This window comes from Choloepus didactylus, chromosome 4, assembly GCF_015220235.1.
Source record: "Choloepus didactylus isolate mChoDid1 chromosome 4, mChoDid1.pri, whole genome shotgun sequence".
NCBI classification, from domain to species: domain Eukaryota; kingdom Metazoa; phylum Chordata; class Mammalia; order Pilosa; family Megalonychidae; genus Choloepus; species Choloepus didactylus.
Window position 1 is genome coordinate 113,572,905 of NC_051310.1, and position 127,983 is coordinate 113,700,887.

General features: G+C 46.3%; 2 protein-coding genes, 1 long non-coding RNA gene and 2 other non-coding genes across 12 annotated transcripts; 2 read left to right on the forward strand and 3 right to left on the reverse strand.

Annotated features, from left to right (window-relative positions):
- The first annotated feature begins 1,992 nt into the window (after nucleotides 1-1,992).
- Nucleotides 1,993-41,516, forward strand: IGDCC3 (immunoglobulin superfamily DCC subclass member 3). 4 transcript variants are annotated; one of them, XM_037833678.1, is made up of 14 exons: nucleotides 1,993-2,334; nucleotides 5,005-5,310; nucleotides 33,820-33,964; nucleotides 34,306-34,436; nucleotides 34,856-34,993; nucleotides 36,310-36,468; nucleotides 37,639-37,804; nucleotides 38,094-38,341; nucleotides 38,531-38,695; nucleotides 38,970-39,161; nucleotides 39,316-39,420; nucleotides 39,889-40,027; nucleotides 40,196-40,403; nucleotides 40,690-41,516. In XM_037833678.1, the coding sequence occupies exons 1-14, from the start codon at nucleotides 2,229-2,231 to the stop codon at nucleotides 40,885-40,887; spliced, it is 2,406 nt and encodes an 801-aa protein (XP_037689606.1). In that variant the 5' UTR covers nucleotides 1,993-2,228; the 3' UTR covers nucleotides 40,888-41,516. The 4 variants fall into 4 exon arrangements, with proteins under 4 accessions (XP_037689606.1, XP_037689604.1, XP_037689608.1 ...); XM_037833676.1 differs by having other exon boundaries at nucleotides 1,994-2,334; nucleotides 40,687-41,516; XM_037833680.1 differs by lacking the exons at nucleotides 1,993-2,334; nucleotides 5,005-5,310 and adding an exon at nucleotides 25,026-25,385 and having other exon boundaries at nucleotides 40,687-41,516.
- Nucleotides 41,517-51,392: 9,876 nt separating this feature from the next.
- On the reverse strand, nucleotides 51,393-73,214 carry LOC119533327. The gene is made up of 4 exons (XR_005216628.1): nucleotides 73,069-73,214; nucleotides 63,812-63,945; nucleotides 54,140-54,213; nucleotides 51,393-52,536 (listed from the first exon to the last, which is right to left on the reverse strand). It is a non-coding gene; the product is annotated as an uncharacterized LOC119533327 (long non-coding RNA).
- LOC119533756 lies at nucleotides 65,741-65,856 on the reverse strand. Its single transcript, XR_005216863.1, has one exon. It is a non-coding gene; the product is annotated as a U5 spliceosomal RNA (small nuclear RNA).
- Nucleotides 73,119-73,234, reverse strand: LOC119533758. Its single transcript, XR_005216864.1, has one exon. It is a non-coding gene; the product is annotated as a U5 spliceosomal RNA (small nuclear RNA).
- A 15,669-nt stretch (nucleotides 73,235-88,903) lies between these two features.
- Nucleotides 88,904-110,312, forward strand: PARP16 (poly(ADP-ribose) polymerase family member 16). 5 transcript variants are annotated; one of them, XM_037833681.1, is made up of 7 exons: nucleotides 88,904-89,008; nucleotides 89,471-89,747; nucleotides 100,171-100,308; nucleotides 102,761-102,967; nucleotides 105,749-105,920; nucleotides 107,359-107,500; nucleotides 108,818-110,312. In XM_037833681.1, the coding sequence occupies exons 2-7, from the start codon at nucleotides 89,574-89,576 to the stop codon at nucleotides 108,954-108,956; spliced, it is 972 nt and encodes a 323-aa protein (XP_037689609.1). In that variant the 5' UTR covers nucleotides 88,904-89,008; nucleotides 89,471-89,573; the 3' UTR covers nucleotides 108,957-110,312. The 5 variants fall into 5 exon arrangements, with proteins under 5 accessions (XP_037689609.1, XP_037689610.1, XP_037689611.1 ...); XM_037833682.1 differs by lacking the exon at nucleotides 88,904-89,008 and having other exon boundaries at nucleotides 89,019-89,747; nucleotides 108,821-110,312; XM_037833683.1 differs by lacking the exon at nucleotides 88,904-89,008 and having other exon boundaries at nucleotides 89,019-89,747; nucleotides 100,171-100,251.
- Nucleotides 110,313-127,983: the final 17,671 nt, after the last annotated feature.

Below are 127,983 nucleotides of genomic sequence, written 5' to 3' on the forward strand. Positions count from 1 at the left end.
TGGTCACCAAAATTACTCATGGCTGGGCATTCATACCCACAGACACCATGCACGCCTACAAGCTCAGAGCCACACACATGTACACTTCATAAACACACCTGTGTCCCTTAACTCAACCATGCATGTACAGCTCACACACAAGACTCTATGCTTTTACACCACACACCTTCAAGATCAGAGTTGGCAGCTGCTCTCTGCTAGGAACTTTACAGAGCCCGGAACGTGCTTTTTTTCTGGAGAGAATGAACAGCCAGAGGTGACCCTGCCCTGGACCACCCCCGAAATAGCTGGTGAACCAAACCCTGAGTTAATTGACAGATCATATAGGGAAGATATTGCACATTTTGCATGCAGCAAAACAGCCGTTGTTTGCATATCACTCTCAGACCAAGGGTTGTGATAAAGAAGAATTAAACACTTGTCAAAATGAATTTAAAATGACAGCAACTCAGGACTCCAATTTGACCTCTCCAGTCCAGGACAAGCCAAGAAGGGGTTGTTGAGAATTCAGGCCCTGCAGGAGGGAGGGCTGCTTCAGGCCCAGGGAGTGCCTCCCCTCCCCTTCTGATGGCCAGTAGTAGCCCATCATTCCAGCCCTTTCTCACAATGAAATCCTTCTGGGCTTTGGCACACTGCTGTCCCCCGATCTTTCATTTCCCCATTGCCTTCCAAGGCTGAAAGGCTCAGGGGCCCCAGTGCTGCCTCTCAGGCCCATCTCCCAACGGCTACTGCAGAGTGAGGTGTCCCCAGGCTGTAGAAACTCCATCACTAGTAAACATGTCCACCTATTGGCAGTCTGATTCCTGGAGGCCTGCACTTCTTTGCTCATCAGCACCAAAGTTAGTCTTACATTATATTAACACTCATGGTCCCAAGTTTCCAGAGTTAGGAGCAAAAGAGAGACTTAGTCATTCCTTTCCCATTCCAGTCCCACCCCAGGGGAGCAAAGAGCTGAGTGAGTCAGAGACTATCGCCTTTAAATCTCTAGTTCCTAGAATTTAGTAGATGCTCAATAATTTTGAAAGAATAGCCCATCTTGCTAGACTCAACAGATACTTAATAGGGAGTGGTCAACATTGAAGATTTCTGAGGGCTAGCACTGGCATGTATCTTGTAAGAGGCATTCGTATCTTCCACAATATTTTTACGTGGATCCTATGTTGTCTCCTTATATATTCCCTGATATGAAACACGGAGACTCTTCTTTGCGGCATACACATGTTATTGGGAGTTTTAACTTTCAATGTGCTTTTCCAGTTACTAGGTCATCTCTAGGGGTGCACAGGACAGATATGTTTATCTTATCTTCCAGATGAGCTCCAAGAGAAGACTTCCTGAGTTGTCTGGTCTAAACAGCAGGCAGAACTGGGGTCAGGACGGGGTGACCTTAGCGCTCCTTGTCCTGATGGGTCTGCTCTCCCCAGGCCCTAGAGTCAGCAGCCTCCCGCTGACCCCATCCCTCCAAGTACCAGGACTCCTCAAGCTGGAGAGCGCAGTCCAAGCAGCTAATTGTCTAGTCTTTGAGTGGAATGGTAAAAAAACCCCACGGAAATCAGAATCTCTGACAACTTTGCGCAGCTTTTAGGGAATCGTCTCTAAAACATAGACTTGGTCATGGTGGAGGATCCACTCGTTCTGAGTGGATCGGTGACAGCCTTGCATGTTTCTTCTCAGCCCCGACTCACCCCACAGTCCGCTCGGTCCCTACTTTCCCAAACTCCCCCCACGCCCCCTAAGTCCGAGGCTGGCCGGAGGGGAGGGGATGCGAGGCTGAAGCCCGGGACGGCGCCGGCTGCTCCAGCCACAGTTCAAAGCGCAAGGGGCGCGTCCGCCGCGCAGCCGGGAATGTCCGGCCGCTTAAAGCGCTCGCCGGCTCTTTTGTTCCCCAGACCGGGCCTCCGGGGAGAGGGGGCTGGGGGAGGGGGCCGGGAGGGGAGGGAAAGGGGGCGGCGGGCGGAGGCAGGCGGGCGGGGCGGGCGGCAGGCGGTGCGAGTGCGGAGCGCGCACCCCGGGCGAGGCTGACAGATCGCCCGGTGGGTGCAAGATGGCGCAAGCGGCTCTCTCCCTGCGCCCCCGGCTCTCCTAGGCAGGCATGCGGCCCCAGCCCCCCGCCGCCCGGGCTCGGCCCCGGCCCGGGCCCCGGCCCAGGCCCCGGCGCCGGCCCCGCGGGACGCTCTGAGCCGCGAGAGGCCCCGGAGCTGCGCGTCGCGGAGCGGACCGAGAGCCCCATGGCTGCGCCGCGCGCCGCGCCCCCGCGCCACCCGCCCGCGCCGCACTGGCCCCGGCTCCTGCTGTCTCTGCTGCTGCCGCTGCTGCTGCCCGCGAGGAGCGATGGTGAGTGAGGGTGCTCGCGGCTCGGGCGACTGCGGACAGAGCCCGGGGAAGGGAGAGAAGGGAGTAAGCGGGTGTGAGGGGCAGCCCCGGGGAGAGCGGCACGGAGCTGCGAGCGGACCCCCGGCGGGAGAAACTTGCCCGGGAAGAAGAGCCCAGTGGGACAGAGTGGAGCCCGGGGTGGGGGTACCGAGAGCAGGCTGCCGGGACGGGAGGGTGATGGGTGCTGAGGGGAACGGAGCCTCCGGGAGACAGATGGAGCTTGGTCCGCTGCGGCTCCGGGACTTAGTGCAGGACCTGGAACCTGGACCGAGGGACAAGGAGAGCAGCGAAGCCGGAGCTAGGGGTCCGGGCTGCCTCTGGGGCTAGAGGGAAACCGAGCGAGGGGAGACTCCTGGGCTGAGTCCGGGCGAGGAGTGCGAGTAGGGGTGCAAAGAGCCCGGCGAGGAGACCGAGTAGCCCGAGGCGGCCGAGGCAGGAGACAGCAGACCTGGGGTTGGAGGCAGGGACCGAGAGGGGCAGGAGACTCCAGCGGCTGCGCTGGGCGTAGAGAGCATGTCCTACATTTGGAGCTGGGACTGGGACGTTGAGCGAGATACCGAGGAAGAGGAGGAAGATTCCGAGCGGTCGGCAAGTGGGGAGGGGGCGACCGGGAAGAAAGCCCACGAGCCGGGGAGGGGCAGGAGAAGCCGACCAACTGCGAGCGAGCCGCGGGGATGCCCACGTGCCCCCGTCGGTTCCCAAACTGCGCACGCAGTGAGCCCCGGCCCCCTCACCCCCACCCTTGTGATGGTGTAATGGGCCCATCTTATTTGGGAGGGAGATGCACATCACGCCCTTCCCCAACTTCTGTCCCCTCCCAAGAAGCAGAGATTATCGCGTCCACACCAAGGAGAAACTTAACCCTCAATTGCTATCCCAGGGTTTTGTTGGGGGCTGAGGCGGTTGGAAGCAGCAGGACATGGGGGTGGGAGGGGTAGGGATCTGAAGGCTTATGATCCTCAGAAGTTTAAAAATATTACATCTTCCCGAGGAAGTATGTATAATCCCTGAACACCCTACTTTTGTTTTATTTACTCAAAGCACAGCCCAGTTTTAACCACATTGGGCGACTGGAACCCATAACCCCAGTGCTTTCTCTTTTCTCCCTTCTCACTTCCCAATCTCCCCCAGTCTCGGGAGGGGGCTGGTCTGCTGAGGAGGGGCCAGCACCGGGTGGCCGGCTTGGAATGTGGGGAGGGGTCTGAGGCTGCCCTTTCAGGCAGGTGGGTTCGTTCCTCTTGGAGTGAAGTTGTAACTGGTCTGGTAAGTTGCTTGCTGGAGAAGTTGGGGACTTGGCATCATGCCTGGAACTGGAGTGCTTGTACCTCTTGTGAGATTTCTCCTGATTCTCTGATCACCCTCTTCCAGCTTCTCTCCCCTCCCCATTTCTTCCTGCTCATTTCTCTTCTTCTCCTGCGGGAGGGGTGAGGTTCCCTCATCTCTCCCTATGACAAAGGCAAGTGAACCAACACTCAGAGCATCCTGGGGTTGTAGCTAGCCTGTACCATCCTGCCAGGCATTGGACCAGGGCACAGATTTTTTTCAAACTATAACAACATATTTAATAATCCAATTCTCTTGAGCATTTAAAACTGCAAATAATGCAGAACTACAAATCTAATGAAAAATTTTCTAATCAGCAAATATTACTTATAAATCTAATATCTATGCTTCTTAAAATAAATCAGATCCTCTGAAACATCCAAATAGTGTTTACAAATAGAATTTCTTAAACCTTTCAAGTAAAACAATCCCTTGCCCAATAGCAAATATTTCACACTGAAAACACAATTCTAATACAAATTAAAAATTTAAAGATAAAATATATAAAATATTCTCTTATCTAATATTCTGGTTGTTGCATATCTTTTATTATTATTTAATTTTTATTTTTATTAATGTACATAGTTTTTTAAAGTCAAATAGCATTGCAAGGTTTGTAACAAAATAAGAAAGAGAAGAAAGCAATTGCTTGTCACCCCTCTGTACTTTCTATGTAGTATTATATACAGCTGATCCATCTTGCCTTCTATTATTCTATTTCCTTAGGGCTCAGAATATTTTGCCAGCAAAAAGAAGCAATGATTCATTACTATCTCATTTATGTTTCTTTAGAACTTTCAACTTTTCACAGTACTTTTGAGTCTGTTTATCATGTCAACCCTATGACACAAGTGGGCAGGCACTGGTGTTGCTAATTTAAACAGATGAGGATTGGGAAGGCAGGACAAGTTGAATACTGTGCCCAAGGACATAAAATCACAGCCTGAAAGTCTGTGAGGATGCAGTTCTTAACCAGGGTGACCACAGAAGTGGCAGCAGCTTGCTCTTGGGTCCCAGATTTGCAACTACTAACATCCCTGGGTCTCAGTTTCCTTATCTGTAAAAGAGAGAATGGTAACAATCATATCCATCTGTCCAAGATGGTTTGATGAGGAAATAAAATACTGTATGGAATGGTACTTTGTAAGGCATGAAGTTCTCTATATAATAGGGATTCCTATTAACACTGCGGAAAGATGGGAACAGGATGCACGGATCCAGGGAACTTGACACTCCTGTGTGGAGTTCTTCCTGCCTATGTCCACACTAACATCTCCTTTTCTTCCCATCTCCCCTGCCCCGATGCAGGTCTTGGCCACTCTGCCGAACTGGCATTTGCTGTGGAGCCAAGCGATGATGTTGCAGTCCCTGGGCAGCCTGTGATGCTGGGCTGCAGGGTAGAGGGGACCCCCCCAGTGCGGATCACCTGGAGGAAGAATGGGGTGGAGCTGCCGGAAAGCACCCACTCCACTGTGCTGGCCAATGGGTCCTTGATGATCCCACACTTCCGGCTGGAGGGAGGAGGTAGCCCTTCGGATGAGGGTGACTATGAGTGTGTGGCTCAGAACCGCTTTGGGCTGGTGGTCAGCCGGAAGGCTCGCATCCAGGCTGCAAGTAAGTGGACACCCCTCGTTTTCCCGGTGTGTAAGCCCGACTGGTGACCCAGGAACCGCAGGGGTGCCTAAGGCCTGGGGACAAGGGGAGCAGTCCTGTCTTACGCAGCTTTCTGGAAGACTGATTTCTCAGCACAGGTCAGATGACAGGGGCAAAGCAGTGATTGTGGTGGTGGAGTTTTATCATGTGCTTATTGAACTGATTGGAATGTGGCAACAAGAATGAGACCAAACACTTGTGGGAGGGGGGTGGGGAGTGAGAGACGTGAAAACATGATGGCAAAAACTTTACCCAGCTCTGGGGTGAGTATGTCTTAGTTTCCATATTATGATATGTCATATTGTGAGCACCTCAGCCCATTGAGTGTGATTCTCCTATTTAAAGGTAAATCATAGTTCGTGGGTGATTTAAGAGGTTTTTTGAAGGGTAATTTTGGTCATATGCAATTTTTACTTTATGAACTGACTTTCAAACCTAATCCTTTGGTAGGTTAACGACATCTTACTATACCAGTAATGAAGTTCTGAAGTTTGTCAACAGTGTATTATTTATATATATGATGGAATATTTTGGGGGTTATCTCAGTGATGACATCATTCCCACTCACCTTCACACTGCTTGCACTTTTGAATGGGAGCAAAAAGGCCAGGGAAGTTATTTCAGCTCTAGAATTGGGCTTTGTGCTGACAGACATCCAGTGATTATGGTGATGGAAACGATGGCTGCATTTTAGTGCCCTGCCCTGCAGCAATTCTATTGTCATTGTTTTTTAATCTGAGCACACTCATGGGAGTGTGTTGCATAAATCAAAATTATCTGTGTATCTTGGAGTGGAGGTGGCAGGTTGGAGGACAGGAGTGGAGGGCATGTTCTTGAGAAAGGGCAAAAGTGTTGGCAAGTGGAAAGTGTCCTCTATCTCATATCCCACTTTAAGGGACTCCTGGGGTTCCTGAAAAGCCTTTGACTTTTGGTAATAATTGTGGCTAACACTTATTAAGTGCTTGCTCCATGCCAGGAACCAGCCTAAGTGCTTTACATTAGTTATCTGGTTTAGACTTCTCAACAACTCTGCTAAGTAGATAGTTCCTATCATTCCCCTTTTACAGGTGAGAAAACTGAGACTCAGGGGGATTAAGTAATGCTCCAGTAAGCAAAGGGACCAGGACTGCAGTCTAGGCCATCTGAACCCTACACCCTCCTGCCTAACTCCTGTGGCATGCTGCCTCTTTCCTGTCTGATCACTGACAAGTTTCTTCCTGGCTTTGAGGGCGTTTGCACAGTTGCTCTGAACTGCTGGTGAGTGATGAATCTTTCCAAGGCAGGAGCCCTCTGGTTGGGTTTAAGATGCCCCTTTGTTCTAAGGAAGCCTGATCCAGGCCCCCATATGGAGCTCACTGGGCGGCCGCCCTGGACTTTGAGACCAAATCACTTCTGGCTCAACCACTTCTCATACCCAGCCCTCCCGGCGGGCAGCGTGGTGGATGGCTGGTGCAGCCTCTGAGCAGATGGCTGGGTGTGAGGGAGAGAAGCGTGGATGGAGGGTGGGGACCCGAGGAATACTTACGGATAGGAGAAACGAGACTTTTCAAGGAGGCGCTCCCCACACCCTCCTTGGTGGGAGTCAGGGCTCAGAAATAGATGGTCTTGCTAAGGCCTTTACATTGACAGCCTAGAACTCTGGGAGCTAAATCCCCAGGTGTTTATATATAGCTAATTGTAAATGTGCTTTTCTATAAATGGTAATACCTTCAAGATGTTTGGTTTCCTTAAACTCCTAACAATATAAAAAATTGAGCTGTGGGCTCTGGCTGGGGGTGGGGCCAGTGGGTGGGGATAGCCTGCGTAATCCTTTGGGGTCCTGGAGACAGCTGGGGATTTTTGCCTCCAAAGACCTGACATAGCCTTTCTCTCCCCCACAAGGCTTGTTCCCCATGGACGAATGCTTGGATACCAAGCAACCATGTGGCTGGATCTTCTTTTCTCACTTCATGGGATGATACCCCCAGAAATCTCCAAATCTAATTAGCTGCTGGGTTTCCTCCTTCAGTACCAACTCACTGCCCATGTGCCCACCAGCAATGCAGATGTTGTGTGGCATGGGAAGATGCCTTTCTGAAAAGGAGCCCTCCTGAGCTCCCTGCATCCCTCTCTGTTCCAGGGGCTAATGGCAGTGGTGGTGGGGTACATGCTAAGCACCCCTCACAGACACAGTCCACCCACTGAATGCACTGATTCTTATTTGTTGATGTCTGAGTGCCTAGATGACTGCAGAGGAAAGGGGTAGCCACAGGAGAGGGGTGATTGGGGAACCCCACCCCAGCCTTCCCTTCTGTTGCAGGGTCTGGCTTCCAGCTCCTGGTCTTCCTAAAGCCCCAGTCCAGTTCCATACTTCCTGCCTCTAACCCAATGAGGCAGATGGGGGCCAGATCTGTGTGGGAGAGTCACTGGGGCATCCGAGCTCTGGACCAGAGGCCTATGGCTGGGAATGCCAGCCTCTTCCATTGCAGCAGGCTCAGATGCTGCCCTTGAACGATGGCTTGACCAGGGTGGGCTAAACAACAGGCTGATTCCTCAGAGTCTTCAGTTTCAAGTACCTCTCTTTTAGGATGGAGTGGCTCAGAGAGCTAAGAGTACCCATGCTTCCTGGACTGCTGGATTCTCTGCCTTGCAGTTCAATGTGCTTGTAGTTTGGGGGCCGAAAATTGAGTCACTTGTTAACGATGAGATCCTGGCACGGTTTACTCATCTGGGAAATGTGCACATAATCCTACCTCGTAGGATGGTTGTGTGGACTAGCACACCCCAAACCTTGCCTGGCATTCAGTAACAGGAGCCAGTGCTTTATTCTTTATTTAAAGGTGGTTTCAGTGACACCACTTTTTAATGTAATCTTGTCTTCCCAGGGAGGTTAATTGCCATCAAAAGCAAAAGCCTGTATCCACTCCCAGCCACAGCTTTCTCTCTCACTGGGATTCATTTAGGGAGTACGCCAGGGAAATCTATCAAGGAGTGGAATTATTGGAGCCAGGTGCAACTTGTTCCATTTTAACCCCTTCCTGGGAGGGCCTGGGGATTCTCTCAAGCCTCAGGGTTTGGGCTGGATCTGGGCTCGCCATCCCTCTGGAGAGGCTCCAGGAAGAGCACACGGGTCACTGGACCCAATGGGAACTCGTGCAGATTCTTGCCTTTTCATATCTGGGTGCCTGGATGACTCCAGAGGAATGGGGTAGCTACAGGAGGGGGGTGACTGGAGAACCCCACCCCAGCTTCCCATTCTGTCCACAGGGTCTGGCTCCCAGCTCCTGGTCTTCCCAAAGCCCTCAGTTCCTGTCCCACACTTCCTGGCCTTGACTCTTATCTTGGACTCTTTGGGGAACTGGAATGAAGAGCCACATGGTCTAGAGCTGAGCTTCTCCAACTTTCATGTGCACAGGAATCACTTGGGAGTGGTGATAAAATTCAGATCTCGAATCAGTAGGTCTAGAAAGCCTGGTATTCTGCGTTTCTAATGAGTGCCAACTGACACCGATGCTGCTGTTCCACAGGCTAGAATGGAGACCAGCCCATGTCATAATCTCTGGTTTGGGGGTCTGTGAGCAGCCTAGTGATGTCGGTAGGACATGGGCTTCAGGCCAGACCTATGTGGGTTTGAATCCCAGCTCTGCCACTCACTGGTCATGTGCCCTTGGCACAAGTTACATCCTCCTCTTGAGCCTCTCTGCCCTCATCTGGAAAAAAAAAAATGGACATAATCCTATCAAGCTATCAGGAGGATTAAACAAGATGATGAATGTAAAGCACCTGGCACAAGGCTTGGCATCTAGGAGATACACGTATTATTTTTAAACTGCTAACTTAGTCTGAGGTCTGGTCACCTATCTCAATCCTGGCTGGGTTCTCAAAGAGCCAGGATTGTCTCCCCCTTCCCTCCACCCCAGTCTGGGGCCATCTGACTGGGAGGACCCAACGGTGGTTATGAGCATGGACTTTGGTGCTAAACAAACCTGGGCTTGGTGGACTTGGGTCCCGGCTCCACCACCAGCTCTGGGACCTTGGGTATGTTGCTTATCCTCCCCAAGCCTCAGTTTCCTCATCTTTAAAATGGGGGAAATAATACTTACCAAGGAGCAGTGTCATGAGGATTGCCTATGATAATGCGTGTGGAGAGCTTAGCATGGGGGCAGGGCACACATTAACTATTATTTTCCTAGGGAGGTTACAGAGGCAAGAAATGTTAAGTTCTGAGTTCCTTTAGTTGCAGTGTGATTCCCGAGAAGGCCCCTGGTTACCCTAGACTTGTAGAAAGAGTCACTGGGGTATGGTGAGAGGGGAGGAAGTCCACTTCTAGTCCCCTGCTCTCTCTGCCTCAGTTCGTCACCTTTCTTCTCAGGGCCTCAGATACCTTCTTCTGAAGTCTGAATTATTCCCAACCTGTCTGAGGGAGGGCAGTTTAAAGCAGAATCCCATTTCAGCAGTAAGATCCTTTGTAGTGTGGATCTGCAGGCAGGGCCTGGGGCAGAGCTCTGTGGAACCAGGCCTGGGTGGGAGTCCGAGAAGTTTGGGCTGGGGCTGCTGGGAAGTGCTGCTTCCATGGTGGGTTCATTGTGTTCAGGGGACCGGGGAGTTGGTGGGAGAGGGAGATGGTTCCCGGCACAGCAGCTGGTAGCCCTGGGGGCCCTTGTCACCTGGACATTGTATGCTCAGGCCTGGGGTGTGGAATCCAAGCTTCTCTCTCCTTCCTGTAGGCAGCTCAGCCAAGGTAGCTCTGAGGAAGTTTCCCCCACTGTCCCTCAAATGCACTCGTCTGCCTCTCCTCCTAATGCCCCCCCCCCATTAGGGTAGGAAGAAGGTGCCACAGCTGAAGTGTCACTGACATGATGAGCCAGTGTCCGTGCCTAGGCCTGCCCTCAGGCCAGGGAGCTCCACAGTATTGTGGCCCAGTGGTAGGCACAAATGGTTGAGGTTCCCACTGGCCACAGCACCCCACGAACTGACCCGTGCCAACACTCCTCATAAGCTGTGAGATATGATGGGTAAAGGCCCTTGCGTGGACACCAGGAGCCCTGTGTGGCTTTGAACAAGTTGCTCACCCTCTCTGGGCTTTGCTTTTTTTTTTTTCACTGTAAAATTGGGTGGCTGGACTGAGTGAGGTTCATTTCTGCTCTAAGACTCCAGGAGCCTTCCCTGCCAGCCAGCCAGTCCTCAGGACATGCCTGCCTCCGCTGGGCCTTTTCTCAGCCTGTTGTTGCCTCTGCTTTTCCCTTAGCCGATTCCTCCCCACAGACCACTTAGCGTACAGTAATTTCTTCTTCCTCCTCCTAACACGGGTAGCATTTGTGGTCTGTGGCATTCGGGCTGAACCTCAGCTCAGTGTTGTTTACTCACATTGTTAAGTAACTGTTTTGTGGCTGGACATTCCATCTGTCTCCTCAGCTAGATTTTAAGCTCCTAAAGGGCTTCTCTTTCTTCTGCATTTCTCTTGTTTCCTGCATGTGGCACTTGGTAAAAACTAAATGAACATGGGCCTTCTGGCCGCGAAGCTCTTCTCCCTGTCTCTCCCCGCCTCCTAATTGATAGCATAGCTCAAAGGAACAGAAGCTTGTGAGCAGCGAGGATCGGCAGGGGAATATAACACGCAGGGGGCAGTATCGTGGATGGCTAGTGAGTGCTGCGTGTTTATCTTTGGAGGAACTGAGAATCTGTCTTCCTCACCAGATGGGGTGTGAATCAGAGACTCGATTGCTTGGGAGCCATCTCCCCACTCACCCCCCCCCCCCCCCAACATGCCTGGGTCCCGGCGGCTCCTGCCTTGGACCTTCCTCCCTGGCTGCATGAGGTCTCTATCCCCCAGCCCACCACTGGCCCCGACTGTGGTGGGGGGAGGCCCTCCCTCACCCTCTGCGTGCAGGGCCGCCCCTCACCCCCACCCGCGGGACTTGAGTGTGGAAGTCGAAGGCTTCTGGTTCCCACACCTTGGCTTTGCTGTTGCAGGCAGCCAGCTGGCCCCTTGAACACAATGTGCAAATCTTCTCTGTTCCTGTTCTCGGCATTGTCCGAGGCCAGGCGCCTTGGCTGGGAATGTGGGCCGGTGAATAGGAGAGGCATTTGCAGCCTGCAAATGAAACAGGCCCCCTGCCCCCCTTAACCCCCTGTCCCCTCCCCACCCCCAGGGAGAAAGGACTTTTTCACTCCTGGCCTTCTTGTATTGCCTTTCCATCTCCCCTCCAGAGTCCCTGCAGGCTGCTGTGTGTGTGTGTGTGTGTGTGTGTGTGTGTGCAAGTGCATGTGTGCTCGACTTTTCACAGTAGCTTCAAGGCTGTCCTACATAGCTCTCTGCTATCTTTGTCTGTACTGGACTGAGGAATTCCACCAGAAAATGTCTAACCTATGGCACCCTACTGCAAACAAGGAATATATCCTCTGACTGGGGTAAAGACCATAAAGACCAGTAGTGTGTGTGTGTGTGTGCATGTGTGTGTCTGTGTGTGAACATGTGGACCTGTGTGGGTACCTGAGCTGCCTGAAGGATATGGATGGGCATGGGACCCAGGACTCAGGCCCATCTCTTCTTGTGGGACCTTCCTATGGGCATTGTGATCAGACTAGAGAGCTGGAGTAGACAGGACTGGTGCAAGGCAAAAAGCTGCAATAGATAATTTTATTGAGTCCTAGAAGGGACTGATGCTTACTCAGCCAGCTTAAGCGAGAGAGGAGGGAAACACGCTCTGGGTCACTGGGTGCAGGATGAGGCTTATATTATGGGCACATGGGCTTCGCCGTAATACTTCCAGGAGTCAAGGTCATAGTTTTCTTATTAAAATAAGACACTTCCTTCATGAGACAAGTGCCTTGAATCTGGCTGCAAGCTGGGCCTGCTCCATCCACCCCCAAAGAACCTCTCCTTGATTTCTGAGCTTGCTCCCCCTATCACCAACTTGATTAACCTCATTTCAAGAAATGCTAACCCTTTGTTTCTGCCCTCAAATGTTAGGGGGAGCAGAAGAGAGAATGATCTATAAGGGCTGGAGAAGTCCCAGTGGCTTCCTGAGGACAGGTGATATTGGGACCCACAGTGTAAGTGCAAAGTTAGGGGTTGAGCAAAGGCCTGAAGAAAGAGCAAGCAGGAGTAGTTCCTGGCCAGACCCCAGATCACAAGGAGATGGACTAGGTAAGAGATGGAGGCTTAACACAGGCAAACTGGCAGGGCTGGGGCAGGGCTCACCTGATTCAGACAGAGGGGTAAGTTTGATGCAGAAGGCTAACATCCCAACTTCTTCCACTCACCCTTTCTGGATCTTGGTCTCAATGCTCCTTGGTCTTTTTTCACCTGTTTATTTAGAAATAATTTCACAGGACAGTTGCACAAATAAGACAAAATCCATATAAAGAACTCTAACCCATACAGATCCACCAACTTTTAACATTTTGCCACATTCACCATATCGTTCTATCTATCTGTCTGTCCATTTGTCTCTCTATTCTTGTACGTATTTCCTTAACATCTGAGAGCAGGTTGTATACATCATGCTCCTTGAACACTTAATAGCACTTCCATGAACTTTCTTAAGTTCAAAGATATTCACTTATATAATCTCCTTAAGTACAGTTATCAAGTTTAAGCAATTTGACATTGATATAAAGCTTACAGTCTATATTCTAATTTTTTCATTTGTCTCAATAATGTCCTTTTGGGCCTTTTCTCCTCCAATATTAGATCAAAGCTGAGATTATGTATTGCATTTAATTGTCATTGTCTCTTCAGTCACTCTTTTTAAAAAAAAAAATTGTGGGAACATATATACAACATAAACTTTCCCATCTCAACCACTCCCAAGCATACCATTCAGTGGGATTAATCACATTCATAATGTTATGCTACCCTCACCATCATCCATTACCTGAACTTTCCCATCACCCCAAACAAAATCCCTATACCCAGTATGCATTTACTTCCTGTTCCCCCTCACCCCCCACCTCAGGTAACCTGTACTCTACTTTCTGTATCTATGAATTGGCATATTTTAGTTATTTCATATAAGCGAGATCATACAATATCTGTCCCTTTGTGTCTGACTAATTTCACGCAATATGATGTCTTCAAGGTTCATCCATGTTTCTGCACTTATCAGGAATTTGTTCCTTTTTCACAGCTTTATAATATTCCATTATGTGTACATACTACATTTTGTTTATCCATTCATCTGCTCATGGACACTTGGGTTGCTTCCACCTTTTGGCTATTGTGAATAATGCTTCTAACAACACTGGTGTGCAAATGCTCCTGGGTCTTTGATACTGTACCCCATTGTCCCCCGCCTTAACATCTCTGTCCTTAACATCCTTAGTCCCTCGGTTTCTCCAGACCTGTCCTCCCTGCCTTCTTCCTTTCTCCCTCTCCTCTTTCTCTCTCTTTCTTGTTCTTCCTCCTACCTCTTTCTTCAGTTACGTGACTTCTTGTGGCCCCCATGCTCTGCTGTGCTGCAAGAGATCCCTCTATTTTGGAAGCAGAAGTAGATGAGCTCAGGCCTCAGCAGAGAGCCGGGAGACAGTGGGGGGAGGGGGGGAGAGACTGAGAGAATCAGGTTCAAAGGGGGCCTCAAAGGAAGGCGTACACAGCTTCCCCAGCAAGCCAGTGCCTCCCTGGTGCAGCCCTTCACTGAGAGGAATCTGAGAACCCCGGACCCTGGTTGGGGCCTGTCACTGAGCCAGGACACTGACCACGGTGGGTGGTGGGGGCAGCCTGGGGCTGCTCTCTGGAATGCTGGTGTTGGGTTGCAGTGCAGATGCAAGCAGTGATAATGGACAGGAACTAGACTTTCTGGTCTGGCTGCTGCCCCCAAGGCCACTGGAATGTATGAGAGGGGGACCAGCTAGAGGCTCCTGGGACTTGGGGTGGGCAGATGGAGACCAGACCACCTAAATGGGGAGGAGGGGGCAGGCCACCATGAGAGAAAACCAAGTTCTAGCCCTTTCACTGAGTTTGCTGGTGCAGGCCGCAGCAGAAGAATCCTCAATTTCCCATCCCTCCTGGGACCTTGCCTCCAAGTAGGATCACAGATGTCCAAATCCACAAGAGAAATCTTGGAGTTCATGTGGTCCAAACTTCTCAAACTACAGACTTAAAAACTGAGGCCCGGGGGGGGTGGTAATCTGCCCAAGGAAGTGGTTGGTCTTCCCAACAGGGCAGGTAAAGGAGTCCCATGTTGATGGCCACTCTGAACGACCCCACCTGGGAGACCTCTGGCCTTCCTGGGTGCCTCATTGTTCTCTGGATCAGGAAGGGGGGATATTTTTATTCTCTCCTCACCTCCACCCCCACTCAGGGCACACTGACATGCATGTTTTTATTTTTCTTTTGTTTTGCCCTGCCCCAGGCTTGTAGTTCTGGATATGGGCTTGTTAACCAGCAAACCTCAGGTGTAGGCTCCTGTTTTAGTTTCCCAGCTGCTAAAACAAATAACATACAGTGGGTTGGCTTAAACAGTGGGAATTTCTTGGCTCACTGTTTTGAGGCCAGAAGTCCAAAATCAAGGCATCGGAAAGGTGATGCTTTCTCCCCAAAGACAGTGGCATTCTGGAGCTGGCTGCTGACAACGCGTAGGGTTTCCTGGCTCTTCTGTCACACGGCGATGCACATGGCAGCATCTTCTCTTTTCCCTTCTGGGTTCCGTTGACTTCCAGCTTCTGGCTGCTCCCCATGGCTTCTCTCTCCGTGGCCTTCTTTACAAGGCCTCCAGTTACAGGATTAAGACCCAGCCTAATTCAGTTGGGCCACACCGTAACCTAAGTAACCTCATCAGAAGGTCCTGTTTACAATGAATGGGTTCACACCCTCAGAAATGGATTAAAATTTTAGAACATGTTTTTTGGGGGTACATAACTACAAGCTATCACGACTCCTGACATCCATATCATGAAGGGCCCCTGAGTTCTCAAAGCATCCTGGATACTGAGCTCAGTGGTCAGAGGGCTACCTAGCTGCTGGGCCTGGTGACTGATTGATTAGCAGTAGAGTAGTTCTAGTAATAAGAGGCTATACTGTCTTAAAATCTTTATACATGTTAATTTACGTAATTCCCACAACAATTCTATTACATATGCATCACTAGTCCTATTCTTTTGAGTAAATGGAAGCCCAGAATGGTAAGTAAACTTGCCGAGGGTACTCAGTAAGTAGGGAAGCTGAGATTTGAACCCAGCTCTGCCTGCTGCCAAAGCTCCCTGACTTGAGTGATCAGGACGGGCTAAGAGTCCCCTGAGAACATAAGAACATATCATTTCTTACACCTCAGAAATACGTCCAGGCTCTGGTGACATGCAGGATGGGGGAGAGAGGAAATTTTGGAAACAGGCAACAATTGAGAACAGCGGGAGGCGTGGTGTGGGAGCCTGCTGGAGGCCCGGGGAGACTCTCCAGGACCAGCTGGGCTAGGATACTCTGTGTAGGGAAGTCAGGCCCTGCCTCTGAGGTGGGGCAGAGCTGGGTACAGGTTCGAGGCAGAAAAGGAAGTTGGGCGGTTGCTGGGGCTGCTGGAGGTAGAAGTAGGAGTTCCTTCAACTCAAGGAGGAAAGCCAAGTTCCCCTCCCCCCCAGCTCCCTTTCCCTTTCTTGTTTCCCCGCATAATGATGCTGATTGCTCCACATCTGTCATAATTACTCTTTGTTTGAAAATTCAGAACAAATCACAGGAGAGGAACTGTGGTTCAAGAAGGCTCCTTCTCCCCAGGGGTTCTGGGTGGGGGGTGGGGGAGCGAAGAGCCTTAATCAGCCTGGAGGAGCTGAGGCTGCTGATTGTCCTTGTCTGGTCCCTTTGCTGGGCCTTGGCCACGGCCCACAGGACAAGGTGGCCTAATGCCTCATGGAGTTACACACCCACCTCCACCACCCCCAGGTCACTGTCCCTGCCTGCTGGGGAAGCTGGGAGATTCTGTCCCCTCTTCCTGGGGAAGGGCTCTGTGAGTAGTCCCCTGACCTCTTGGTTCCAACAATGGGTTCGAAGGCAGGATGCTTGGTTACCTGAGCAGCCCAGCAGGGAGGGACAGGCCGTGGCTGCTGGAAGGGCACCTGTCCTAATAAACACAGGGCAAGGGTCCTTACTGGTGAGGTGAGTGGTAGTTGTGGCTGGGGGGCCCTGGAACAGTCAGGCATTGGATCTCCAAGTGAGAGCCAAAAATGGAGGACTATTACTTACAGAGAGCACCAAACCACGTCCTCTCAGGGATCCATGACACAGCCCTGGATGCTCAGTGCATCTTTCCACCCACTCCCCTGCAACCTGACTTCTTGTGAGGGTCCTGGTTCCTGCCTCCCTCCCCTGCCCGAAAGCCCTTGGTTTGGGGGACTGATACCTCCTGGGACATGGGTCAGGGCCTATGGCTCTGCCTGCCATGGATACCTCGCCATGTCCCCCTCCCAACCTAGCCCCTTCCCACCTGGGCTTGTGTCTGCAGAGGCCCTGCCAGATTTGGGGGGATAGGGGTGGGGGGACAAGAGGCTTGTGACAACGTAGAATTCATCTCAAACCCTACCTGTAATAAAACCCCACCTGCTTTTGCCCTCCAGACCACCCAGACCTGTGGTGGGACTTTAGCATCAGATAGTCTTTCACTGAGGACTGACTCTGGTTCAAGCTTCCTCCTTTAACACTACTGGGCCTCAGTTTATCTTGGTGGGAAATGGGAGGGAGCACTACCCTGCCTGTCTTTTGAAGGAGAGAGGGTGAGTAAGGTCCAGGCATTTATGGAATGTAAGGTCCTGATCCCCCTCCACTGCCCCTCTCCCATCCACCAAGGGGGCAGGCTTCCTGAGCGTTGGTGTGTGCAGGGCAGGGAAGCTGGGGGTATAGGATGAGTTCCTGGAGACAGAACCCCATGGGAGGACATCTCTGGCCCCACCCTTGATTGAGGTTCATGGAGGGGATCCTGACTTGGAGAGAGGAGGCTTACCTCCAAACCTTCCCTGGCTCCTACTTCTGCAAGAAGCTGTTTTTAAAATGTAACTTTGAACTCATTCCTGTGTGACCCCAGGGACTCATCAAGTTTACTTTCCTGAGCCTCAGTTTCCTCATAGATGGAAGGCGTGGGAAGGATCAGAAGAAAAGATCCTAAAGTCCCTTCCCAGTTCTAAAATCCTGGGACACTCAATTTTTCCCCTCTTTGCCTCTCTCCAGGCTCGCTCTGGCTCTTTTTCTCGATCCCTGCTGTCCCTCCGCTCCCCTAGCGCACTCGGCTCACTCGGCCTCCTTTTTTGTCAGGCTCAAAGTTCTGCAGAAAAAGCTCTCGCGTCATTCTCACCCTCTTCTGCTCCGCCCTTTTTGTCGCCGCTCTGCTCGCTCCCGCGGACGCGCGAGTCCCAGGCACTGGCGCGGGGTCTTGGGGCTCGCCGGGCCGGGCCAGGCCGGGGCCGGGTTTTATGCTGCGCGGGCTCCAGGAGCCGGGCCGCCCAGGAGGCCGGTCTTGGCTCAGGGCAGCTCGCTCCCCGCGCTTGGCGCAGCCTTGGGGGCTTGGCAGTCGCGGGCAGAGCGCGGCGGGGCAGGCGTGACCGGGGGAGGATCCCAGCTCGGGAAATGATCCCTCTTCCTCGAGGCTGGGGAGGAGGCGCGACCCCCATCCCCAGCACAAAGCGCGGCCGCTTCTTCCCGAGGCCAGGGCGGGCGGCAGAATCAATGTGCATTCAATTAACCCCGCGCCGCGCAGTCGCTCAGCTGTCAAGTCACCGCGCCCGCGCTGGCCGCGTTTCTGTGTGGGTGTGAGAATGTGTGTGCATGTACGAGTGTGTGTGGGGGGAGAGGGGGTGGAGGGGCAGTGTGAATGAATATATGTGTATTGGAGTGCATGTGTGTCTTCGCTTCCGGGCTCCGGGCATCTGGGACGCAGTGCCTTGGGGACGCTACTCCTCTGGGCTGCCCTGGCTGGGATGGGAGGGGACATTTTCACCTGGTAATACAGGAACTCAGCCCCCACCTACCAGGAGCCTGGAACTGGTCTGAAAGGGGAAAAATAGAGCAGGAGAGAGGAGGTCACATGTTCCAGCCCCCCGTTGGCTTGGGGTGTGGCCAGGGATTTCTGACAAGCAGCTAGAACTAGATAAATGTATGTCAGAAAACCTTTAAACCCACCAACCCTGACCGGGAGAGGAAGGAGAGAGGGTTCTAGGGCTTGTAGCAGGGATGGGTCGTTGTCATGCTGAAAGTACTTCGAAGTGTTCTCAAGGCACCAGGCATATAGAAATGGGGATTAGAGAAGCTTTACCAGGCTTTGCTGATTCACTCTGACCCTGTCCCACCCTCCTGTCTAGCCCAGGTTTCTCTTATCCCTGCTGTGGAAACTGAGGCCCAGGGAGAGAGCCTTGCCCCAAGTCCCGCAGCCTGAGTGTGCAGAGCAGGGAGAGAAAGGAGGCCAGGTGCTCTCCCCAGCTTGCTGGCTGGTCAAGTGGGATTTAAGTTCTAGCTTCAGAATCCAGAGCTGAATAAGACCTTAGAGAATTGAAACACAGTAATTGGCTTATGAAAAACGACAGTTCTCTGATCTTTCTCTGCCATCTTCACATCTAGTTTGTCTTTTCCTCACTCCCTTTTTGGGTTATTTTTGTTTTGCCTCCTACATCCCAGCTTATATGAAATGTCAACTTCCTTCTGCAATACTTCCCATCACCCTAATTTTCTGAGGTATTCCAATCCTCTAGCACCTTAGAGAAATCCTAATTTAGACCTACTCGCAGATTAGATGAAAATATTCTTGATTCCCTTATCTCAGATCACCAATAAAGATATTACAAAGAATGAGTCTGTCTTTGATATGACTGCCATCTTGTGTTTCTGATTTTGTTTCTCAAATCAGTCATTTTCCCAGCTAACCATAACAGTCAGGGTGATGTTGAGGGAATCCAAGACTTTCCTGCAATAAAGCAATATTGCTTTTATCACATCAATTCAAGAAGGATCCACTGGGTTATGTGCCCAGCTTTTCTTTTTTGGAGTGGGGGAATCAGAAGAAGGCACAGTCCCACTCTGGAATGAGTATGTGGCTTGTCTCTTCCAAGGAGTCTGGTTTGCAGACTCCTTGAGGAGAGGAATTTGCCTCTGCATCCTCAGTGCTTAGCACAGGGCTTGTCCTAGTGTAGGTATCTGGTGAAGGTGAGGAAGTGGGGAGCCATGTGGGTGCATGGAGTGGGGGATGGGAACACTGCCTACCAGCTGTGGGTCACTCACAGTCTGGGACTCAACAATCTGGAGTCTGGGGAGGGTCTCACCTGCAGAGGTGTTCTCACCCAAACCATTCTCAGCAGCTTCTGAGTTCTGTTATCAGGAGCTGAGAGGGGCCATGTCTGGCTGCTCTTGACTTGTAGGAGCTGAAAGGGCTCTCATCTACGGTTTCTTCCTGTATCTGTACTCCAACTCCCCTGATCTAAAAGGGTGCCTTGATAACCCTACTGTGTCTTCTGCCCTGAGACACCTCTTGTCCAATGCCTTGCCACTGGTCTCTTGGAGTAGGATGGAGATCAAACTAAGGTGCAAGTGCTACTACCAAGTGCTGAGTGGGCAGGGCTTTACCTGGTGAGCATAGACCTCAGTCTGCCTCACCCTGAGAGGTAGTCACTGAGGGTATCTCAGGGCAAGATACCCTCCCAGGCAAGCTGGAGAAATTTCCGGGATGCCAGATCACTGACTTCACTCGCAAAAGAGCTAACAGAGCAGGTTCCATACTAAGAAGCCTCCGTCTTCCCTCCTTCTTGTACATCCTCTTTGGAAGGACTATCTCTGTATGTACATGCCTGCCTTCCTGTTATCTTTTAAACTCATAACTATAATGATAACAAAGGATTCCATGAATTCATGTTGCTGTGGAAATGGATAAGGGAGAAAAAAACACACTCTCATTATTATACTCATTATCTTCCCATCTGAATACTCCCCCACAGAGCATTATTTTTAAAGTTACTTATGGTCTCAGGTTTGGGGAAGGAAAAGATGTGAGGAGAAATAGGCTTCATTTAAAAGCACTTTTTCAGTTAAAGAAATTGAGTCTCTAATTTGGGCCTGGTAGCTCCTCTTGCTTTTTGAATAATGGACCATTTTTGCAGAATATAATTTATTTGGGGATTAGACATCCAGGCACCCTTGCTAAAATCGGGGCAAACCATAAAGGCACACCTATAATAATATATAGTAACAATTATATTTGTGGTTTAGGTTTCCATGGTCATTTGATCTTGTAAAATGAAGCTAGCCTGTGTAGCATTAAAATGATCTTTGATCTGCTACTAACCAGCTGTTGTTTCCTTGGATAAATCCCTTTCCTCCCTAGAACAGGGGATTTTAAGTATCATTTTTTAGAGTCCTTGGGTCTGTGGAGGGGGTTCAGGAACTGGAAGTGGAGGGGAAAAATGAGGCCAGGTTGGTGGGGCTCTGGGCCTGCCACTTCTACCTCATCCACGGCAGCTCTGCTTTTATCTTTCTTGGTTTTGTTTTGTTTGGGAGTTCTCTAAGCAATGGCAAACTCACTAACTGGGCAGAACAGCCTAAGCAGGGAAGTAGTTCAACATCAGCAGGTACTGTGATGCCAAATGGGCTTATGGTTCTAGAACCTTAGGCAAAAGAAGTATATGATTCAAAGATGAAGATTTAGGAGAGTCAAAAAGAAAAACAATATGACCACATCAGAAGTTATTACCAGGGTTAGATTAAACCTTGACTAATAGCTCAGGATTGGGTCAGAAAAACAATGAGCTGTTCTTAAATTTTTCTCACCTTTAAAAGCACACTTTTCATGTATCACTGTTACAACTTGGTATTGTTAAATATGATTGGTTGGTCAGAACAAGGAACTATTTGCTGCTCAATACTTGTCGTCCATTCTTTAATTTTATTCTCAAGATGAATGATGGGTGGGTGGATGGATGGATGGGTGGGTGGATGGTCCTGTTTAAGGGTTTGGGTTGTGGTCTGCCCACAAAGGGCTTACAATCTAGTTGTGGTGACATAGACATTAGAAAATGTTGTAGCCTCAAAAGGTACTCTGTGATATGTCAAATAAAAGGTACAACATCCTACTTTTCATCTGGGCAACAGACCAGACCTTTTTATCATTTGCTCAAACCCATAAAACAGTGGGACATACCTATGACATTCTTCCTTTAGGCAGAAATTGTCTGAGTCCATTAGAAGAGATTAGGAAATATTTGTTTCCAGGAAAAGCATATGTGGAATTGAGAAATATCAAAGCAAGTCAGTTCTCAAATATGTTCTCAAAAAACATATACTACACTGTACCTACCTTTCTCCGAGCTAAGTACTCTGAGGGATAAAACAGTAAGATAAGATACTCCTGATCTTGAAGAAAACTTATTTGGGGGTAATGGTGAAGAGAAAGCAGACTGATGTAGCACAAACAATTTGTTGAAAGCATAAAGAGCATGATCATCAGCTTCTTCATCTGCACTGTGGTCTCCTTAGTTCTGATCTCTAAGCTAAGCCACCTCAAATCCTTATACATGAAAACAAGTGAAATTCCTAGGGCTCATCGGGCTCCCACAATGAGTCAGTTTCTGTGGGCATGTGGCTGGCACTCCAGTCTTGCCCACTGTTCTCCTAGAGACCTTCCTGGGTTTAAAACAGTGGCCCCAATGCTTTGGGTATTAAATCCAAACTCTTGAGGCCTGGCTTTTCAAAGCTCCTGGAATTTGGACTCCCCCCTCCCCTTTCTTACCAATTTCCCACTTCCTTCCTGAGTACTCCTTCTTCAATCTGTCTGCACTCTCTCCACAGTTCCCCACCTTCCTTCCCTTTCTTTTCAGAGTCCTCCTCTCCTTGCCTTCCACCCATACCTCTTGCCACTCTCTGAACTTCTCCAGTCCTTTCTGCTCCTGACACAGTTTTAGCACTAAGGTATATAAATTCCCGACCTGTTTTCCAGTTGTCTCGGGTGTCCCCAGCGAAATCTAATTAGACCATTGAATGCAGAGTTGTGCCTGGGTTCCTGTCCAGGACAGGACTGGGCGACAGCAGTTGGTGCTCCAGAGAATCTGCTGGTGCAGAAGGCTTCAGTGAGGAGCCCGGTGGTGGGGTGGGAGGGGAGCCCCGGGGGCAGGTGTGTGTCCGCCCCTTTCCCACGGACGGGGTAAGGATGTCCCCACATCTTCCTCCCCCCGGGGTCGCGGGGACCGCTTCCTCAGTTTCCCTGGGCCAGGCCCAGCTGGGGAATTTGAGCCGCTGGGGGGAGGGGGTGGCGGGAAATGGTGCCTCGCTCCCCCCAGCGACATCAAACCCTCGTTTGGCGTGCGAGGACAATGGCTGTCTTATTTTCTCCATTCGCCGCGCACAATGCCGGATTCTCTCATTCACCCGCGGTGGTGCGAGCGAGGTAATTAGCCAGCGCCATTCAGCGCGGACACCATTGCTATGCGGGGGGGCGAGGACGCCCGCGTCGGCGGGGATTAGCCGCGGGGCGGGGTGTGCAGCTGCGGCCACTTCAAAGGGGCCAGGCGGGCCCCGCCGGCTGTGGGAACCGGCCCTTCCTCCTTCGGGAGCTGCCGGGGAGCAGCCCCGCCGGCTCTGCCTCGGCCGCGGCGCAGGGGACCCCAGCCGGCCCTCCTCCGCCCCTGCAGCCGCCGGCCCGGCTCCCCACGAGGGAGGCCCCGGGGCTGGTTCGGCCCGGAGCTCCGCCGGCTGCTGTCGCTCCGCATCACACTCCTGCTTTCATCAGGACCTCAAGTGCTGCTTTTTTCTTTTGAGTCCCGGGAGTCAAAGGGCAAAGGGGGGAAGGAAGGAGGAGGAGCGAGGGGGATGGGAGCGTGACACAAAGCGCTGACCTCTGAGGAGTGGAGCAGATGGTCCCACTTACTCCTGCAGCCGAGCGAGCGGCTCTCAGGGCCCCAGGCTCGGGTTTGTGACCCCGCCCGCCACCCGAATGCCTGAACTGGGGCCCCGCGGGGGCTGGGCTCCCACAGGCTCCTCCACCCGCTCCGCTGCCCACTCTGAGCCTCCTGGGGTTGGACTCAGACTGTCTGGACCCGCCGGCCTCCAGCAGAGTTTTGGGGGTGGGTAGGGGGGCTGAGGATCTGCCTTTGTGGGATGCCAGAGCCTTAGGGAAGATCAGGGTCCTCAGGAACCGGTGGGGCCCTGGGTTTCTAATCCTGGCTGTGCTTATGAGACACCCCAGGAGATTTTAAAAAAGCAAAATCCAGATTCCTGGGGCCCGGCTAGACCAATGCCTGAATCTCCAGCAGTGTGGTCCAGAAATCTGCATTGTTGCCAAGTGCCCTAGGTTATTGAGGTACACAGCCAAGTTTGAAAACTGCTAATCTAGTCCAATTTCTTAATTTTCTTGGAGGAAACTGAGACTCAGGTAGAGAAAATGACCACCAGGACCATGTAACCCTTAAAAGTCAGCATTCAAGAAAGCTTATGAGGACATCTTAGTGTTGTCCTAGGTGCCGGAGATAGAAGGTGAAATTAGACAGTTCCTTGCCCTTAAGGGACTCATAGGCTGGTAGGCAGATTGATGTGTGAACACCTGACTCTAATACAGTCTGATAAGGGCTAGGAGACAGGCCTGGGCAACACTTAGAAGCAGGAGTTAATTCTGCCTGGTTTGGAGGACATGGAAGATGGGAGTGCTAGTAAAGAAAAAGGCGAGTTCCAGGCGGAGGGGACAGCAGGAGCAGAGGAATGTAAGGGTGACCATCTATGCAGTGCTCAGGGAAGGCAAGTTTGTCTAGCATGGTTGGAGTACAGTTCTTGCGAAGGCAGAATTAGCCAGCGTTTGAGGCTGGAAAGATGAAACAGGACTTAATAATGAAGACCTTGAACACCATACCAGGTACAGTACCCTTGATTCAAGGCAAAGGAGAACCATCAAAGGCATTTAATGATCAGATTGGATTTTCAGAAAGATAATTATGGCTTCAGGATGGAAGATGAAGAAGGAGAGAGGACTGGGAGTGGGAAGACTAGAGGAAGGGAAACAGGTAGGAGTATTCAGAGCCATGGGATGGAAAAGGGAGGTGGGCCAGGATTTGGTGAGCTGTGGGAGAGAGGGCGGAGGAGGGGGGGCCGTGGTTCCTTGGTTTATGCCTTGGGTAGTAGGTGCAATGAAGAGGCTGTTAAAAAGAGACACAGGAAGAGAATGAAGGCAGGGGTGGGGATGGTGATTTCTTTGAATTTGGGGGAAAACTTTTGAAACCCTCTGCAGTTTGAAGGGCTTTAGGAGGCCTCTGACCACCAGAGAGCAACAGTGGAGTTCCCCAAATAAATCTATTTCCAAGGTTTATAGCCGGGTACCAGCCAAGAAATTCCAGGATCCTCCTGTGATGGAACCTAGACCTCTCTTTTCCCCAGAACAGAAAAGATAACTATTCTAATGAGTTCTTAGGGGTTGAGGAGCTGCAGGCTTTGATCTATTGTAGTTGGGTGTTGAGCCACCAGAAATTCTGCAGAGCAACAATGTACCATGGAATGCAAAGGAAGGATAGGATCAGGGGTAGAAAATGGGAGAGGGTCCTTTTATGGATGAGAGGGACCACTTTACCAGTATCCTAGAATCTTAATGTTGATTTGGACCTTAGAGATGATCTCGTCTACCCTGCCCCACTCCCATCTCACAGATGAGCAAAGCTAGTTTGGAATTGAAAGGTCACAGAGCCAGGCAGGTCCCCAAGTCGCCTCTCCACTGCATAACCCCCACTGTATTAGTTCCTACAAATCCTAATGTATGGCTCTGAAAATTTGGGGGAAGTATCTGTTTTTGTTGAATTGTCCCGGTGGTCATGTGAAAGCAATTTAGTTAATAGCTTCAACCTGGGCCCCCTAACCAGATGCCCTTCCTGGAGGTGAGGGAAATCTGGTGTCCTGACCAGAGTGTTGAAGTTGAGGCTGTTGTGGTACGGGGCAGGTTTACATAAGGAAGATTGGTGACCCTGCCATGGGTGGAGACGGGCAGTCTACGGAGGGGGGCTCTGCTGGGCCTGGACATTTTCAAGTCCAAGGCAAAGAGAGATTCCCACGGCGACTCCCAACAGCTGACCCAGGAATCCGGGCTGGTGCTTGGAAGCGGATGTACCTCAATGGCTGCAACTGGGTGAGACTTTATGATTTGTCCAGCTCAGCTCCCACATTTTACAGAAGAGGAAACAGAGTCTCAGAAAGGGACTTTAACTGTACCAAGATCACACAGCCAATTATTAAAGGAGCTGAGTCCTAGTCCCCACGGCCACCCTTTCTTTTAGCCCTTCCACCTTACCCATCTCTGCTTCCCTTACCCTACCTCTTACCCCACAAAGCCGCTAGCATTTCACAATGCTTTGCGCCCCACCTCCCTGCCTTCAAAATAAAAGGAAAATAAATTACTGCCCACCCTTGCACAGCCCTGGGCTCGGATTTCCTGGTGGTGGAGTTGGAAGTGCACAGGGAAGAGCCACCCTGGGACAAATATCAGGGTTGTTTATTTGCTTGTGTTAATAGGACCTAGAAACGTGTGGGCACAGTGACCTATCATGGTGTTTATCTGCATTAGTTACACTCTATAAAACCTAAACTCAAACCCTGGGGGAATTAAATTCATATGAAACCTGCTGTGTAATGGGTGTCTCAGAATGTAAGTACACTGGTTGTAAGAGTCTAGGATATTGTGTGCCTCTGTTTTTCTCTGTGTATTCAGCCACCAGTCATGTTTGAGCAGCATTTGAATGTGTGTTTCTCCACTGAAGGCAGCTGTGATGCAGGGAAAGAACACTGGATTTGGTGTTCTTTCCCTGCCTTAACACCATAAACTGGCTGTGTGACCTTGGACAAGTTACTTAACCTCTCTGAGCCTCAGTAGAGCTAGTAATCCCTATCTCCCCTGGTTACATTGATGTAAGCAGTTGTTTGTTGAAGGCTCTGGCCAGTCTGTTTTGTTCAGGGCCATATTACTGTGATAGTACCTAAGATCCTGCCCCTGGTGCTTTCACCCTAAGGACGGGGCCTATGGAGTGGCGGGAATTTGCTCCTGGGGCATCAGAACATGCTGTCTGACAAATCGTTAGCATTCAGTATCTGTTGAATGAACACTTAGAATTGACTCAGTGGGTCTGCTGTGTAAATGGGACAGATGACTGTTTTCTAAACTAAAAACCAGGACACATCTTCTGACTCATAGCCTGATACAAGGGATGAAAACAGGGCAAAATATTTGAAATTAGGACTGCTTTTGCAAACCTGGGTTGAATGACTGCAGTGGGCACACCCGTCCCATGGCTACAGCCTGTGTCCCTCAGCTCAAGCTCCCCCAGGCACACTTCACACAGCAGGGGGAGGGTCGGGGGTGGGGGAGCCTCATGGTTTCATCTAGAAGAGGAACTGGAGCCTCCAAGTCAGAGAGTGATTAAAAACAGGGCTTTTGGGGGTTTTATTCTTCTAAGAAAGCCTAGACTGCCTCCCCTGTAGCCAGGCTTTAGGCCTTGCCATCCACTGAAATCAAAGACCAGTCCAGGAAGATTGGATGCTCACCAGTCCCACTCAGACAGCTGGATGCAGGGACTTTCCCAAGCTGAATCCTGTCCCCCATCTCCCCCCATCCAGGCCCCCATTTGTCAGAGGTGCTGCCAGGAGGGAAGAGACATGGATTTATGGCTGCTGACTTGAAAGACAAAGTTGCCTTTTGTGTTCAAAATGGTGCCGGGGGAGTGGTGAGCTGGTGGTAGAGTAGGAGGATGGGAGGGAGGGGCTGGGATTTGGGGGCCCAAGGTAGGGGGTGGGAGCGGAGCCTTGAGGAAGCCAAGGAGGTGGACAAAGGGATCCAGAGGCTTCTTAGAGCAGGGTCACCAGGCAAAGGCCCAGAGGAATCAATCATCCCTGGGGAGGCCGGGCCCTGCCCATGAGCCATTGCATCCTCCGCGGCTGTTTGTAAATGCCAGACACCCTGTCCACACACACCCGCCTCGACACCCAAGCCCGCATTCATTCTCTCTGCCTGTAGTGCCCCACACAGCCCCCTCCTCCACTCCTCAAAACATACTTTTTGGATTCAGAACCTTAATCAATTCTGAAACCCTCCTTTGGAGAACTAGGAAGGAAATACAGGTCTTCTACGTTCATACTGCCCCCCTGCCCCAAATGACTATAGCCAGTCAGCGTGGGAACAGAGTCAAAGTCAGGCACAAGGTGGGGCCAGAAGATGGGGAGATGGAGACAGAGTGTTGGGGAGAACTGGAGGACAAGACCACTAATCCACCGGGTATGCAGGGTTCCCTGCCATCTCTGTCCACCTTCCCTTAGACTTCTTGAGATGGGACATTTACAAGTGCTTTGGGGAGTTTAAAGAGCAGGGGAGGCGCTATCTGGCCGGCCCCCTCGCCCTCGGGGTGCCTGCCCCCCGCAGAGCCCCACCAGTGATGCTGCCAGGTGGGTCTTGGTGGAGACCCGAGCAGCCATGGGGTGCCTGCGTTTGGCAGGTGTTTTAACTACACCTCGGAGAGCCACATCCAAGCCCCGGAATGTGCCTGGCCAATAAAGGCATGAGTTTATGGGCTTCATAAACATTTTACTAGAGAAATCAAGGCCTCAATTACCCCGTGGCCTCTTCCACCCGACAGCGACAGCTCCTCTATTGGGGTCTCTATGAAGGCAGAAGGAAGAAGATAGAAGAGCTGTGGTTTTTATATCCAGCTGCCCCTTCTCCCCCAGTGACTCTCTCACTGTTCAGGTCTTGCAAATTCTGCCTTTCTTCACTTCTCCAGAGGGCTTGAGACACTGCCACCAACTCTCTGAGTCTCACCCTCTCTGAGGGAAGAGGGCTGCCCCTTTGAAGAAGACAGCTGCCTCCACCACCACCTCTTCCTCCACCTCCCAGCCCTGCTCTTCCCTAACTGTTCAGCTCCCTTTCAACTACTACTGTACTTTTCAACTAGTACGGTATTTTTCTCAACAATAACTAGCAAGTAATTCCTAATTGTCAAGGGCTGTGCTAAGCACATTATGAATATCTTATTGAATCTTCCCAGTGCAGCAGCCCTAGAGACATGAACTGTTATCCTCCTGTTTTCTAAGAAAATAGAGGTTCTGAGAGGTTCAGCAACTTGCCTCAGGTCACACAGCTAATAATTGGTGGTGGTGACATTTGAACTCAGCTCTGTATGATAACAGAGTCTGTACCATTAAGCTTTCACTATACTTTTAACTTTTAAACTTTTCAAAACGTTCTTAGCAAGTATTTTCCATCAGGAGCAGAAGTCTTCTTGGGAGGCCCTAGGATGTGATTAAAATGTGGGTCTTGTCAGCAGTCAGTGGGTCCATGTGTCCGTGACGGGAGGGAGCAGGCAGGGGCAAGGCTAGTTCAGTGATGATGGGGAGGTGAAGGGGGCTGCTGGAGAGGAAGGGTCTCTCTGGTGGGGCAGCAAAAGAGAGGAAGTAGGAGAGAAGGCAGGAGAAAAGGCTGAGATTTTTTCTGGCGTCTGGCTGGGCCAGAGCTGTCCAATAGAATAGAATTTTCCGTGAAGATAAAAATATTCTCTCTGTGCTGTCCTATGCTACAGCTTCTAGCCACTTGTGGCTATTGAGTACTTGAAATGTGGCTAGTGAGTCTAAGAAACTAAATTTATTATTTTATTTAATTTAAATTAATTTAAATTTAAATGACCGCATGCAGCTAGAGGCTACTGTATGGGATATTCACTATAGCTGATGACTGAAATTTGCTCAAAGTCCTTTTCTAACAAACCTAAGGCCCAGGGGGGATTTAATATAAGGCCCCAAGGGGCTGTAACCACTTCTAGATGCCACTTTGTAAGGGGACCTTGCCCACTCAGAGCTTGGCTAGTGGAGGGTCTCCAGGCTCGAGGCATCTGAAGATCATTTCATATCATAAATAGCCAAAGGAATTAGAACATTCTACCTCAGAAGACGTCTCAGGGGCAACCCCAAACCTCAGGTAATTGAGGGTCTGTTGGAAGAGTGGCCTTGCTAGTGTCTTCTACAGCAGCACTGTCCAATAGAAATATAACACAAGCCACCTAGGTAATTTTACATTTTCTATTAGTCGTATTTAAAAAGAAAAATAAAAAGCAATAGGTGAACTTAATTTTAATAATAAATTTTATTTTACCATATATCAAAAATATTATTTCAACATATAATTATTATTCAGATTATTAGTAAGATATCTTGCATTCTTTTTTTTAATACTAAGTCTTCACCATCTGGTGTGTATTTTATACTTTCAGCCCATCTCAATTGGTACTGGCCACATTTTAAGGGCTCAATAGCTAGCTACTATATTGGACAATGTGGTTCTAGAGGGAAAAGTTGGGGCTGGTGGGTAAAAGCTTACAATAGGGTTCAGCCCTGACTCTGGAATAAGGGAGAACTTTATAATCATTTGAGCTACCTGAGGAGGGGCTGTGTGTCCCCAGTCCTTGGCTGGGATGGATGCGAGGAGGGGATTGTCCTCAATAGCCTTGGGAAGAGCCTGTGGTTCTGTGGTGACGCCTCTTGAATGGCTATGTGAGGTGGGACATCTGGTGCCACAGGCTTTTTTTGCGAGGCTATGTTTTGAACTCTCCATCCAAATGTGTCCTTGGACCTTTCTGTCATCACATACCGGATAGGAGTCTGGCTGTAGCCACAGGGTGGGAGGCCTGGGCTTGGGGGCTGCTGGCAGTTTCCTTCCCAGCACTCGGTGTCGACCCTTTGCTGCCCCTCTGAGTCCCCCCGGAGCCTGTCTAATCAGATCTAGGCCTGACCTTGCCAAAGGTCCTGGACCTGGAGGAAACGGCCCCTCCTCTCCCTGAGCTGCCCTGGGTCTGGCTCTCAGGAGACCCCTCCCCTCGGGGTGATTTATATCAGTGTCCAGGAGCCATTTCCTGCCTGTTTTTGTTTCCTTCCCGCCTAGTGGGTTGCTGAGCTTTCTCCCTGCCCCCCTCTCTTTCCCCACAGCCTGGCTGTACCAAGGTAGGGGCAGGGAGAGGCTGGGAAATTCCTTCCCAGATTGCTTGGGAAAAGGTGCTTGTTTCTTCCTTTCTCCAGAGCCACCTCAAGCAGGTCTTTGTCTTCCTTGTCCTCTTTGTGGTCCTCACATGCTCACTACTTCCCATTACTGAGATTGAAGTAAGAGACCCCAAACTGCCCCCACCAGACCAACAGTTGTCAACAGGAGCTTAAAGTGCACAGCCATAAGTCCCAGCACCACCGTCATGTCCACCCAACCCAGAAGCAGTGTCTCCAGCCGCAGCAGTGTTGTAACCCATCTAGACTGTCATCAACCATGCAGTGGCCTCTAGGGGTCCAGGGCTTAGGGTGTACAGGGTCCTCATGCAGCCCCCAGCAGTATCTGTACTTGCTCAGGGACACCCCCCACCCCACCTCCAGAGACTCATGAAGGGGGTCTGCTAGTGCAAGCCAGGACCAAGGACACTGTCAGCCAAACCTGTCCCACATGAGAGCCTTGGAAGGGGCTGAAGTGGCTCCTAGATCCTTTCTTCCTGACTTCCTGAAGGAAAAATGGTGTTGTCTGTGAACCAGGAGAATGTGGACGATTCCTAGAGACACCATTAAGCTGAATATGTTCACCCCTAAATTGGGGATCTGGACGAGAGCCTGTTTGTGAAGGCATGTGGGGAGTCAGCCCCTGAAGGGCACCTGGTCAACCCTCACCATGTTATGGATGAGAGGACTGGCATTGTGAGATGCTTCCTGACTTACCTGATGGATATGGAGGACCAACCAGAGGGTTGGATGGGGGTGTGATGAACAGGGGGTGGGGGGATTGGTGGGGAGAAGAAATCTCAGACCGAGAGGGCTGCACCCTCCTATGGCACACACCTCCTCTGAACCACACCTGTGCAGCCATCTGGGCTCTGAGGGGTAGAGTTGAGAAGCCAGAGAGATTTCCCCATCCCTGGGGCTCATTATCCACCCCCTGCAACTTGCAATACTGCCCCAACTCCTAATCAGTGAGAAGAGGCTGTTCCCACAAGCAGTCTGCTCTGGGGTGACCTGAACTTGGAGGGTGAAAACTCTGCTGGAGAAAGGACACCCTAACAGAGGGCCTAGGGCATGAAACTCCTAATTCAGAGCTGATGATGCCTGGGCCTCAGTTTCCACCTTTGCAAAATGAAATAGTTGGCTTTAGGTTAGTGCATTAAAAGGCAGCAAAAGCAACGCTTCAAAATAAATGTTCTGTAGAGCCGCAGTTATGCAAAGCTGGGAGTGATGCAGAGAGCTGCCACTTCGCTGAAGGGAGCTGGGGAGCTGGGGTGGGGCGTGGCCCAGCTACATCTGCAGGGTCCCAGAGGACACTCAGGACTCCCTGCTGTGCACGGTGTGAAGAGTATCTAACTGGCTTCTCATCCAGGACCCTTTCCAGCTCTAGCAGCACCGCATTTATCCCAGGTTGATGCTTAGTTTGAGGAGAGGAGAAGTGGGGGTGGGATAGTCGAGGCCAGACTTTCTCCATCCCCAGCACCCTGGCAAGAGGCAGTCTTTTCCCGTGTCTCTTTCTCCGGACCAGTTCCTAGCTCAAGGTGCCTCCAGGGAGCCCAGAATGGGGGCTAGAAGCACAAAAGGATTCGGTTCCTTAATGAGAAGGCATCTGTAGTCAGCAGAGCCATTAGCCCCGCCCCAGGTCCCTGGGGGCCTGTGAGCTCTCCAGCTGGAGTGAGGAGGGGGCAGGCAGCTCCCCAGCTCCTGAAGGGGCACGGTCCGGGGGGCACAGCCTGCCCACCGAGGAGCCTGGGTGCCCTCTCCCCTCCCCGGGCCCTCATCTCATCCTGCCCTCCTGGCGGCTGAGGCCTGGAGGCAGTAGAGGGTTCCCAGCAGTGCCTCTGCTCCCACCCCCAAGACTCTGGGCTGTCTGTCCTCCAGGCTCTTGGCCAAACACAGCCTTTGGCCTGAGGCTGGGCAGACTGACCTCACGGGGCTCCCTGGGGATCCTCTCTTCCAGTGTGATGAGGTACCAGCTGGGGCACTTGGCCCTACCCACTGCCCCCCAGGACCCCACGGTATGTTTATAAGGGCTATGCCTACATGGGGACACGGGTGATTGATCACCCACCCAGTCTCAGAATCTTACACCAGCCACGGACACAACAGATACAAACCCCCATTCACATCCCAGACGTGGACACACTGAGACACACACATGAAGACACAGCCACGACTTCCCGCACACACGCACAAAGCACACAGACCCACCAGCCGCTCTCCCAGGAGGCCCTCAAAGAGGAGGAGGCAGGGCGGGGGATTTTTATGCATGTTTATATTTAATGAACCACATGCAAATGAGATGGAGAAGCGCACCACAAAGGAGTCAGCCCCTGGAGACTCTGGAGGGACGGGCACAAAGACTCGGCCTTCGGGGCTGCCCTGGAGTCTAGACTGGGCAGGTGGGTCGAAGGGGCCTGAGACAGGGCGTGGGGGGCCACAGGGAGGGCCGCTGGCCCACACCCCGGAGCCAGGAGCAGGCGCGGGACAAACTCCTGCTGCTGTGGGGGGAGGGTGCCTTCTGGGAGGGGAGCCACTGTCCCAGCTGATGGAGTGCCTGAGGGGAGGGGGCTGCCTGCCCCGACAGATGGTGAACCGCCTTCCCGTACTTGAAGCAAAGTGGATTTTAATGAAATCGCAGCCCTGGTGTTGAAGCTGGGAACCAGCATGGGAGGGGCTGCCTTCCCCAGGCTTTACAGGGTGGGGCCTGGGGGTGGGGGTGGGGGCTGGGACAGTTAACTAGCCTAAAGCAGGAGCTTGGGAGGGGTTGGGCAGAGGTGTAGACCACAGCCCTTCTGCGCGCTCTCTCCACACCAGATCCCCAAAACGTGGGGAGGAGGCCGTGAATATTTATGAGACATTGAAATGTAGATTGGTAGGCCTGACAGTCTCCTGAGAGGCTTGTCACCTTGGATGGATGCATCACCCTTTTGGTGTATCCAAGAAGGTGGTGCCCACAGAAGAAGTTGGGAGGGGGGCAGTGAGGAACGAAAAAAAAACCCCACTGGGCCCTGGTAACCAGGAGTCTGATGACCAGTGTCCCTGCTGGACAGGGACTAATTGTTTCCCCTATCTGGGCCTCAGTTTCCTATTCCGTAAAATGGGAAGCATTGCACTTAGGTCTTGTGTACCTAAAAGGGAGTTTATGAAAATAAATCTGAAATCAGCTGAAAACGTCCTGCCAAGCAGGACTTTGGAGAAAGGCTTTCTTTGACTGGTCTTCACGGGTCACTTTTGGGGGAATGATGCCTCCCAGGGAAGCCCTGGCAGCCCAAGATTTCCTTGTTAGAGGTTTGTTGTCCAGGGATTTATCCAGACCTTTCTCAGTGTGTTCCAGCACAGCCTGTACCACCTTGTAGGGGAAGATGTTTCCCTCGGTTGGGAGGCTGGGTGAGTTGATGTGTCTATCCCTCCAGCTGCCAGCTCTAGGAGAGCCCCTGCCCCTCAGTGGGCAGAGCTCCAGGGCCCCGGGGCACCCAACTGTGACCCCACCACACCCCGCCCTTGCCCAGCCCTCTGCCGTGCACCTTTCTAATTCACTTCCTTTCCTCCCCCAGCCATGTCAGACTTCCACGTGCACCCTCAAGCCACTGTGGGTGAGGAGGGTGGTGTAGCCCGCTTCCAGTGCCAAATCCATGGTCTTCCCAAACCCCAGATCACATGGGAGAAGAACCGAGTCCCCATTGACACAGACAATGAGAGGTGAGTGATGTGTGGGAAAGACCAAGAGAGGACAGAGAGGCCTCAGCTCTGGGAACTAAAGCTGGCACCCAAGACAGTGGTGTTTCTGGAACTGTAGCCAACATGGGGTGTCCACAAGGCTTGCTGGGCCTAGACTCTGTGCTCATGGACATGTCTGTGAGAAGAACTGTCGGTGCCCGTTGCCCAGGCTGGAATTAAGGGTATGTCCACCTGCATGAGTCCCTGAGCGTATCTGGGGTGACGACCATGACACTGGGACAGTGCCTGGTACTGGGCCGCTCTGCAGTGCTCCGAGTCCCTGAGGCTGTGCTGGTGATGGGTTGTGCCCCTCCTCCTATCAGGTACACACTGCTGCCCAAGGGGGTTCTGCAGATCACAGGACTTCGGGCTGAGGACAGTGGCATCTTCCACTGTGTGGCCTCGAACATCGCCAGTGTCCGGGTCAGCCATGGTGCCAGGCTTACTGTTTCAGGTGAGGGTCCTTTGTCCAGGTCAACCCATGACTACCCAACCGACCTCCCAACTTCTCCCCACCCTCAAATAAATCAATTCCTCTTCAACTGACCTCTGGAGCCTTGTCAGCCAGGTGCGTACAGAGCAAAGCGCACAGCCTTGTGTTCCTCATGGAGAGGTTCAGGAGGCATCTGGGCCACAGGCCCTCTCATTTGGGATGCCCATCCTCTATTATCCCAGGGGGTTTGGTTATTCCCATTACCAGGAGTGGAGGGGGTGGGCGTGAGGGCTGGCTTTGGTCGCCTGGCATCTCCTCTGTCCACTGGACCTGGTTTCGGGGCTGGTGCCAGCTTCTCAGACCCCATGTCCTGGGTTGTAGGAGGAGGGGTTGGGGGGGGGTTCCCAGATGAAGTGAGGAAACCAGCCTCCTCCTCCCAGGCTCAGGCTCTGGGGCCTACAAGGAGCCAATGATCCTTGTGGGGCCTGAGAACCTCACCCTGACCGTGCACCAGACGGCAGTGCTTGAGTGTGTCGCCACGGGCAACCCGCGCCCCATTGTGTCCTGGAGCCGCCTGGGTAAGCCTCGTCCCCCGCGGTCCCTGCCCCTCCCACCCCTGTCCTGCCCCCGGGAGGGCTGGGCTCATCACCCAGCTCTAAGAGACTGAATCCTGTTTGTTCTCCATGGGGGTCTGTGCTCTCCCAGCGGCCTGGGGAGGCAGTACGTTTCCCCTTTCCTTGGCAGGACCAGGGAGGTCCACCAGCCCACTACATTCTCCCTCCCCCTGTGGGGATGGCTTAGCTCCCTGGGTTACCTCACCCAATCCTGGCAGCCTGCTCCCCTTCCCCTCACCCTGGGCGCTGGACTCTCCGGAACCCTCTGCAGCCCTCAGCAGCCCCAGTCTCCTTCCTCCGCTGCTCCCCCTGCCCTCTATACCCTGGCCATAGTCCCCAGCTATGCAATCTCCAAACCCTCCAAATCTCAGCCAGTTGTCAAACTCTCCCCGTGGGCCCCCCAGTCTTTACCCTGGCCCCCTAAGTCCCCAGCCCAAATCCCCAGGCAGCTGAAGGAGAGAAATGAAAGGGTGCAGATGGGCCCACATTGTCGGAGTGGAAAGGTCACCCCGGGGGAAGGACGCTCCGGCGGGGTGGGGTGGGGGCGGCTTTCATGAGGAGACTGTGCCACATTGTAGCAGCTGAGCGATTGGGGAAGGAGGGGGCAGCAGGCGGGATAATGGAGTAGATTTCACCACTTCAGGGACTGAATGGGTAGCTGTCTCCTTGTATTCTGACTGTGCTAATCTGATCCTGGGCCGGGGGGATGGCTCAGGTCCCTGAGAGAAGCTGGAAAGAGTGGCCTCGCCATTCGGAAGAGCCGCGAGGCACTGCAAGGACCATCTGCCCAACATTTCCCAAAGCATGATCTGTCAGGAGGGAAAGAACAGCTTGGTGCTCCAAGAAGTTTGGGAAACAAAGTTAAACAACTCTCTACCACAGGACTTCTCAGAGCCTTGGTATTAATGGTCACTATGACTCTCCAGGAGTGTGATGGCTATTTGACCATGGAATTTTTTTTTTTTTCCAAGAGAAATAAACCAGATTGGGAAATGTTGATCTAATCCAAACCCCTTCCCTACGGGTTGGGAAACTGTAGAGAAGGGAATCAAAGGTCGTCAGTGAGTCCGTGACAAGGCTAGGATTAGGACCCTGGTCTTTGGCTGCCAGGCAAGTTTTTCAGGCTGCTCTCTGCTGCCTCCACAATGCAGTGAGGCTGGAGAGCCTGGGGCCTCCTGGAAGACATGTGGGACAGCGAATAGTCTGGAGTGTTCTGCACTTCCCTCTCTCACACTCCTGTCTCACTGCCCCTGCCCCATCCCCTCCTCCTTCCTCCTCAGATGGCCGCCCCATTGGGGTAGAGGGCATCCAAGTGCTGGGCACGGGGAACCTCATCATCTCAGACGTCACCGTCCAGCACTCGGGTGTCTACGTCTGTGCAGCCAACAGGCCAGGCACCCGGGTCAGGAGAACGGCACAGGGCCGGCTGGTGGTGCAAGGTACGGACCACCCCTTCCACCCAGCCCCTTCCTCCACCCCATTCCTCGCCAACAGCATCCCTGGCCCAAGCCTGTCCCCAGGACCTTTGTTTCCCATACACATCCTACTCTTATTCCCAGCCCCCAGGCCAGGCACAGGCAGCCCTCTCCCCCAGGAGTGTGTGTGTTGGGGATGGAAGGACATTCTGGCCATCTGGCCCCGGGATGTCCCTCCACGTGCCGTCCCCATTCCTCCAACCCTGCTGAGAGTCGTTTCCACTTTATAATCTCAGCAGGTTCCCCCTTGCCTATGTCAGTCACACGTGTGTGTCCCCCCACCCTGCACTGTTTCCATTCACACGTGGCACTTCCACACCTGTCTGCGTGCCCACAGCGTGTTTGTCATTTTCAGACTTGCAAGCCCCCACTCTCCGTCTCACACAGAGCCGGCCGCAACACCCACAGCGCAGCGGAGGCTGCAGCTGAGCCGGTCATTCCGTCCATCCCCCTGGCCTGGGCCTCAGCATCCCCAAGGAACTGGGCTTGGAGTTTCTGTTTGCAGGGCTTCTCTGTGGTGGTTCCGTCCCTGAGAGCTGGGGAAGGGTGGGAGATGAGGGCATTAGGAACTTAAATGCCCGTTTGTTTAGCATTCCATGTACCGTTAATCCGTCCAAATGAAAGTGATGGAGCATTTCATTTCTCGGGTATTAATGGAGGCTTGAGGCCTGGGATTGGAGGAGAGTGGAATTGAATGTGGAGGTAAGGGGGCCTGAGCTGAGGGCTCATCCATCTCCCCGTCATTACAGCCTTCGAGGTGCAGCCAAACCTATTAGCACATTTATTTATTTAACAATTTCCTGAACAGGGAGCTTAGCTTGATTGCTTATGGATACAAATGTCAGTCTTTTAAATAGGCATTAAAATGGAAGCCTCTCTTGGGTTTGCCTGCAGTGGAGGGAGGTGGAGCCAGCCGCCTTCTCCTTGAGCCTGAGCAGGGATAGAGGGTGGGCCCCACCTGGAGGATTCTCCAGGGTGTGGGGTAGGGATGTGTGTCCCAAGCCCAGCTTGCCCTCAGCACACCTCTGGCCCCTCCTCCTTTCCCCCTCTCCTCATTCCTTTCCTCACAGCTCTCTCTCCCTGTCCTCCTGACCCTCATGACGTCGCACACTTCTCTGTTCCCCGCCCCCTCAGCCCCAGCAGAGTTTGTCCAGCACCCCCAGTCCATCTCCAGGCCAGCTGGGACCACAGCCATGTTCACCTGTCAAGCCCAAGGTGAGCCCCCACCTCACGTCACGTGGTTGAAGAATGGACAGGTGCTGGGGCCGGGAGGCCACGTCAGGCTCAAGAACAATAACAGGTATGTGAGCATGTTGGGGTGAGGACTGGGCAAGAGACGGGGAACAGGGCCCAGAACGAGTGATGGGAGCAGGCTGCTGCACCTCCCTCCAGGGAAGAAACCTGAATTGGGGGTCTTGGAGACATGGGTTTGAGTCCCAGGCCTGCCACTAACTCGCTGGGAGACCTGAGACAAGTCATTTGTCTTCTTGAGGGGCTCCGTTTCTCTGTCCTTCAGATGGGGAGTTCTGGCTGACCCCTAGGGATACCCTGGGAGCAGGAGGGGTTCTGAGGCTCTCCCTCCCCTGCAGCACGCTGACCATTTCCGGAATCGGCCCTGAAGACGAGGCCATCTACCAGTGTATGGCTGAGAACAGCGCCGGCTCCTCGCAGGCCAGTGCCAGGCTGACCGTGCTGTGGGCCGAGGGGCTGCCCGGGCCCCCCCGCAATGTGCAGGCAGTCTCCATGTCGTCCACTGAGGTCCGCGTGTCCTGGAGTGAGCCCCTGGTCAACACCAAGGAGATCATCGGCTACGTGCTGCACATCAGGAAGGCAGCTGGTGGGTGGGGTTGAGAGGGCAGGCCCCCCCCCCCCCGCAATTTACTCTTTCTCATCCCTTCCAATCCTGCCTGAGCCAATACCTTCCCTTCCTTCTCTCTGCTGCACCCTGGCCACCCTCCCTCCGCCAATGCCTGTAGGACTCCCTCGTGCCTCTTACATGCCTCTGCCCCATCCTTTACCTCCCCAGACCCACCTGAGTTGGAGTATCAGGAAGCCGTCAGCAAGAGCACCTTACAGCATGTGGTGAGCGACCTGGAGGCCTCCACAGCCTACAGCTTCTACATCAAGGCCTACACGCCGAGGGGGGCGAGCTTGGCCTCTGCCCCCACCCTGGCCAGCACTCTGGGCGAAGGTGAGGCCTGGATGTGGAGTACAAAACCAAAGACACTCGGGATCAGGGCAGAACTGCCATGCACACTTGCTCAGGTTGTGCACTGCACAGGGTGCCTGGTGCTGAGAGTGAGTAGGCACTGGGTCAACCTGGAAGAGGGGACTCAGGAAAAGGTGCTGTTTGAGCATGTGGAGCCCCTGGGTCAGAGGCTGTGAGCTGTCAGGTCTCAGAGCTCTGGGCCACAGGTGGAAGGTAGATAGGTAGAGGCTTCAACCGATTACTTCTCCACCTGCAGCCCCTGCCCCACCCCCGTTGTCAGTGCGGGTCCTCAGCAGCTCATCCCTGCAGCTGCTCTGGGAACCTTGGCCCCGGCTGGCCCAGCATGAGGGCGGCTTCAAGCTGTTTTACCGCCCAGCAAGCAAGGCCTCCTTCACAGGCCCCATCATGCTGCCTGGAACTGTCTCCTCCTACAATCTCAGCCATCTCGGTGAGGTGGCCACTGCCTGGGGCTTGGGGAGCTGGGCAGGGGTGCAGTGCCTGGGGGCCAGAGAGGGTGTGCAGGGGTCATCTCTGTTCCCTGCCAGGACAGAGCTGCCTAGTGAGGGCTGGGATGGTCGCTCAGTGGCCCTACCTGCCCCCAGATCCCACTGTGGTGTATGAGGTGAAGCTGCTCGCCTATAACCAGCATGGAGATGGCAATGCCACAGTTCGCTTTGTATCTTTGAGGGGAGCATCTGAGAGGACAGGTGAGGGGGTGGGGCTGGGACCCTCAATCAGAGAGATGGGCCAGGGGCTGAGGCGGGAGCGGGGCTGGGATCCAAGGAAGGTAGGAGGGTAGAACTCTGTAGCCTTTGAGAATGCAGACTTAGACCTGTGTTTGAAGCTTGGCTGTGTGACCTCAGGAGGTTCCTTAACCTCTCTGAGCCCCAGTTTTCTCTTCTATTAAATAGGGATAAAAATACCTCCTTTATTAGAGCTGTAGAGAGGAGGAAATGATTTGTATAAAGTGCTTCTCCCTATATCTGGCACCAAGTTAGTGCTCAGTAAATGATAAAAAACAAACAAAAAGGTTGGGCAGGATCCCATAGGCAAGGGCAAAGGGTGTAGAACTGGGGGTGAGAGCTGCTGAGAGAGAAGACGCTGCCAGAGGCTGGGTGTCTGGGGGTGCTTCAAGCCAAGAAAGCCACAGCTCCCAACTTACCCCTGCCCCCCAGCCCTGAGCCTGCCGTGTGACTGCCGGAAGGAGGAGGCCACCAACCAGACGTCCACCACGGGCATTGTCATCGGCATCCACATTGGGGTCACCTGCATCATCTTCTGTGTCCTCTTCCTCCTGTTTGGCCAAAGGGGCAGGTGGGTCCTGGGCCAGGGAGAGGGGGCCGGGGGTGGAAGATAGGCCCAGAGAAGGAGCAGCTTGGGGCAAAACAGCCTGTGGCTCACCACCTCTATCCTTGGTTTCTTTTCTTTTGGTCTCAACTATCTCCCACATTCCCTCCCTCTAACTCTCCGCTCATCCCTTAGGACCCTCTTGTGTACAGATGTAGAAAACCAGCTCTCCCCACCTCAGGACCCCCGGAGTCAGGGGGACCCTGGCATCCTGGCTCTGAATGGGGCAGGACGGGGGGAGCGGGGCCAGCTGGGCCGAGACAAGAAACATGTGGACGTGAAGGAACTGGAGCAGTTGTTTCCACCAGCTGGGGTGGCAGGGCTGTCAGACCCCAGACCCACGGTGAGTGTCCAAACCTTGAGCACACCTCCCCCTCAGGCTCCGACCACCTCCAGATCCTTCCCTCCTTTCATCTTGGTCCCAAGCCTTGGTCATCAGCCTTAGCCAAGCTCCAAATCTTCTCTGGGCACAAAACTTACGGCCAGTTAGCCAGTAAGGCTTCCCTGGGCCCCAGAGACCCTAAGCCCTGTGTGGGATTGGATTCTGGAGCCTAACACTTTGGCTGGGGGCTCATGGGCCTCTGGCCCGCACTGCTGACACCCACGTGGCCTGGCTCGTTCCCCAGCAGGACCCTGCGGCCCCCATCCCATGTGAGGAGACCCAGCTCTCCATGCTGCCGCTCCAGGGGCACAGCCTTCTGGAGGAGTCAACATTGGAGGTCCAGGCCCCCTGTGCAGGCCCCACGGCTGCCCCAGCCCCCCAGGACACAGGCCCCGCCAGGCTGTCCACAGACGCAGCTGCCCAGCCACTTCGCTCGGGACAGTAGCTGCTGTCTGGCAAGTTCTAGCAGCGGGCAGCCCCCATTCTCAGGTCAAAGGCAAGACTTCTGTCATGTGGGCTTTGGATGGTGCTGTTGGGCTCCCCAGCATTTCTGCCCGTTCTGCCTTGCGGATTGTCAAGACCTAAGGCAGCCTCAAAACAGACCTCCCCCCCAAGGAATTGCAGGGGTCCTTGCAGCAGCCCCTCCCCTGGGGCTCATGTGCCCCTCACCCCTGCCTGGTACCCACATGACTTGGAACTGAACTGATGTTTTCCTTTAAGACAAAAATGAACAACTTAAAATCGAAAAAAAAAAAAAAAATAGACAGTGAGAGAAGAGAGAGGACGGTGAATTAGACTCCAAAAATAATCCCCTGCCGTGGCTGGGCCCTGACACCATCCTGCCACTGGCCTTGTTTTCTCAGGATGGATTTTTGCTGTTTGGCTCTCAGCACCTACCTCAGCCGGAATGAATGTCCTTGGGGAGTGGGGGTGTAGTCTCATCCCCCTACTCCACAGAGCCCTGAATGCACTCCTACCTCAAGCCCCCTTTAAGGGCACCCCCGCTCCTTTCCCACATTGTTGTCCAGACATTTAAAAAAAAAAAAAAAAAAAAAAAAAAAGCACTTCCCCATTTCCAGGTGTGAAAGGAAAACTTCTACCTCAAGGCCCGCTGGCTCTGCGGGCAGGTGTTGCAGCACCGGAGACTCCCTCCCGGCTCCGCCTCCCCCAAGAGGAGCTGGGGGGCCCAAGGCACCCAGGGTGGGCTGCTCGGGGCCTCCGGAAATAAAGATGGAATTGGTCAAAGAGAAATGTGAAAAAAAGCCAAAAATGAGAGGAAATGTGTTCCTTGAAGTATAAATTGTTGCCCCACACTAGCCACCATTAGCACGCTGCCCTGCTCGTCTCTTCTGCCCACCCCCACTTTGACCCCTTCAGCCAAGCCCTCCTCGCTCCGGGACCGACCACCTCCCCGGGCCTTGGGAGTGGACCCGCCCCGCGGCCCGCCCCCCTCCTGCCGGGACGCAGCGCCCCCTGGCGTCCGCGCACGCCTGGCTCCCTGGCATGTACTGTGGGGGGCGGGGGCGTGGGGCCGTGGGGGCGTGGGTGGGTGGGTGAGCTTGACTCGCCCTCCCGGAAGATGTAGCCGGGAGCTATTTTTATACAAGGTGTGTTTAAGGGTTATGTTCTTGTGATTTTTTTGTTTCTCTTTTCTGTTGTGTGTTCTTTTAAGTGCTTAGTTAAAAGAAAAAAAAAAAAAGGAAGCAAATGCCTATTTTTGGTTACACTCAGAAACATTTTTTTAATGGTAGAAAAGTTTGTTTTTTTTTTAAAGAAGAAAAAAAAGATAAGTGTATTCCTTAAGTATGAGATTAGATGCTGAAGTCTCTGATCCCCCAACCCTCTAGGGACACCCCGCCCCAACTTTAGTCAATTAGCTGAAGAAGGTAGAACTTGTGGTGTTTTCCTAGAAGACTAGCGTCATGTCCGTGTGGTCTCGGGAAGGGCGGTCCCTCCCCTCCCAGATGACGGGCACATGCCGGGGGAACTTCAAAGCTCTGAGGCAGTGCCCCCTCTGGCCCCCAGGTGGCTTCTCTCTACCCAACCCCCATCCTGGTAACTCCTCTCCCCAGGGAAGGGTGGGTGTGGGGGACGAGCGGGGTGGCTGGCTACCTGGCCTGACTTGGGGTTTGTCACCCTCCACTCATTCTGACTGAATAAAAGTCCTGTTGCCAAAGTGAACCTTGAGTTTTTTGGTGGCTGTGTCCGGTCATGGGGGAGGGGGTGGGAGTGCAGAGGGTGAGCTGGGTCGTGGCCTCCCAGGGTCAGAGGCAGGAACCATCACAACAGAGCCCCTGCAGACCACCTGTGTTAGTCAGGGTTCTCTAGGGAAACAGAATCAACAAGAGATACCTGTAAACATAAGATTTTAGAAAAGTGTCTCACGCAGCTATGGGGATGCATGAGTCCAAATTCCGTAGGGCAGGCAGTGAGCTGGCAACTCTGATGAAGGTGTTCGATGAACTCAGGAGATGCCACTGGCTAGCTGAAGAAGTGAAGGTCCTCTCTCTCCCCCCTTAAAAATCTTCAACTGATTGTGGATTAAATCCAGCTGATTGAATTCTCTTTGCAGAAAACACGCCCTTCATTGATGTAAACAGCCACAGGTGCAGTCAACTGACTGATGGTTTAATAAACTAGCCTTCTGGTTTATTAACCAGCCACAAATGTCCTTGCAGTAAAGGCTAGGCCAGTGCTTGCTTGACCAGACACCTGGACATTACCACCTGGCCAAGCTGACACATGAACCCAACCATCACACCACCACAGGCACCTGCTAAGTCTCCACAGCAGTCACTGAGTCCTCCCCTGTTTCCTGTGAGGTAAGCACTCCAATTAGCATCATCTCCATTTTATAGATGATGCAGCTAAAGAAAGAATAAGAGAAATGAAGTTAATGCCCCAAATCTCACACAGCCAGTTAGGGGCAGGATCAGAGTTCAAGTCTAGCCTGCCTGGGTTCCAGGGTCTGCCTTCAGGCCCCTGCTCCGTGCCTCCGTGAGGAATCCTGAGTGCACTCCCCTTGGCTCCAGAGTAACAACAGTTCATCAGTCTTGAACCCTCTCCAAGTGCTAAGCAGTGCTTTTTATGCAGTGTCTATGAGGAAGGATTATTTTCCTCCCCATTTTAAAGTTGAGGAAACCAAGGCTCCGCATGAACAGATCCCACAGCCAGGACCCCTGGCAGGCCTCTCCGTTCCCCTGTTGTCCACTTTCTTCAGTCCTGAGGCTGAGTATCTAGGGGCTGCCAAGGCTTAGGATAGGCCAAGAGAGATTTGGCTTAATGGCGGTTATACTGGAAAAGATCTGGTGGTCTCAGCTGACCTCAAGCTTAGTAACAGGCGATGGTGTAATGCAACTGCTTAGAAAGCCAAGGGCTCAGATCTGCAACACGCAGCAGGTCTGGAGGGCTGGGTTCTGTACCAGAAGGCACACTTTGAGAGGAACAAACCAGAGTAGGGGTTTTGAAAACTGGATTGCCCAACTGTGGCTGAGGGTGTTGGGGAACCAGACCCCCTGTCCACCCTCACCCAGAGCAGTTCCACTTTTGTGTCATATGTTGGGCTGTTTGTGAGAATTCTTTTTGAAAACAGGGTTTGGCTGCTAAAAGTTTGAAAACCCCTGGCCTGGCACTTCTGGAAGGAGCCTGGGGGGTGGGGGAGCAGATAGTTGGGACCAAGGTCAGGCGAGGGCCAGCGATAGTGTTATGGATGCTGAACTGAGAAAGAAAAGTCCAGGGCCAATGTGGTAGGTGTCCTGTCTCTCACGGAGAGGGAATTCACTTGCCCTGACTTTCCCAGAGGAAAGAACTAAGTCCAACTATAGATACCATACTCCACCTTTCTAAAGGTTTAAACAACTTACATGGGACTTTGCAAACACAGGAATTTTTAAACAAGTCCAGTCATCCAAGAGCTACCTGGGGAGGAGGTTTGAGAAGACCCTGCGGGGGATGGAATTGTAGACCAGGTGACTCCTGGTGACCCTTGGCGCCCTAAACCCGCCAAGAGTCAAAGATGCTAGTATCTCTACTAGGGAGGCATCTGGAAACATTGGGAAGCCACCTAAATATGATCCATGTAGATGTATGCAAATTGTACACAAATCACATGCAAATGTAGGCAGGGCCTGTTCTAACCATCACAGGCCATGAGCTGGGCTAAGATAGTCAGGGGTCCAGACAGTATTGTCGAAGCTGAGGTGCCTCGGTGGAATCTGGGTCCCGAGATGTCAAATGGTCTGGAGGCCTGTACTGCCCCTTGTCCCCCTGCTGTCTCTGAGTCTGCTTGAAGCCTGTTCCAAATTGTCTATTGCTCTGTAACTAAAATATCTCCAAGCTTAGGGTTTAGCATAACATTTATTTTGCTCACAAATCTGAATTCAGGCAGCTCTGGGCAGGACTGCTGGGCTGCTGGAAACCTGGGAGCTGGAAGTATCTGAAACCCCCTCATGCACCCCTCTGCTGGCTGACTCCGGCTGTCAGCCGTGGGGCCTTATGTAGCCAGGGCTGTCAGCCCCAGCACCTGCACGCAGCCCCTCCGTGTAGCCTGCTCCTCCCCACGGCACAGTGGCTGGGTTCCGAGGGCAGGCAGCCTGAGAGGCAGAGCCCGGAGGAGACTGCGCATCCTTTCTAACCTAGCTCTGGATCTCACACAGCATCACCTCTACTGTGTTCTAGTCACCATAGTCCATTCATTAGCAGCCATTCACTAAGGTCAGCCATATCCAAGGGTGGGGAATTAGATGCCACCTTTCGATGGGAGGAGAGTCAAGGAATTGGTGTGTGTGTTTTAAGTTGGGCATGTGCATGGGACGGAGACAGAGGGCACAGCCTGGTGGGGCTGCTGGCAGGGCTGCAGGGAAGGAAGTGCCCCCAATTCCCACCCTAAGCCCTGTTACTGGATCTCATCCCTATTATTAGGGAAGGTCCGCCCCAGGGGTCCAGTCCTGGGGCTACTGAGAGGGAACCAGTCCCCTATGAACTCCTGGAAAGGGTCTTCTCTGCTCTGCCCACTCCCTCTCCTCATGTGTGAGGGGCGAGGGAGACCAAGGGCAGCTAGTGCAAGCCTGAGAACCCACCTGCCCAGGATGGTAGACCCCAGCATGACAGAGCTGGGTGGGACCACTGACCACTCATGGAACAGACGAGGAAACTGAGGGCTCATGCAGGACATGAGTTGTCCAAAGTCACAGAGAAGTTAGAGGCAGAGCCAGGGCTGGAACCCAGGACACCAGGACAAGCTGCACCCCACCTGGGGCCCTTTCTACTTCTGGCTCCAGCCAGCCTGGCCACAATCGGACCCACAGAGCTGGACTGAACCCCAGAGCCCAGAGGGAGGGGAGTGGGAGCAGGTATGGGCAGTGTGAATATAGAAGGTGCATGGCTTGTTACCTGGAGTTTTGGGGGTGCGGCAGTTGGGGAGTCACCTGCTTTGGACAGGTGAGAAATCTGGGTTGGAACCGGGGAAGGGGCTGTGGGAGTAGCCATGGGGGACCTGACCTGAATTCTGGGGTCAGGCTTGAGGCAGGGAGGGGACATCAAAAGCCATGACCCTTCCACAGAGAGGTATTAAGGGGACTGATTTGGGGACCCTGCTGCAGGCTTGGGCCTTCAGGGAGTCATGCCAGAGCAGGGGGTGGGAGAGCAGAGGGCTGAGAGAGGGGCAGGGGAGGAGCCAGGCTGACTGAGAAGGGAAGGGTCGAGCTCCCTTGGGTTCCAGAAGGAGGGATGCTGGACTTTGAGCTCCCGAGCACACAGAGGGCCTCTTGGTCACCCCATGCCACCCGCCCACTGCCTCAGTGCAGGACCTGGCCCTGGCGACCGCTCCAAAATGCCCAAAGGCTGCCTGGCTCTGGCTCAGCAGCCCCTCCTCACTGCTGGGCCTCTTTCTCCAGATCCTCCCACTGCTCTTTGGGGGGGCCATCCCCCTGAATGCTCCCGCTGCCTTGTGCTGCCCTGGCCCCTGAAAGTGTCTCCTTGCCTCATAAGCTGGCTCCCCAGTGAGGTGGTAACCTGTCTTGTTGGAATTTATGTTCCCAGCACCTACTGGCAATTGTTCAGTGAAGGAAGGAAGAGGATATCTAACTGGAGTACTGGGGAATTGTCACAAAGCTACAGAAAAAGAAATCCTTTGGTCCAATCCCTGGCTAGTAGAGCATTGTCTTTTTTTTTTTCTTTTAAGAGCATTTGTGGGTTTATAGAAAAATCATGCAGAAAATACAGCATTCCCATATACCCCCTCCCAACACACACATACAGTTTTCCCTATTACATCAACACTTTGCATTAGGCTGGTGTCTCTGTTACAGTTGATGAAACAATATGGAGTTTGGTGCCTGGAAGCTTGGAATCATCTTCCCCATGGCCACTGAGTCCTCCGTGTTTGGGGCTGCAGCAGGGTGGAGAGAACCAGGTCCCCAGGAGGAGCAGGGAGCAGGGAGAATTGCCATCCATGCCCAGCTCAGGTGTCACCTTATATGGGGGGCCCTTCCGAACCCCAGCCAGGGCTGCAGTTGGCCACATGCCCTGGGCCCTTTTCCACTGAGGACTAGCCCAGGGTGCCAACACCATCACTGAGAGTGATGAGCTCTGCCTCCTGATGAGAAGGCAGGAGTGGCTCCGGGTGTGGACAAGGGAGTCCAACCGACATAGTTTGAACCCCAGGCTCTGCCACTTCCTAGCCGTGTGACCACGAGCAGATGATTTAACTTCGTTAGGCCTCAGCTTCCTCATCTGAAATATGGGGCTGATAAGTCCCTACCTCAGAGGATTGTTGACCCAACCAGCCCTTTTGCAGAAATTGACAAGTTGATCCTAAAATTCATATGTTAATTCAAGGGACTCAGAATAGCCAAAACAATCTTGTAAAGGAGTTGATGGTATACTTTGGATGGTTTATATGGTGTATGAATATACCTCAATAAAATTGCATTAAAAAAAGAAAAGAAGTTGGAGGACTCACATGTCCCAATTTCAAAACTTCCTACAAATCTGTAGTAATTAAGACAGAGTGGTACTGCCATAAGGGTAAACATGTAAATCAATGCAATAGAATTGAGAGTACAAATAAATGCTCACATTTATGGTCATATGAATTGCCAAGACAACTTGTGGGGAAAGAGTAATCTTTTCAACAAATGGTACTGGGACAACTAGAATTATAAAATTCTTAGAATAAAATATAGGTATGTATTTTATGACCTTGGATTAGGCATCAGTTTCTTAGCTATGACAACAAAAGCACAACAAAAGGAAAAATAGATAAATTGGACATCATCAAAATAAAAAATGTTTGTGCTTTAAATGACATCATCAAGAAATTGCAAAGACAATCCACAGAATGGGAGAAAAATTTTGCAAATCATATATCTGATAAGGGACTTGAATCTCGAATATATAAAGGACTCTAACAACTCAATAATTAAGAAACAAATAATCCAATTACAAGACGGTCAAAGGATTTGAATAGACATTTCTCCAAAGAAGATACACAAATGGCTGATAAGTAAAATGAAAGATGCACATCATTAGCCATCAAGGAAATGCAACTCAAAACCCCAAAGAGATAACACACCCACTAGGAGGACAGATAATAATAAGTGTTGGCCAGGATGTGGAGAAATTGGTGGGCTTGTAAAATGGTACAGTCACTTTGGAAAACAGTCTGACAGTTTCTCAAAAGCTAACCATAGAGTTACTATATGACCAAGCAATTCCATTTGTAGGTATATACCTAAGAGAACTGAAAATATATGTTGACAGAAAATCTTGTATACCAATGCTCATACCAGGATTATTCATAATAGCCAAAAAATAGAAATAACCCAAATGCCCATCAGCTGAGGAATGGATAAATAAAATGTAGTGTATCCATGCAGTGGAATATTATTAGGCAATAAAAAGGAAATACTGATACATGCTACAACATGGATGAACCTTGAAAACATTATGCTTAGTGCAAGAAGTTAGACACCAAAGACCACACATTTTATGATTCCATTTATATGAAATGTCCAGAATAGGCCCATCCCTCCAGACAAACTGGTTTGGTGGTTGCCTAGGGCTGGGGCATGGGGACTGAGGGGAAATAGGGTATAACTGCTAACAAACAGGTAAGGGGTTTCTTTTAGGAATGATGAAAATGTTCTATAATTGATTCTGGTGACAACTTCACAACTCTTTAAATATATTAAAAACCACTGAATTGTACATTTTAACGGGTGAATTGTATGGTATGTGAATTACATCTTGATAAAGCTGTTATATAAAGAAGGGTTGTTGAGAGGATTCAATGAGTTCATGTAAGTGAAGTGTGGAGCACAATTCAAGTATTTAAACGATTCCATTGTTGCAGGCAGAGAAACTGGCGTGGGAAGCGCAAAGAGGCCCAAGGCAGGGATGAGATAAAGAAGACGAGCTGGAAGGGACCCCTGCACCCAGCCTGGCCTCCGTGGAGGGGAGGGAGCCTCTGGGCGCTCAGGGGCAGCCTACAGCCAGAGGTAGCCCCGCAGCTCGGCCGCAAAGGGCTGTAACTGGAGGAATTTGCTGCCACACTGTGGTCTTTGCTAGTATTACCGCTATGGGCGGAGGCCTTGACCTGCACGTTCACCAGCATATGTGGGTGGGGGTGGGAGAGAGAGAAACCCAGCCCTCAATGAGCTGACAATCTATAGACTGGAATACAGATAGCTGCAATCCATCCATCCGAGTGAGCACTTGGATGGACACCAGCAACAAGCTATGGAAACAGAAGAAAATGGTATTCATTGAAGTGTGGGATTAAGGCAGGTTTAACAGAGGAGGAGTGGAGACCAAGGAAAGGGCATTCAAAGCCGAGGGCATAGTGTGAGCAAAGGCTTGGGGGTGTGAATGCACACAGGAGATCACAGCACAGGAGGCTGTCGTTTCCTGCATGGGACCTGGCACTTGGGGGGGCAGGGTGGTGCCAATAAATGGATGAATTCACTACTAGGTTTCCAGAACCTGGGCTCTTTGCACAGTTGATGTATCTGAGCACAGCCTTAGGTGGTTTCCAGGTAGAAAGGAAGTCAGGGAGAAGGTCAGATCACCTGGAGATTCTTTTGGGGCTGGGGGTGGGGGGTGGAGGGTCTGTGGAATCCTAGTGCACTAATGAAAATGAGGAGCCTTCTGTTCCTGCTTCTACAAGCGTGGAGTTTCATAGAGCACCTCCACGTTGCATCCTGAGACTTCATACAGTCTTGCAGCCTTCCTTCTCTGACCCACTTGACAGAGAAGGAAATGAAGGCCCAGAGACATGGGGCGGTGGACCTAGGGCTGGATCCCTGGCCTCCTGACTCTAAGCCCATGCTGTCTGCTGCCTTGTTATCTGTATTTAGAGCAGAAGGGGGCAGGGGAACTGTCTAAAATGGAGATTTTCTTTTTGAAGAGTGAGGAAATGGCAGACGCCGGAGTAAAAAGGTGGAGGAAGTTAGATATGTGCTAAAATGTATGTTGGACTGGAACCTGCCTTAGCTCCCCATGGCTCACAGACCAGTCAACACCTTTAGCCTCAGCATTCAGGGCCCTTACGAGAGGCGCTGTAGCCTCGTGGTTAAGAGCATCGGCTTGGGTTTGTGATCCCTGCTCCGCCACCATCCAGCTGTGTGACCTTGTGGATGTCCCTTAACCTCTGGTGCCACCATCTGTAAACTCCAAATAACGACAGCACCAACCTCATAGGTTGCTTTGAGCAGTAAAGGAGTCATTGTATGTAAAACGCTCAGGACAGTGCTTGCTGCATTTATTATTATTGTTGTTGTTGTCATTATTATTGTTAATCTGAGAAGAGCCTAATTTTCTACCTCCATCATCAACTCTAATCCCCCAAGTTGGGCTCCTGGCTTCTCCAGAATATGCCTGGCCCGGTGGTGCCTGTGGGTTTTTCCCGAGCTGTTCCTTCAGGCTGGAACCACACCACTCTTCCCTCCTTTCTCTCAAGATCCTTCTCAAAGGTCTCCTGCTCCAGGACAGAGCTAGACTCTCCTCAGCTAGAACCACTTCTCTTCCTGCCATCATCCGCCCTCTGCACCTTGCTTAACCTTCTCATACAGAGAACTATTTCTCCTATAGCATATTGTGCCCGATATGTGTGTCTGTCGTCCCTGCCTGGAGAATTTAGGTTGTAAGTTTTCCAAGACCAGGGACTGTGTCTGTGTCTTTCTTATCTCATTATACTCCAACAGTGCTGCCATGGAGTACCACTAGATACTCGATAAGTGTTTGTGGAACAAAGAAAGAAAGAAGGAAGGGAGAGAGGGGAGGGAGAAAAAAATGGAGAGAAAGGGGAGAGACAGGAGAGGTGAATTAGAGATAGCATCAAGAGACTTTAAGAGAAACCAGCCCCAACTCCTCTTATTTTCTAACAAAGTCAGAGAAAAGAGTGAGGAGTCTGGAGGCTTTGGGTGACTTTGCAGTTCTTCCTTGGGTCTTATTTTCACTCCTTGAGTGATGGCATTAAAACAGGCTTTAAAAACCTCAAAGTGGCTCTGGACTTGATATTTAGCCCACTGAACCTCCATTTCCTCATTCATAATAAGGATAATAATGATACTTAGCCAATTGGGTTGTTATGAGGATTAAATGAGAAAATAACTGGAAAATCCTTGGCACCTGGTCCACAGTAAGCATTTGATAAATGCCATGTATTACGATGGTGATGGTTCGGTGAGTCTAAGATTTCCAGACCTGTAAGAATAAAGCCTGCGCCCTGCTATGGGAGGGAGGGTCTACTTTCTAAGCTTGGAAAGAGACCTATTCAGAGCTGGGCTCAGTGGTCACAGAGAGGTCGGTGTTTTCTCTGGGGTCTGTTGCCTGATCACCAAGTTATGTAAAAGACTCTTGATTGCCTGATTAAAGGAAGCGGATACACAATTAATTTCAATTTTGGACCCCAAATCCCTTCCCACCCTCCGAAAAGAACTGCACACCCTATTCCAATTTACACACTGAACCAACATGGAATTTTCCAGCGGGTTCTGAGGCCTTTGAAGTGACCAGACCAGACTCTTGATTTATTTCCAACTAACCTCTCTCTTTGAACCCAGAAGGGTCAAGGTTAATTATATAATAAAACATACCATGCCCAGCTGCCCCCTTTGAGGGTGCAGGGAGCCTCCCCCCAACCCCCTTCTGTGCTGGTGAGAGGTGGATCGTATTTCGATCCCTTCCCTGCATTCATTTCCTTCATCAGGGCCCATTAAGAAGACGAAAAAAGAAAAAACCTGACCCCTCGTTTCCTCCCTGAGAGATAAATTTTAATTTGCTGGAAACCAACAAAGGAGATGTAAAAAGCCATGTTTCCAGGCTGCTTACTGCGGCTGGAAAATCAGGCTGGGTGCATCTATCCTGGAGCTGGCTGGGAAACAGGTTGAGGATGGTGGAGGGGAGCAAAGGGGGAGCAGAACCCCAAATCAGCATCTCCCCCGAAATGAGACTTAATATCACAGGAAGCCCCAGCGGGAAGCCTCAGAGGGACTTCTGCCAATGCCTCCACCATGGACAGGGGAGTTCTCTACGCTTCCTCGCTGGCTGAAGGGACAGGGAACCCACATTCTGCAGCTCTGGGCTTCTCGGGGGTCCTCTCAGTCAGTCCTCAACAGCCCCAGGGGACGGGCACCATCGTAACCCCCCATTTCCCGGGTGACAGAAAAGGTCTGAGTGATAACAAAACTGGTTCCTGGTATATAAATGCAGGTAGGAAGTGGCAAGGCCAGGATGGAGACCCAAGCTTCTTTTCCCCTTGTAAAATAATGGATTTCCTTCCCCCACAGACTAGTTGGCTCAAACAACAGTAATTTACGGTCTCACAGTCCTGAAGTCTAGACAGCTGGAATCAAGGCTGGGCAGGAGCTTCCTCTGGATGGGGGGATTCGGTTCCCCGCCTCTCCCTCGGCTCCTGGTGGGTGGCCGGCCCTCCAAGGCCCCTTGGCGTCTGTCACACGGCCGTCACTCTCCTCCCTCTGTCTCTCTGCCTGTGTCCAAATTTCTTCTCCTTCTAAGGACACCAGTCGTATAGGATTAGAGCCCATCTCCATCGAGTTTGGCTTCGTCTCAACTAACCACATCTTCAAAGACCCTATTCACAAAAAAAGTTCACATTCATAAGACTGGGCATTAGGACTTGAATCTGTCTTTTGGGGGGACATGGTTCAATACATAACACCATGTTTTTAAAAGAAAAAAAGATTCAATGCTATTATCTAACATACAATATCAAATTTCCCCAATTGTCCTAGCAATGTCCTTCTCCGCTGTATTCTCCTGGTGCAGAATCCAACCAAGGATGACCCACTGTCTCAGCTGTCAGGTCCTTTTACTCCCCGCCGCCCCCATTCCAGAACAGCTCCAGCCTTTTCTGTTTTTCATGGCCTTGACATTTCTGAGGGAGCAAGGCACGGATGACCCACAGTGTGGATTTGTCTGATTTTTTCCTCCTAAGGTGACACCGTGACCTTTTTAGTCATCATCTCTGGGGGCCCATAATGCTGGCTTGTCTTGTGTTTGGTGAGGGACCCAGGATTTCACCTCAAAGGCCAAGGCTGGTTCTCTGCCTCCTGGGGGTTGGCCAGTGGGGAAGGCAGCACACGGACTGTTCTGCAGGGTGAAACACTTGGCATTAGCCACTGGGAGGTGTGTGGTCCCTGGGATTCTCTGAGCCCACAGATTGCAACCTGAGACCTTGGGAGGAAGTCTCTCTACAGCCGTTTCCCTATTCTTCTCCCTGGAAAGTTCTTGTGTTTATGTCAAAGCCCAACACCCATGTTCCCACCTCCACGAGGCCTTCATGCCTCTCTTGGGCAGAACCAATTGTTTCCTCCTTTCCACTTCCACAATTTGTGTCTGTCCTGCTTGAGTGGTTTGTCACCATGTTCATTGTCACTGCTCCTGTTGTCCCAAGGCCCAGTGTCGAAGTTTCTCTATAAATGTTTCCCACATAAATTGTAACCCAAATAAAAGCTGTCCGCCTTGTGGTCAATCCCAGTTTTACATTAAAAAGAAAAGCCCAATATCCAAAACCAAATTAAAAAGCTATTTACATTTTTGCTGAATACCCTGGAGGAAGTATTGAAGGACAAACTACATTACATGTCATATACTGAAGAATCCTAAATATTCTCTTTGCCTGTCTTTTCCCCTAAAGACTCGCAGCTCCTCCTTCACCTCCAAGCCTCTCTTTTTTCTCTCTCCAACTTGGTCCTGTACTGGATTTTCTCTCCTTCTCCCACCCCTCTCCTCCTTCCAGATCAATTTGGTACTTCTTCAAGTAGCTCATGCCTTTTTCATTTAAAAAAAGTATTCATTTAAACCAAATAAGCAACAGGTGAAAACATTCTCCTTGTAAAAATGTAAACTGTAACATAAATCTAACCACCCCAAGCTCAGCCCCTTGCAGATTATCAGCTCAGTGTATCCTTCCAGGCTTTTCTTTCTATGCCATTATAGACATTTACATGCACCCAAGTAAAATATATAGTATATGAAATGCTGCCATTTATATTTTCAAAATGCTTCCAATTTCCAATGCTGCAATGAGCATCCTTGTCCCTGTCTCCTTCTGCTTATCGGCACCTATTTCTCTAGAGTGGAAATGAGAGAGGGCTGGCAGGTCATGGGGCACGTGCACTGTGAATTTAACTGAGCTGACCCATGTTCCCTCCTAAAAGTCTGTGCATCCTTACCTCCCTCCAGCAGCGTATGAGAAGACCTGAAATGTCTGTCTTGCACAACAGTGTCCTCCTCTCCCAAGGCTGCTCTGAGGATCAAAGAGAGGATCAGGAGGTGCTGCCCACTGGTTAAACACCTTGTCCAATCCCAACGAGCCCCATCCGTTAGTCTTAGTCGATTTAGAAATGATTTCATCTCTAGAAAGTGTGGATGTGGAATCATCCTCCTCTGTTTTCCAACCTGCCCTCTTCTCCTCTGTTCCCCCATGTCCTTCCTTCTCCATATCCCCCATCCCTGCCCAGATCCCTGGCTCCCTTCTCCTGCCCCCCTGACTCTCCCTGACCCTCCAGCCCTCCTCCTCCAGGCTGGGTGGTGCCCCTGGAACCAGGGCTGGGGGTGAAGCGCGGTTCCTGGGCAGGGCCAAGGCCCCACTCAGCTCTGTGCTCTTCACTCTGCGTAAAAGTGGGTAGATGCAGGGCAGGGCAGGGCGCTGGCTCACCCAGGAACCCGCCTGCCTCAGCCCTGGGTTTCACAGTGCCCCATAGATGGGTGGCCTGTTCAAAAACAGTATCTAAATTAAAAACAACAACAACAGCAAGCAATGGCACCATAATGAAATAGTCAAGTAATGAAAATGAAACATATGCATAAAAACTATTTAGCATGGAAAAATTTTGAATTAAAAATAAAACGTTTCTTCTCACATTCCCACGCATCTCTTCAGTATCTCTTCACTGAGATCTTTTGTTTTTTACCTTTTGTTTTGATTCAGACTGACAGAGTGGGCCAATGCCTGATGTCAGTCATGTATAATAACCTCCCTTATATGACATAGAATAGAAGCCAGGACCTGTGTTGACAAGTTAACTCCAAACCCAAGAGGTAGATACTATTATCAACATATTCGCTTTGCAAATCAGTAACTGAGGCACAGAGAAGTTAAGAAATTTGCTTAAGGTCACACAGCTAGGAAGTAGAAAAGCTGGGATCAGAACCCAGGCAGTGTGGTTCCAGGGCCTGGGTGGTAACCACTGTACCACACTGCCTTTCAGTATGTACCCCCTGTACTGCACATATGTGTTTGTTTTCCAAAGCACTATTATTATTCTGTCATTTCGCTTGAGTCTCTCAATCACTGTATAAGGGAAACGAAGGCCCAACTTATATATGGGGAAACTGAGGCTCAGAGAGAGAATGCATCCCCAGATTTCACCTCAAGAGGAAAAAGGAGGGGAAAAAAAATGTGCTGTCCACAATTGAATGTTCTTATCAGATTCTAAAATATTGGTCCAGCAACCCCTTTTAATTAAGTTGCGAAAAGGGAAGCTCCCCCAGCCATCACCTGTTCCCACTCACCTCTGCTTCAACCAGCTTTGTTTATTCATCTCTCCTTCTCTGCCTGCCTCCCGCTCACTCTTTGTGTCTTTGCTTCCTTATCTTCCTGTCGCTCGCTCACCTTTGCCTTTCTCCCCTCTCTAAGTATAACTCTTCTCCCTCAATATGGTGTGACATGTTTAAGATTCTGAAAGAGAAAAATTGTCAGTCAAGAATTCTTTATCCAGCAAAGCTCTCCTTCAAAATTGATAGAGAGTTTAAAATTTTCACAGACAAACAAATGCTGAGAGAAGTTGTTAACAAGAGACCTGCCCTACAAGAAATACTAAAGGGAACTCTACTAGCTGAGAAAAAAAGAAAGGAGAGAGAGGTCTGGAGAAGCTCACAGAACTGAAGAGTGTGAGTAAGGGTAATTTAAAGGGAAAAAAAGAGAAAGAGGAAAAAGAACAGATCTAAGAACTAAAAACTAAAGGATAAAATGGCTGATTCAAGAACTCCCTTCATAGTAATAACTTTGAATGTGAATGGATTCAACTCTCCAATTAAAAGATACAGAATGGTAGAGTGGATTAAAAAATATGACTCATCAATATGCTGTTTACAAGAGACTCATTTTAGACCTTGTGAAACAAAGAGATTGGGAGTGAAAGGATGGACAAAAAACATTCTGCAAAAACTGCAACCAAAAGAAAGCTGGGGAAGCTACACTAATATAGACAAAATAGACTAAATGCAAAGATACCATAAGAGACAAAGAAGGACACTATATAATAATAAAAGAGACAATTCACCAAGAAGAAATAACAATCATAAATGTTTACACACCCAATCAAGGAGCTCCAAAATACATGAGATAAACATTGGCTAGCTGAAGGGAACAATAGACACATCTACAATAGCAGTGGGAGACTTCAATACACCACTCTCTTCTATAGACAGAATGACTAGACAAGACAGAGGTCCAATAAGGAAACTGAGACTGGGACAGAACAGTCTCTTCAACAAATGGGGCTGGAGAACTGGATAGCCATTACCAAAAGAATGAAAAAGAACCCCTACCTCACACCCTATACAAAAATTAAATCAAAGTAGATCAAAGACCTCAATATAAGAGACAGCACAATAAAACTCTTAGAAGATAACATAGGGAAATATCTTCAGGACCTAGTAATAGGAGGTAGCTTCTTAGACCTTTTACTCAAAGCACAAGAAACAAAAGAAAAAATAGGTAAATGGGAACTCCTCAAAATCAAAAGATTCTGTGTCTCAAAAAACTTTGTCGAAAAGGTGAAGAGGGAGCTAACTCAATGGGAGAAAATATTTGGAAACCATATATCTGATAAGAGACTGATATTCTGCATATATAAAGAAATCCTATAACTCAACAACAATAGCTCAAACAGCCCAATTATAAAATGGACAAAAGATATGAAAAGGTATTTCTCCGAAGAGGAAATACAAATGGCTAAAAAACACATGAAAAAAATGTTCATCTTTACCAGCTATTAGGGAAATGCAGATCAAAACCACAATGAGATACCACTTCACACCACTAAGAATGGCTGCCATTACAGTTTGATGTGCTGAGCCCTCTATCATGGGACTTGCATTTATGAAGCTCATTACTGCAAGGGAGAGGCTAGACTTGCATATAATTGCGCCTAAGAGTCTCCCCGAGTACCTCTTTGTTGCTCAGATGTGCCCCCCCCCAACTAAGCCACCTCGGCAGGTGAACTAGCTGCCTCCCCACTATGTGGGACCTGACTCCCAGGGGTGTAAATCTCCCTGGCAACACAGAATATAACTCCCGGGGATGAATCCGGACCCAGCATCATGGGATTGAGAATATTTTCTTGACCAAAAGGGGGATGCAAAATGAGACGAAAGAGTTTCAGTGGTTGAGAGATTTCAAATGGAGTTGAGAGGTCACCCTGGTGGACATTTTTATGCACTATATAGATAACGCCTTAGGTTTTAATGTATTGGAATAGTTAGAAGTAAATACCTGAAACTATCAAACTCCAACCCAGTAGTCTGGACTCCTGAAGACGATTATATAACAATGTAGATTATAAGGGGTGACAGTGTGATTGTGAAAACCTTGCGGATCACACTCCCTTTATCTAGTGTATGGGTGGATGAGTAGAAAAATGGGTACAAAAACTAAATGAAAAATAGGGTGGGATGGGGGGGATGGTTTGGATGTTCTTTTTTACTTTTATTTTTTATTCTTATTCTGATTCTATGTAAGGAAAATGTTCAGAAATAGATTGTGGTGGTGAATGCATAACTATATGACTGTACTGTGAATAGTTGATTGTACACCATGGATGATTGTATGGTATGTGAATATATTTCAATAAAACTGAATTTAATTTAAAAAAAAAAGAATGGCTGCCATTAAACAAACAGGAAACAATAAATGCTGCAGAGAATGTGAAGAAATTGGAACTCTTATTCATTGCTGGTAGGAATATATAATGGTACAGCCGCTGTGGAAGACAGCTTGGTGGTTCTCAGAAAACTAGGTATTTAGTTACCATATGATCCAGCAATTCCACTTCTCGATATATACCCAGAAGATCTGAAAGCAGTGACACAAACAGACAATTGTACACTGATGTTCATAGCAGCATTGTTCACAATTACCAAGAGATGGAAACAATCCAAGTGTCCTTCAATAGATGAGTGGATAAACAAAATGTGGTACATACATACGATGGAATACTATGCAGCAGTAAGAAGGAACAAGGCCCTGAAACATATGGCAACATGGACAAAACTTGAAGACATGATGCTGAGTGAAAAAAGTCAGGCACAAAAGGAAAGATATTGTATGTTACCACTTCTATGAATTCTTTGAACAATGTAAAATCAATTTCTTATAATGTACAATTTGGGGACCTAGTGATAGAGGCTAGTGAAGGGGTAATGATAATCTAATATGTTCAGATATGTTAGTGATGGTGAATTCAAAGGTATGGAAATGGATAGGGGTGACGATTGTTAATGGGATTATATGTATCAGAGCTGTATCGAAGGCGAATAGGATTGAAAGGGGTTGTTTAAAGGCAACCACAGATCAGCACCACAAATTTAGATAGGAGCTTGCATGATATATTTCTAAGGTATGACACTATCACAGAGAGTTGAAAACCGAAGGGTATACAGGAAAAATCTACCTACTGCATACTAGGGACTATAATGAATAGGAATACCAAACTACTACTATACAAATACTAGGGATAAATAATTCAGGGCTAACAAGAGCTATGAGGTGTTTTGGGTCATAAGAATTGTTTGATATGGAGAGTGCTGAGGATTGTACAACTAAGTGATGATAATGTGAGATACGGATGGATTATCATGGACAGAACATATGCTATGTGAATTTAGGAACCCTCTAGCTTATAATTCAAGCCCTCAATCTCAAAGCTTGCTCGGGTGAAAAGAGGAGGCTAAGTCCACATATAATTATGCCTAGGAGTCACCTCCAGAGAACCTCTTTTGTTGCTCAAATGTGGGCTTTCTCTCTCTAGGCCTAACTCTGCAGATAAATTCATCACCCTCCCCATGATGTGGAACAGGACCCCCCCAGGTGAATGAGTCTTCCCGGCAACATGGAACAGATTCCAGGAATGAGTCTGGCCCTGGCATTGAGGTATTGAGAATGCTTTTTAACCAAAAGTGGGAAAAAAGAAAGGCAACACAATAAGGTTCCAATGGCTAAGAGGATTCAAATAGAGTCAAGAGGCTGTCCTAGAGGTTATTCCTATGCAAGCTTCACCTAGATTTGCCAAATGACCACAATATGATAAGCCCAAGTCAACAGTAGTCCCGAAAACCTAAAAGAATACCCAGATCCCTACCTGAGAGTCTATAAAAGTTTCATTTACTAAATTTAATATTCAGAAACATAAATCCTTCAGGGAACTCCTATGCCAGCTAAGTTCCAACACCCAGAGACAATAGCCTCTTCAAGAACATCAACCATATTTGTCCCCTTTTCTCATAAAATCAACACCCTTTTTCAACATTAGCAAGTTAGGGTAGTCACTGCCTAGACATCCCTGGAGATTGGGAAAATGATTAAACTAGAGGAAGAGGTAGCAACAGACAAGATGGAATTTAACAAAGGATTATGAATACTGAATCACTATATAATTTTCTTTTTCTTAGTTGCTAGGTGTGCCGGTTTGAATGTATTATGTCCTCCAGAAAAAGCCGTATTTTTGACGCAATCTTGTGGGGCAGACATATTAGCGGGGATTAAATTGGAATGTTTGGATTAGGTTGTTTGCATGGAAATGTGCCCCAACCTACTGTAGGTGATAACTCTGATGAGATATTTCCATGGAGGCATGGCCCCACCTATTCAGGGTGGGCCTTGATCAGTGGAGCCATATAAATGAGCTGGCAAACAGAAGGAACTCAGTGCAGCTGTGAGTGACATTTTGAAGAGGAGCTACAGCCAAGAGGGACACTTTGAAGAAAGCACAGGAGCTGCGGACGAAAGGCAGTTGGAAGACGGCTGTTGAAAGCAGACTCCTGCTCCAGAGAAGCTGAGAGAGGACAAATATCCCAAGTGCAACTAAGTGACATTTTTGAGGATCTGCAGCCTAGAGAGGAACGTCCTGGAAGAAAGCCATTTTGAAACCAGAACTTTGGAGCAGATGCCAGCCATGTGCCTTCCCAGCTAACAGAGGTTTTCCAGACACCATTGGCCATCCTCCAGTGAAGGTACCGATTGTTGATGACTTATATTGGACACTTTATGGCCATAAGATTGTAACTTTGTAACCAAATAAACCCCCTTTATAAAATCCAATCTATTTCTGGTGTTTTGCACTCCAGCAGCATTAGCAAACTAGAACAGATTTTGGTACCAGAGAAGTGGGGTGCTGGTGTTGCTGAGTTTGCAAATACCAAACATGTTGGAACAGCTTTTTAAATGGATAAGGGGAAGATTCTGGAAGAAGTGTGAGGAGCTTGATAGAAAAGGCCTAAACTGCTTTGAAGAGCCTGTTTATGGAAATATGGACTCTAAAGATACTTCTGATGAGGCCTTGAACAGAAATGATGAATGTGTTGTTGCGAACTGGAAGAAAGGCGATCCTTGTTTTAAAGTAGCAGAGAATTTGGCAAAATTGAGTCCTGGTGTCAGATGGAAGGAAGAATTTGAAAGCGACAAGTATTTGGAATACTTAGCTCAGGAGATCTCCAGACTACGTGTGGAGGATGTATCCTGGCTTCTCCTTGCAGCTTATAGTAAAATGTGAGTGGAGAGAGAGAATCTTAGAACTGAACTCTTGGGTTCAAAGAAACCAGAAGCTGATGGCTTGGAAAATTCCGGGCTTCCAGGGGGTGGAATCCCAGAAGCTACAGCCCAACATGAGGATGTAACTAAACATGGAATCCAGCTGCCATTTCAGTACAAAGCAAGATTGGAGAAGGAGTTAAGCAGAAAGGATTTGTGGAAAGTCCTATTGTCTGACGGCTTTGATCCCTGTGTGCTTCATGCGAAGCCAACAGAATTTTTGCGAGATCTTTATAGACACAGCCATTGCTGGTCTGGACTGGAGGAGACAAACAAGGAACAAATTAAAGGAAAAATTTCTTCAAAGGCAGAGCCATGGAGGTTGAGGTCTGGAGTCAAGATGCCTTGGGCTGGGAGAGTGGAGTGGCCCACATGCATGGAAAGGGTGAGTTTGCCCTGGAGGTCGAGGGTGGGCATTCCACCTCGATGCTCAGGAAATGTTCTGGCACCCCAAGCCCCAAAGAGGGTGGAGCACATTCCTAGGGAATTGGGGAGAGACTGGCTGCCACCGCACTGTTCTGAAGGGGATGAGCATGTGCCCTGGAGATGGAAGGGAATCCAGGTGCTGTCCTGATGTTTGAGGAGGGTGGGGCTGAGAAGGTGGTCTCTCCAATATGTGGATATGTTGAAGCACTCACCCCAGCATTTGGAGAGGAAAGGGCTGCCAAAAAGGCCCTTAGGAAGGGTTAGACTCCTGCTCTCTCAAGCCCCAAGGATGCAGCGTCATTCTGCGAATGACTCTCAGACTTTGAAATCTAATGAAGTTTGTCCTGTGGGTTTTAGGAACTGTTTTGGTCCTGTGAACCCTGTTTTCCTTTCAGTTTCTCCTTATGGCAACAGGAATGTTTATCCTCGGAATGTCCCTCCTTTGTATATTGGAAGCACATAACTTTTTCTAAGTTCACAGATCCACAGTTAAAGGAAAATTATGCCTTAGGACCGACCACACCTATAATTGATTTTGATGGGATCTTGTACTTAACTATTGTTACTGAAATGATTTAAGTTTTTGTGATATTGTGATGGGATGAATATATTTTGTATTTAGAAAGAATATGTTTTTCTGGGGTCCAGGGTGTGGAATGTGCTGGTTTGAATGTATTATGTCCCCCAGAAAAAGCCATACTCTTTGATGCAATCTTGTGGGGCAGACATACTAGTGAGGATTAAGTTGGAATGTTTGGATTAGGTTGTTTGCATGGAAATGTGCCCCAACCTACTGTAGGTGATAACTCTGATGAGATAATGCAGGCGTGGCCCCACCCACTCAGGGTGTGCCTTGATCAATGGAGCCATATAAATGAGCTGGCAAACAGAAGGAACTCAGTGCAGCTGTGAGTGACATTTTGAAGAGAAGCTACAGCCAAGAGGGACACTTTGAAGAAAGCACAGGAGCTGCAGACGAAAGGCAGTTGGAAGACGGCTGTTGAAAGCAGACTCCTGCTCCAGAGAAGCTGAGAGAGGACAAATATCCCAAGTGCAACTAAGTGACATTTTTGAGGATCTGCAGCCTAGAGAGGAACGTCCTGGAAGAAAGCCATTTTGAAACCAGAACTTTGGAGCAGATGCCAGCCATGTGCCTTCCCAGCTAACAGAGGTTTTCCAGACACCATTGGCCATCCTCCAGTGAAGGTACCCGATTGCTGATGTGTTACCTTGGACACTTTATGGCCTTGAGACTGTAACCATGTAACCAAATAAACCCCCTTTTATAAAAGCCAATCCATCTCTGGTGTTTCGCATTCTGGTAGTATCAGCAAACTAGAACACTAGGGTATTAGAATAGCAAGAAGAAAAGAATTGAAATGGTGGAACTGTAACCCATAGCATCCTTTGAAATGTGTTCTATAGCTACTCATTAAATTGTAATTTGAAAGCTATCACCTTTCTGTATATATGTTATATTTCACAATAAGGAAATAACTGAAACTGTGGACCTGTAATCCATAATATTCTTTGAAATTTGCTAACTTATTAAATTGCAGTTGGAAAGTTATTACTTCTATGTATATATGTTATATTCTACAGTAAAATATATATATATATACACACACATACATACATACATACATATGATTAAGGAAAAAAAAAGTCAATCCATTTCTGGTATTTTGTGTAACGGCAGCTTTAGCAAACCAGAACCCCCAACCCCACTGCTGCAAATAATAGACCAATGGTTCCCAGGCTTTGACTGAGATGCTCAGTTTCTAGAGAAAGTGCCCTGGGAGCCAGGAGCTGCTTCAGCACATCTTAGCTTGTCTTCTCCACCACCTGACATGCCAGGCTTCTCCTCTTTGGTGGCATTTGAGCTATTCTGCAAGAGAACTCCTGTCTCTTCATGCTGACCAGGAGCTCTAATTGGTGGTCAAATAGGCTTTTGATGAATTACAAATGGAAAACGAATAAATTCTTACTTGATGAGTGCAGTAGGCAAAACTCTCTCAATAGGTGGGGTTTATAAGAAAAAATAATAAATTGGATCTTTGGTGAAAGTTTTGGAAATGTTTGTGGAGTGACTGCATGAAGGATGAAGGCAAGCAGGGGAACCTGGGAGGGACTGTACATGAGTGGTTTTTGGTCACTTCATCAAAAGAAAGGACCAGAAGTCCCTGAGTCACTTTGGGAGGTAAATTACCTGTGAAGGAAATGAAGGGGGCTTCTCTATGAAGGAGAAGGGGCTCCCCTAGACAACAGTTCTATTGTTCTAGAAAGAGGATATAATTAGAATTTGTGTGTGTTCTGGAGACCATCCTGAGGCTGCCTTAGAAAGGCTGAATGGGAAAGGGTCTGAGGAGGGGAGCCTTCGAAAACGAGGAGCAGCTGGCCCTTGCTGGTGTGGGATCCCTGGGAGGGCAAGGGATAGTGGCTCTGGGCTCTGCGGTGGCTCCCCTGGACTGGTGCTGACCCAGGCCCTGCGGAGACTGAGAGAAGTGAGCACCTGGGGGCCTGATAGTAGGGCCCTGGGGCAGGCTGAGCACGGAGAGAGGGATTTCCATGCCCCGGAAGACACCCGTAAGGAGGCGCCATTACTGACCTTTGCCTCCCGGAAGTGCTGCTTGCATAGTAAGACCGTGTGGCCGGAGCAGCCTTCACAGTCCTGGCTGTAGGGGTTGACTTGACAGCGGGAGTTTGTTGTGGAAGGCACAAGGTACCGTAAGTCTCCAGAGTCTGGAACAAATGCAGTTTAGATGTGTGTGTGAGCTGGATTCTTGTTTTATTTGCCTCCACTGTTGTGAGGCAGGTCACTCCTGTTCCTGTGGTACCCTTTGGTTTTGGAAGATAAGAGCAATGCTTTTTTTTGCCACATCACTCTTAACTGTTTCTTTTTTGTATCATCTGCTTCTCACCACACCCTGTGAGACAGGCAGGGAGATAAAAATTACCTCTACTTTCTCAGAGAGTCTTGGCTGGTTTAGAGACTGCTTAATATGAGGCTTGTCTTCCTCCTGTGGCTTCCCTTTCACATTTCCTAGCTCCAATATTTACATGGCCCTGGCTGGGGTCTACCAGGAAGGATGAGACTGAGGTTGTTCGGAGGTGCTGCTAGCCTGATAGGAAAGCCAAGACACCCAGGTAAGGATGTCTAGCAGAATGTGAAAAGTGGTTTCTCAGAAACCCCCTAGTGGTGACGTATCACTGTGACAGGGCTTCAGAAAGCACTGTCTGGCCCCTTCTTTTTCCAAATGAATTTTAAAGCCAGGTTGTCAAGTGCCCCACTTCCTGTTGAAACAATAGAAAAAATACAACAACAAAAGTTTATAGAAGGATATACTGAGAAATTAATGAAAAGAATAGAGAAGCTCCAATTTTGGTTCTTTGGGAAAAAAAAATAATAAAATTGGCAACTTGATAAGATGGTTCAAAAAAAAGGGAAGTCACCCCGGGAATGAGCCTGGACCCTGCATCTTGTGATTGAGAAAGGCTTTAGGACCAAAAGGGGGAGGAGAATTGAAACAAAATAAAATGTCAGTGGCTGAGAGATTTCAAATGGAGTCGAGAGCTCATTCTGGAGGTAACTCTTATGCATTATATAGATATCCCTTTTTAGTTTTTAGTTTATTAGAATAGTTAGAAGGAAATACCTGAAATTGTTGAATTGCAGTCCAGTATCCTTGATTCTTGAAGGCGATCATATAACTATATAGCTTATATGGTGTGACTGTGTGATTGTGAAAACCTTATGGCTCACAATCCCTTTACCCAGTGTATGGACAAAGGAGTAGAAAAAATGGGGACAAAAGTAAATGAATAATAGGGAGGAGGGGGCTATGGGATGTTTTGTGTGTTCTTTTTACTTTTATTTTTATTCTTATTTTTTGGAGTAATGAAAATGTTCAAAAATTGACTGTGGTGATGAGTGCACAACTATATGATGATACTGTGAACAACCATTTTAGATTTTGGATGATCGTATGGTATGTGAATATATTTCAATTTAAAACAAGTAAATGAGGAAAGTAGGGGTATGGGATGCTTTGTTTAAAGAGAACAATTTATTATTTTTTATTTTTTGGAGTGATGAAAATTCAAAAATTGACTTGGTGTTGAATGCACAACTATATGACGAAACTGAATTGTACACTTTGGGTGATTGTATGGTACTGAATATATTTCAATAAAATTACATTAAAAGAGAGGAAGTCATAAATACAGGCAATAAAACGTGTTGAATGTAGAAGACTTTGTAAGAAAAAAACGTTAAGATTCTACTTCAGGAGTAAAACCAACTTTGTTTCATTAGTACAGATACTTGAAAACTTAATACTACGCTTTTTACTTACAATACAACTGAACTAACCCAACTACTAATAGTCACACGGGTCTGAACCATTTTAATAAATTCTAGTGAAAATAAGCCATACAAACTATATTTATGTATCACGTAAAACAAAAAACTAATGAGAAAACAATGAAACTAATTGAGTTACACATAAACACTTGTCTTTTTTTATACAACCTCAGTAGCCTTGTAAAAACAAGGCCTCAAAAAATTGGCTTAAGACTCAGAGTTGTTTCTCTCCACGGAAATCTTTAGTAAAAGGCGAAAGATTTATACGATCTGAAGAGAAACCAGAGTATACAGTTAACTTCGGTGACTCACACCTCGGGTAACTGCAAGTCCTAGTGCATTGATGGTGGCTAGCTAATGGCAAGATTCAGTGCCTCAGAAAAACCTTTCTGAGCATTCTATGAAAAATTACCTAATTCTCAGAAAGTATGAGCATAAGAAAATGCAATATTTAGATGTTTAAACTTATACCATGTGCAGTGCACTGTGGGTATGCAAATAATATCGGAGTCACAGCCCTTTCGATTCCGGAGATGTTAGCATTTACGGGGTGCCTTTGGGCTACAGTTAAGAGAGCGAAGCGGGGGCGTGGCCGGCTGGGGTTAAACCTCGTCTTCGTTGGACTCTGTTTTTTCGGTTTTGTATGTTTATATGTCTGAAGTGATTTCTTCTAAATAAACAATTTGCTGTTAGGTTGAAAAAAATTTAAAGAAATAAATAACACAAAATTCAGCATATAGCTGCTCCCTTCGGTGGGGAGTGAGAAGTGTGACTGGGTTAACAAGTGTTGACCATAATTGCACAAGCCCAGGGAGCACCATTTATATTATATTCCACTTAATTTGTGGACGTATGTAACGTGTGACCCTGGCGGAGATCAAAGGGAAATAAAAAGGTACTAATGTTTTTCTTTTATAAGAGGAAATTATACCTATTGATAATAAGTCAGTAGGGGGAAATAATAAAACAGATCCATGAGCATGGATCTGAAGTAAGGGGCAACTGCCATAAGAGCAAAACAGAATGTTTAATTTTTAAGCCAGCTAAAGAAAACTGGATCTTTCCAATGGAAAACAGGAAGGGGATTTTAAAAGATAGAGTCAAGGAAAAATAGAAATAAAATGACAAGATAAATTCTAACAGGCTGGTGTAATCTTGATTCTAAAACTAGATAAGGTCAATACAAGAAAAGAAAACTATAGGCCCATTTACTTTGTAGATATAGATTTAAAACTCCTATATAAAATATAATTTTACTGTATCCAACAGTGACAGTTGGCCTTTGTTTTTTAGCCAGCCCAGACGCCAGAGAGGAGAGTTATGGAGTTTGGAGGACTTCTAAATCCTAAGCATGAACCCAACTCGAATTTTAAATGTGGGATTTGAGGGGCCTATACAATTTCATTATTTATGACGTGGACTACTTTTCCATGTCTGGCAACGGTTCACACTGATGTTTAATATAAGACATAACCTAAAAAGCAAACAAAAAAATACAAAATAATAAAACCATGTTGGAATTTTGACTGAAATTGCTTTGAATTTATAGATTAATTTGGGAAGAATTTCCCTTTTCTAGTCCATGAACTTGGTGTATCTTTCCATTTATATTTTTCTTTTATTCACAACTTTCTAGAAAGCTACATAATTGACTCCATAGAAGTCTTTTCTTATGTTTACACCTAATATCTTAGGAATTTTTCGATTATAAATTATAGATTATTTAAAATTAAATTTTGTTATAATTCAAACAATTTACTAATTGTCTAAAAATGCAATTTATTTTTGTATGTCAGTCTTGCATCCAACAGCCTTGCTGCACTATAGTTTTAGTTCTAAAGGATTACTAGATCAGCACTGGGATAGTTAAGTTCATGTGTCATCTTGGCTAGGTTATGGGTGTCCACTTGTTTGGTCAAGCAAGCACTGGCCCTATTGTTACTGGGAGGGTAATTAAATCATCAATCAGTTGATTGCATCTATGGCTGATTACATCTACAATCAAAAAAGGAGAGTGCCTTTAGCAATGAGGGAAGTCTCATCCAATCAGCTGAAGGCCTTCAAGGGAGAACTGATGATTGCAGCAGTCAGAAAAATTTTTGTCTCTATTTCAGCCAGCCACCTTCTCCTGGGACCCTTCATCAGAGTTCCTCATTTGCAGCCTGCCGTATGGAATTTGGACTCGCCAATCTCTACAGTCGTGTTGCGTGAGTCAATTCCTATAATACATCTCATATATATGTATAGAAATGTCAACACTGTTTCTCTGAGAACCCTCACCAATACTGTCTAATAGAAATACAATGCGAATCATGTATGTACTTTTAAATTTCGTACTAGCCACATTAATAATAACTTAATACTTTTAATTAATAAACAGATTTGGGAAATTTTATGTTGTACATATGCTACCATAATATAAATTTTAAAAACAGGTTAAATTATATTTTATTCATTTAAGTAGCATATTTTATTTAACTCACTAGATCTAAAATATTTTTCAATATGTAATAATACAAAAATGGTTAATGGGATATTTATGTTATTTTTCCTAAAAGGTCTTGAAAATCTTTTGTGAAGTTTACAGCCCATCTGAATTCAGATAGACCACATTTCAAATGCTCAGTAGCCACCTTATTGGTTAGTGCAGTTCTTGATCCTTCTGGATCTTCCATGAAGATCATCATAGTGATTGAGAATAACAATAATCTTATTTTTCTCTTTCCAATTCTTGGGCCTTATTCCCCCTTTTCTGGTTTTACTTTGCTGGCAGGGACCTGCTGTGTCATACTGAGTGGATATGGTGATACTGGTCCTTCTTGCCTTGTTTCTGTCCTAAAGGGAAACCTTACAGCAAATTTTTTCTAAGAGAAAAATCTGTCATAAAATACACAATTCCCATATACCGCCCTATTATAAACAACTTGCACTGGTGTGAAACATCTGTTACAACTGATGAATGCACATTTTTATAATTGTATTATTAACTATAGTCCATGGCTTAACTTAGGGTTCACTGTGTTGTGCCATTCCATGGATTTCTTTTTTTTTTTTTTTAATTTTTATTCTAGTACCCTATATACATCCTAAAATTTTCCCTTTTAACCACATCCAAATATATAATTCAGTGCTGTTAATTACATTCACAATGTTGTGCTACCATCACCGCCACCATCCATTACCAAAACTTTTCCATTATCCCAAATGGGAACTCTGTACATTTTAAACCTTAACTCCCTATTCCCTAACCCCACCTCATCCTCCAGTAAACCTACATTCTAGATTCTGACTCTGTGAGTTTGCTTATTTTAATTATGTCATACCAGTGACATCATACAATATTTGTCTTGTTGCACGTGGCTTATTTCACTCAACATGATGTCTTCAAGGTTCATCCATGTTGTTGCATGTATCAGAACTACATTCGTTTTTTATAGCTGAATATTCCATTGCATGTATACATCACATTTTGTTCATCCATTCATCGGTTGATGGACATTTGGGCTGTTTCCATCTTTTGGCAATCATGAATAATGCCACTATGAACAATGGTGTGCAAATATCTGTTCAAGTCCCTGCTTTCAAATCTTTATGGTAACTCTGTATTTAATCTTCTGAGGAACTGCCAAACTGTCTTCCACAGCAGCTGTAGCAGTTTACATTCCCACCAGCAAAGAATGAGTGTTCCTGTTTCTCCAAATCCTCTGGAACACTTGCAGTTTTCTGTTTTTTCAATGGTGGCCATTCTAGTAGGTGTGAAATGGTATCTCGTTGTGGTTTTGACTAGTATTACATAATGGCTAATGATGTTGAGCAACTTTTCATGTGCTGTTTGGCCATTTGGATATCTTTGGAGAAATGTCTATTCAAGTCTTTTGCCCATTTTTAAATTGAGTTTGTCTTTTGGTTGTTGAGTTGAAGGATTTCTTTATATATTCTGGCCACAAGGGGGTACTGCTTCCCCTTTAGTGCTCAGTTCCTTCTGCAAGGCAGACTTGTTAAAGTGAAGTCAAAACATTGTGCTCCTGTACCTCCTAGAGGAATTTTGAAAAATTGAAAAACTGTTTCTCTTGCACATTTTAAGATGATAGCTACATTTTAAAAAAAATTCTAAGTTAAATTGTTGCAAAAAATGAAAACTTAGTGCATAACATCAATTTTAAAAATGCAATCAATGGAAGTTAAAGTCCAAAGAGATTTGATACTCACCATCAATTTAAAAAAAATTTTTTTTACATAATTTTTTCCTTGAACTTATTTTTCCATTTCCATTTCCCCAAGAATTTAATGCTAATATATTTCTATGCCTGAAAGTCTTCTGTTTATCATCCAACTGTATTTCTCTTTAAGAAATAATAATACATTAATTGAATTATATTTTTTTCATATTTTTGAACTTAAAATTCTGTGCTTTCATATTTTTCTTCTGGATTAGCCTATCCTTACAATTACTAGTAGTGCACACTTGATCAATACAACGTATATATTACAAATTTTGATAGATAATTGGCAAATGAAATTTTTATTACAAATGCATCTTAATTAAATGGCTGCATATAGTTATTGCTAGACATAAGGATTAGTTTCAACATATCTTTTTAAAATTATTTTCGTAGTTATAAACAAAGAAGACTTTGCTTATAAATCAGTAGATGGAGTTTCAACAGTGTCACTCAGTTCCATATTAGGCGACATTGTCCCATCAGGTTGACGACTGGGATAAGTCCTCCTTAAATTCCGTTGGAAGAAAACATTTGGAAATCTTTTTAATTTGCAAATAGATCTGTTGCACAGCTATTAGAATCATCCACTTTCTCAAAATGTATACAATTATTTTAAATTGACATTTTCTTTGGAGCCCTTAAAATTTTATTAACAGCTCCCTGCATTGCATCTTGGTAAAGTCTGTGGTGAGTGACAGGAAACCATTTTTTTTCTGAAGTGGAAGAAGAGCAATCCACAAAAGGACAGGAGTGGAAGGAGTTCTTGGCAGATCTCTCCAGGTCAAACACATACTCCAATGTTTGGCCACCTCTCCTCCTAAGCCCAGGGCCTAGCCCAGCCTCACTGTGGAAGTGGGATTCTGCCCTCAGCAGTTCCTGTCTTGGGGCGGTGGATTTTGGGGGCTTCTTGACCTAGGGCAGCAACGATGCACATGGGTTCTACATGTGACTGAGCACTTGAAACGTGGTTAATGGTTAGTGTGACTGAGAAACTGAATTTTAAATTTTATTTGATTTTAATTAAATTTAAATAACCACGGTGGTTAGTGGCTACCTTATTGAACAGTGCAGGTCCAGGGATTCAGCAGTGTCCTGGGCTTGAATTTCCATGTGACCTCTACTAGGTTTCTGAATGGGAAGAGATGGGAGTCTAGTCCCTTCTCTCCTGCAGTTAGGTCAAAGCATCCCTCATCCCCCCTTCCCCCATGCCTTGTCCCCATTCCTTGCTCTACTCCAGGTTCCAGCACTGATGACCCCACAGGCAAATCTTAAGACATCTGAGAGGATAAAAACCTAAGGCAATGTGAAAAATTCTTAGAGCTGAAAGGCAGCCTGCATATTAGTCCCTGACTCACCTCCTTTGACTTTGTGACCTGCACCACTCTGAGATCCCTGTCTCTTGGGTTTGAATGAATTCTTCTGTGCTGGTCATCAACCAAGAGGGAGACAGTGGGCTGGAGTCATTGTCCAAAAAGAGACAAACAAGCTGAGACTTGCAGGTGGGGATAAAGGAAAGTACAGGGTGCTTTGGGTCCATGAATGATCAAGAAGGCACCCAGAGTGGTGGGATGGTTATGAGGATGAAACACAGCAGTGAAGGTGGCCATCCCAGTTAATTTTCTTAGGTTACACACATTACATCACAGACCATATAGTTGGTATTGCGAATTGAGGGTGTGGGGTGAGGGGGACAGAAATTACAACCTCACCAAGTATCATTGAATGAGTAGACATACCATGTGCACGGATAGTAAAATCCAATATCATAGGGTTATAATTCTCCCCTAATTAATCTGTAGACAATGTAATTTCCAACAAAAATGCCAATAGTTTGTTTTGTTTTAAATAACAAGCTATTTCTAAAAAATGTGTAAGAGCCAAGGGCCAAGAAAAGCCAAATTATTTCTGAAAAGAAAAATCAAGTGGAAGAACTCAGCCTACAGCTATCAAGATTCATGATAAACCTATAGCAATTAGCCCATGTGATACTGGCTTGGGTATACACAAATAGGCCTGAGGAGAAAGAAGAGGCCAGTCACAGACCCACATGTATGGCAAAGCAGATCAGAGCTGAAAGGAGAGATCATTCAGATCCATTGTATTGGACAGTTGGTCATTCATAGGAAAAAGTAAACAGGGATCCCTTCCTCATGCTATACACAAGAAAATTAGTTCCAGAAAGTTTGGAGACTTACAAGAGAAAAGAAAATTTTAAAACTTTTAAAAGAAAGTCTGGGAAACAAACCTTTAAAATATGCTCAATCTTTCAGGAATCAAAAAATAAAATTCAGAATCACTGTAAGATACCATTTCACACTTACCAGAGAGGCAAGGAGAACAGCAAGTCAAACACTTTGGAAAACAAGTTGGTATTATCTGGTAAAACTGAAGCTACACATGTCCAGCAATTCTACTCTGAAGTTTATACTCTAGAACAACTGGTGTGCATGTGTCCCTATAGACACATACAATGTTCATAGCAGCAATGTTCTTAATGGTAAAAACTTTGAAACTGGCATACAAAGAAATGAAAATGAGCAAAAGAAAGCTACAAGGTAACAACATGGCAGTCTTACAAACTGAAATAAAAATTGCCCGAATTGACCTAATTGCCTGATGTGATTCAACCTTTTACTGGGAAGAAAAATGCTTAACAAATACATGATAAAATTTAACAGAATTAAGATCAGACATCCACGTATCTATCCACCCAGATGATCATTTAGTTAAGATCACTTTTAATTAGTTATGATGACCTGTTGGTGACTTTTAACTCTTTACTTTTCTATCTAGTCTAACAAGAATTTCGCATATTTTTTCTCTAAAATGTCATAACCCATAAGTGAATCGTTGAGTTGATATGCTAGAATGGTCTTTCCCCCTCCACCCCAGTAGATTGAAATAAAACATTAACACAGGCTCACTACTAAATTGTTTGACAAATTGTTTTGAACCAATGTTAACTGAAAAAAGCAGAACACAAAATAATACGAAGTATGATAACACTTAACTAAAGTTCAAAAACGGGAGAAAATAATCACCTTTGCAACAGAGCCAGGAGAAAAACACAAGGCAATAAATAGTCGATTATCAGGGAAGTTCAGGCCACATATGAGAGAAAAGCTGAAACAGTGAAAAAGGTTAGAGTGGCAGGTATATTAAGGAAAAGACGCAATCCTGATATGCTGAATTTGCTCTACAAGCAGGGTATAAACCTCACTACACTAGTAAGGTAACAGTGTCAGAAACAGTAACTAAAATTCAAAATCTAAAACTTACCGCAAAACAAAGAAACTATTGCAGATCTTTTTTTCAAACATGCAGTTATTAGCCTTGTAAACACAAGGCCTCAAAAAATTGATACAAAACTCAGACTTGCTTCTCTCCACGGAAATCTTTAGTAAAAGGCGAAAGATTTATACGATTTGAAGAGAAACCAGAGCATGCGTGTTCTGCCCCCGCCTGAGATCGCCAGTAACTGCCGCTCCTAGTGCATTGATGGTGGTTATTTCCCTGCCCCCAATTAAGAACTACCTGCGGAGCTTCGTTCAAGAAGTTTTGCAAATCATATTCTCACACTTTAAAAAGTCGATTAGAAAGAAATATTATTTTTAACTTGAAAAAATTGTATTAAGTGCGATGCATTATGGGTAAGCAAAATGAAGTCTGAGTAAGGGACTTTCACTCCGACGCGGCCTCTGGCGCTGTCCTTAGCTGCAAAGCCGCGGCTTGGTTGTCTGGGACCTAAATCTTGTCCTGGGCAGCCAGAGGGATTCTGATTTTATTTTCTCCTACGTAGGGAATTTGAGAATGCTTTATTTAAAATAACGCAGTTTTCCAGTAGTTGGGGTGGGGAGAAAAAATAGCGGGGGAATGGTTAACACAAAATTCAGAATACTGCTTACCCCCGGCGGGGCGTGAGGGGTGGGATTGAGGTAAGACCCAGAGAAGGTTTCAGAGCTGTTGACAATATCCTTTTTCTTAAGCTGGGAAGGAGACATAAAGGTCTCGTTTTATTACTCTTCCTTAAACTACGTGTACAGGATATATTGCTGATTTGTATGTAGGATATCCTTAAGTTAAAATATAAAAAGATATATTTTTTAAAAAGACCAGTGGTGTGGAAGCCCCCGCCATAGAAATAATGCCAGGGGGTGGTTCTCTGGGCCATTTGCTAAGATTGTGTCTTTGGAGAGTGTTTCTCTGCCTCTGGGTCATAGAGGAAATTCACCTTCTGGTCTTTGCTCTGCTGTCCTTGGGCAGTTTTCTCTAAGGAGGAAATGAGAGTGAAAATGAAAAATAAGATTGACCTTGGAATTTTAGCCATTCCAGACTCCAGAGAATAGATCCAAAGTGTGGCCCACACTTCAGTTTCCTTGCAGCTAGAGTGTTACTGAAAAAGACATTTTAGAGCTGGGATCAACCTGGTGGAGTGAGAAGCTTCAGGGCTCTGACCCTCCACAGAAGGTTTGAACAACCACCAGGAACTGGCAGAAACATCTTTCTCAAAGCTCCAGAAAACAGTTAAAGGACTGCAGTAAGGGGGCAAGTGCAGAATCAAGAAAAAGGCATCTTAATAGCAGTGGGAGCTTGTGACCCCCTCACCTGCTCAAAGTGAGCTGGCTAGCCGCAGTGTGGATCCCTGCTCCTGATTCTGGAGGGAGCAGAGTGACCTTGGAGCATCTATTGGGAGCACGTACATCTGGCCCAATCTGTCTAGTGGTGGCATGAGGGACTCACTGTCCCAGAATTTGCCCCACTATTGAAGGCAGCTCCTAGAGCTCTCCCCCAGAAGGCTGCTGGGGAGCAGTCAAGTGGCACCTGGGGTGAGGGATTGCAGGCTGCAGGACTTACAAGGCGGTGCCAGGACCCCGAGGAAACTTTCCTAGGGAGGTTGTTGGAGGTCTCTGTGTGAGGGTTGTATTATTTTTGCAACTGTCCTGTAAGTTTGAAATATTTCAAAATAAAAAGTTTTTTAAAGAAAATGATCAATGTTTAATGAAAAATGGACTTAAAAAGAAAATTTGGAGAGAATTTGACTCAATTTTTTATTTTATTAAGACTTCTCATTTACGAACATTACCCTTTGCTGAAGTCTACTTTTGTATCTTTTAATACAGTTTTATAATTTTACCGTACAGATTTTGTTATATTCTGTCCAAATATCTTGCAGTTTTTGTGACTTTATAGATTTAAAAATTATAATTTATAATTGCTTATTGATGGTCTATAGTAATGCGGTTGAGTTTTATTTATTGCTCTTGGATCTAGCAATCTCAAACTGTTTAGTTCTAATAGATTGTAGGTTCTATTTGCATGGTCTTTGTAGTCACACATATCATCTGACAGTGACAGATTTGTTTCTTATTTTCCAACTCGTATACTTGATGTTTCTATTTTTTGTTTTGCTGGTTGGGAACTTGGGTAGAGACATTGAATGGAAGTCATGATGGTGGGCATCTTTTATGGTTCTGATCATAGTTCTCATTGGACCACCATTCAGTACAGTTTGCTGTAGGCAGGGCCCTCTTTATAGGTGTGGGCCCTGTGGGCAGAAGAGCCCAGCTCTCGGTTTAATGCTCTGTTGTTGTCTTTATGAAATTTTCAATAATTTTTTATCAAGGAGCCCCAAGTTTTCATTTTGTACTGGGCCTCACAAGTTTTCTGGTAGGCCCTCTTCTGATTAAGCTGATTCCATTCTATTCCTAATTTGTTTTGATTTTTTTTTCCTAACATCTGTGTGGGTGTTGATATGATCATAGTTTTTCCTCTTTTAATCTACTAATGTGGAAAATTACATTGATAGAGTTTCTATGATAGATGACTCCTGCATTCATAGCCTAAACCGAATTTGGCAATAATGTATTTTTCTTAAAGTATTTTATTCTTTAGAACAGTTTTAAATTTACAGAAAATTTGAGAAAATATTGCCGAGGTTCCCATATATCCCACACCAGTTTCCTCTGTTATTAACATCTATATTAGTTTGTACATTTGTTATAATTAATGAACTAATATTGATACATTATCATTAATTAAAGTCTATGTTTTATTCAGATTTCCTTACTTTTAACCTAATGTCCTTTTTTGCTCCAGGATCCCTTTCAGAATAGCATATTACATTTAGTCATCGTGTCTCCTTGGCTCCTCTGGGCTGTGACAATTTCTCAGATTTTCCTTGTATTTGATGATATTGACAGTTTTGAGGAGTACCTCATTAGGTATCTTATAGAAGGGCCATCTGTTGGGATTTTTTTTCTTTAAACTTTTAATTTTGAAATAATTTCAAACTTATAGGATGATCACAAAATAATACGAACCCCATACAGAGAACTTCAGTATATCCCACTTCTCCAGATACCCAGATACACCAATTTTTTTTTATTAAATTCAGTTTTATTGAAATACATTCACACACCATACAATCATCCATGATATACAATCCACTGTCCACAGTATGATAACATAGTTATGTGTTCATCACCACAATCTATCTCTGAACATTTTCCTTACATCAGAAAGAACCAGAACAAGAATAAAAAAAGTGAAAAAAGAACACCCAAATCATCCCCCCATCCCACCCCATTTGTCCTTTAGTTTTTATCCCCATTTTTCTACTCATCCATACACTAGATAAAGGGGGTGTGATCCACAAGGTCTTCACAATCACACTGTCACCCCTTGTAATCTACATTATTACATAATCGTCTTCAGGAGTCCAGACTGCTGGGTTGGAGTTTGGTAGTTTCAGGTATTTACTTCTAGCTATTCCAATACATTAAAACCTAAGAGGTGTTATCTATATAGTGCATAAGAATGTCCACCAGAGTGACCTCTTGACTCCATTTGAAATCTCTCAGCTACTGAAACTATTTCGTCTCATTTTGCATCCCCCTTTTGGTCAAGAAGATACTCTCAGTCCCATGATGCCGGCTCCACATTCATCCCCGGGAGTCATACTCTGCATTGCCAGGGAGATTTACACCTCTGGGAGTCGGGTCCCACGTAGGGGGGAGGGCAGCGAGTTTGCCTGTCGAGATGGCTCAGTCAGAGAGAGAGAGGGCCACATCTGAGCAACAAAGAGGTACTCAGGGGGAGACTCTTAGGCACCATTACATACAACTTTAGACTCTCCTTTGTGGTAATGAGCTTCATAAGGGCAAGTCCCATGCTCAAGGGCTCAGCACATCAAACCGCCAGTCCCAATGTTTGTGACAACATCAACACCAGTCCAGGTGAGGATGTCCAGCACATCCACACCTTCCCCCAGATCCTCGGGGCTGGGGAGGGGGAGGCTGTAAATATATTTTTTATTATCTGCCCAAATTACTCTGGGATGTGTCACTATTTCACTCCAGCCTATACTAACCTACCGCCCAGATACACCAATTTTAGCATTTTGCCACATTTGCTGAATCATTCTGTCTAGCCATCTATCAGTCTATCTATCTATCTTGTAAACATTTGAGAGTAACTTGTATACCTCATACTCCTTGAACACTATTTAATACAGCCATGTATATTTCCTAAGAACAAGGATTTTCACTTACGTATCCACCTTAAGTACAGTTATCAAGTTCAAGAAATTTAATATTGATATAAAGCTTATAATCTATATTCTAATTTTTTCAAATGTCCCAATAATTTTTTTTATCCTTTTCTCCATTATTAGATCCTGTCTAGGATCACATTCATTTAATCACGTCTGTTTTAAAAAAATAATTTGGAAAAGTATATACAACATTAACTTTCCCATCTCAGCCACTCCCAGGCATACATTCAGTGGGATTAATCATATTCACAATGTTGTGGTCCCCTCGCCACCTTCCATTACTAGAACTTTCCCATCACCCCAAACAGAAATGCTGTATCCGTTATGCATTAACTCTCCATTCCTCCTGCCCCCTCTCTGGCAACCTGCACTCTACTTTCTGTCTTTATGAGTTTGCATATTCTCCAGTATTTTCTTTGCAGTTGCAATGGGGATTAAATTTAAAATCTTAAATCTGTAACAATCTTGTTTGCCTTGATACTCACAACTTAATTTCAATAGCATAAAGAAACTATGTTCCTATCCTCCTGTGTCTCCCCACCCTGACTTTTATGTAGTTCTTGTCACAAATTACATATTTATACATTAAGAGTCCAAAACCATTGATTTATCATTACATTTTATGCATTTGCCTTTTAGATCATGTAGGAAGCAAAAAATGGCATTACAAACCAAAAATACTATAGTACTAGCATTTAGATTAACCCATATCATTAACTTTACTTTATATCTTTATATCTTCATGTGGCTTCAGTCAATAGTGTAGGATCCTTTCCTTTCACCCTGCCGAATTCCCTTTCACATTTCTTATAGGGCCAGTCTAGTGCTGAAAAATTCCCTGAGCTATTGTTTTTCTGGGAATGTCTTAATCTCTCCCACACCGGGAGCACAGGCCACACTGGGGGCACAGGCCTGCTCCTCACCAAGCTGGTGAGGGGGTAGGGAAAGGGCCAGCCAAGGTACCATGAGATCCTACCATTTTTCAGTTGCCTTTTTCTTTATTTGGTGCTCACTCTGATACTGCAGCTTTTAACTGTTTTCTGGAGCTTTGAGAAAGACGTTTTTGCCAGTTTTTGCTGGTTGTTCAAAGCTTCTGTGGGGAATGGAGCCCTTGAGTGTTTCACTCCACCATGTTGATCAGGGCAATGCCCCCTCTATTGGAATTTCTATTTTTCTCATGATTATATTGGGAGTTATGGGTTTGGGGGAAGAAGATCACAGAGGTAAAATGCCATTTTCATCATATTGAATTAAGGGTACATACTTTCAACATGACCTATCATTTTTGATGTTGACCTTGATCACATGGCTGATGAGGTAGTGTTTATCAGATTTCTCTACTCTAAAGCTACTCCCTACCCCTTTTTTAAAACTTTAATCATTTTTAAAATTGTAGAACATAACATATATACACAGAAGTGATAACTTTCCAAGTGCAATTTAACAAGTAGTTAGCAAATTTCAAAGAATATTATAGGTTACAGTTCCACAGTTTCACTTATATCCTTATTGTGAAATATAACATATATACAAAAGTGTGGTAGTTTTCAAATTACAGTTTAACAAGTAGCTATAGAACAAATTTCAAAGGATGCTATGGGTTACAGTTCCACCATTTCAGTTCTTTCCTTCTCGCTATTCTAATACCCTAGCAACTAAGAAAAAGGAAATTATATAGAGATTCAGTATTCATAATCCTTTGTTAAATTCCATCTTATCTATTGCCACCCCTTCCTCTAGTTTAATCCCTTTCCCAATCTTTAGGGATGACTAGGCAGTGACCACCCTAAATTGTTCATGTTGAAAAGGGGTGCCGACTTTATGAGAAAAGGGGACACACCTAGTTGATGTTCTTGAAGAGGCTATTGCCTCTGGGTTTTGGGACTTAGTTGGCATAGGAGTTCTCTGAAGGATTTAAGATTCTGAAGACTAAACTTAGTGAAACTTTTATGGAATCTCAGTTAGGGATCCAGGTATTCAAGGTTTTCAGGACTACTGTTGACTTGGGCTTATCATACTGTGATCATTTGGCATATCTAGGTGAAGCTTGCATAGGAGTAACCTCCAGGATAACCTCTCAACTTTATTTGAAATCTCGTAGCCACTGAAACCTAATTTTGTTGGCTTTCTTTTCCCTGTTATGGTCAAAAAGGCATTCTCAACCCCTCAATGCCAGGGTCAGGATCATTCCTGGAATCTGTGTCCCATGTTGCCTGGAAGACTCATTCCTTCAGGGGGTCCTGTCCCACATCATCCCCCCTTTTCATATTCTACTTTTTGGAAGGAAATCATTATACTCAGCCCCACACTTAAGGAGTGGGGCAATAATGTATTTTTTAGAAAACATTATTGCATTTAGTTTGCTAATATTTAATTTAGAATTTTTGTCTCTATGTTTATATATGATGTTGCCTACAATTTTAAAACCATGGTTTTTCCATTCACTCTTTGTTTCCAATTTTTAGCAATTGTTACGGGTTTATTTGCCTCCCCTAAAAAGATATGTTGAGGTATTAAATCCTCCGAACCTCAGGTTGTTACTTTATTTGGAAATATGGTCATTATAGATGAAATTAGTCAAATTAAAATGAAGGTGTATTAGACAGGGTTCTCCAGGGAAAGAGGACTGACAGGATATGTATAAATAGTACAAGATTTATTATAAGAATTGGCTCATGAGATCGTGGGTATTGGCAAGCCTGAATTCCATAGGGAGGGCTGCAAGTTAGGAACTCCGATGAAGGTTTTTAATTCCTCAGGAGAAGCTGGCTGGCCAAATAGAGATAGAAATTCTTCTTTCTAACTGCTGAAATCATCAGTTCTCCCATATTGCTAAAGGCAGTCTTCTTTGTTGATTGTAGATGTGATCAGCCGTAGATGCAATCAACTGACTAATGATTTAGATACCCTTACAGTAACAATTAGGCCAGTGCTTGCTTGACCAAACAACTGGACACCATAACCTAGCCAAGTTGACACATGAAGTTAAATCATTACTATAGAGGTACATACTGGAGTTGAGTGGACCCTTAATACAATTTGACTGGTGTCTGTATGAAAAGGAGAGAGAGGAAACAGAGAGAAGACTACCATGTAACAATGGAAGCAGAGATGGAATTACACCACAAGCCAAGGAACACCAAAGATTGCCAGTTACCACCAGAAGTCAGGAGAGAGACATGGAACAGATTCTTTCCTATAGACTTCAGAGGGAGCATGATGCTTTTGACACTTTGATTTGGAATTTCTTGCATTCGGAACTGTTAAACATTATTGTTTTGTCGTTTTTAGCCATCCAGTTTGTGGTACTTTGTTAAAACAGTCCTAGGACCTAAGACAGCAATTATTAATAGAGCTGCTTTAAACATTTGTGTACAGGTTTTTGCATGAGAATAATTTTCATTTCTCTGGGGTAAATACCTAGAAGTGGGATTGGTAGGTGATATGGTAAGAGGATGTTTAACTTTATAAGAAGTTGCCAAGCTGTTTTCAAGAGTGGCTGTACCAGTTTGCATTTCCATTAGCAATGTATATGAATTCCAGTTGCTCCGCATCCTCTCCAGCATGTGGTATCTTCAGCTTTTTTTTAATTTAAGCCAATCTAACAGATGTGTAATGCTATCTCGTGATTTTAATTTGCATTTTCCTACTAATTGATATGTTGAGCATCTTTTGAAGTGCTTATTTGTCAACCATATGTCTTTTTTGGTGAAGTGTCTGTTCAAGTCTTTTGCCCAATTTTAAAAATTGTTATTTTCCAACTGTTGAGTTTTGAGAGTTCCTTATATATTCTGGATATTAAAGGCTTTTATTACCCACTCAATAATATTTTCTATGACAAAAAGTGCATACGTAGACCAAAATTAAATTTGTTTCTTATTTCCTGAGTCTACAAGTCTTCACATATTAAAAATATTTCTTCTTAATTGCATTATTGCTATTATTAGTAGTAGTATACAACTGGTAAAAAAAAAAAAAAATAGAATACATTCCAAACTCTGACAATTATAAAACATAAAATAAAATCTTACTGAAAGTGAAAATCTTAATAAGATGCATGTATCTATGAATGATTATGATTTGTCTTAATGAGACAGGATTCATAATCCCTCCCATTTCTATTTTTCATTTTTATAGATGTTGGTAGGAATGGAGTTATAGCAATAGCACTCAATTACTTGCTGAGTTATGTGTCACATAATATTCAACTGAATTAGATCCTTTTCCATTTTGTTGAGAGTACAAAATTAGAATTCAATTGGCTTGCAAAATAGTTTACTTCCCAGTTAGTAGAGCCTTTCACTTTAGCATCAATATTTTGTATTGTTTCTCTGGATAGCTGAGAGTTTTATATCCTGAGGCAATGTTTCATAGTAGGAAATTGGTAGGTGGGAGGCCAGCTTTTCTTCTGAAAAGTGAGATAAAGGCCTTTGTGTGAAAGGAGGGGTGGGGTGGGGTTTGATCCCACAAGGATCCATTTTCATAATAAGTCCATAGGAAGTTAAGGATATAGATTCCTTAAAGAAACTGAGTGTAAACACCCCCTGGGCAATCTCTGTACATCCTTATTAAAGTTGTCCACGGTATTCAAATAAGACTTTACTAAAGACCTGAAGGTAATAAAAGGAAATAAAGAGCGAGAGCGAGAGAGCTTCTGGCATCACAGAGTGAGGAGCTCTACGGATCTACTCCCCAGTGAAACGGGTGAAAATTATTTAAAAAAAAAAAACACTTTGGAAATGGTCTTGAGGACATACAGCAAATGGAGAAATATTTATTCAAGACAATCTACTAAAATTCACTAAGAACAGTGAAAATCTGTAGTATTTGAACTGGGATACACTACCTCCCCACTCCCAACTCAGTGAGATGAAAATTCCACTCCAAATTGGTGCCGCTAAGAACTATACTTAACACACATCTATATAACATTTGACCCAACAATAGCAAAATTCACAGGTGCTCATGGAACATTCTCCAGGATAGACCATATGTTAGGCCATAACACAAAGCTCAATGAATTTAGAAAAGAAAGAATTCAAAGTGTGTTGTCCAACCACAGTGGAATGAAATTAGAAATCAATAACAGAAAGAAATTTGAGAAACTCGCAGATATGTGGAAATTAAACATGTTTCTAAATAACCAATAAGTCAAAGAAGAAATCAAATCGGAAATTAGAAAATACTTTGAGATGAATAAAAATGAATACACATCATACCAAAACTTATGGCATGCAGCTAAAGCAGTGCTTAGAGGGAAATTTACAGCTGTTTGCCTAATTAAAGAAGAAAGATCTCAATATCCTTCTTTCTTAAGACATTGGAAAAAGAAGAGTGAACTAAGCCTAAAGTAAGCAGAGGAAGAAAATAATAAAGATTAGAGCAGAAAATGCAGTAGAAATAGAAAAACAATAGAGAAAATTAATGAAACCAAAAGCTCTTTCTTTGAAAAGATCAAAGAAATGGACAAACCTTTATATAAACTGACCAAGACAAAAAGAGAGAAGGCTCAAATAACTAGATATCAGAAATGAAATATGAGTTACTACCAATCTTGCAAAATTAAAAGGATTATAAATGAATACTATGAACAATTACATGATAATAAATTAGATAACTTAAATGAAATGGACAAAGTCCTAGAAAGACACAAATTACTGTGAGAAGAAATAAACAATCTGAATAGCCCTATAACAAGCGAAGAGATTGTTAAAATAAAATAAATTAAAATAAATAAATAAATAAACCTACCACAAAAAGCACAGGCCCAAATGGCTTCACCGATGAATTCTACTATTTAAAGAAAACTAATACCAATTCTTCACAGGCTTTTCCAAAAAGCAGAAGAGAGTGAACTGTTCCCAGTTCATTCCATGAGGCCAGTATTACCTTCATCCTTGACACCAAAACCAGACAAAGAAAGACATCAAAAGAATAGAAAATTACAGACCAATATCTCTTATGAATATGGATGCAAAAGCCCTCAATAAAATATTACCAAACTGAATCTAACAATATATAAAAATAAATATACATCATGGCCAAGTGGTATTTATCCTAGAAACACAAAGTTGGTTCAACATATGAAAATCAATGAACGCAACAGACCACCATATCAATAAATTAAAAAACAAAAACAGGATTATCTCAATAGACAAAGAAAAGGCATCTGACAAAATCGAACACAATTTCATGATAAAAACACTCAACAAACTAGGGATTGAAGGGAACATCCTCAACAATGACAAAGGGCATCTATGAAAAAACCACAACTAGCATCATACTTAATGGTGAAAGCTTGGATGCTTTCTCTCCAAATTAGGAAAAAGACAAGGATGTAGGTTTTTATTGCTTTTATTCACCATTGTACTAGCCAGGGCAATCAGGCAAGACAAAGAAATAAAAAACATCCAGATTGGAAGGTGTATTCATTTCCTAGGGCTGCTGTAACAAAGTACTACAAACCATGTGGCTTAAAACAACAAATGTATTGTCTCACAGTTCTGGAGGCTAGAAGTAAAAAATCAAGGTGTTGGCAGGACCATACTCCCTCTGAAACCTGCAGGACAGACTCATCCCTTGCCTCTTCCTAGCTTCTGGTGGTTTGCTGGCAATCCTTGGTGTTCCTTGGCTTGCAGTTACAGCACTGCAATCTCTGAACCCATTGTCACATGGCCATTTTCTCCATCTGACTCTTCAAACTTCCTTCTTATAAGGACACCAGCCATACTGGATTTAGGGCCCACCCTTATCCAGTTTGGCCTTATTTTATCACATCTTCAAAGACCCCATTTCCAAATAATGTCATATTCAAGGGACAGGGATTAGGACTTGAACATATTTTTTTGGGAGACACAGTTCAACCCATAACAGAAAGGAAGGAATAAAACTATCTCTATTCACAGATGACATGATCTTGTATATAGAAAATCCTAAGGAATCTAACTAAAAAACAATTAGAACAAATAAATGAGTTCAACAAGTTTTCAGGATACAAGATCAATATACAAATATCAACTGTATTTCTAGATGTTTGCAATGAACAATCCAAAATGAAATTTAAAAAAATTCCATTTACAATAGCATCAAAAAGAATGAAATACTTGGGAATGAATCTAACAAAAACAAGTGCAAAACTTAAACTCAGAAAACTACAAAACATTGTTGAAAGAAATTAAAGAAAATTAAATAAATGGTAAAACCTTCCATGTTCATGGATTGGAAGACTTAAGATTGTTAAGATGCCAAAACTCCCCAAATTGATCTACAGATTCAGTGCAATCCTTATCAAAATCCCAATTGACTTCTTTGTAGAAATTGATAAGCTGATTCTAAAATTCATACACAACTACAAGAGACCCAGAATAGCCAAAACTATCTTGAAGAGGAACAACAAAGAACTCACACTTCCTGATTTCAAAACTTACTGTAAATTAACAGTAATCAAGACAGTGTGGTACTGACATAAGGATAGATACATAGACCAATGGAATGGAATAGAGAGTCCAGAAATAATGCCATGTGTCTATTGTCAGTGGATTTTTGACAAGGGTGCCAAGTCCATTAAAGGGGAAAAACAGTCTTTTCAACATTGGTGCTGGAACAACTGGATGTCTACATGCAAAAGAATAAAGTTGAACGCTTATCCCACACCAAATACAAAAATTAACTCAAAATGGATTAAAGACCTAAATATAAGAGCTAAGACTATAAAACTTTTAGAAGAAAACATAAGGATAAATCTTCATGATCTCAGATTTGGCAATGAATTCTTAGAGATGACACCAAATACATGAGTAATAAAAAGAAAAAATACTGACATCATCAAAATTAAAACCTTTTGTGTATCAAAGGACCCTTTCAAAAAATGAAAGACAACCCACAGAAGATATTTTCAAATCAATACATCTGATACAGAACTTGTATCTGGAATATATAAAGTAAGCTTAAACTCGGTAATAAAAAGATAAATAACCCATATATAATATAGGCAATGGATCTGAGTAGACATTTCTTCAATGATATAGAAATGGCCAATAAGTCATCAGGAAAATCCAAACAAAACCCACATTGAGATATTACTTCACACACCTAGATGGCTAGAATCAAAAAGTCAGATAAGTATTGGGAGGATGTGGGAAAATGGGAACTGTTGTTGAGATTGTAAAATGGTGCAGTTACTTTGAAAAAGTCTGTTAGTTCCTCAAATGTTTAAACATAGAGTTATATGGCTGAGCAATTCCACTCATAGATGTATCCCAAAGAAAACTGAAAACATATGTCTACCCAAAAACTTGTACATGAATGTTTATAGCAGCATTATTCATAACAGGCAAAAAGTAGAAACAACCCAAATGCCCATCAACTGATGAATGGATAAACAAAATGTGGTATGAACCTTGAAAACACTATGCTAAGTGAAAAAAACAGTCAGTCACAAAAGACCACATATTCTATGATTCTATTTATATGAAATGCTCAGAATATGCAAATCTGAAGAGACAGAAAGTAGATTAGTGGTAGCTCAGGGCAGGGGGATTGGGGAGATGTGGAGGTGACAGGTAAAGATTACAGAGGTTCTGAAATGATGGAGATGTTCTAACATTGTAGTGATGGTTGCACATATCTGTGAATATACTAAAAACCACTGAATTGTACACTTCACATGAATACATTGCATGATATGTGAATTATATCTCAATAAAGTATTTTTTAAAAAAGGAAATAAATGCAAAAAGTAACACGGAGCTAGGTAACCTGGCTTGCTCTCCAGAGCTCTCAGCAGCCTTTCCACAGCAACTCATTACATGGGTATTACCACTATGTACTCATTTTATCTGTGAGAAAACAGACTCAGAGAAGTAAATTTCATACATTCATTCAATGAACAAGCTTGAGGCCAACGAGGTATCAGACTCCTTTGTCTAAGGTCCCACAGTGAAGAACAGGTGGGATCAGGGCTGGTTCCCAGGTCTCCTGGCCAGCTGCTACCTGTTTTGCCTTCCTGAGATCTGAGCTCCAGCAGCCATGTTCGAGCTCCCGGGTCCTGAGGGGCCCCCAGGACTTTTGGAGGGCACTATGGGCCTTATCTGATGCCACCAGACTCTCAGACACTCTTTGGTGGCTCTAACTGAGTCCAGGAACCAGAGGTTTGAAATTGACTCCTGGGAGCAGCTGCACACCAGGCCCTGCCTGGGAAGCTCTGTAGTATCTGGGGTCTGGTCCTGTCCTACCTGGCAAAGTCATACATACACTCCAACGGCCTGAACCACCTCTGCGTTGAGCCCAGGGTCCAGCCAGCTTTATGGTGGAGGGAGGGGAAGTTCCTTTCTCAGAGGATCCTGCGGGGTGTGTATAGAGTATTAAAGGGACTTCTCAGTCTATGAATTCAGTGATGTCCTGTGCTTAGATTTCCATGTAACCATTAGGCCATCCTGTGGAGTTTTCTCTAATGGGGTTCTGAATAGGGAGAGGGCATGGGAGTCTAGTCCTTTCCATCCTGCAAAGTTAAGTCAAAGATTCCCTCTGCTAGACCAAAAGGGGGATGCAAAATGAGACAAAATGGTTTCAGTGGCTGAGAGATTCCAAATGGAGTCGAGAGGTCACTCTGGTGGACATTCTTATGCACTATATAGATAACACCTCTTAGGCTTTAATGTATTGGAATAGCTAGAAGTAAATACCTGAAACTACCAAACTCCAACCCAGCAGTCTGGACTCCTGAAGTCAATTATATAATAATGTAGATTACAAGGGGTGACAGTGTGATTGTGAAGACCTTGTGGATCACACCCCCTTTATCTAGTGTATGGACGCATAACTATGTTATCATACTGTGGACAGTGGATTGTATATCATGGATGATTGTATGGTGTGTGAATGTATTTCAATAAAACTGAATTTAATTAAAAAAAAAGTAAATAATTCTTAACATCAAAAAAAAAAAAAAAGATCTCCCACATGTACACAAGTAGTCACTGAAACACTGTTTGAAAAGGAAAAGATTCTAAAGAACCTAAATGTCTATCAGTTGGTAAAAATAAAGAAAAAATCACACATGCAAAAAAAAAAAAAAAAAAAAAAAAAAAAGATTCCCTCTGCTCTCCCTCTTGGCCCCCAGTACCTGTCTCCCCAAGCCCCCTGTCAGAGAGGGCCCTAAAAGAGGAACTTGGGGCCTCTGAGAGGCCAGAGACTTAAGCAATTCAGAGAATAATGGAGGCTTTAAGGCAGAAGAAAAGTCTTTCGTTTTCAAAAAACTTTGCTGGGAGGGGTGACAGTGTGATTGTGAAAACCTTGTGGATCGCACTCCCTTTATCCAGTGTATGGACGGATGAGTAGATAAATGGGGACAAAAACTAAATGAAAAACAGGGTGGGATGGGAGGGATGATTTGGGTGTTCCTTTTTACTTTTATTTTTTATTCTTATTCCAATTCTTTCTGGCATAAGGAAAATTTTCAAAAATAGATTGGGGTGATGAATGCATAACTATATGATGGTACTGTGAACAGCTGATTGAACACCATGGATAACTGTATGGTATGTGAATATATCTCAATAAAACTGAATTAAAAAAACAAACAAAAAAACCTTACTGGGTATCCCAGTTTCACTCATTCTGGCTGTGGGACCTTGGGCAAGCATCGCATCAAGCTAAACCTTGCTAGCTGGAAAATATGCTTATTTAAAAATTCCTTCACTTAAGTAGCTCTAGATCTTCTAATACCCTAGCTGAGCTGTCTACTTTTTGTACTTAGTTCCAGGACGTTAACTAGACCTTCTCAGTTCTGCTTACAGGAATAAGGTAACAGAATAACATAAAAAAACACCCTGTAGCCCAGTGAATAAGTGACTTCCTCCTCAAAAGACAAAAGTTTGACTTTCCTGAGGATCAGCTAAGAAAAGTCATAAAGCCCCATGCACGTAAAAGGTTGCACATCAATATCTAAAGGTAATCATTGAGGCTGGAACCAACAAGACGTGCTTGGGACAATTTAGGATTGAGAAATTGCTCGTGCCCTCCTCAAAAGACCCAACGTCATCGCTGACCTGACAAGAATGTCATGCGGCCATTACTTAGTTTTTGACCCCCTATACCCTTTCTTTACCTATACAAACCCTAACTCACATCCCCACTTCGAATTGCTTTTTGGGAAGATTCCTCCAGTTCCTTGCAAGTGCACTTGCAGTAAGTCACCTTCGCACTGAGAGACATATTTCTCCTTTGCAAAGCCCTTCTATCTGACGGGGCCTTCTATTGGAAAGAGCCGTGCTTGCGTTATCAGCCTGTCTCCTTTGATGTTAAATGGGTCCTTCTGAGCCGTCAGTCTTGGGGGGAAACGACTCAAATGAGACAGTAAGTAGCAGCAATTCCCCATGGCGAGTCAAGCAGGCTCACTCCGCAGGGCTGGGACAAAGGTAGGTCCAGGGCGGCTAAAGAGGACGCTCGGGGTGGCTTCTACTCGCGGCTGCTGTGGGAATGGCTCGCGCGGCGTGAGCGACTCTGCCTGGCAAACCGCGGCGGCCGCACTCGTCACAGCTGGGAAGATCCCGGGAGAGACCACAGCACCACCCGCACGTGGAGGGGCAGGCACGGGAAGGGGCGGGCCCTCGGCCGCACTGGGAGGAGCGCAGAGCAGCGTGGGGAGCGCGGCTTCCCGCAGCAGAGGTAGGCCCTGGCGCGCGGCGCAGCGTAGGAGTCTACCCAGCGGTCCGGCCCGGTGACTGGAAGTGTGAGGCCTGCGGCGCCGTGGGCAGCTGGGCGAGCGCAGGGTCTTCGGCGGCGCCGGTCAGAGGCGGGACAAGGAGGCGCCGGCGGAGCCGCCGCCTCGCGGGGCCGGGGAGGGGCTCTGCCGGCGGTACCCCTGGAGGAGCCGCCCGCACCAGCCGTGGACACGTGTCAGCACGTTCCCGCGGTTGTCATCTCATCCCATGTCATAACTCCACCCCCAGGCCTGGAAACTACCCTCCCCCTCCAATCCATCCCATTATCCCCGGGGCTACCCCGTCGCGCTGACCCCGGTTCAGCGCCCAAGCCCTTCACGGACCAACCCATTTTCCCCGGCCCAGATCCCCTCTGAGGACATTTGTCAGTATGTTCTCCTCTTTGTCATCTTATTTCCCTGCCTAGCTCCACCCCAGGCCTGGGAACCCCGGTCCCTCCGGCCTATTGTCCCCGGGCCCTGCCCTCGCCCTTGTCCGGCGAGTCTCCCGGTGACACTCCTCGGCCCGGGATGCAGCCCTCGGGCTGGGCGACCGCCAGGGAGGCTGCCGGACGCGACGTGCTAGCCGCCGACCTCCGGTGCAGCCTTTTCGCCTCCGCCCTGCAGAGCTACAAGCGCGACTCGGTGCTGCGGCCTTTCCCCGCGTCCTATGCCCGCCACGACTGCAAGGACTTTGAGACCCTGGTGAGTGTGCTTTGCCTCGTCACTGGCCATGTGGGCTTTGGAACCACAGCCAGAGGTGGCTCCATCCGTGTTAGTAAACATGCCAGCCACCACACTTTCCATTCTCAGCCTGGCCTTGGGGAAGTTTTCCATGAGGTAAGTACACCTAACGTGGGCACTCCCAAAGCACTTGGTGGCTGCTTCCTCTTGTTAATGACAAGTGACTCCCAGGAGTTTCTCAGTGAGAAGTTTAATAGTTGCAGAGTTCTCCACAAAATGTTCTAGCAAGGCTAGCCATAGGGTGTTATTCTGAATCAGCTGTTCTCTGATAAACAGGAAGTTCTCCACCCCTTTGCAAATAATTAGACAACAAAGTCACCAAGGCCACCCATGCCTTGATCTTAGGTGAGGCAATATATGGGCAGTACTTTCACAAATTGTGATGTGCAGTGCACATGTGAGTTGTTATTTTTCTGATGATTGCCAAAGCACTTAATTTCTTGCAGAGTCCACCTCAGGGTCAGTATGCCTGGTATCAGTTATCTTTGTAATGTGAATGTTTGGAATTACCTAATAAATATAACTTGCCAAAATTGATTCAGTCAAAAATAGAAAATCGAAATAGCCCTATCAATAAGAAAGAGAAAATTGAAATAGCCCTATAATCATTAAAGATACTGAATTAGCAGTAAAACATTTTCCCTCAGAGAAAACTCCAAGCCACATGGTCTCATTGGTGAGTTCTACCAGTCCCTGAGGAAATTAATAATTCCAGTTTTACACAGATTCTTCCAGAGTATTGAAAAAGAGGCAAATATAACTTTGATTCTAAACCTGATAAGGTGATACAAGAAAATAAAATATAACTACAGGACAGTGTCACTCGTGAGCATAAATACAGAAATCCCATGCAAAGTATTAGGATATTGAATCTAGCCATGTATGAAAAGGGTAATTCCTCAGGACCAGGTTGAGTTATCCCAAGAATGTAAGGTTACTTTAACATGGGAAAATCTGTTATAATGTAATACATCACCACAACAGATTAAAGGAGGTGTTTAGAATCAACAGGTGTTTAGTATTATTTCCGATGAGGGGTCATGGCCAGGTGCCTTCTCTCTCTTACTCCCAGGAGGTCGAGGGACAGAGACTGAGCCTCCTGGCCCGCACCTGGTCCTCTGCAGCCCAGTCCAGAGACGTGATGAGGGCAGCACAGGCCTTGACCACAGTCCACAGGCATTTCAGGGTACAGGGAGAGGGAGGTCAAACAAAGAGTCAAGCAGACCGTCTTCCCTCACAGTTTGGTCTGCAAGTTCAGTTTTCTGTTTGTGATATCAGAGCCTTGGCAACAAAACTTCTCTTTGTTCAGTCAATGGATTATTATGGAGTGCCTGCTGTGGAACAGGTGCTGAGAATACAGAATTAAAAAGCCGAGGAGTTTCTAGTTTAGGGGAGAGGAGAAGTTAACAGTGTGCTCAGCTGTATGGTGGGACAAACTGTACAACATGGAAGCCCACAGTAGGGACCCCAGCCCAGCCCTCGGTGGTGGGCAGTGATCAGGAAGTGCTAGCCAGGGGTAGCGGTTGATGTCATGTTGAGCCCCAAGAGAATGGAGGATTTCAAGGACCAGAGCAGGAAAGGGGCATTCCAGGCAGAGGTAACATCAGCAGAAAGCCAGGAGATCTGAACTCACTAAGGACAAGCCTGTATGTTAGCATGGCTGTCATTGGGAGCAGGAAGAGAGGAGGCCGACTGGGCAGTCAGGAGCCAGAGCATCCTGCCAAGACGTGTATAGACATTATCTTTCCACAGGAGAGGGCATTGGTGAGATCCACAATGCGTTTCTGAAAGATCCCTGTGGTGGCAGAGGGACCTGTGCAGGAGTAGATGAAGCAGGAGGGACTGAGCAGTCAAACTTACCAGAGATAGTGCCCCAGGATGCAGTTTATTAATTTTTACTGAGAAATATCCCTCCAAGTGAACTAGAATGCTCAGTTCATTCTCTTCCTGTTGGAAGGTCTTTTTAGCAGATTGAATAGTATCAGAAGATTGCATGATGGATATGGGGTAAATGCACACACAAGGAGCAGTGGAATTGTTTTGATTTGGCTGTGCTTTAAAAAAATATTTAAATTTAGTTTATGCAAGTAATGTTTGAATGTATTCTCTTTATAAAAAATTCAAATGATACCAGTAAAGTAAAAGTGCCCCTAATAGAGCTCACCCTCTCCCATGCCCTTCCCTAGAGGTATCAATTGCTTAGTTTGAGAAATACCCTTCCACACCTGTTATCCCTTAGGGGCACACCTGCAACTTAGGTAGCCCAGAATAGCCACTTCTGTGATTGGAACAGACTGTCCCCCATGTGGGGCTCCTTGTGCCAGTCCCAGACAAGACACCATTTCTCTCAGTGGGTCACTGGAGAAACAGACAAAGTCTAACCATCCATGTCCGTTGACATATTCCTTATTGAACACCATTGTTTGGGAAGCTAGCCCAGCCCACACAGATGTTTGCCTGTTGAAGGCTTGTCTTTAACCAGCAGTTTTGCAGAAGGCTGCTCACCAGGCAGGAGATCTCTGGGGGCATGCACACATTCTTAAACACATTTAGGTTTCGTTTAGCCACATGTCACACGAGCTACAGAAATAATGCAGATAATTTGGCATCCTAACCTGTATGTGACTCAAAAGTTAACTTTTAAAGAAAAGGGAATCAGGTCTGGACTTGACCATCCGGATGTCATTTCCCTGAAAAGGGAAGACATGGAACTATTAAAAAGTCCCTCACTTCCATGTGTTTAGCTAAAAGACTTGGAAGTAATATTAAACAACTTATTTTCCGCCATTTAAAATTTTCTCTACACTACAAGCTGTCATGACACATCCATAACACATATGTTGCAGTTTCCAAAATTATAGCTCTGACTTGAATTACTTTATTGATTATTGCTTGGCTGATAATGCTTCCCTTTAGAAATGGCTCTGGCCTTATCCCAGTCCCCAAAGTCCCAAATCATCTCAGATACCTTGTTTTGAGAACTTTTCTACTCTGAGTCATTTCTCAGAGCCTGGGAAGTGTTTATCAGAAGTTTGTGGAATCAAATTGGGTATGTGTTGATTGCCTCAATACTGTAAATTTGGTAACTTCATATACTTACTACAATACAATTCAGTTCTGACTCTACCAGGAGTTAGGCCAGACTCCACATGTTAACTAAACGCAATTTTCTGAAGATTGGCCTTCAGACACCGGACTCAAGCTCAGGGGTTCCCAAGGCCACCCTCACTTCTGACCAACTGGCTACAAATTTGGGATTCCCACCACCTCCTCAGGTTCAATAATTTGTTAGAATGATTCACAGAACTCAGGAAAGCACTATCCTTACAAGTTTAGTTTTATTATAGCAAAAAAGGATACAAATCAAAAGAAGCCAAAAGAATATCTCCCATGAACCAGGGATATAGACCAATGCTTTATTATAATAATTTAGGATGAGGGTTTCTGACCTAGTTCCTTGGGACAAGGGTTGGCTAAGCCCTTATCAGGTCAGAGAATCTGTAGTATTCTTGGGATAATCTGTACCCCTCGACCTTTGGTTTCCAAATTTCAGAGTTGTTATCTATGCATGGTTCAACTTCTGAGTCACTTGTGGAATCTTGCCTCTGGCATCAAAGCTATAATTTTTTTTCGTTTTTGTTTTTCCCTAGAAAATAACGTGCCTTGGTTCCCCGTTAGCCTGCAGGCCCTTTCTGTGTCTGGGGAGGTGGGTGGGAATGGTTCTTTTATATTAAATCCATGCCCTAGCTACTTTGCCCTAGCAAAGTCAGCATCACATGAGAGCTTATTAGATATGCAGAATCTCAAGCCCCACTCCTGACCTACTGGATCAGGATCTGCATTTTAATAAGATCTTGGTGTGATTTGTGTGACAGGCAAGCCTGACAAACACTGCATCCAGCCTCCCCTGTTCCCTTCTACCACTGGGGGCTGTTCCAGCTGGCTCTCTTGGTTCTGGAGGAATAAAGATCCTTCCTATTTTCTCTATTCTTCCTGTTCTTTGGCTTGCACTGTATAGACAAGATGACTCCCTAGCATCCAGGTTAAAACACAGGACAGGAAGCGCCTGTCCTGACTCTAGTTGGTGTCTGCCCTTCTGATGCCCTGCCCTCTTGGTTCAGGCAAACTCCTCTTCATCCTTTACGATTCACCTGAAACCTTACATTATTCTTTCTCTCCCCTTCCCCCAGCAGTTAGGAGTCCTTCCTCTGGGTTCCTTCACTCAGAGGGGTTTTACCTGTTCTTGTAAACAATTCAATGATAAACATCGTTGAACATTAATCATTGTCCTTATGTCTAGTTATTTTCTTGGGATGAATTCTAAGAGGTGAAATTGCTGGCTCAAAGGCTGAGAAACATTTTTAGGAAGGCTTTTTTTTTTAAATTTTATTTTTTAATACCATTTTATTGAGATACATTCACATACCTTATAATCACCCACAGTATACCATCAGTTATTCACAGCACAATCATATAGTTGTGCATTCATCACCACAGTCAATTTTTGAACATTTTCCTTACTCCAAAAAAAAATAAAAATAAAAGTAAAAAAAGAACAAAACATTCCATCCCCTCATCCCATCCTAGTTTGCATTTGGTTTTTGTCCCCATTTTTCTACTCATCTGTCTATACACTGGATAAAGGGAGTGTGAGCCACAAGGTTTTCACAATCACACAGTCACACCATATAAGCTACATAGTTATGCAATCATCTTCAAGAGTTAAGGCTACTGGGTTGCATTTTGACAGTTTCAGGTAGTTCCTTCTAACTATTCCAATACAGTAAAAACTAAAAAGAGATATCTATATAGCACATAAGAATGTCTGCCAGAGTGACCTCTCGACTCCATTTGAAATCTCTCAGCCACTGAAACTTTATTTTGTTTTATTTCACTTCCTCCTTTTGGTCAAGAAGATGTTCTCAATCCCATGAAGCCCAGTCTAGGCTCATCCCAGGAGTCATATCCCACATTGCCAGGGAGACTTACATCCCTGGGAGTCATGTCCCATGTAGGGGGGAGAGCACCTGCTGTGTGGGCTTAGAGAGAGAAAGAGGGCCACATCTGAGCAACAAAGAGGTTCTCTGGAGGAGACTCTTAGGCACCATTATAAGTAGGCTTAGCTTCTCCTCTGCAGGAACAAACTTCATAAGGGCAAGCACCAAGATAGAGGGCTCAGCCTACTAAATTGTTAGTCCCCAATGTTTGTGAGTTATAACCCACGTAGGAGGTCCAACGTTTCTGCATTTTCCCCCAGTTCCTCAGGGGGGCCCTGCAAATATATTTTAATTCTCTGCCCGAATTACTTTGGAATGTATCAGTATTTCACACTAACCTTTACAAACCTACCAGATCTCACTTCCTATTCAAAGTTCCATGTAATTATGGTGTGTGAATAAACTGACCGTACAACTTAAATTATTTAGTATGCTGCAGAAAATATAGATCCTGCACCAAATAAACATCTCTTCCTTTGGTCTCACACACAAGTTGAAGTTTTAAAACATAGTCAATATCATCCTTTATTTAGGAAGGCTTCTGATATTTATTTCCAGATTAGAAATTGAATATTGACATGGGGAATGGGGATATCACTCTTTATAAGGCTCTCAACCTTGGCTTGTATTGGAATCCTCTGAGAAGCTTTTTTAAAAAAATGCTAATACCTGGGTCTCACCCCTAGAGATTCTCATTTAGTTGATCTGGGGATGGGGTGGGGATTGGGATTTTCCTGTTTGTTTGCAGAGAACATGTAGCTCCTTTATTTTCTTATTGAGTTGATCATTTTCCTGAGCCCCTACCTGTTAGATAGTGAGGAAATGGCACAACTAGATTTAGCCCAGTCTAATTAATGACCTAAAATTAATTTCAGGTAATAAGTTACAGTGTCCATTTAGGTAAATAGTTGCTATCTCAAGATAAAATTCCCGGGCCCTCAGATTTCTCTGCATCTCTCAAAGACAGTATCTGAAGAGTGAAAAACAAAGTATACAGATAAAGAAAGATGGCTGCAGACATAGATATGTGATGAGACTGTCAGCGGGTATGTGGCTAGAAGGATGACTTGGGTTATGGGATGTTGATGTGGAGGACCCAGGCTCCATCCCTCCAACACAAACCCACCTTGTCCCTGCCCAACCATCCTAGAAATGCAACCCTTTCCTTTCCTCTACTGCTTACCACTTACAGGGTGGTGAGCAGTAGAGGAGGGCATTTGATATTTATAATAATAATGATAATAATAAAAATACTAAAGCACCTAACACTTATACAGTGCTCATAGCACTAACTACTTGCCAGACACTGTTCTGAGCCCCTTCTATGTGTAACTCATTTAATCCTCCTAACAACTCAGTGATGTCTTTTCTGTTATTTTTCATGTCACCATCAGCTCATCAGTAGATGTGTTGGTGGTAGCAGATCATCCTCTTGCTCCCAGGCCCTGGGATTTTTTTAAAAACTCCCAACTAATGCCAATATGAGAACCATTGTTTTAAACAGTCTCCCTGGTGACCCTTTTAGTGGAGAGTTCTTTTGCAAAGTTGACTCTCACCCCATCTGTTTTAGTAAATCTAGATTTCCTGTCTCAGGTCTGTGCATGGCAGAGTTTACCTGTACATAATTGTGGTGTCCACCTCCCAGCCTCCATGGCTGTCCTCTCAAATCCCACATCACCGCATCCATGTCGGCAGCTCCTCCCATCCCACCACCCCACAGGTGTCACTCTGTCTGGTGCCTGAGGCTGGTGTCCTTGGCTGTACCTTTGGCCCATTTCCTTCTTGCCTCCTCCACCCACATGTAGTCATCATGACCTCTAGCACCTTCCCAGAGAAGTATTTGTTTATTTTTTTCCAGATGTTCTTTCTTTCCTGCTGCCACATCCTTCTAGGACATTGCTAACATCGAAACCTGAGTATCCCCAACTTTTCCTGATGATCAAAATCACCTGTGACAACTTCTGCAAACACAGAGATTGTGATCTAGGTGGTGGCAAGGTGTCCACTCAGCTGCCTCTGTCACCTCCTGACTCCAAAGCAAGGAAGTCTTGTTGTCTTTCTTCCAGACCCCTTGGGTCTCTCTCTCCTCTGCTCGCCCCGTGCTGGTTCCGTGCCTTTGTTATGCTCAGTCACTCAGACCACCTGTTTCCTTGAGCCTTCCCTTCTCAAACCCCTGTGACAGCCGACAGCTGAGCTCTGCCCACCATTCAGCACCCCAGCCACCTCTCCAGCCGGATCCTTCCTTATACCCCCATAGCAGAGGTTGCAAACCTGTGGCCTGTGGGATGACAGCTTTCATTTGTCCTCTAGTCTTTCAGAAATTAAGACTTTTTTTTTTAATGCAGCTTGCTGACTTTTGGAAAAAGCAAAAACCCTAGGCTCCACAGCCTGGATGGACATTGCTCTTGGGCAGAAGCCAGTTGCAGCTGGGAGGTGGTGGGCCCTTTGCCAGGGCAGTGGTCTCCATTTCAACAGTCAACACTTTCCCAGACACCCCCTTAACTCATTTCCATCACCTCTCTGGCCTTGGAGACATTTGAGCCAGAGCCCCACCTTTTGGGAGAGGCCTTATTTGCTAACTGTTCTGCCTCTCAAAATCCTCCTTTCTCTCCTGGTCTCACTCGCATCCTACCCACTCCATAAATACTTCCCTCTGCCTCTCCCCCAGCCCCCAGAGATGCCTTCCTTCCCCCTGAACGCTTATTCTCTTCGATCCAGTTGTTGGTAAATGTCTTCCGCTGTCATGAACTTTGGTTTATAACTCTTCATCTGAAAGATTACCTCTTATGGTTGCTTTGTTTCCCCACTAGGCCACTGGTTTCTGGAAGATCATGCTGGGCAGTTTCTGTGGGAGGGAGGGCATAGGGCAGGTTGAGGAGTAGCATGGAGGGGTGGGGTGCTGGGAGCAGAAGGTGCTATTAGGCAGGGAGGCTAGGCCAGGTTTCAAAGGGCCTTGTTAAGTGTAGGATTGCCAGATTTAGCAAATAAAAATACAGGTCACTCAGTTTAATTAGAGTTTCACATGAACAACAAATCTGGTTTTAGCGTAAGTATACCCCAAATATTGTGTGAGACAGACTTATACTAAAAAGTTATCCATTGTTAATTGGAAGTTCACATTTAACTGGGTGGTCTGTATTTTATCTGGCAACCCTGCTCTTGTGTGTTTGGTCCCCCAAAAGCCCTGCTAAAATACAGACAGGTTCTGGTTGTGAGGGGAAGAATCCTGTTAAGTTGTTGGAGCAGATTTGATTTTCACAGTAGCTTGAAGCACAGCAGGGGCCCTGACTGGGTAGTAGTGGTGGGAGGGCCTGAGCCCTGGAAGAGGGTTGTTGCCATAGGGGAGCTTGCTGAGGTCTGAGTTCAGCCCAGAGCTGGGAGGGTCCCTATGACTTCTCCTCTGCTGCAGGAGGCCCAGCTCAGTTGACCACCGTTTTATGAGGCTTCCTGTACCCAGGTCTGGGCTTTGGGAAGGGCTGTGGCTCACAGGTGGGCTTTGAGAACAGGGTTACTGACAGGGGCAGTAATCGTGGAAGAGAAGATAGCTCTGGGGTGACAAGTGTGGGCCAGGAGTAGAAAATTATGAAGTGTGAGGCATGGGAACAAATGGAGTCAGGGAGAGGCTGAGATGAGCCAAGGGCTGCTAGGGTGGCCCGTGGACTGTGCTGGTAGTCGGCTGTGTGGGTGACCATCTGAGGGCACTCCATTCAGGACACATCCCCAGGTATCCTCAGGGCTCCTGTTGTCCACCGAACAAAGCCCAGAGTCCCCAGATGATGTCAGGGCCTTTCACAGGCTGTCTCAGGTCACCTTCCCCCTTGGTTCCTCATCGTGACCCCTTGCCCCACGGTCTAGGCTCCAGCCACACAGAGCTGCCTGCAGTCAGTGATCACCACAACCATGGCAATCCCAGCTAACATTGGATTACTCATTACCTTCCTCATTGCTCCAAGCACTTGTTTAACTTGATTAACCTTCACAGGCATCCCGTGAAGTGGCTACTAATATCCCAATTATATATTTGAGGAAACGGAGGCATGGAGAGCTCAAGCAACTCATCCAAGGTCACCCAGTTAGCAGGAGTATAAGAGCCATGGATCAGACTAGGCAGGCTGGGAGGAGAGCCTGCACAGTTAACCCCATCACCCTCCACTTCTCGGAATGCACCTGCATTCTTGTTCTCCTGAGCCTTGGTGTATCAAGCCCAGTCTCACGCCCTCCTCTGTGAAGCCTTTCCTGGCCATCCCTCTTTCCCCAGCCCCAACCCAGCAAAGCCCCTCCTTGTCCTCTTAGGAGTTTGTGTCCATGTTTGCTATAACAATGGATACTGTTGGGTCATAATTATTTACCTTTATGCCTCCCCGCTGGACTGGGGTCCCCTTTTAACCTTTTAAGTCTCTTCTACCGCTTCACCAGAACCTGCCCTCACCCCACTTCCTTTGTCAGAAATCCTTGGTGCCACGTTTTTGGGAATTCAGATTCTTCCCAGTGTTAGCAATGTAATAATGTGTTGCAGTGAGACAACTAAATTTCAGACTCAGAAGCCCAATGCTGGCCACACGGGGCACCAGCCTAATCAGAAGGATCCAGAACAGGGATCACAGTGCAGCAGGGCAGCGTCAAGCATTCCTTTTCTGCAGAGTCCTTGCAGCAGTTCACACAGCAGTCCAGGAGCTAGACGGTGACAACTCAGCTGGAAGGAGATGCCTCATGTCGGGTGGGTGCTGGAGTTACTCTGGCTTCTGTGAAGCCCCCTGTTCATAGAGGCTGGTATTTCTTGTAAAACCTTCGTAGACATAGTTTCCAGGGTCCCTGCAAAAGATCGTTACAATCAGGAAAACCCCAAGCCATGGCTACCCCATTTTACAGTTCCTCCCAGTGTAGATGCAGTTTATCATCCGGGGTCCTTTTTACCAAGGAGCAGTGTTGCCTGGTAATGGAGTTGCCATACTACCTTCATCAGGTCTCCAGGGTAACATGTTAACAGGGAGATAACTAAAGGTCGTTTTCTCATGCTGAAAGGAGAAGGTTCTGTTAACCCTTCACCCACACGTGCATATACCATGTATTCAGTAATACCTCCGGTGGGGTGGCATCCCACAATCAAGACACAGTAACATTTCTGTAGGAAAATGCATAAAAGCACCAAATGGGATAAATAAAGACTAAACAAACCTCACATCAGCTCAGGTCAGGTTCGTACCACTTGAGTTACAAAAACCTGTGTTCAGAGCTTTTGGATGTTGGTATTATTTGGAAAGGGGATTGTAGACCTGTGCATTTCTCTTAGGAAACTCTGTGAAAGTCATCTCCCTAACCACCAGAGGGCTCCTGTTCATCATTTTGTCCAGGATCCTTGCTAACGAAGGTTTTTTTCCCCACTTCAGCTTGCAGATGCCAGCTTGTTACCCAACCTGAAAGAACTTCTCCAGTCCTCTGGAGACAGAGACAGACGGGTCTGGGACCTGGTGAGCTGGATTTTATCATCAAAGGGCCTGACAATCCACAGTGCAGGGAAGGCAGAGGTGAGACTGGTCTGTGGGATCACAGATTCCCAGAGCCTAAGGACTCTGGGACAGCACTGAATCCAGTGACTCTGAGATCTCCCTGTCCACCAGAATGACCTCAGTGTCTTGTTGAAAATGCAAATTCCTGAGCTCCTCCCCCAGAGATTCTGGTTCTGTGTCTGGAGTGAGACCCAGGAACTTGCGCTTTGGCAGTGCACAGCTGGGTTCTGTGTCTTACTAGCTTTGTCACTTTGAGCAGGTTACTGGGTACATTTCAGTACCTCAGTTTCCTTACCTGAAAAATGGGAATAATAGGAGTATACTTTCATCAAGGAGATTTGAATGAATTTCCACATTTAGAACAATGCCTGGCACATACCAAGGCTCAGTAAATGTAGGGTATCACTTTATTTAATTTTATTTTTGTGGTTGTGTGTGTGCATCTTATCTTAGACATGCATGTTTGGCCTTTGGAATACCCCTGTTTACACAGGTATGAATATCCCCTCTTCCTTGGGAAACAGTGTCCTTTCAGTCCCAGAAACTGCACCATCTGTTCTACAGCCAGCAATCCCTCACCCCAGGCAGCCAAGGTATCATTTTATTTAACAATCACCCAGGTAATTCTGGTGAAGATGGGCCCTGACCACACCTTACAAAACATTGGCCTAGTCCAGTTGTCAGGAAACAGAAGCAGAGCCTGACATAGTAGAAAACCTAAGGCTCAGGGTTCAAATCCCACTTCTATTGATTATCGAGTCTCCTTTTCTCCATTTGTAAATTGAGAACAATAATAGTTACCTCACACAGGGGCCATGATAGAATGTGTGTCACCCTCCAGCTCGGTTTCTGGTATAGGTCATACATTACATAATTTGGTTCCCCTTGCTGGGCTGTGGTCTCCCAGGGACAGGCTGGGACAACAAGGACCGGAGTGTAGAACCTGACCCCTGATTTCATGCTCTTCCCTCTCAGAGGCAGCAGGGGCTTATCTGTACTGCTCTTCATTTAATTTTAATTTAAGAGCATCCAATTTTATAAGCAAAAGTCTTCCTTAAGTGGCAAAGAATTTGGTATCTTCTATTAGGTTGTCTAGGGACATCTTTCTGTGAGGGATGGTAAAATAATGTAAAGAGCCCCAGAAGGGGAGTCAGGAGACCCATATTCAGGTCCAGGCTGGGCTGCTAACTCCTGAATGATCTCTGAGGTTTCATTTCCTCACCTGCTGAGTTGAGATTTCTCATATGGGCATCAAGTACCTACTAGGTGTTGGTGCTGTGGCTAAAGTGGATAGACAATGGCTCCTTGACTTTGGGTTATGGATCAGTTAAATTTTCTCATTAAAATGTGAAGTGTTTGACCCAGGCTTAAGAGCTGTTTATTTTGTCCAAGTAAGGACATTAGCCTACCATCATCATTTTGTGAAAGGATATTTTAACACCAAAAAAGGAATATGGTCCTAATCTTTAGAATAAAGGATAGTTCTTCCAAAGAAAGGTTCAGGGCAACCTTGCATCGATATACCTATACCTGTTACATTGCCCTTATTTTTCTCATTTAATCATAATCTAGAGAAACTTTGTAACAGATTGGCTTTGGTCTGTGACCTTTTGTTTGAACCACTGAAATGGTATGATTCTCTGCCCTGAGGAGGATTATCTTCCTTTTGAAAGAGCTTACCCTTCTGTGTCAGTTAGCTTGTGCTACATAAGAAGCCATCCCCGAAACTTAGTTGTTTAAAACAACAACCATCTATTGCTCCTCATGATTCTGTGGGTTGGTTGGGTGGTTCTGGTCTGGGCTGGCTTAGCTGGGGCTGGATGATCTAGAGTATCCTCACTAACATGGTCTGGGGCTTCAGCTGGGGTGGCAGTGAGGGTTGGCGCCTTCCTTTAGGAGGTTCTCATACCCTAGGAGGCTGACCTGGGCGGTGAAGGGTTTCCTGCATCATGCTCTTTCCCTGCTATAGCTCACCACACATTTGACCAGGTCCCATTGGCCAAAGCAAACCACATGGCCAAGCCCAGATCAAGGGGTGGAGAAACAGATTCCACCTCTTGGTGGAATTCCACCTGTAAAGTCATATTGCAGAGGGGCTCACGAACAAGGATGGGAAGGAAAACTTGTGGCCATTTTCTGTGATTTATCATACTTCCCCACCTCATGGGATTATTAGAAAGATGGAATGGAAGAAATAGATGTTAAGTCTTACGAAAATTAAAAGTGATCTCTAGTTAGAAGGGACAATTAATGCTTCTCAGCTTACTGCAGGGAAAAAGTTATTAGAGGAAAACAGCTTTGAACCATAAGCTCTGAGCTTACTTGTAAATTGATGTCTTTCTCCTCATGAAATCAGTCATTCCTATGAGCAGAGCCCACGGGAGACAAGCCCTAGGCTTTAGGAGGCCATTTTTATAGCACATTTTACCAGCTTCCCAAATAAAGTTGCCGCTCCCTTCATGTTTTCAAGTTTGAAAAGATCCAAAAGCTGACGGGTGCCCCTCACACGCCTGTCCCTGTGCCGGACTTCCTGTTTGAAATCGAGTATTCCAACCCAGCCAACGCCAAATTTTATGAGACCAAAGGAGAACGAGACCTAATCTACGCCTTCCACGGGAGCCGCCTAGAAAACTTCCATTCCATCATCCACAATGGCCTGCACTGCCACCTGAACAAGGTGGGGCCGGAGGGGCCCCCTGCTGATGGGGGCAGGGGTGGGGTCAGAACCCTTGGAGCCTGCTGGTGCGGGTGGGTAGGTGCACTGGGGCCTGCCCCTCAAAGTGTGGTCTGTAGGCCAGTAACAGCACTTAGGAGCCTATTAAAAGACAGAATCTTGAGACCCTTCCCAGGCCCTCTAAATCAGAATCTGCATTTTAGCAAGATCTCCAGGTGATTCCCATACAAATTAGTTTGAGAAGTTTCAATTTAAAGATGGTTCCCAATCTTGGCTGCATGTATAGCACCACTTGGGGAGCTTTTAAAATTCCCAATGCCTGGCTGCATCCCAGACCAATTAAATCAGAATCTTTGGGGGTGGAGTCCAGACTTAAGTATGCTTTAAAAGCTCCCCAGTGAATCCAGTGTGTGGCCAGCCCTTGATGCTTAGCCTGGTCCCCAGACCAGCAGTATTCACATCACCTGTGAGCTTGCTGGAAATGCTGAATCTCAGGCCTCACCCTAGATCCAGTGATCAAAATCTGCACTTTAAAAAGATCCCCAGGTAATTTGTATGTGCATTGAAGTTTCAGAAGCACTGCTTAGGGGACATCCCAACAGAGCTTGCCCTTGGAGAAATTGAGGAATGCTCTAAGGCATCCTCCCCTTTCCCTCCTTCCTCAACCTCCTATCTTCCCTTTTACAGGAGTTAAAACAATGTCATCCATCCTCTCTCTGTTGGCACTTATTTCGCCCCTCAGTGAGGTATAAGAAGAAGAGTACAGACAGGCCCTGGAACCAGAAAGACTTACTTAGCAGCTTTCTGGCCCTGCGCCAAATTTCTTAAATCTTCTGAGCCTCAGTTTTCTTATCTGTAAAATAGGGATACCATTACCCATCTTCTATTGTGCCAAGAGGATTGAGGTAGTTAATGTGTGCAAAGCACTCTGTATTTAGTAAGCACCAAGGAAGCCTTAGGGCTTCTCTAGGCTGCTGGAGAGGTGTCTGGGGTAGCTAGAGGCTCTTCGCTAACTGTGGCAGCTGTCTTTGAGGGGCTGGCTCCATGAGCCATAGGCTAAGTTGTGGCTGGACAGTCCCAAGGCTAGAGAGAGATTTCCCAACACTGCTGCATCTGATTAGCATGGTTGGGTTTTGCTAAAGATGATGGGTTTGTTTACACTGGCTCTCAGCTTCTAGTTACCACCAGGCTACTGGAATCCAGGGGGCCTCTGCTTCACACAAGAGTCATCCTGGAGAAATTGTCTGCAAATTGCATTCTTGTACACCAGACCTTTGTTTCAGTGCCCTGGAGAGTTCACGTCTTACCAAGACTCCTTTGGTAAAGCGAATCCCCTTCTTGTCTCCTCTTCTGTTTGAGTTTTCAGTGAGGGACTTGCTTGAGGGAGCCCACTTACCAGTTGAAGCTGTGAGATTGCTTTTGTGGCAGAGATACCCCCAAGTGTTCCATTTGTGTGCTCACGGCAGCCTTGCACAAGATTCTCAAGTCTGGGGAAGAGTGGATACGTGGCACACGTGAGCAGAGAATGGACGTGGGGTTGGATCACAGGGCATCTAGGGTACTTGGGAAAGGTCTGTGTCAGCTTTTGAGAGATGAGGACCCTGCCTAACCTGGCAATGGGCTTCTCAGGTTGAGCAAAGGCTTGATTTGTTTTCCTGAGGCTTTACTTTACAGGCTTAGAATTGTAGAAGTCTGGTGTCAATGAATAGAACATTTCTCATTTCTGGAGGATAAGATATTTTTCAGTTTAAGTCCATGCATTATCTTGAGATATTGATACTGAGGCCCAGGAAAGCAAATGAGTTTCAACTCAAATGTTAAACCCCAGCCATTGGTAGCAGCTACCTGGAATGTTATGTTGAGAAGGATTCTGGGTCTTTGTCTCAGCTCGGTGTGAATGAGTGCCATGATGGATATTTTCATGATGACTGTCATGGTTGATTCTTGATGTCTACCGTGGACAAAGGGTGTATGTGCAGTGCCTCAACTTGGAGGTAGCTCACCTGGGTTCCTTACTTGCTATCACCTGGCAGGCTTCCTCACAGAGGGCACCATCTTAGCACTACCTGGGAGCTGCCTCAGAGAAAAACTTACCCTGCTCCTCATGTTGGCTACCCTCATTCCTTGAAGGTTTCTGGTCTGAGAGACTTATTTCTTTCCCAAGTAATGACTCAGATTACCTCCTGCTTCAGGTGCAACCCTCTCCCTGCACATGAGAGCATGAGTTTGCTTTTTTAAGCCCGTCTGTGTGACTGTGCTTCGTGCATTCATGTGACAGGAGTCACTGTATATCCTACAACCTAAGACCCTGTGGTGGAGGACGCTCGTTTATTTACCTCCCCTCATGTGCCAGATGTCCTACTTGACGCTTTGTGTACATTATCTCATTCAGTTTCGCCCAAACCTTATGAAATAGTTACTATTATCCCATTTTGTAGATACAGAAACTGAGGCCCAGAGCGTTTATGTATCTTGCTGGCTTGTTAGAGATAGAGGCAGGATTCAGACCCAGGTCTGTTTGGACCCTTGTAGTGGTGCCTTTCCCTCTTGACCTTGACCACAGGTTTGGCCAAATCCACAGTGAAGCGACTGTCTGGTAGGGAACGTGTTTAGTAATAATTCTATGATAATGCCATAGGATGTCTTTTGCTGGGAAACAAGAGGCTTGAAAATTTTGTTTACAACTCTGTGTTGAAGTAAAGACCTGTGTCGTCTAATTGTAGTGACTCCCAATTCGACATTCACCTAGCTGTGCTTCTTTTCTGTTGGCCTCTGCCATTCCAGACATCCTTGTTTGGGGAAGGGACCTACCTCACCAGTGACTTGAGCCTGGCCCTCATTTACAGCCCCCATGGCCATGGGTGGCAGCGCAGCCTCCTTGGCCCCATCCTCAGCTGTGTTGCTGTGTGTGAGGTCATCGATCACCCAGATGTCAAGTGCCAAACCAAGAAGAAGGGTGAGTGAGCACCTGGCCTCTGTGCCTGGGTGCACAGGCTCTTGCTGTTGGCCAAGCTGTTGGGTGGAGCACCCATTCCATACCAAGGGATGGGCTGGATCCAGAACAGTGCAGGACATGGGCCTGCCTTCCCGGAGTGGGTAGCCTTCTAAGAGGTTGGACACGATGGAAAAGAGATTTCTTATTGCAAAGCAGTGGGTAGGGAGTGCCAGGTGATGGGGCTGACAAGGTGGACAGGGCCATGCAAAGGAAGGTAGGTGTGAGTGGTCAGGGAAAGCTTGGGGGAGGAGGTAAAATTTGATAGAAGAAGGTGAGTATGCAAGGTCAGAACTTGGGCTTCTTGAGGGCAGGAAGAGGGTGTCATTCACTGTTGGGCATCTGGTGTCAGCAGAGAGCCTGGTATGTACTCGATATTCAATAAATATTTGCTAAACTGAAGCCAAGGATGCTGGGTCCAGACCCTATCCCTTGGGGCTACTTAGATATATACCGGAGCCCCAGGGGGATGCGAGGGGCAGCTGAGGCCATGGGGTATAAATCCTGGGCTCCCCATGGGGCTGATTTGTGAGCTGACTGCTTCATCTCCATTTTCCTAATGTGCCCTTTAGATTATTCTCTCTGTGGCCTCTGTCTCCGAAGTGTTTGTCTACCTCAAAAGCAGAAGAGGTCACGTCATTCCAGTCTCCAGAACTAGTCTGTTGGTTCCACTGAGAAAAGGAGAATCCAAAAAACTGCCTGTTCCTAGTCTCTAATGTAAAACAACTGGAATCCTGGGGAACAGGCCCAGGTCTGACACCACCCTCCCAAACTAGACAGCATGAATATTTGCGTTTACAATTCTTGTTAAGAATTTGGAAACCGTGACATTAAACATCAAAACAAAACCTAGCTGTCTCTGCTGTCACACAGCTTTGGCTTTTTAGGGGGTAGATTGGGAGCCATAAAGCTTTTTCATGTTACTAAAAGAAAAGTTGTTTATAAAATCTTTTCTAAATTTTCTTTAGCAAGTTTGGTACAAAGGGGGAAGATACACATTCTAAGAGCTTGAATCCAGAATAATTACTTTAAAATGCTTACTAAGAGACTTGTTTCAGATAAAATCTGTTCCTAGTTCCTTGTCCTCGAGTGTTTTTTATATGTTTGTGCTGCCAATCTGCTGCTTCCCTCTGCTTTTCACAGTTGAATTTTTTTTTCTTCTCTCTTATCCCTTACCTTCTCCAGTTCATTTTTTGCTCTCCCTGTTCATTTGTCTATCTGCTGGATTCTCCTGTTTTTTTTTAGGCTGCTTTATATACACATACAAGCTTCTCCACCCTCAGAAACAAGAGGCTTGACCCAATTTCTAGTCATCGTCTGCATCCTTTGTTTGCTTATTTTCTCCCCACTAAAGTTGTGCTTATTTTTTCACACATCTGTTGATTGATCTCTCCTTATTCAGATTCGAAGGAGATAGATCGCAGAAGAGCGAGAATCAAGCACAGTGAAGGGGGAGACATCCCTCCTAAGTACTTCGTGGTCACCAATAACCAGCTGCTGCGAGTGAAGTACCTGCTGGTGTACTCACAGAAGCAGCCCAAGAGGTAAGAAGGTCCAGGAGAACTTAAGGCTGTCCTCAAAGTGTTGGGCTTCTTTTCTTAGTTGTCATCCTTCACCCCTAGCCTCCCTGGGCTTTTGTCAGACCATAGCTATGTATAAATCCCCACATTAGACACTGTGAGGGATGAGGAATATAGTGGAAGAAGATGTGGTCCTGGCCCTAGGAGGACTGTATATTCTAGTGAAGAAAGTAGAAAGAGATAGGTAAACACAGACAGGATGAGGGACCAAATGAGGCCAGACTGGCTACCCCAAAAGCTTTAGCCTTTCCACCTAGGTTTGGAGATCGCAATCGGAAACCCATTGGGTAGTTAAGGTGGAGGTCAGGGTGGACACCGGCTGGGGTTTTTGCAGCCTACCTCCGTACCACCAAGGCCACTGAGCCACCTCCTGCTCCTCTCTGGACCCGAGATGCCTCATCTTTATTTCTAAAATGAGAATGTAGAACCCAAGAACAGATGAGGGTCTTCCAGCTCCTAAGAACCAGGGCAGATGCCTCTCCCCACCTCAGCAGTGCGGTAGCAGGGGGTGTGTGCAGTGTTCTGGTGGCCCTGTTGAGATCTTGTCACATTGTTGGTGTCCATGGTAGAGCCTTTAGTGGGGGTCAAGTAAGAGGGGAAAGTGGGTAACTTTTAATAATCTCCACTCCTGATGTGGTTTGTGTACAATAGTGATTCTTACACTTCAGGATTTCATAAGCCAGTAAAATTTCCCCCCAAATTTGTGAAATCTGTGTAGGGTTCCCGAGTCTGGGCACATTGTCCTTTGGTTTAATATCATCTCGCTTTTTCTACTTGAAAATTCCATTTCATTCTCACCTTTCCCAGGAATCTTTCTTTAGTGCACACTGGATGGCTTAAATGATTTCCCAGAAGGCCAAAGAGGATTTCCCTACCTCAGATTTATGTCTGTACATTTCTAAAAGTGCTAAATAACCTGCTACCTGCTGCCATCTAGGCAGATCCCCCGAGCTAGGTCATTCTTCTAGTACCAAAGTCTTGCTTAAGAAAAGATGGGTTATAAAAGGTAAAAGAGGAGCTATAAAAGGAAAGATCAGGATGAGCTCATTGCATAGCTGTCTCTGTCCATTTAGAAAATGTTTTGTTGAAAGGCGTGTACTGCCAGGGCAAACAGCCCCAGATTTCTTGAGCAAAGAAGCATGAAGAAGCTTCATTTCGCGGCTCATGCAGAGGATGAAATTCATCATCTTGTCTACTTTGAGCCAGAAGTTGTGGCATACATTTAAAAAAAAAAAAGTTTTTCTGTTTTTGCCAACATCACTCTTTTTTCCCTCCCTTAAGCAGAGCTTCAAGCCAGCTCTCCTGGTTTTCCAGCCATTGGTTTACGGTCATGATATCCTTATATCTGCTGCTGCTGCTTATAGTGAGTGTCATCAGCTCCTCCACCTTCCAACACTTTTGGAATCGTGTGAAGAGATAATCTCTCTGGGCCTGGCGTGGGAGCCACCGCAACCATGTGCCTTATGATAACTTGCTCCATACCTCCTGCATCTCACATCCAGCCAGGCTGAGCACGGAGGCCGGTTGGAGACCACAGGACAATTTTCGTATGCCATAAATGTTTCAGTTGCCTTTGATGGTGCCCCCCAGCCACACTCTGGTCAACAGGGACCACCGGTCCCTTGCTCTTAGGTTTTGGGGGAGCCTGCTGTCTGCTCCCTCCTAAACAGTTCTAGGGAGTCAGCTTCTCAGCCAGGGCCAAAGGGAAAAATCCTGTTGCATTTAAAAACAAAGTGTCCAAGCTGTCAGTGCTGTGTTTACCATTCCTCCTGGTGGAGTTTGGCCCTTTCTCTAATGCCTTCTGGAAGGCGGAAAATGTGTAGTGGGGACTATAAATCACCAGGCGGTTGCCTTGTTTTGACTCAAGACACCCAAGAGGAACAGTCATGTTTCTCATAAAAATTGGTGGGATCATTCTTGAATTCCATCAGCCTTTGAGTGCAAAACATTTTAACAATTTTCTCAAATCAACAGAAACAGCCTTCTGCTACAGCTGTCCTCTGTCCTCCCCTCCTCCCCTCCCAAACCATGGATGAGAAAGGAAGGAGTCAGAGGCCTGATTAAAAAAAATACAAACTTAATGAGCAACTCAAGTTGTCTTTTTCTAAAAATTACCAACTGCTGATTACAGCTGAAATGGAACCAAATGTTTGTTTTCTGATTTAAAAAAAAATGAGCTATTGGACAAATTAGTCTTGGTGAGCTGAGTAAAAGGGAATTTTTAAACCTAGAGCACCATTTGTCCATGTCGGTAGCCTGTTTTCTGGCTCTTTTTAGAGAAAGGGATTTGAGCTGTGGGCTCACCTCTTGCTCTTGTTTTCACGAAGCTGCCTTGATTGTGGCCTGTCAGCGCCTGTACACCCTGCAGGGCTTTGGAGGGCCACTGGCCTTCGAGACAGGGGCCTGCCCCGGTGTGCCACGGCTCTGCAGGGACCCAGCCTCCCTCAGAGGGGCCGCAGGTCTTTGGGGACTCAGTCTGGGCTTTACCTGTGGAAGAAAAGCCACCTGGCTGCCCAGAGAGCCACAGCCCTCCTTGCTGTATTCTCTCTTCTCTCCTTCCTGCTGGATTTCAGGTATAATGGAGACCTCTCAGTTTCGTGTGCGTGCGTGTGTGTGTGTGTGCGCGCGCGCATGTGTATGTGAGAGAGAGATTTCTGTAAAGAAAGGGGAAAAGTCTTTTTTCTATAATTTGTAAAGTTGTAAAAGAGCCACCATCATGGCTTTTTACATTGAATATTGGAACATTTCAAAAATAATAATAAAGATACTTTCCTAATTACCGACTTGCCTTTGTCCCTGCTAGTGGCCTTAGCATGAGTCTGCTGTGTGCCCCGTTACTTGTTACAAATCTTACCTTCTCTTCCTTGTTCAAGGTGGTCGATTGCTGGAGAACTTATACCGCCAGAATATCTAGTGGGTGTTGATTTCTTCATCGATTTAACAAAAATGTAAGCACCTGCTGTGTCCCAGGCACTAGAAATAGGAGCAGGATCAAGGTCAAAATGCCCCTGCCGAGCTGACAGTCTGGCAAGGTGGGCAGATGGAGTGAGATTGGCATTATAAGGGAGCTTTGAAAAATATGTGGCAAGGAATCCTGCTGTGGTCTGGGGTTAGGAAATAAGGAGCAGACACATGTAATTCTGCTTGGCCCTTTACACATAATAATTTCCTTTAATATCCTCACAACAGAAAGGAAAAGTTCTGTTTAGATTTCATCACTGGCAAACATCTTGCCTATCAAAAAGTAAGGTGGAGGTCCTTATCATTTCAAAGCAATTACCAGGTTTAATTTTCAGAGCTTGTCTGTAAACAAATTTCTAATTGGGCTTGAATCTATGGCTACTACATTGCACAGTCCCTGAGGAAAACACCATTCACATGCCTACAACGAAAATGGTTCCTCCTAGAATTGTGTGATGTAGGGGCACTACTTAGACCTTTGATCTAGTTCACACAGAGGGATGTCACTGGCTACAGGCTTTAAAAAGATAAAACAGAGCAGGTAATATCTGATTACTAGTTAATGTCATTTTGATTTTGATATAAAAGGATGTTGTTGAAAAAGAAAAAAAAAAATCCTTATAATAGGCCTGTGAAGTAGGTATGACCCTTATTTCCATTTTACAGATAAGAAAACTGAAATAAGTTTAGTAACTTGCCCAGGGTACATAGCTAGGACGTGGCAGAACTGGGATTCAAACCTGCAGACAGACTGGTTTTAGTGTCAGTGTTCTTAACCGCCAGGCTATGCTGCACCCCCCTGGGTGCCTAGAAAGGGTGGTCAACTGAAACCTGAAAGGTGAATCGGTGTTAGGCCAAAAGGTGGAGGTAGAGTATTTCACACGGTGCGAACAGCACATGCAGAGACTTGGAGTTTTCAGTGGAGAAGCTGAAAGTAGGAGAGTCAAAAGGAAGAGGTGGGTGGTGGGATGTGGAGCTGGAGAGGTGAGCAGGGGCCAGTTCCTGGAAGACCTTAAAAGTTGTGGGCAGGAGAAAGCCCCGGGGCAGTGGAAAGCCACCATTCGAAGGTTTGCAGCAAGGATATAATCAGATCTGGTTTTCAGAAAAATCATTCTGGTTGGTGGTTGGAGAGTGGATTTAGGATTGTTTTGAGAATTAAAAGAACTGATACATACTGATTTTTACAGTAGTGCCTAGCATAGAGCATACTCCATATATGATAGCTGCTATTAGTATAATAACTAGTATTACTTTTTTTTTTTTTTAACTTGTTTTTAATGTCCCAGTTGAGGATTTGGGCCTACAAAAGAGACAAAGCAGGAATGGCCAAAGAGATAGAAGAAACCAAGACAACAAAGTGTCATGTTAGCCAGAATGGAGGGCTTGATCGACAGTGTCAAATGCTACTGAGAAATCAAGATTATGCCTGAAAAATATCCATTGGATTTCCTGAGTTGGAGATCAGCGGTGAATATGGCGGAAGCAGTTTCAGTGGAGTTCAGTGCAGGGGATGTGGACAAAGTCAGACCACACAGGTGTAAATTTTTATACACATTTTCCAGGGGCTCTCAGTTCCCCCAGGCCTCGTTATGAATCTCAAATTAAGAACCCCTCCTTTGGTTTCAGTCTGCTGTCACGTTAGTTCACCGATGGAGAACAGGACCAAAGAGTGGGCTGCTTTCATTCAGGCAGTATTTATTTTAAAACGATAGCCTGAACTTCTTTGGCAATACCTCATGTGACTGTAGGGGAGGCTCTGAGCTTGGTAATGGTGACATGAGGATAAATAATGGTCCTGCCCTCCAGGAGCTCCCAGGCTAGTGCGGGTCATGGGACAGATGCATTTTGATATGAGGGAAGCAAATGGCTGGAATCTAGTGGGTTGGAGTGCGCACTGAGGAAGACTGAGGCAGGCCCCGTTGTGATGTCCCTGGTTCTGGACACTTTTTCCTTCACAGGCCTCCATAAAAATTTTTTTTAAGTTATATTTTTAAAACTGCATTGGTGTAAAGATTAATATATTAATATATAAATGTTTTTCCACCTAAAAGTTTGGGTTTTTTCCTTCTGATTTTAAAAGAAGCTAAAGCATTTTTCTGGACCCCTGGAAGCCATGTGGGCCCTTGGCATTCTGCCTGCTGTGCCTAAGGGGTGAGTCGGCCCTGGACTAGGGTTGGTAGGAGGGGGAAGTGTGAGGCTTCTAAGGACTTAGGAATAGAGGGCAGGAAGGAGGCAAACCCTCAGCGTGACACTCAGTTCCATTTGGCACCGACCCTACCTCTAAGGCAGATCCTCCAGGTCACCCAGCCCCAGGAAAGGGCACATTGGGGTGCTGGGGGTTGGGAGCTCAGGAGGCCCATTCCCGCCACAGAGGAGGGAGAAGCAGTCTTCTTGCTGACGTTAGCACCCACTGAGCCAAGAGCTTCACCAGGCAGCTGCTGGCAGAAGAGAGCTGATGGCAGGTCAGTTGGTGCTTCCTCACACCGGGCCCAGCTGCCTTGTCTTAGGGAAAGCAGCCTGGTCGGCTCTGTCACTAACACCATCTCGGGGTACAGCTTTGGGAGGGGTGGCAAGTGAGCCTCCCACGGCAAGGTACCCACTTCCAGGAAGTGCCAAGGATCCCATAAGCCCCCAGTTTCCATCACAAAGGGAATGCCTTTTACCCCAAGGACCTTTGGATAAATGTATGTGCGTATATGAGAGAGAGGTGCAGTAGGGGATGGGTTTCAGTGTGCTTTCTGATTAATTAATTTCATTGAACGGGATTGCCTATAAAACCAGGAGGGGATTGGGATGTTTGTGATTCGAAGAGCCCAGTTCAAGATATTTTTCTTCAGAACATGGTCCCATCACATCTGAGCCCTTTCCTGCTGCTAAGCCCAGGAGGTTTGTCTTGGCTTGGAATTGGCTGCGCTCACTCTCCCCGTTGCCATGGTGATTCTTTGGCCCTGGGGCTGGATTCAGCTCCTCACACAAAAACAGGGCCCTGTCCCTCCCTAAGCCCCCTCCACTGGCCCCACCCAGAATCTCTCCCCACTCCCCTCCTCTCCACCCTGCCCCACCTCCTGAGTTTTCCATCTCTTGGCCTTTGTTTTTGCCTTTGTCAGTCTCCCCTACTCTGGATGGGTTTCTGTTTGTTTCCAAACTGTCTAGGGCTGTGCACCATGGAGACAGTGTCCCAAGCTGCCTCTAGCCCTGGTCTGGTTAGAATAAGCCCCTCTCCTTTGCTTGCATCTCCAACCTGACATTTGGAACATCCAAAACAAATCACACGGTTGGAGGCAAGATACAAACCACCATCTCCACCCACTCCAGCTGGCACCCTCGTCCACCTGGAAAGAGTTTTTAAAAATTTCCAAAGTTCCAACACAATGCCCTGAGAAGGGAAAGCAGCATTTGTTGAATACCTGCTGTATACCAGCCACTGGGCTACACTTTGCTTGTGTTAAAAACCTGGTGGTAAAGATGATGTTTCCTGCATTAAAATTCAACTGCAAGCTGCTTGAGGGCCGGACCCAGATCTTCTCTGTCTGCTCAAGTGTCTAAGATACCTTGCATGCTCAAGCAAAGTTTGTTGAAAGCACAAACGGATGAAAGGATGCAAGAAAATTCCCTCCCATAGTTAGAGGGTAATGATTAAACGACTGCAAAGGGGATTGAAGTTAGATTAAGAAAAAATGCAGTGGCAAGGCAGTGTGGGTGGTGAGGCTTTCAGAGAAGTTGTGGACATTTGCTGTTTGATTTCAGGGAGTCCTGTTTGCTCTCTGTCACCAGAAGTACCTTTTAGGGGTGATGGAGAGGGGTTGTGGGTTAGGGCAGAGCCTTCTGCTTCACTGCAAAGAATCAGACTTAAAGTGCTGATGGTCCTGAGAGACGTTGAACTATTGATTCGAAACCTATTCGTACACGTACAAATGACTGATAACATAGCCTTTCCTAAGAATGGGTTTTAGTAATGAGTGGGGTGTTGGAGGGCAGTTGTCGGTGAGGTGAGAAAGAGATCACTGGAGATTTAAGAGTGAGAGGCTTTGACCACTTGAAGGATCATGGGAAGAAGGGGAAGGCTGGGGCCACTGGAGTCAGACTTTGCTCAAGCCTCGTTTGGCCAAGGGAGGACCCCAGTGAAAGCAATGTGTGGTGCTGACAGGTCCTTCCAGCCCTGTCAACGTTGATCGGTCTAATCAAACTGCCTGCTAGTGGGGTGGGAAGGAGACAAGGCAGCCTGAATTACTGGGAAGTATGGATGATTGTAGTCTGGTTTAAAGATGCAGTTTTACTATTTTGGGGCACGTACAGGCTCTCCTAAATGGGCCCATAGCACATTGCCTATCAAAGGTCAATAGGTATTTAAACCTAGCACATCAATTATGTTTTTAGAAGACTTGAGGGTGCATGAAAAATATTTGTTCTCAGTTCTTTGACCAGTGATTCTTCTTGGATTATGACCTCTGTTGTTCTTGTGCCCAGTGTCAACTCACCCTATTGGTACCTAACTCCAGCTTCCCTCTTTCTTCCACTCCCAGTTCATTGGCTCTGGTAAAGCTGACTGACTGTGCCCCCCACCCCCACCTTCTACTAGTAGAGCAGTGACTTAGGACCAAGCCAATTAGCGAGTTGCATTCCTCTGGCCCCAGTGTTGGATCAGGGATGGGCATGTGACCCCATCAGAGTCATCAGGATGAACTAAGGTTTTTGTTGGGCTCCTGAGAAAGACTCTTGCCTTCCCCACCAGCCTTGGGTGTGAGAGGCTGGCTTGCTGCTGCCATTTTAAGCCTCAGACTGAGGCCAACGCAGTGGAAAGCAGAACTGGGAGAGGAAGAGAAACTTAAGTCCTGATGGTACTGAATCCTCTTATGCCTAAAGCCAGGTGTGTCCAAAAAATGTAATAGACTCTAAATTAGGTCTTTTGGGGAATAAACGGGAGGAAGTGGTTCCTGACTGATACCTTTGTCATCCTGGAGCTTCATTATTTGTGGTGTAAACCTTTTGTTAAAGATGGAAACAGGAATTCCAACTGAGTCTGGATTGATGACATTTGTCCCCTGGACTATTCCCACAAGGTACTTAAAGGAGTACTTTGTACAAAATGAGAGATGGGCAAAACACACACAAAAACACCGTGTTCTAGGGCCTTTTGCAGCCTCAGCAGCAAGGTGCCTCCTAGGGTCAACTTGGATTCTTCTTCAGAAAGGCTTCCGGCCTAGGAAACGCCAGGGCGCTATGAGGTCTGGGAGAGCAATGGGCAGATGTGACCAGGACTGGGGGTTCTAAGCTACACTGGAGGGGTCTGGTCCTTGGGAAGACAGAAGTTGAGTAGCAATAGGAGAAGGGATGAGAGAAAAGGGCACTTCCATTTATCAAGTTCACGATGAGCATATTGCAAGAATTATCTCATTTAATCCTTTGCGAGGCACATACCATTGTATTTATTTTACAGAAATGGAAACAGTCCTGGAGAGATAAGGTGACTTGCCCAAAATGAAAAGGCCAGAAGGAGGCAGAGCCAGAGCTGACTCTAAGGAACGAAATAATAAGGCACACAGGCAGGTACAAGGCAGGTGCAAGGCTGTGGCTAGAGGGGTCGCTCAAGCAAAAAAGGATGTGAGCTGGTGGTGTAGGGAGGCTGGAGTGGTCAATGCCAGCTCCAGTGGATACAAAATGACCTCTCTTCCCAGCCAAAGGCCCATGCTACTAAAAATAGCTCCGGGTTTAGCTCTGCAGGCCCAGGAGGTGAGCTCTGAGGTACACATGGCACAGAATGTGGGGCGGGGAGGGGACAGCCTCTCCCTTCCACCTTCGCTCCTGCTCAGAACTCAGGCCACCAACCTGCTCTGATTAAGTTGAGTTTTTTGACACCTCACCTCCAATGTCTGCCACAGCCAAATCCCCCTGATTGAGATGTTCCCGACGTCAGAGAATAAACAGTCTCCCCTGTCCAGCCACCTCTGCCAAGCAGCATTCCTGTCTCTGGGCCCGCCCGGCTGGGTGGGGCTGCAGCCCTGTGTCCACCTCCAGCAGAGGCCTGGGGGACCTAGCGAGTGGGTAGGAGGGAAAGGGTCTCTGACTGTTTCTAGACTGAACAGGACATTCCCTTCCCTTGGTCCCCGTTTACCCCAGCACCAGATACCTCAGCCTCAAGCCATTCCCAGCACAAGCCCTGTGTTTGCAGTGATGTCTCTGTAAGTTAAGAGGAGACCCCCACAAGGCCACATCTCTGGGGTTGGACCCCTTCGCTGCTGCCCAGGGGCTGCCTGGGCAATTTGAGACCCCTATAGCATTCTAGCTAGATCTGAAATCATCACACCCAAAGGATTCCTTTTACAGATGTGGACACAGTGAGTCAATGGCAGAAGCAGGACTAGAACTTTGGCCTTTAATTCCCAAGTGGACTGCCTTGGGATGCTGTGGATGCTGGGGCTAGACCGACATTAGGGGGCTCTGAGCAAGAGGGGTGGCCCATATTTTTGGAAAGGAGCAGGGGTGTTTTCCTCCTAGGTCTGTTTTGGAGATCAGGCTTGTGGCCAAGCTGTTTCATGAGGAAGCAAGGCCTCTGGAAAAGCACTGTTCACCAGCTGCTCCTAAATCATCTTGTCGGGACTAGAACTAGGAAAGCAGGACCTGAGTGGCGCTCTGCCACGGTCTGGGGTCCAGCACCCAGCCTGGGCTTGGCCGGACTGTGGGAGGCAGCTGGGGATGGAGGACAGAGTCCTTTAGAAGGGGGAACCCTCCCTCCCCACAATACACCATCTGCTTCCCTGCCCTATGACTCTGGCCTGGGAGTGCGGGGGAGGAGGAAGAAGGGCCTTTCTCAGCCAGTCTGCAAAAGGAATTTCTCTAGAAGCCCCCTCTGGCCGCAGACAGCGACGGGAGGGAGGCAGACAGTGTGGGAGCTGAGAGGCTGCCCCCGGGTCTCTGTGGACAGGTGTCTCGCTCCCAGTTTGTCTCAGGCCGCCAGCTTTGCTTTTGTCTAGCTGAGTGTGTCAGTGTGGGTTTGTGTGGCTCTTCCATATTTGCTGCGTTTCTGGTTGGAGCTGGGTTCCTCTGTGGGAAAGCTGTATTTATATGTTTGCCTGCATGTGTGTCAGTGTTCACACCTCTGTGTAAGCTCAGGTATACGAGTACCTTTGTGGGAAGGTGTGGGCTTCTGTGTGTTTGCATACGTGAGTGGGTTTACTTGTCTGTGTGTCCATGGGAGTATGTTTGTGAGCATTTAGGTTGTTTTGGTATAAACATGCGTTCGTCTTTCTAGATGTACGTTTAGACACGTGTCTCTAGGAGTATGTGCATATATTTTCATTATGTCTGAGAGTCTCTAAAAGCATGTATGCCTTCTATGTACATTTATGCAGGGACATTCATCCACTCACTCATTGATTCATTCATAAAGTCATTTGTTCACTTACTCAACAGGCATCTTTAAAGTGCTTGCTCTGTGACTGGCACTGCAGTGAGTGCTGGGGGCTTATACAGGGGGCTGGGCCAGCTCCTAACATTTGCAGGGCCCAGGGCAAGAGTACAAATAAAGGCCTGTATCCTTATGTCTAAATATTTAAATGTTATAAATCAAGCCAACAAACTGGGAAGTAAAATATTCAACCCTAGTAACCCAAAGGGCTGGGTTTGATTTTGAATTCTCAATTCCTCAGAATTCTATGCTGGGACACCTTTGTTCCCCACCCTGGCTCTACCCTGTGCCTTAGGGGGCCTCTCACACATGAGCCACAACAGTCCACACCCATCCAACTCCACCCACACAAGTGGCCGTCCCTTGTCCACCTCTTGGGCTGTGTGGTGTCCACACTCTTGGTACAGTCTGCCCCTAGGGGGACAGACTGGAGAAGAGGTCCTGTAGCCCTGGAAGCAGGCTTGGGGCCATCTGGACAGGAAATAATGGGGTTCCATATGCCCAGTTTGTTGTCTAGAAGTGGGGTGCTGGTTCCAGGTGGGCCCATCCCCATGGTGTCCCATACTTCTCACTTTGGGACCATCTTGGGAATCCCCTGGAGCCTGTCAAAACTGGTGACTCTTGTGTTTGCCTGAAATATCCCTGGCCTGGGGAGAAAAAGGGAGGGGTCCAGAGTGCAGCAAGACCAGACAGAGCATGGCAGAGCAAGGACCTTCTTGCTCTTTCCTCATGGAAGGAACTTGCAATCTGGAAAGGAACCGCGGCAGGTAGAGAGATAAAAGCAATGCAATACATTGGTATAAAGGCAGTGTGTCTTTCCCTCAGTTTACATTCTCTGTATGTCAGCATGTGTGTGTGTACCTAGACACCTATGCTTGTGTTCCTCTGTTTGATGGTCTTTGTCTTATCTCAACAGTTGGGGGAAATAATCTGGGCCATTCTCCCATGCCTTCTAAGAAGCTGCCAACTCAGATTTGCATGTGAACTGTTTCCCCCACCCCATTCTTTGATGTGTACCCTAGACATTCTCTGTCTCATGTCAAGTATTAGCAAACACAGGTTCAAAGCCCCTTCCAACCTGATTCTTCCCCTGAGCCCCACGTCCTGTGCAGGTGGGATGCTGAGCTCAGTAGGATCAGGCCTCAGGACAGCTGGGTGAGGGAAGGCTCAGGCTCCCAGACATGTCCGGGCCTGCTGACTAGCTCCAGGCAGGGCAGAGCCAGCCGGGTGGAGGTGTCTCCCATGATTGGAACTCCTGGGAGGGCATTGCCTGCTCCTGGCACAGGTGGGCTTAGGGTCCTAGAGCACAGGGACGGCTGAGGAGAGACCTCCATGACCCCTTTGCCCTCAAGGCCTCTGGCTTGGCTGAGTTCCTGCAGGTACAATACAAAGGGAGTTGGGGCAGGGGAGTTGACAGCACCCCTCAGCCAGGGCTGGTGGGGTGACCATCTCGGGAATCCCCTGGAGCCTGTCAAAACTGGCGGCTCTTGTGCTCGCCTGAAATATCCCTGGCCTGGGGAGAATGAAGGAGGGGTCCAGGGTGCAGCAGGGCTTACCGAGTTGGGAAATGCTCTGAAATGTGAGCTCAAGGTGGGCGAGGCCCTGAGGGAGGCAGGGAGGGGTCCTCTCTTTGGGCCTGCTCGCCAGCCTCTGACTCCACACACACATGGGTGACTGAGGGGTGATCCGATGGTCTCCCAGCTCCAGGGATTCCTGGGGTGTTGGGAACAACTCAAGCGGCAAAAGGCCCTCTAGGAGTCATGGTGACCCCTCCCCCCACTGGCTCTGGGCTGCTCCACTTGGGGCCAGAACTGGGAATTTTCCTCTTGAAAAAAAATTGAAAGCAAGGGAGCAAGTGGTGGGTTGTGGCCAAAGTAATGTGTTTAAGGAAATTTCTGCTTCATGCTGGCCAGGGTAGGGAATGTCTGGTCAAAGACCTGCTGACGGCCAGAGTCTCTGTGAGTAAACAGGCCGCCTCCGAAGGCTGCCCTGAGCTCATTTCCCTGAGCAGTGTGTAAGAGGATGATTTCACCGCGAGTGGGGCCTCCTGCTCCGGGAGTTTGTCAGTGAGCAGGTCGGAGACTCCCTGATTGCTGGCGGCCTGGGTGCTGCTGCTCAGTTATTGGAAACAGCTGCTTCCTCCACACGCGGCCCCGACACCCTCCTCCACATACAGAACTGTGATGGGGCTCCAGCCACACCTGTGATCTCACAGCTGGGGGAGTTCCTGGGGAAACTGGGGTCCACTGTCCCAGCCCCCAGGTTCCTTGCATGGTGTCTCCCCCAACCAGAGAGATGAGCCCCTCCCTGGTCTATGGAGACGGGCACCTAGGGTGGGTTCAGTGGCAAGGGATGGCCCCCGGAGGGTCAGATCCATGCCAGGCCCTGTCCTGCCCCCTTGGAGACTGGGCAGTGGCAACGTGCACCACAGCCTGTCCCCTGAGGCCACGTATCCAGGTCCAGTGGGGACTTTCCATGAACAGAGAGCCCAGGTCAGAGGAAGTTGGGGGTTGGGGTAGGGAAGAAGCCACAAAGCCCTCTCTGTGCTGCCTCCACAGGCTATTTCTGAGCGCTGCAGTGGTCAGGATGAGGCTTTTATGGGGTTTTAAAGCCCTACAGCAGAGCTATTGAGGAGCAGTTGCCAGAGAGAGGTAGGAACAGTCTCTGCAGGCCTTCCCTCTTCATTCGGCACTACTCCTACTTCACCTCCTTGCTGGGGAATGGGGAACAGTGAGCCTCCAAGTGTAGAGTTGGGTCAAAAGCTTCTCTGGGGAGGGCTTGGGCCTCTCATTTCTTTGGGTCCTCCAGAATCCTGGGCTGAATTCACGGTGGGCTCAGCAGTCACACAGACCCTCCCCACAGAGTGACAGGCCCACGGAGAACTCACTACCTGCCTGAGGCACAGCCTGACTGACCAGTAGACCAACTTGCTAATGTATCTACTAATTTAAAAAACAGTAGAACAACACTTCATTTGTGCTAGGTCTTGTGCTGCGTATTAAGGGATACATATAGCCTTGAGCAAGATAGATGCGGTCCCTGCACTCAGGAAGCTGACAATAAGTAAGTACATAAAACAATGATGGGTGGGATATGTGTGAGTGTATTTGGAAATAAGCAGTGTACTGTAGAGAGTGTATCCTGCAGGCCCTGCTTGGATGCAGTGGTCAGGGAAGGCCTCCCGGTCATGTCAGGTAATCTCAGACCTGAGGGGTGAAAATGAGAAACAATTATGCAAAGAGCCGGTAGAAGAGCTTTCCAGAAAGCAGTAAAAGCAATGCTGAGGCCCTGAGGTGGGGAAGAGTTTGGCATAATCTTATAATTACCATAAGGTCTATGTGACTGGAACATGAGGAGTGAGGGGAAGGTGGCATGAAGATGAAGTTGGAGAGGAGGGCAGGGGAGACCAGGCAGCGCTTTGGAAGTTATAAGGATTAGACAACAGTGAGGGCTTTAGTAAAAGTCTGACACACATTGAAGTAGACACAGATAACCAGAATAGCCCTATATCCACAGAAAAAATTGAATTTGCAGTTAAAATACCACAAAGAAAACCCCAGGCTCAGATGCCTTCGGTGGTGAATTCTACCACACATTTAAGGAAAAAATAATACCAATTTTACACAAAGTCTTCCAGAAAATTGAAAAGGAGGGAATACTTCCAAAACCACATTACCCTGATACAAAACCAGACAAAGACATTCCAAGAAGACAGACCAATATTTCTCATGAACATAAATGTAAAAATTCTGATCAAGTGTGGTTTACCCAGGAATACCAGGTTGATTTAACATTCAAAAATCAATCAGTGTCATGATTCCCAGGGGTCTAAATCTCCCTGGCAATGTAGGACATGACTCCTGGGGATGAGCCTGGACCAGCATCATGGGATTGAGAACATCTTCTTGACCAAAAGCGGGAAGAGAGATGAAACAAATTAAGGTTTCAGTGGCTGAGAGATTTCAAATGGAGTTGAGAGGTCACTCTGGAGGGCATTTGAATGCACTATACAAATATCACTTTTTAGTTTTTAGTGTGTTGGAATGGCTAGGGGGAAATACCTGAAGCTGTCGAACTGCAACCCAGTAGCCTTGATTCTTGAAGACGACTGTATAACTATGTAGCTTGTGTGGTGTACTGTGTGATTGTGAAAACCTTGTGGCTCGCACTCCCTTTATCCAGTGTATGGACAGATGGGTAGAAAAATGGGGACAAAAATTAGATGAAGAATAGGGTGGGATGGAGGGGATGGAAAGTTTTGGGTGTTCTTTTTTGCTTTTATTTTTATTTTGGAGTAAGGAAAAGGTTCAAAAATTGATTCTGGTGATGAATGCACAACTGTATGAAGGTGATGTGAATAAATGATTTCATACTGTGGATGACTGTAGGGTGTGTGAATATGTCTCAATAAAACTGTAATAAAAAAGTAGTAAATGAACAATGGGAGAGAGGAGGGGAATAGGATGTTTTGGATGTTCTTTTTTATTTTACTTTTTGTTTTATTTTTTGGAGTAAGGAAAATGTCCAAAGATTGATTGTGGTGATGAATTCACAACTATATGATGACACTGTGAACAATAGATTGTACACTTTGGATGATTGTATGTTATGTGAATCTATCTCAATAAAATTGCATAAAAAAAGACAGTGTGCAATTGGTGTAAAGATAAATATGTAAATCAATGGAACAGAAAAGACAGTTCAGAAATAGAGCTACAGACATATAGTCAATTCATTTTTGATAAAAGTGCCAAGCATATGTTTAAATTTTTAAAACATAAATTAGATTGCATTGCAGTTTTTTTAAACACCTTTATTGAGATATAGTTAAAATATAATAAACTTTCGACAACTGGTGCTGGAACAATGATATCTGTGTAAAAAAAAAAAAAAAGAACCTCAATTCTTATCTACACCATACACAAAAATTAATTAAAAATGGATCATAAACTTAAATGTAAGAGCAGAAAATAAAATTTTTGTAACTTTGGGTTAGGTAAAGAATTCTTAGATATGACACGAAAAGCACTAACAATAAAAGTAAAGTTCATGAACTAGACTTCATTAAAATTTAAAGCTTTTGTTCTATAAAGATACCATTAGGAAGATAAAAAGTCAAGCCACTGACTGGAAGAAAATATATGAAAGACATACATTCAACAAAGTGTATGTAACTAGAATATATAAAGAATATATGCAACTTAATAATAAGATAACCAAATTTTTTAAAAAATGGACAAAAACTGTGAACAGACACCACCAATAAAGATACACAAATGGCAAATAAACACATGAAAAAAATGATCATTGGTTATCAGGAAATGTAAATTAAGATAAAATGAGCTACCACTACCTACCCACTAGAAAGCTAAAGTTAAATGACTGACCATATTAAATGTTGGCAAGGATATGGAGCAACTATAACTCATCTACACTGCTGGCAGGAATGTAAAATAGTTCACCCACTTTGGAAAACAGTTTGGCAATTTCTCAAAAAGTTAAACATTAAGTTATCAGTCAAGATTCTCTAGGGAAACAGAACCATAGGAGATATCTGTAAATAAGAGAGTTTATAAAAGGATCTCCAGTAACTGGGGATGCACGAGTCCATATTCCATAGGGCAGGCTGCGAGCTGGCAATTCTGATGAAGGTCTTCAATGAACTCCCCAGGAGAGGCTGACTGGCTGAAGAAGAAATGAAAGTTCCCTCTTATCCCTATAATTATGCCTGGGAGTCACCTCTAGAGAACCTCTTTTGGTGCACAAATGTGGACTTTCTCTAAGCCCAGCTCTGCAAATAAATTCATCTCCCCTGCCCCCCAATATGGAACAGGACCCCCAGGTGAGTGAGCCTCCCTGGTGATATGGGACATGGATTCTGGGAATGAGCCTGACCCTGGCATCAAGGGGTTGAGAATGCTTTTTTGACCAAAAGAGGGAAAAGAAAGGCAACAAAATAAGGTTTCAGTGGCTATAAGATTTCAAATAAAGTCAAGATGCTGTCCTGGAGGTTACTTTTATGCAAGCTTCAGCTAGAAATCCCAAATGGCCACAGTATGATGAACCCAAGTTAACAGTAGTCCCTAAAACCTTAAAGAATACCTGGGTGCCTATCTGAGACTCTATAAATTTTCTGTTTATTCTTCAGAAACTTAAATTCTCCAGAGAGCTCCTATGCCAGCTAAGTCCCAAAACCCAGAGGCAATAGCCTCTTCAAGAACATCAGCCAATGTGTCCCCATTTTCCCATAATGTCGACACTCCTTTTCAACATGAAAAAGCTAGGCTGGTCACTGTCTAGACCTGAAGATAGGGAAAGTGATTAAACTAGAGGAAGGGGTAGCAACAGACAAGATGGAATTTAACAAAGGATTATGTGTACTGAATCTCTATCTAATTTTCTTCTTTTTAGTTGTTAGGATATAAGAATAGCGAGAAGGAAAGACCTGAAATCGTGGAACTGTAACCTATAGCATTCTTTGAAATTTGCTATTTAACTACTTGTTAAATTATAATTTGAATGTTATCACCTTTTTGTGTATATGATACATTTCACAATAAGGAAATAACTGAAACTATGGAACTGTAACCCATAACATTCTTTGAAATTTGCTCTCTAACTATGGCTACTTGTTAAATTGCACTTGGAAAGTTATTACTTCTGTGTAAATATGTTATATTCAAAATTTTTTTTTAAAAAAAGGTCTTCAACTGATTGGACTAAATCCAACTGATTGGATTCTCTCATTGTGGAAGACACTCCCTTAGTTGATCATAGATGTCATCAGCCACAGATGTAATCAATTGACTGATGAATTAATAAACCAGCCTTCTGGTTTATTAGCAAGCTGCAAATGTCCTTGAAGTAATGGTTAGGCCAGTGCTTGCTTGACCAGACAACTGGGCACTATTACCTGGAGAAGTTGACACATGAACCTAACCATGACAATAAAATCAAACAAAGGTACCATATGACCCAGCCATTCTACTCCTAGGTATTTATCCAAGAGAAATGACAGCATATGTTCAAACAAAGACTTTTACAAGGATTTTTATAGCAGCTTTATCTATAATAGCTAAAAGCTGGGAAAACTCAAATGCCCATCATCAGCTGAATGGATAGATAAAGTGTCTGGTCCAGGTGACACAAATGTGTGATATAAATTCTCATGGCTCTCTGTATTTATTTTGTATAATACTATCAAAGTTTGTGATTATGTACGTATCTGTAATATTAGTGTTTTTCTCCACTGCTAGAGTGTAAACACCTTAAGGGCAGGGTTTGTATTATTCACTACTCTATCCCAAATGCCTTGTCCAATACTTGGCAGACAGAAGGGGTGTGTGATGGTTTTAGAACATGCCTGCAAATTCTTTGACACTCTCCCTTTAAATATGGGCTGGCCCAATGACTTGCTTCTAATTAACAGAATGAAGCAGCAGTGATACTGTATGATACCTGAGGCTAGCCCATAATAGGTAACATGGGATGCTCCCTTTTAGAATCCAGTTGCCATGCTGTGAGGAAGGCCAGGCCACATGTAAGTTTCACAGCTAAAAACCCCACTGAGATCCTAGCCTATAGCTAGAGGAAGCCTTTGAGATAATTCCAGCCTCAGCCACCATTTGACTTCAACCACAGGAGAGACCCTAAGTGAGAACTACCTAACTGATCCCAGTTACTCTCAGAACTGTGAGGGAGAAGAAAATAAACAGTTGTTGTTATTATATAAGCCACTAAGTTTTGGGATGATTTGTCATGCAGCAATGGATAGTTAAAACAGGGTCCAATAAATATTTATTGAATGACTAAATGTGGACAGGTCTGTTTGAAGGAACATTGCCTATGCTTTAGCTCTGTGCAAATTTCAGTTGATAACTCTCAGTTTCTCTTTCCCTAACAGGTCCTGGAGATCCTGGAAGCCCCAATTTAGAAACTCAAACATCTGTACTCCTCATACCCACCTAAGGGGAGACTAGCAGAAACTCTACCCAAGGCAGAGAATATGGTGAGGCCATCAAAAGTTATCTCTGACAGGGACCCCAGAGATCATTTCATTGGGCCTATGATGGTTTCAGGGAAGCAAAAACATAACATTTTCTCTGTGTGTATATGCATTTTCCTGTGGAGAGGGTCTCTGGATCCTAATTTTCATCAGATTCTCAAAAGACTCTATGTCCCCCAAGTCTTAAGAACTACTGATCTAATGCAACTATCTCAATTTCTAGGGTAAGAAACCTAGAACACTTTATTTTCTGTTAATAAGATGGACAAGCCTCCTTCTGAAAACAAATTTTGGATGAAAGAAAAAACAACTTTCTCAAGTGCATTGATGAGCTGGTAAGAAAATGAGGAATACTGGGCCAAAAATCTTAAGAATCCAGAGAGATAAGCTAAGCAATGAGACCAATTTTTGCCTTAAGGCAAAGTATAGAATACCAAAGATAGAGAAAATGTTACCAGCAATAAAGAGAAAGGACAGGTTTTTTTTCAAAGTAGTGACAATTAGACTAAAATAGCTGATTTCTCAACAGCAACAGTGGGAGTCTAGAAATCAGATGAAATTATATCTTCAATGTGCTAAGAGAAAATGACTGTCAACCAAGAATGCCAAAACAAGTGAAAATATGTTTCCAGAAGAAGAAAAAATAATGACATGATGAGACAAAAAAAACTATGTTTTCCTCCAGAAAGCAGAGAAAAGAAAGTGATTCCAGTTGGAAGGAATGAGGGACAAGAAGGAATGTAGAGCAAAGAAAGTATTATATATGAGACCAAGTATAAATCAAATACTATATGTACAATAATATAAGGTTTGGTGTGGCTGTAGACTTAAAAAAATAATAGAATAAAATTCAAAAACATAAAAACAATACTGTATAAACTAGGAGAGGGATGATAAGAATTAGTCCTAAGGTCCTTATATTATTTGAGAACAAATTAAAGATATTGATTAACTTTAGACTTAGAAAAATCGAATATGCATGTTAAAATTTTCTAGTGTAACCAGTGGAAATAGCAAAAAACATAGAATTTGCAAAGTAGTAAAGGAGAACAGTGGAATAAGAAGAAAGCAAGAAAGAAGAGAAAAAGAAACTAGCAGAAGTGGGAAAATACAAAATAAGAAATAGAAATATATATACATATATCAGTAATATGTATCAGTATTTTAATAAATGTAAATGGAATAAATGTTTTTCAGTCAAAGAAAAAGATTACCAGACCAGACAAAGCAAAAGAATCAACTTATAAGCTGCTCACAAAAGACATATCTAAAATATAAGAATACAGAAAAGTTGAAAGTAAAAGGATAAAAGAGAAATAACTGGCAAATACTAATAAAAGGAAGCTGATATATCTTACTAATGTTACTCAAAAATAGGCTTTAATGCAAAAAGCATATAAAAGGATCACTTCTTAATTACAAAATTTCCAATCTTCAGAAAGATAGAAAAATCTTGAATTCATATACACCTTATAACATAACTTCAAAATATATGTATGTATACACACACACATACACACACACACAGATGTATATATAAAAGCAAGGAAAGCAAAAAAAAAAAAAATCACAGTACAGTGGTTGATGTTAACACACCTCTCCCAGTAATTCTTTTTTTTTTTTTAATTAAATTCAGTTTTGTTGAAATACATTCACACACCAAACAATCATCCATGATATACAATCCACTGTCCACAGTATGATAACATAGTTATGTGTTCATCACCACAGTCTATCTCTGAACATTTTCCTTACATCAGAAAGAACCAGAACAAGAATAAAAAATAAAAGTGAAAAAAAAACACCCAAATCATCCCCCCATCCCACCCCATTTGTCCTTTAGTTTTTATCCCCATTCCTCCACTCATCCATGCACTAGATAAAGGGGGTGTGATCCACAAGGTCTTCACAATCACACTGTCACCCGTTGTAATCTACATTATTATATAATTGTCTTCAGGAGTCCAGACTTGGGTTGGAGTTTGTTAGTTTCAGGTATTTACTTCTAGCTATTCCAATACATTAAAGCCTAAGAGGTGTTATCTATGTAGTGCATAAGAATGTCCACCAGAGTGA

Bases quoted from the DNA above. Each gene is read 5' to 3' on its own strand.
- IGDCC3 (XM_037833676.1), top strand. From the start codon at position 2,229: ATGGCTGCGCCGCGCGCCGCGCCCCCGCGCCACCCGCCCGCGCCGCAC. The intron at 33,965-34,305 runs GTGAGTGATGTG...TCCTCCTATCAG, and splicing joins ATTGACACAGACAATGAGAG to GTACACACTGCTGCCCAAGG. The intron at 37,805-38,093 runs GTATGTGAGCAT...CCTCCCCTGCAG, and splicing joins AGGCTCAAGAACAATAACAG to CACGCTGACCATTTCCGGAA.
- PARP16 (XM_037833681.1), top strand. From the start codon at position 89,574: ATGCAGCCCTCGGGCTGGGCGACCGCCAGGGAGGCTGCCGGACGCGAC. The intron at 89,748-100,170 runs GTGAGTGTGCTT...TCCCCACTTCAG, and splicing joins GCAAGGACTTTGAGACCCTG to CTTGCAGATGCCAGCTTGTT. The intron at 102,968-105,748 runs GTGGGGCCGGAG...CTGCCATTCCAG, and splicing joins TGCACTGCCACCTGAACAAG to ACATCCTTGTTTGGGGAAGG.